The sequence below is a fragment of the Panthera onca genome, chromosome A1 (genome assembly GCF_046562875.1).
Source record: "Panthera onca isolate mPanOnc1 chromosome A1, mPanOnc1 haplotype 2, whole genome shotgun sequence".
Lineage (NCBI taxonomy): Eukaryota > Metazoa > Chordata > Mammalia > Carnivora > Felidae > Panthera > Panthera onca.
The window spans coordinates 153621989-153766167 of record NC_138339.1 but is presented as its reverse complement, the minus strand read 5'-3'; the positions used below and the strand labels follow the sequence as shown (position 1 = coordinate 153766167).

Below are 144179 nucleotides of genomic sequence, written 5' to 3'. Positions count from 1 at the left end.
AATTCATGTTACCTATGTTTTGTTTATTACTGTAATTTTTAAATTCCAGTATAGTTAACATACAGTGCTATATTAGTTTCTGTTGTACAATATAGTGATTTAACAATTCCATATATCACCCAGTGCTCATCACAACAAGTGCACGCTCTAATTTCCATTATCTATGCTTCTTTAAAGCATTCTTTTCTTTTAATATATGAAATTTATTGTCAAATTGGTTTCCATACAACACCCAGTGCTCATCCAAAAAGGTGCCCTCCTCGATACCCATCACCCACCCTCCTCTCCCTCCCACCCCCCATCAATCCTCAGTTTGTTCTCAGTTTTTAACAGTCTCTTATGCTTTGGCTCTCTCCCACTCTAACCTCTTTTTTTGTTGTTGTTGTTGTTTCCTTCCCCTCCCCCATGGGTTTCATGAGGATGATGTTAGCTGTGGGCTTCATAAATGGCTTTTATGATGTTTAATTATGTTCATTCTATCCCGAATTTCTCAAGGGTTTTTATTAAGAAAGGGTGCTGGATTTTGTCAAAGGCCTTTTCTGCATCGATTGACAGAATCATATGGTTCTTCTCTTTTTTTTTGTTAATGTGATGTATCACGTTGATTGATTTGCGAATGTTGAACCAGCCCTGCATTGCAGGAATGAATCCCACTGGATCATGGTGAATAATTCTTTTTATATGCCGTTGAATTCGATTTGCTAGTATCTTACTGATAATTTTTGCATCCATATTCATCAGGGATATTGGCCTGTAGTTCTCTTTTTTTACTGGGTCTCTGTCTGGTTTAGGAATCAAAGTAATACTGGCTTCATAGAATGAGTCTGGAAGTTTTCCTTCCCTTTCTATTTTTCGGAATAGCTTGAGAAGGATAAGTATTATCTCTGCTTTAAACATCTGGTAGAACTCCCCTGGGAAGCCATCTGGTCCTGACTCTTATTTGTTGGGAGATTTTTGATAACTGATTCAATTTCTTCACTGGTTATGGGTCTGTTCAAGCTTTCTATTTCCTCCTGATTGAGTTTTGGAAGAGTGTGGGTGTTTAGGAATTTGTCCATTTATTCCAGGTTGTCCAGTTTGTTGGCATGTAATTTTTCATAGTATTCCCTGATAATTGTTTGTATATCTGAGGGATTGGTTGTAATAATTCCATTTTCATTCATGATTTTATCTATTTTGGTCATCTCTCTTTTCTTTTTGAGAAGCCTGGCTAGAGGTTTGTCAATTTTGTTTATTTTTTCAAAAAACCAACTCTTGGTTTCGTTGATCTGCTCTACAGTTTTTTTTAGATTCTATATTGTTTATTTCTGCTCTGATCTTTATTATTTCTCTTCTTCTGCTGGGTTTAGGCTGCCTTTGCTGTTCTGCTTCTATTTCCTTTAGGTGTGCTGTTAGATTTTGTATTTGGGATTTTTCTTGTTTCTTGAGATAGGCCTGGATTGCAATGTATTTTCCTCTCAGGACTGCCTTCGCTGCGTCCCAAAGCGTTTGGATTGTTGTATTTTCATTTTCGTTTGTTTCCATATATTTTTTAATTTCTTCTCTAATTGCCTGGTTGACCCATTCATTCGTTACTAGGGTGTTCTTTAACCTCCATGCTTTTGGAGGTTTTCCAGACTTTTTCCTGTGATTGATTTCAAGCTTCATAGCATTGTGGTCTAAAAGTATGCATGGTATAATTTCCATTCTTGTAAACTTATGAAGGGCTGTTTTGTGACCCAGTATATGATCTATCTTGGAGAATGTTCCATGTGCACTCGAGAAGAAAGTATATTCTGTTGCTTTGGGATGCAGAGTTCTAAATATATCTGTCAAGTCCATCTGATCCAATGTATCATTCAGGGCCCTTGTTTCTTTATTGACCGTGTGTCTAGATTATTTATTCATTTCTGTAAGTGGGGTGTTAAAGTCCCCTGCAATTACCACATTCTTATCAATAAGGTTGCTTATGTTTATGAGTAATTGTTTTATATATTTGGGGGCTCCCGTATTCGGCGCAAGGACATTTATAATTGTTAGCTCTTCCTGATGGATAGACCCTGTAATTATTATATAATGCCCTTCTTCATCTCTTGTTACACCCTTTAATTTAAAGTCTAGTTTGTCTGATATAAGTATGGCTACTCCAGCTTTCTTTTGGCTTTCAGTAGCATGATAAATAGTTCTCCATCCCCTCACTCTCAATCTTAAAGGTGTCCCCAGGTCTAAAATGAGTCGCTTGTAGACAGCAAACAGATGGGTCTTGTTTTTTTATCCATTCTGATACCCTATGTCTTTTGGTTGGCGCATTTAATCCATTTACATTCAGTGTTATTATAGAAAGATACGGGTTTAGAGTCATTGTGATGTCTGTAGTTTTCATGCTTGTAGCGACGTCTCTGGTACTTTGTCTCACAGGATCCCCCTTAGGATCTCTTGTAGGGCTGGTTTAGTGGTGACAAATTCCTTCAGGTTTTGTTTGTTTGGGAAGACCTTTATCTCTCCTTCTATTCTAAATGACAGACTTGCTGGATAAGGGATTCTTGGCTGCATATTTTTTCTGTTTAGCACACTGAAGATCTCGTGCCAAGCCTTTCTGGCCTGCCAAGTTTCAAAAGAGAGATCAGTCACGAGTCTTATAGGTCTCCCTTTATATGTGAGGACACGTTTACCCCTTGCTGCTTTCAGAATTTTCTCTTAATCCTTGTATTTTGCCAGTCTCACTATGATATGTCGTGCAGAAGATCGATTCAAGTTACGTCTGAAGGGAGTTCTCTGTGCCTCTTGGATTTCAATGCCTTTTTCCTTCCCCAGTTCAGGGAAGTTCTCAGCTATAATTTCTTCAAGTACCCCTTCAGCACCTTTCCCTCTCTCTTCTTCCTCTGGGATACCAATTATGCGTATATTACTTATTTTTAGTGTATCACTTAGTTCCTAATTTTCCCCTCATACTCCTGGATTTTTTTATCTCTCTTTCTCTCAGCTTCCACTTTTTCCATAACATTATCTTCTAGTTCACCTATTCTCTCCTCTGCCTCTTCAATCCGAGCCGTGGTCATTTCCATTTTGTTTTGCATTTCGTTTAAAGCGCTTTTCAGCTCCTCGTGACTGTTCCTTAGTCCCTTGATCTCTGTAGCAAGAGATTCTCTGCTGTCCTCTATACTGTTTTCAAGCCCAGCGATTACTTTTATGACTATTATTCTAAATTCACTTTCTGTTATATTATTTAAATCCTTTTTGATCAGTTCATTGGCTGTTGTTATTTCCTGGAGATTCTTCTGAGGGGAATTCTTCCGTTTGGTCATTTTGGATAGTCCCTGGAGTGGTGCGGACCTGCAGGGCACTTCCCCTGTGCTCTGGTGTATAACTGGAGTTGGTGGGTGGGGCCGCAGTCCGATCTGATGTCTGCCCCCAGCCCACCACTGGGGCCACAGTCAGACTGGTGTTTGCCTTCTTTTCCCCTCTCCTAGGGGCGGGATTCACTGTGGGGTGGCAAGGCCCTTCTAGGCTACTTGCACACTGCCAGGCTTGTGGTGCTGGGGATCAGGCATATTAGCTGGGGTGGGTAGGCAAGGTGCACAGGGCAGGAGGGGCAGGCTTAGCTCACTTCTCCTTAGGTGGTCCACTTCAGGAGGGGCCCTGTGGCAGCGGGAGGGAGTCAGACCCGATGTTGGAGGGGTGGCTCCACAGAAGCACAGTGTTGGGCGTTTGCGAGGAGCGAGCAAGTTCCCTGGCAGGAACTGGTTCCCTTTGGGATTTTGGCTGGGGGATGGGCGAGGGAGATGGCACTGGAGAGCGCCTTTGTTCCCCGCCAAACTGAGCTCTGTTGTCCCCGGGCTCAGCAACTCTCCCTCCCTTTGTCCTCCAGCCTTCCTGCTTTCTGAGCAGAGCTGTTAACCTATGACCTCCCAGACACAAAGTCGCGCTTGCTCTCGGAACACAGTCTGTCTGGCCCCTCCGTTTTTGCCAGCCAGACTCGGGGGCTCTGCTTGGCCGGGGAGCCGCCCCTCCGCTCCAGCTCCCTCCCGCCAGTCCGTGGAGCGGGCACCGGCTCGCCCCCCTTCCTACCCTCTTCAGTGGGCCTCTCTTCTGCGCTTGGCTCCAGAGACTCCGTTCTGCTAATCCTGTGGCGGTTTTCTGGGTTATTTAGGCAGGTGTAGGTGGAATCTAAGTGATCAGCAGGACACGCGGTGAGCCCAGTGGCCTCCTACGCCGCCATCTTCCCTCTCTCCTTCTCTTTAAAGCATTCTTGACGAGGCTGCAATCTTCCCCATTTCCAGAAGATGCTTCATAGGCAGTGGATAAAATGAATTCTCCATTCTTTTAAAGAATATTGTTTGTCCTTCAACTTTTTTTCTCAAAAGGTCTTGGTTCAATTATTACCAAAACAAAATTCTTATATTTGAAGTACCATTTTAATTTATATATAAACATTTATTATATATTTAAGAATAGAGTATCATAATTTTTATCAATTATCCTCCAGAATATGGTATAGTTAAGAGTAAGCTCATATATTATTCCTCACAAATTCAGTGTTCATAGACAATATCACCAGTAGCCATTATTATCAATTTTACTATGTTTCAATATCATTTCACAATCATTATCATCAGATTGATTCTCAGAATTGTACAATACCACATTTTAAATTTAAAAAGAATGTGATGTCTTAAAACAATGTACGAGTTTCAAGTAATCGATTCATTTATTTAATTTTTAAGGCTATATACTCAAATATAGAGTATTATATGTTGTTTATTCTTACTTCAATCAAATTTAAAAAATAGGATTCTCTGGTTGATGAAATGCTTAAATGTATGTATTGCTTTTTATACACAAAGGTACTAGATTATAAATGAAATTTTCTCAAGCACTTGCTGAGGATGCTCACTTCTTGTATGATTATTCAAAATAAAAAAAAAAACAGGGGCGCCTGGGTGGCGCAGTCGGTTAAGCGTCCGACTTCAGCCAGGTCACGATCTCGCGGTCCGTGAGTTCGAGCCCCGCGTCAGGCTCTGGGCTGATGGCTCGGAGCCTGGAGCCTGTTTCCGATTCTGTGTCTCCCTCTCTCTCTGCCCCTCCCCCGTTCATGCTCTGTCTCTCTCTGTCCCAAAAATAAATAAAAAAAAAAAAAAAAAAAAGTTGAAAAAAACAAAATAAAAAAAAAACAAAAAGCAAACTGAGATTACTATTGTAGCTTGTATTATCTCCGCAGTCTGTACTTTCACAAATGCACTGGCTTGGTTACCTGACAGTGGCCCAATTTCATCAGATGAACAGAGTCATTTCATCTGTCAGCTTCTCGAATATTTTTCAAATGAGTGTACATTTTTGTCTCCATACTTGAAATTTGAGATCCCTCCAAAAAATGCAGCAGCAATGATGATTCTATGTCTTCTTTAACTGGATATCTAATATAAAGCATTTTTTGTGTGTTTGGCTTGTTTTATTTCTTTGTACTTACTATAAACTGAGACGCGGACAACATAGGTTAAGTTACTAATAGCCCAAGATAGACATAAGCCAAAGTTGGGAAAGGAGCTCAAATGATTTCTTTAGAAGTTTTCACAGGTGTGTTAAGGATCAATTCAGTGGTTAGAGAAACAAACATATTTATTCAATTTATATCAATATTATTGTGTCTCTCAAGTTTTATGGATCATATATTTTATATATTGCTCAGAGTAATTTCACAGTAAATACATACCTGAAGTCTGTTCAGCCTCTGTGTTGATTTTGATTATACTGGCCAACAATTTTAATAGTTAAATGCAATATGATTAGTTTAATAAAACATATAGGAAATTACTAAAATATTGTAAATATGAGATCTACCTTTAATTTATTTAGGCATGACATATTTTCAAAATATCCATTCTTCTGGTAAAAAAACACTAAACTATGGCACAATGTTTACTTACTAAACTAAATAATAATAAAAATAATATTATTCATTTTATTGCGATATTTTAAGAAAATGTTTCACAATACAATTTCATTGCAGAAAATACCTTAAATATACTTATGTGTTTCCTGTCTTCCATTAACTGAATTACTTAGACTTTTTACTTGGTAAAAAATAGCAAGTAAAATGAAAAAAATATTAAGTTATTTGATTTCCTAATTATATTGTATTTCAGAACCACTTTCTTATGTCCAATCTATTTTGAGTTCCTTGAACTTTAAGGACCTGCATGCTTATATCCCTCCTCAGATTTGGGAGGTTTTATGTTATTAATTCCTTAACTAAGCCTGCTGCCCCTTTCTCTTTCTTTCTCCTTCTGGTGTTGTCATGATGCATACATAAGTTTTCTTTGGGGAACATAAGTTCTGTAGTTTTTTTAAACTCTTTTTTAGTCTATTTTTCTTTTATTTTTCTGACTGTATAATTTCAAAGTATCTGTCTTTGAGCTCACTGATTCTTTCTTGTGCTTGATGAAGTCTGTTCAGCCTCTGTGTTGATTTTTTTCAGTTCAATCATTATGTTCTTCAGTTCTAGAATTTCCATTGGTCCCTTTTTCATGGTTTTAAACTTTGTTAAACATCATTTCTTTCAAATATTGTTTTTCTGTGCTCATGTAGGTAAAGATTCTGAATTCTTTGCCAGGTAGTTTTTAGATCTCCATTTCTTTACAGTCAGTTGCTTGTGTTTTATTATTTTTTGTTTCAAGTTTTGTTTAAATTCCAGTTAGTTAACATATAGTGTAATAATATTGGTTTCTGGAGTAGAATTTAGTGATTCATCACTTACATACAACACCCAGTGCCCATAACAACAAATGCCCTTCTTAATACCCATCACTCATTTAACCCATCCCCCAACCACCTCCCCTGCATCAACTCTCAGTTTTTTCTCTGTCCTAAGTGTCTCTTATGGCTTGCCTCCTTCTCATTTTTCCCCTTCCATTATGTTCATCTGTTTTGTTTTGTAAATTTCACGCATTTGTTAAATCATATGGTATTTGTCTTTCTCTGACAGACTTGTTTTGCTTAGCATGATACACTCTAACTCCATCCACATCACGGCAAATGTCAAATTTTATTCTTTTGATGGCTGAATAATATTCCATTGCATATATATACGATTTCTTTCTCCATTCATCAGGGGATGGACTTTGGACTCTTTTCATAACTTGGCTATTGTTTGTGTTTCATTCTATTTTGGTAGTATCATGTTTCCCTGACACTTTGTGAATCTTACAGGATTACACTGAAGTAACTAGTCACTTTTTCTTTTTCTATAGACTGGATTTGACAGAGAAAGTCTTTCACCAGTTTAGCCAGAAACTTTGGACAGGCCAGCAAGAAGTTATCACAAATGGATCTCCTCACAGGGTCCATGGTTAATTGGGCTTGATACTTTGTGTCTGTAGTGATTTTGCATTCTCACTTGACACTCTTTACCCTACGGGAGTGCTCTAAAGCAGAGGAACTCTCTCTGATCCGTGTTACATGGTATGAAAGAGGGGTGTCTCACGTAGAGTGTAACTATCCTTCCTACCTTCTTCAGTTTATTTGAACTTTTTTCTGGAATCCAGAACTCTAAAAGAAGTATGTTTGTGGATGGATGGTTATTTATATTATATTATAATTATATTATTATATTATATTATATTATATTATATTATATTATATTATTTATATTATATGTTTGTGTGAAGAGATGTGGGCCAGATCCTCCTATTCCTGCATTATCCAGACACAATTAGCATGTGTGGAGAGGTCAAGATAACTCTGTATCCAGTCATAGAAGTACTGAGTGAGACATGGGGTGCCTGGGTGGCTCAGTTGGTTTAGTGTTCGACTTCGGTTCAGGTCACGATCTTAATTTTCGAGGGTTTGCGCGCCAGGTCAGGCTCTGTGCTGACAGCTCTGAGCCTGCAGCCTGTTTTAGATTCTGTCTCTGGCTCTCTCTGTCCCTCTCCTGTTTGTGCTCTCTCTGTCTCTAAAATAAATAAAGATTAAGAAAGTTAAAAAAAAAAAAAGAACTGAGTGAGACAACACTACCATGGCTCAGCAAACTCAATGAGTGAAGTGATCCTGAAATACCCCTACATTCCCCAAATGTGTATCAATAAAAGGTGGAGACTGGGTGCCACATATATCCCCAAGAGACACCACAAAATCAACCATGTTGTGATGCCATGGCATTTGGTTTATGCTAATAAATGAAAGAATAATAAAGAAAATCCTAATAGTTTACATTTAATTTCTGTTTTTAATCTAGTTGAATTATACACAAGTCACACAGCTCTTAAATAAATGATCCCATGTATTTATTTTTGCTATGTATTTACTAATTTATTTATTTAATTTATTTTTTAATATATTTTTAAAATTTGTGTGCATGAGTGAGAGAGAGAGAGAGAGACAGAGAGAGAGACAGAGACAGACAGACAGACAGACAGGGGAGGGGAAGAGAGAAGGAAACAGAGGATCCAAAGCAGGCTCCAAGCTCTGAGCTATCAGTACAGAGCCCGATCCGGGGCTTGAACCCATCAGTCATGAGATCATGACCTTAGCCAAAGTCGGACCCTTAACAGACTGAGCCACCAAGGTGCCCTATTTATTTTTTATTTTACTTCAAGTATAGTTAACCTAGAGGGTTATGTTTGTTTGAGATCTACAATATAGTGATTCAACAACTGTTTATATTACTCAGTTCCTATCAAGATAAGTATTCTTAATCCCTTACACTTATTTCACCTATCCCCTGACTCACCTCCCCTCTGGTAACCATCTGTTTTCATTTTATTTGTTTCTTAAATCCTACATATTAGTGACATCATATAGGATTTTCTTTTTCTGACTGCATTATGGTCCTTAGACTCCTGTCCATTTTTTAATTGAATTATTTGTTTCTTTGGGTGTTTTCTTGTGTAAAATATTTATATTTTATGTAAAATAACTATTTATCAGATATTTCATTTGCAAATAGACTCTCCCATTCAATGGATTGTCTTTTCATTTGTTAACTGTTTCTTTTGTTGTGCAAAGGTTTTATTTGGATGTAATCACAATAGTTCATTTTTGTGTTTATTTCTCTTATTTCAGGAGACATATCTAGAAAAATGTTGCTATAGTTGATGTCAGAGAAGTTACTATCTGTGCTCCCTTCTGGGACTTTTATAATTTCAGGTCCCAAATGTAGGTAGTTAATTTTTTTGAGTTGATTTTTGTGTATACTGTACAAAAGTGGTCCAGTTTTATACTTTTGCATGTACTGTCCAGCTTTCCCAACATCATTTGTTGAAGAGACTGTTTTTTCCCCTGGGATATGCTTTCCTCCTTTGTCAACTATTAATTGACCATATAATCGTTGGCTTACTTCTGAGTTTTCTATTCTGTTCCATTGATCCATGTATATATATTTTTATGCCAGTACCATAGAGTATTGACTACTGCAATTTTATAATAGAACTTGAAATCTGGAATTGTGATACCTACAGCTTTGTTTTCTTTTTCAAGAGTGCTTTGGCTATCCAGGGTCTTTGGTGATTCCATATAAATTGTAGGATTGTTTGTTCAAATTCCGTGAAAAATGCTGTTGGTATTTTGATGGGGATTGTATTTCATGTGTAGATGCTTTATGCAGCTATACACATTTTTGCAATATTTGTTCTTCCAATCCATGAGGATGAAATGTCTTCCCATGTGTTTGTGTCATCTTCAAGTTCTTTCATCAGTATTTTATAGCTTTTAGAGTACAAGTGTTTAACCTACTTGGTTAAGTTTATTCCTAGATATTATATGATTTTTGATGTAACAGTAAATGGGATTATTTTCTTATTTTCTCTTTCTGCTGCTTCATTTCTGGTGTATATAAATCCAATGGATTTCTGTCCAGTTATTTTGTGTTCTTCAAAATTACAGAATTCCCTTCAGTTCTGGTGTCTTTTTGGTAGGGTCCTTATGGTTTTTTATATAATATCATGTCATCAGTACATGTTTGAAGTTATACTCCAGCATTACCATTTTGGATGCCTTTATTCCTTTTCCTTGTTTCATTGCTGTGCCTAGGAGCTTAAGACCTACATTGAATAAAAGTGCTGATAATGAACATCTTTGTCTTATTCCAATTTTAGGGGAAATAAAGGTTTTATTAGGTAGGATTATGTTCCCTTGAAACCTATTATTGAAGGTTTTTATCATGAATGGATTGTTTACTTTGTAGAATGATTTTCCTGCATCTATTGAAATGATTGCATTTTTTATCCTGTATCTTATTGATGTGATGTATCACATTAATTGATTTGAAAATATTGTACTCCTTTTGCATCCCACAAATAAATCCAACTTGGTTCTGGAGAATGACTTTTTAAATGTATTGGTGGATCCTGTTTGTTAATATTTTGTTGAGAAAATTTTGCATCTGTATCAGAGATATTGTCCTGTTATTCTCCTTTAGTCATACTGTGTTTATCTTGTTTTGGTATCAGGGAAATGCTGCCGTCATAAAATGAATTTGCACATTTTCCTTCCATTTTTATTTTTGCAATAGTTGGAGAAGAGTAGGTAATACCTCTTCCTTAAATGCTTGGTAGAATGCACCCGTGAAACCATCTGGGCCTGGACTTCTGTTACTTGAGAATTCCCTGCTTACTGATTCAATTTCATTGTTAGTAATCACTCTGTTCAAATTTTCTTTTTAATTTGATTCAGTTTTGGCAAGTTATGTGTGTTTAAGAATTTATCCATTCTTCTAGGTTGTCTAACTTATTGCTACTTAATTTTTATAATATTCTCTTCTTATACTATATATTTCTGTGGTGTCAGTTATTTCTCCTCTTGAATTTGTGATTTTGTTCACCTGAATTGCTTACTCTTATTGAGTCTGGTAAAGATTTATCAATTTTGTTGATCTTTTCAAAGAATCAGTCTCTGTTTCCTTGGTCTGTTCCATTTTTGCCCTGTTTTTCTTTTCTCCTTTTTATTTATTTATTTTTATTTTGCTTTTAATTTTTTTTATTTCTGTTCTAATACGTTTTCCTTTTCTTATACTCATTGTTTACTTCCTTCTACTGCTTTTGTTTTCTTTGGTTTATTTGTTTTTTACTTCCTTTATATGAAAGATTAGGTTTTTATTTGAGATTTGTAATGCTTCATGAGGTAGGCCTGTATAGTTATAAACTTCCAATTACAACAGCTTTCCCTGCATCCTGAAGATTTTGGACCATTATGTTTTATTTCCATTTCATGCATTCTATGACTTCCTCCTTGGTTTTTTGGTTAAACCATTAACTGTTTAGAGGAATATTATTTAATCTCCATTTAATTGAGCTCTTTCCATATTTAATCTTGTGGTTCATTTCTAGTTTCATGTAGTTGTGGTCAGAAAGAATGTGCAGAATGACTTCTATCTTGTTTGAATTTGGGGAGAATTGTTTGTGACCTAATATATGATCTATTCTGGAGAATATTCCATATTGTCTTGGAAAGAATGTGAATTCTTCTGTTTTAGAATGAAAAGTTCTGAATATATCTGTTAAATCTATCTGGTCCAAAAATCAATCAAAGCAAATGTTTCCTTTTTGATTTTCTGTTTGATCTGTCCACTGATGTCTGTGAAATTTTAATGTCCTCTATTATTATTATATTACTCTTAATTACCTCCTCTATGTTTGTTATTAACTGCTTTACAATTTGGATACTCCATGTTGGGTGCATAAATATTTACAATTGTTATAACTTCTTGTGAGATTTTTCCTTATGTGATTATCTATTTTCCTTCTTTATCCCTCTCTACCGTCTTTCTTGTTTAGCCTACTTTGTCCCATATAGGTATTACTATCACTCCTTCAATTTAACAATCTTTTTTCATAATAAATGTTTCCCAATCCCTTCTCTTTCAAACTGCATAAGCCTTTAGGCCTGATAAGACTATTTTAGGCAGCATAGAGATAGGCCTTGTGTTTTGCCCATTCCAACCCTATGACTTTTGTTTGGAGAATTTAGTCTATTTACATTCAAAGTAATTATTGATAGATATGTATTTATGGCCATTTTGTTACTTGTTTTCTGATTATTTCTGTACTACCTTTGTTTTATGAAAAGTCTTTATTGAAATTCCAGTTTATTAACATACAGTATAATTTTACTTTATGGTATAGAATATAGTGTTAAACACTTCCATACAACATCTGGTGTTCATCACAAGTACACTTCTTTTTCTCCATCACCTATTTAACCCATCACCCCACCCAACTTCCTTCAGGTAACTATCCATTTGTTCTTTATAGTTAAGAGGGTTTTTTTTGTTTGTTTTGATTGGTTTGGTTTCCCTCTCTTCCTCCTTTTTTTTTCTTTGCTTGTTTGTTTCTTTTTCTTAAATTGCACATATGAGTGAAATTATATCAAGTTTTTTCTTATTTTCTTGCTGACTTATTTTGCTTAGAATTATACTCTCTAGCTCCATCCATGAAACTGCAAATAGAGAAACTGTCTTGTGTTTTATGACTAACATTACATTGTACATATGTGTGTGTACATATATATATATATACACACACACACACATTGTATATACAATATATATATTGTACAAATGTATATATTATAAAATGTATGTATGTATGTTTGTATGTATGTATGTATATAGAATACTATGTATTCTTTATCCATTTATAAGCCAGCAGTCACTTGGTCACTTGGGCTGTTTCCATAATCTGGAGGTTGTAGATACTGTTGCTATAAACTTTGAAGTTCATAAAATCCTTGAATTAGTATTTTTGTATTCTTTGTGCAAATTCATAGTAGTACAATGGGTGGATCATAGGGTAGTTATATTTTTAACTTAATTGATACTATTTATTTGTTTATAAAATTTTAGTTAATAAAATTTTAGTTAAATTTTAGTTAATACATAGTGTACTATTGGTTTCTGGAGTAGAATTCGTTGATTCATCACTTACATACAAAACCCAGGGCTCATCACACAAGTGTCCTCTTAATACCCATCACCCATCTAGCCCATCCCCCACCCACCTCCTCCATTAATCCTCAGTTTTGTCTCTATTCAGAATTTCTTGTAACCTGTTTCCCTCTCTCCTCTTTGAAGAAGCCCCATACTGTTTACCAGAGTAGCTACACCAGTGTGCGTTCCTACCTACAGTGCAAAAGGATTCCCTTTTCTCCACATCCTGGTCAACACATATTGTTTCTTGTGTCGTTGATTTTAGCCACTCTGACAAAAGATAGATGACATTTCATTGTACTTTTGATTGTTGAGCATCTTTCATGCCTCTGTTGGCCATCCGGATGTCTTTTTTTTTGTGGGGGGAGAAAAATGTCTATTCCTGTTTCCGCCCATTTTAATTAAATTATTCATTTTTAAATGTTGACTTTCATAAGTTCATTATATTTTTTGATATCAACCCTTTATCACATATGTCATTTGCAAAATTCTTCTCTCATACTCATGCCTTTTAGTTGTGTTGATTGTTTTCTTCACTGTGCAGAAATGTTTTGTTTTGATGAAGTCTAAATAGTTTATTTTGTTTAGTTGCTTTCGTTTCCCTTGCATCAGGAGACATATTTAGTGAAAAGGACATTGCTGGGGCACCTGGGTGCCTCAGTCCATTAGGCACCCAACTTCGACTCATGTCATGATCTCATGGTCACTGAGTTCAATCCCTGGACCAGGCTCTGTGCTGAAAATTTTTGAAGTGACTTTCTTTTTCCATTGGATATTCTTTCCTGCTTTGTCAAAGTTTAATTGACCATATATTTGTGGTTTCATTTCTGTGTTCCTATTCTGTTCCATTGATCTGTGTGTCTGTATTTGTAACATTACTATACTATCTTGATAACTACCACTTTGCACTACAACTTAAAGTCTGGAATTCTGGAACTGTGATATTTCCAGCTTTGCTTGCTTTATTTACCATGCCCTACTCTCCCTGCCAATGAGCCATGGATGTTATCACAATGACAAAAGTTAATAAGTGTTGGTCAAGATGTAGAGAAAAGAGGATTTTTGTGCATTGCTGGCAGAAATGTAAATTGGTACAGCCACTATATACAAGATTATTGTAGTTCCTAAAATAATTAAAAAATAGAAACACTATATGATCTTGCAATCCCAATTCTAGGTATATATCCAAGGGAATTAAAATCCATATCTTGAAGAATTATATGCACTCTTATGATTATTGAATCATTACCTGCAGTAGCTAACATATGCGAAGAACCAAAAAGTTAATCAACAAATGAATGGATAAAGAAATATGTAAAAATGAAATACTTCCATTTGTAACAACATTGATGAACCTGGAAAGTATTATGCAAACTAGAATGAGCCATATACATAAATATAATAAGTGCCCATTTTCACATAGGTGAAATCTAAAATGGTAATACTCATAAAGGGAGAAAGTTAAATGGCAGTAGTCAATGACTGAAGGGAAGGAGAAATGTAAGGAGATTTGGGTCAGCTTAATGGACCGAGCCACCCACACACCCTAGGATTCCAGTATTTCTATGAATACCTAAATTATTTCTAGATGTCCTTCAAATTTAGAAAATATATATCTAATATATATATATATATATATATATATATATATATATATATCTCAGAGCAATTGCTCTGACAGATAAATTCAGTTTTGTCTTTCTTATAAGTTCAATTTTATACTTTGATAAAATTGAGACAAAGAATAATTTAGTTGGAAATAACAGATTCATATAAATTAAAAGAATATGAGAAATAATAAATTTGCCCTAGCAATCATGTAACCACTGTGCCTATGAGCAAAAAATAACTTACAAAGAGGAGGAGATTGAAATATAAGCTTTTATTTTAGATATAAATAAATCACAGGAATAAAAGCACAGCATGAGGAATGTAGTCAATGATATTGTAATATCCTGTATTGGGACAGATTGTGGCTATACTTATAGTGAACATATCATATATATACCCTTTTCAAATTACTATGTTTTGCACTTGAAACTAATGTAATATTGTGTGTCAACTATACTCATATTAAAAAAAAAAACTTAAAAATAATATATATACCCAACAAAAATCCATGTGAGCAAATGGAAATTCTACTATGTACAATTGTTATTTATGATTTTTGACTCTTATGTGTTAATTTTGTTCTTTTTAAATTTTTTTTCCAGGTTATTACTTTTAAGAGGGAGACAGAGAGAGCAGTTGGGGAAGGGGCAGAGATGGAGAGAGAGAATCCCAAGCAGGCTCCACACTATCAGCCCAGAGACTGATGCAGGGCTCAAATGCACAAAGTGTGAGATCACAACCTGATCCAAAATCAAGAGTCAGGTGCTTGACTGACTGAGCCACCATGTGTTATTTTTGTTCTTACATATAGTAAGTTACTAATTTTAAAGACCACCTTAAAATTATAATGATTTAATACAAACAACAATCCAACCTGTGAGAAGATTAATGCAATGGAATCAACATATATGTGAACACATCACATGTTCTACTCCTAGGAAATATAATTCATGTTACACATACAGTATTAAAACTTTACCCACTGTCTACCATTCCCCATGTCCAGAAGATTCATCACATGCTCTCAACACAATGCATCTTCTCTTCCTCAACAAATATAATTAATCTTTCAAATGCAATTGTTTCTGAAAATATATTGGTATGATTATTTACAAATAAATTCTCACAAATGAAGTTCCCTTTGCATCCATGTATATTAAAATGCATACTAAATTGTAATATTTGACTAAACATAGTCTAATATTTGTCACAAAGAATTATTTTTCAAGTGACCATATTTTCACAAACATGATATCATTTTGTATAGACATCAGTCTTATTCAGCATGAATCCAGGAAAGAAGTTCATGGACTTCTCATGAAGTCCATGAACTCCTCATGAAGTCCATGAACTCAAGAAAGAACTTCTTTCTTGAGTTTATGATCAACATTACTATGTTTCACTGCTATTTTACAATAGATTTCAGGAGTCAAACTAATTCTTTCCAATACTGTATAGTGATATAATTTTTAGGTTTATTTTTTGTAATTTTTTTAATGTTTTATTTATTTTTGAGACAGAGACAGAGCATGAACGGGGGAGGGTCAAAGAGAGAGGAAGACACAGAATCCGAAGCAGGCTTCACGTTCTGAGCTGTCAGCACAGAGCCCAATGCGGGGCTCGAACTCACGGACCGTGAGATCATGACATGAGCCAAAGTTGAACACTCAGCTGACTGAGCCACCCAGGCGCCCCAATTTTTAGGTTTAAAGAAAGGTTCATTTTTTTAAGTACACAAGTGCTTAGGAAAGAGATTCATTTTGTAATTGTACAGAAACACACACACACACACATACACACACGATCTTTTAAATCCACTTCAATCAAATTAAATGTCCTTTTTGAAATATTTGGTAGTGAGATACCTTAATATATCAATTGCTTTTTAATTGTTTTTAAATAACATTTTTTAACTAATTGTAATCAAATTCTTTCAGGCACTTGGTAAAGAGTTTCACCTTTTATGTGATAAATTAAAATAAATGTACAATTAGGACGTGAGCCTTCTGTTATCTTCCAGTTTTATATCACTAGATTGAATAACTGACAGTGGTCATACAGTCATTATATGAACAGTTATTTTTCTAAGCAGACATCTATGAACACTTTTCAAACAAATGTATATTCTCATCACCTATCCCAGCACTTGTCATTTTAGATAACTTTGTAAAGACTCAGGAACAACATGACTGTAGTGCTTCTTTACCTAGACATTAAAGATAAGACTTCTCTTGTGTATGTGTGTTCACTTGGGAAAGTCCAGTGAGACTTGAATAATAATTCATTGATAACTGAAGATGACCTCAGACCAAGATTGAAAAGGTCTTATCATTTATTTACAAGTTTTCTGACATGTTTTAAGGGTCAATTTAGTGGGGAATCAAAAATATATTTTCCATATTCTTCCAATATCATTATGTCTCTTAGCACATATGGAGTCATATATTTTATATATTGTTTTTCAGTAATTGCATAAAAATAGCTGGTAAATAATTTCTTTGGCACTTTGGAGGCTATTGGCTAGAAAATTTGATACACTATAAGGGAATACGATGAATTTAATATAAACAAATAATCAGAAATTCTTATATTATCTGATAATAATTTAGAGTAGATACTGATTTTTGAAATTTTTCAATTACATTGGCGATTACCATTAAATTATAAAATATAATTTACATTTTAAAATAGGTAGTAAAATGACATCTACTGCTTTTGATAGACTGCTATTTACATAATATTCAATAATGTATTTTTTTATTGCAGATAACCCTTTAAATGTTCTTAGATTTCCTGTGGTCTCCAATACTTTCACCAGTGATATGTTTATATTGAGGAGTACCACCAATTAGTTTAGAGGTTTTTTTCTAACTTTTTTTGTGGTAATATATATATAACACAAAATTGACAATTTTAACCATTTTTGACTGTACAATTCAATGAAATTAAGTACATTCACATTTTTGTTCAATTATCATAAAAATCCCTTTCTTGAATATTTTCACCATCCCAAATTGAAGCTTCTCATCCTACAATTCTGCTAACAATTTTTTGTATGAATTAATTTGCCAATTCTAATTACATCATATAAGTGGAAACACACAGTATTTTCCTTTTCTCTCTGACTTATCTCCGTTAGAAAAATGTTCTTATGTATTTTTTGTCTTTTATTATTATTATTATCATCATCGATTATTTTTAATTCTAATATAGTTAACATAGAGTATTATAATATTTTCAGGCATACAATATAGTGATTTTACAATTCTCTACATTATTCAGTGCTTATCATACTAGATGTACTCCTTAATCTCCATCACCTATTTCACCCATCCAAAGGACATCTCCAATTTGGGAATCATCAGTTTGTTTTGGATGGAACTGGGGGCTATTATGCTAAGTGAAATAAGTCAGCCAGAGAAAGACAAATATATGATTTCACTCATGTGTGGAATTTAAGCAACAAAACAGATGAACATACTGAAAGGGAATATAAGTGTAGGAGGCAAACCTTAAGAAACTCTTTAACTAAAAAAAACAAAAAAACAAAAAAACAAACAAAAAAAAAGAAACTCTTTAACTATAAAGAACAAAATGAGGGGTGCTGGAAGGGAAGTAAGTGGTGTGTAGGTTAAATGGGTGATGAGCATTAAGGAGGGCACTTGATGTGGTGAGGATTAGGTGTTGTATGTAAGTGATGAATCACTGAATTCTCCTGAAACCAATATTTCACTACATAATAAATAATTAGAATTAAAATACACTTTAAGAAATAAAAAAAATTAAATTTTTGATTTAATAGTTCTAACATCTCTGCCACATATGATTCTGAACTTTGTTGTGCCTCTTTACATTTTATTTTGCCTTGTAGAGTGTTTTGTAACTTTTTTAGATGGGCAATGATTATGCACCCATTAAAATAAATGGTGTATAAAGCCTTTTAGTTATTTGATGGTGAGGTATGTAGTTGAGGAGACAGCATTTGATACTCTTATGATTTGTCTTTAACTTTTAACACACTTCTGTTTCTGGACTGTGAAATTCACAAATATTTCTCATCTTGTCTCTTCATAGGGGGAAGTATGTGTACTTAAGGTGGAGTTGGGTGTTTTTCTTCTCCCATGTGGGAGACTGCTTAGTGTTTGGGTATTTCTATTTCCACATGTCAATTAAGTTGTGATTATTAATCCATGTTAGGGCGGATAAATATGTTAGGCTCTGGTTAACAGTTTCTCCTGAGGGAAAAACTTGGTAAAACTAAGAGTGCACTGGAGTATTTATTTTTTCTTGTTTTCCTTCTCCCTGCTGAAAGCTTTAGTAATTTTTTTTTTCTAGGATTTACGGTGAGAACCTGACCTCTAAGCATAGGGACTCTTTATTTCAGGATTCTCCTGGAGATTTCAACTTTCAGAGTTGTCTACAATAAGACTTTAGCAATTAATCAATTATAGTTCAGGTTGTCCTGTTTCAACACTGGTTTATGCTCTGATATCTGCTCTAATGTGTCATTGCTACAGTAAGCTATGGAGCTTTACATTCACCTGACAATATCTCTAATGTTAAGGTCCACGGTTTCTCCTATATTCTTCTTTATGTTTTTTAAAAATTTTTTTCAATGTTCCATATATTTTTTTTTAATTTTTTTTTTTAAATTTACATCCAAATTAGTTAGCATAAAGTGCAACAATGATTTCAGGAGTAGATTCCTCAGTGCCCCTTACCCATTAGGTCCATCACCCTCCCACAACCCCTCCAGTAACCCTCAGTTTGTTCTCCATATTTATGAGTCTCTTCTGTTTTGTCCCCCTCCCTTTTTATATTTTATTTTTGTTTCCCTTCCCTTATGTTCATCTGTTTTGTCTCTTAAAGTCCTCATATGAGTGAAGTCATAGGATTTTTGTCTTTCTCTGACTGACTATTTTCACTTAGCATAATACCCTCCAGTTCCATCCATGTAGTTGCAAATGGCAAGATTTCATTCTTTTTGATTGCCAACTAATACTCCATTGTATATATATACCACATCTTCTTTATGCATTCACCCATCAGTGAACATTTGGGCTCTTTCCATACTTTGGCTATTGTTGATAGTGCTGCTATAAACATGGGGGTGCATGTGTCCCTTCAAAATAGCACACCTGTATCCCGTGGATAAATGCCTAGTAGTGCAATTCCTGGGTCATAGGGTAGTTCTATTTTTAGTTTTTTGAGGAACCTCCATACTGTTTTCCAGAGTGGCTGCACCAGCTTGCATTCCAATAAACAACGCAAAAGAGATCCTCTTTCTCCGCATCCTTGCCAACATCTGTTGTGGCCTGAGTTGTTAATGTTAGCCATTCTGACAGGTGTCAGGTGGTATCTCATTCTGCTTTTGATTTGTATTTCCCTGATGATGATGAGTGAAGTTGAACATTTTTTTCATGTGTCAGTTGGCCATCTGGATGTCTTCTTTGGAGAAGTGTCTCTTCATGTATTTTGCTCATTTCTTCACTGGATTATTTGGTTTTTGGGTGTTGAGTTTGATAAGTTCTTTGTAGATTATGGATACAAACCCTTTATCTGATATGTAGTTTTCAAATATCTTCTCCCATTCTATCGGTTGCCTTTTAGCTTTGCTGATTGTTTTCTTTGCTGTGCAGAAGCTTTTTACTTTGATGAGGTCTCAGTAGTTCATTTTTGCTTTTGTTTCCCTTGCCTCCGGAGACGTGTTGAGTAAGGAGTTGCTGTCAAAAAGTTTTTTCCCTGCTTTTTCCTCAAGGATTTTGATGGCTTCCTGTCTTACATTGAGGTCTTTCATCCATTTTGAGTTTATTTTTGTGTATGGTGTAAGAAAGTGGTACAGGTTCATACTTCTGCATGTCGCTGTCCAGTTTTCCTAGCACCACTTGCTGAAGAGACTGTCTTTATTACATTGGATATTCTTTCCTGCTTTATCAAAGATGAGTTGGCCATACGTTTGTGGGTCCATTTCTGGATTCTCTATTCTGTTCCATTGTTCTGAGTGTCTGTTCTTGTACCAGTACCATACTGTCTTGGTGTACAGCTTTGTAATATAGCTTGAAGTCTGGGATTGTGATGCCTCTTGCTTTGGTTTTCTTTTTCAAGATTGCTTTGGCTATTTGGGATCTTTTCTGGTTCCATACAAATTTTAGGATTATTTGCTCTATTTCTGTGAAGAATGCTGGTGTCATTTTGATAGGGATTACATTGAATATGTAGATTGCTTTAGGTAATATCAACATTGCAACAATATGTGTTCTTCGTATCCAGGAGCATGGAATCTTTTTCCATTTTTTGTGTCTTCTTCAATTTCTTTCATAAGCTTTCTAGTTTTCAGTGTATAGTTTTTTCACCTCTTTGGTCAGATTTGTTCCTAGGTACTTTATGGTGTTTGGTGCAACTGTAAATGGGATCGATTCCTTTATTTCTCTTTCTGTCACTTCATTATTGGTGTACAGGAATGCAACCGATTTCTGTGCATTGATTTTATATACTGCGACTTTGCTGAATTCATGAATCAATTGTAGCAGTTTTTTGGGTGGAATCTTTTGGGTTTCCATATAGAATATCATGTCATCTGTGAAGAGTGAAAGTTTGACCTCCTCCTGTCCAATCTGGATGCTTTTTATTTCTTTGTGTTGTCATATTGCACAGGCTAAGACTTCCAATACTATGTTGAATAACAGTGGCAAGAGTGGACATCCCTGTCTTGTTCCTGACCTTAGGGGGAAAGCATTCATTTTTTCCCTTTGAAGATATTGTTAGCGTTGGGCCATTCATATATGGCTTTTATGATCTCGAGGTGTGCTCCTTCTATCCCTACTTTCATGAGGGTTTTTTATCAGAAAAGATGTTGTATTTTGTCAAATGATTTCTCTTCATCTATTGAGAGGATCACATGGTTCTTGTGCTTTCTTTTATTGCTGTGAGGAATCACGTTATTTGTGTTGTAGATATTGAACCAGCCCTGCATCTCAGGTATAAATCCCACTTGGTCAATGTTCCTTATATTTTTGAGAGACAAAGGGAGAGGCAGAGTACAAGCTGGGGAGTGACATAGAGAAAGGGAGGGGCAGAATCTGAAGCAGGCTCCAGGCTCTGAGCTATCAGCACAGAGTCCAACGTGGGACTCAAACTCATGAACCACGAGATCATGACCTGAGCCAAAGTCTGATGCTCAACCGACAGAGCATTTATTCTTCTTTATTTTCTGGATATAAACAAAGTTCTCAATATTTCAATCTGTTTACATTTTTACTTGGTAAAATAACAACAGATTCCCAGATTTCTTATGGGAAAACCTAGAAACCAGAAGTCTGAATATATTGATAATTTCTACCAAGAGAATTACTGAGCATTTTTGGCACTGAATTTTTAGCCTAGTCTAGATTGACTAGGAAAAATTAAAGTTATTTTTACCAAGCTGAAAATAAAAACTTGCTTTTGAATATAAGAGCAGACTATCCCTGGTGTACTCAGGCAATTAGGAATATTTATTCTTACAGCATGAAACACATGTGTGCAGCAAAATGAGGAAAACATTTTATTAGGTGTGTAGATATGGTTGTACTAATCTAAATTTCTATAGCAAATGAAGACATTTTAGTTCATAACTCAGAACTACCCACAATATATGTGGGGATTTGAGTTCAAAATTCAGTAGAATGTGAATATAGGATACAATGGAACCTGTAGGTGTGATTTCAGGGCAGACTTATCCTTAAGGAACCACAACAAACATGGGTGAATACCAGATGATAGACATATTGAGATAAGTCTCTGTTAAATCAGAGAAGTACTGAATCCCAAACAACCTATAAATCCCAGATAACACAGCGATCCTAAAATACTTCTGTGCTTCCTAAACAATGTAGAGAAAGTGTGGATGCATAATTCTCTAAGAGATGCAAAGACGGTGAGAATGGCATGGAACTGTGGCACTCAGTGTATTCTAAAGATGAGGAAGGGGCGCCTGGGTGGCGCAGTCGGTTAAGCGTCCGACTTCAGCCAGGTCACGATCTCGCGGTCCGTGAGTTCGAGCCCCGCGTCGGGCTCTGGGCTGATGGCTCAGAGCCTGGAGCCTGTTTCCGATTCTGTGTCTCCCTCTCTCTGCCCCTCCCCCGTTCATGCTCTGTCTGTCTCTCTCTGTCCCAAAAATAAATAAAAAACGTTGAAAAAAAAATTAAAAAAAAAAAAAAAAAAAAAAAAAAAGATGAGGAAAAGTAAGGAAGCCCAGACCAGAAATAAACCCATGAATATATGGTCAACTAATTTACAACAAGGAAGTTAAGAATATACTATGGAGAAAAGACAGACTATTCAATAAATAAATATTCTATGTAATTTGCAGTTGGGAAAGTGGATGGCCACATGCAAAAAAAAAATGAAATTAGAACATTATCTTAAACTCTACACGAATATTAGTTTAAAATGGACTAAATAGGGGCGCCTGGGTGGCTCAGTCGGTTGAACATCCGACTTGGGCTCAGGTCACAATCTCATGGTTCGTGGGTTCGAGCCCTGCATTGGGCTCTGTGCTGATGGCTCAGAGCCTGGAGCCTGTTTTGGATTCTGTGTCTCCCTCACACTCTGCTCCTCCCCTGCTCATGCCCTGTCTCTCTCTCTCTCTCTCAAAAATAAATAAACATAAAAAACTTAAAAAAAAATAAAAATCAAAATAAAATAAAATAAAATGGACTAAATAAAATGTAAAAAGTGACACGATAAAATTTCTAGAAAAAAACAAGTGGTTAACTTCTAGACAGAGGTCTATATAATTAAATGTATTATATATTATATATATATAACATATATAATATATAACATATATAATATAATTAATATAATATATAATATAATATATTATATATGTATATGTATTATATATGTTATATTATATATTATATAATATATTATCTTACACTAATGGCAAAAAGAACAAAAGTAAAAATAATCAAGTGGGACTATTTCAAACTAAAAATTTGCACAGCAAATAGAACCATCAACAAAATTAAAAGACAACCTATTGAATAGGGAAAATATACTTGGAGGTCATATGTGTGAAAAGGGGCTGGTATGCAAAATATATAAAGAACACATATAATTCAAAATTTAAAAAAAAGAGTACAAATTTGCAGAGTTGTGAGGAAGGATCATTTTCTGAAGAATAATCAGATGGATAAAGATACAAAAAAATGAATATCATAAGTTATCAGGGAATGCAAATACAAATCACAGTGAGATATCATCTTAAATATTTAGAACAGCTATTATCAAAAAGACAGGGAATAAGAAGTGTTGGTGAGGATGTGGGAAAATGGGAGTCTCTTCACTATTGCTGGGAATGTAAACAGGTGCAGTCATTATGGAGAAACCTATGGAGGTTTCCCATGACATTAAGAATGGTACTACCATATGATCCATCAATTCCACTGCTGCATATTTATCCAAATAATACAACAATACTCCTTGTAAAAGATATGATCTCTATGTCACTTACAGCATTATACACCATAGCTAAGAAGATAAGATAGGGAAACAACATAAGTATCCTAAGTATCCATTGATGTGTGTGTGTGTGTGTGTGTGTGTGTGTGTGTGTGTGTGTGTTTGCATTGATTTCAAATAAATCTGGCAATGTTATAGCATTTCTTGTTCTTTTGTCCTATTTTATCTATTTGGGGTGATATGGTAAATATATTAGAACTATTATAATGGATAATACCATCAAGTTGGACTGTTTCCAATCTCATTTCAATGTATTAATAAAATCTTATTACCCACATATTAAGGGGAAATATATGCCATTTATATTTATTGAAAAACTCCCACAATAATAGAGTAATTGGGAATATAAAATTTATTTGTCAAGTGTCAATTATCTTAATTTTCTAGATTAATATAATCTTTGTCTTCAATCTTGGAATGGCATTGTTCCCAATGAGTGTAAAAGGTGAAAATGATGTATTTCTAAAGCAGCAGGATTAATGAGAACTTTGTCGACACTTATACAGAGCAGATCCTCTGAATCAATCTTCTCAGGGTTCCCATCACCTCCTTGTTTCTCAGGCTGTAAATGATGGGGTTGAACATTGGGGTCAGGATGGTGTAGAAGACGGCCAGAATTTTGTCCTCTGTTCGAGTTCTCAGCGATCTTGGGTGTAGGTAAGTGTAAGCAAAGGGTGCATAGTAGAAAGTCACCACAGTGAGGTGTGTGCTACAGGTGGAATAGGCCTTCTTCCTCCCTTCTGTTGAGTGTATGCGGCAGATGGTGAGGAGAACTCGGCCATAGGAACATGCAATGCCAATGAAAGGTAACACAAGGAAGAGTGTCCTGCTCACAAACACCGTGTACTCATAGACCCAAATGTCCATGCAAGCCAGAGTCAACATGGCCGGGACATCACAGAAGAAATGATTTATGGTTCTGGATTGACAGTAAGGGATATGGAGGGCATATACATTGTGAGCACAGGAGTTGATCGAGCTCATTATCCAAGATCCTGTTATCATCAGCACACATACTCTTTTTGTCATATGAATGGCATAGTGAAGAGGAAAGCAAATGGCCACATAACGATCATAAGCCATACGGGCCAATAATAATCCTTCTGCACCAGCTAAGGTAATGAAGAGGAAACTATGAACTCCACACCCAATGAAAGAAATCAACTTGTTTCCAAAGAGATAATTGGAAGCCATCTTGGGGACAATGGTGTAGATGTAGTTCAGGTCCATGAGGGAGAACTAAGTAGAAAATACATGGGTGTGTGGAGATGGATGTCCAGGAGGATGACGATGATCATGGACAGGTTGCCAAAAAGAGCCATTAGGAAAATGAGAAAAACAAAAATGAAGAAGAACAGGCCAATTCCTGATGGTGGGGATAATCCCAATAAGAAAAAATCAGTAGATGTTTGGTTACTATTTTCCATGGGACATTAATTTAGCTTTCCCTAAAGAGAAACATGCATTACGTACAGAAAATTAAGCTCTTGTTAATTCATTATTTTCATTCCAAACTGTGATTTATTAATGAAACATTGTAACTCTTAAAAAACTTAACACATATTTTGATAAAACAAACCTGCCAGTTTTAATTTCATAGATAAAATATTTATAGGACATGCATATGTCTATGAAATATTTCATAGACAAATCTGTAAATGTCTAAGAATAATATATTTCTGTAATGATTTTATTGAAATATATGTTTTATGTTTCTACATAAATTTAGACATCAACATCAGAACTTATAGGTTTTATAATATACTCATTGTAAATCAATGTAAATGCATAACTTATAGACCCATATCTGAATACATTTTATGACCCTTAGACAATGATTTTTCCTTTTATAATTAAGCACTATTTCTGAAAATAGAGTAGCCTATCAGTCATGCTCACATACTCTTTTTTTTTAGTTTTCCTCCAAAATCTTGCCAAATCAAGCTTTATAGATCCTAAGCATCATTATCTGCTTTTTCCCCTAGAAATCTACAATTAATAATTATTGTCAAATATGTTTATATGAAGCATATTTTTTCTTCCCCCCTCAACATTCAAATGCTCTAGTTTAGGAAACCCCTTCCATGAAACCTTATTCTGTGAATTTGTTATAGTTTACATGACTCTGCTCAAGCATTATGAAAAGATGCATATTCTGTTCATCTGCTTCTCAGCAGTTATTTAACATTATGCATTGGCCTTAGGGCACTTTTCCTTACCCAGTCCTTTTTCCCTCTTGTTTTTCTTATTTAAAATTCTTTCTATTTCTAGATAAGTATGAGAGTTTATCCATATATGTATCACCTCTTTGTCATTAAACTCAACTAACATAATAATGAGAAAAAATAAGCATAAATTTAAAGAAACTGGGAAAGAGAGAAGAGGAAGGAATCAGAGATAAAAAAAAAAGTTAAGAACTTTTTTGGGGAAAAAAAACTTTAAGAAACATAAAAGGAGAAGGCAAAATGTCATTTTGAGAGTATTCTACATGGAAATGAGTGGTGGGAATCTTCTCCAGAGGAATACCATCAGTGAGTAAGCTCAGTATGTTATACCTAGAATGGATAGTAGTTCTTCAGTCTCTAATGCTCTTCTAGAACCAAAGCCATTAAATTCTTGAGGAAGGTTTTACATGAAAGACAGATGTAATCACACCCCCACCTACCCACACACACACCTTTACACACAGACAGACACTGAATTAAAATGATTGGGATAAATGCAAGAAAACATTTCAAAAAAATCTGATGTCTTCAGAGAAAAATGAGAATTTGTTAAATATAAGTAAAAAATATCATGTTCTATATAAACTGAAGTGCCAAATATCAATAAAAGACTTCTGGAAATAAAAAGGATAATAATTAACATAAAAATTAATGAAAGTTTCAATCAATTGATGAAATTAACCAGAAATAGTGCAACAATGAAACATAAAATTTGATATTAGAATGATAAGAGAATGAGGAATAGTATAAAATGACCCAACATATACTTATGGATATTCTTATAAATGCATATGACATCAATTTATTTTTGACAAAATATTTACTTATTTTACATGTTATACAAAACAATTTTAGAAACCATTATACATGAACTACAATGTTCAAAGAGGATGCAAAGAACACAGAAAAATAAACTAGAATTAATTTATCAAATGGAATTTTCATGAAAACACTAGTTTCTTGAAAACAGTTTCTTGGTAATTCTTAATATAAGCTAAATAGGTGCTCTAAAATCTTATTGAGAGAAATTATGATAATATGAGAATAAATATATCCAGTAGTATAAATAAAACAAACTCATGTTTCTTAATGATGTTATATATTTTATATGCAAACAATAAATTCTAGAAGATGGAACAATACCATCAATGTATGTCCTTAAACATAAAGTTGGATGTAACTCTGTTGAGAGAATGGGGGGCTAGAGGTGGGAGGAGAGAAAAGGTTGATGATATAGGGAGGAGGTGAGACTTAATCCACAGTGGCCTAAATTACAAATCATGGTCTTGGTATTTGGGATTTAAGAATAAAGCATTAGAAGATAAGCATATTGTTTAAAACACAGGAAGTATTGGAAAAGATTGTAAAATAATTTGAAGTATTAGCTTTGGGTTTCAAGAGGAGTGGGTTATGGGACCATCATTCAACTCTGTGGTTTGTTGATGCCATGTCCATACATTATTTGTATAACATATTAAAGTGATATAAAAGTTATTTCAGTTCCTAATTTACATAGTAAAATTAGTGCAGATGTGAATCTCCAAATCCACTGTGAAGTACTTGCAGCAGGGTTAGGGTCTATATGAAACAACTGATTTTCAATTATTGTGTGCTTACTGTCGATGTGCAAAGGAAATACTGGGAGATCTAGCTTTGTTTATAAAGTGGCATTTGGATAGGCATGAGAAGAGCATATTAGACTGATATCATGGCTATAATTTGTATTAGTAGTTTCAATTATCAACCAGATTGAAAATGTAATAATTGTAATTACCAAGGACATTAACATTGTTACTACTTCTATCTTTTATATTTTATACAGGGCCAGTTATGACAAAAATTCCATGAGGTAGTTAGTATTATTTCTGTTTAATCATGAGAAAAAACAACACAGAACAAAAATAATGCCATATCACATGACTGCTAAGGCAGTGATTTTGATTATCTATCTTCCTTTGTTCTTACATGCTAAATAACTTGCCATGTGATATCATTGAAAGAAGTTTTGCATCTGACAAGAAAGCCACCATAGCTATTAAATACCTGTTTCAAGATCTAAAGTAAAGAACTATATTTTTTAGGTAAAATGATAAGATTATTTCCCTTTTATTTTGATTTTACCCAGTGAAATAATGAAAACTAATCTATTTACATACCATGTGGAAAAAATTGCACCTGCTTCAATCTTTTAAATTTCACTAAAACTTTGGTTTGGTCCTCAGCATTACTGGGAATATGCAGTGGAGAAAAAGGGACACAAATGGTTTCTAGGTGAGTTGGAGAACTAAACCTTGAACACAAACAAGGTCCATACATGGTAGAACAAATAGAACTATACACTTTCAGTGGCCATCTCCACTGGGTAGGACCTAACATGTGTCAAGATTTGTACCAAGAATCAATTTTCTTTAATCCTTTAATCAACTCTTGAGGTTGATATAGCCATGAATATGGCTATGGATGTTTGCAGATGATAAATCAAGTTTCAGAGATTTAAGTGAATTCTTGGGATTTTCTGCCTGAATTTAAATGCTTGGTAGATAGATGAAAATATTTATATATTAATTTTTATTTTAATTTAATCTTATAACTAAAAATTTTGGTAACAGTTATGAAATAAAAGATTATTTTTAGCTGCTCAAAACTAAAAGAGAAATAAAAAGAAAAATATAAAGCTATTAAAATAAAATTTACTATAGATGCAAGAGAGTCAAGAAGGTGTGTAAGTTCCTTTAATGACCAAATGAATTGAATAAGTGCCTATATTTTCTTCATTTCAATATCTTTCCTCTTTCCTCTAATTTGATGTTTTAATTATATTTCCAGTTGCTCCCTGCAGCAATACAACTTTAATCCATGAGGTAGAGAATACCCACAGCACTCCCAGATCCTCTCAATCACTCCCAGGTCCTCTAAATGAATTCTAATCCATGTTTTGCCCCAATATCAGTGTCCTTGGGTGATTTTGTTTACAAAGAAATGTCCTCCTCTCTATTATCTCCTCTGTAGATCAAGTTGTAAATGTATATATTCAGTTCATTCCTACATCATGGTGAAGGAAATTCTCTTATGTCCAGTTTAAAAATAAATTCCATATTACCATTTTAATTTAATTTAATTAATTTATTAGGCATTATTTAGCTTGTATGTATTATGTTTCTCATGTTTCCCACGTTTGTATTCAATTGCAAACAAAATTTGTAAAGCATGTCACTTTTTTGATTCACATATTTACAGAATAAATAGATTTTTCAATATAGGTTCATTATTATAAAGATGAAACATGGATTCCAAGTGATTAGAAGTAAATTATTTAAAACTATAGAGTGATCCAGTGGCAGATCTGGAAAGGTGTCCTCTAGATACTAGACAATATAGAATTTTCTTCTGAAACAAACTAATTTCGAAGAAAAATCTTTCAGATCATTAAATAGTCTGGTCACATTAGATTTGGTCTGATTATTTGTATAGCTGTAGCAAGAATATACATTTGCCAAAGAAGTTTTCCATTGCTTTGTTGAAAATTTTATAAAGAATCAGACTACACTTTTAAAAGTATTTGAATGTAAAAAAAAAATCTTCACCAGTTTTCATGTAAATTTGGGTTGCTTTTTCTCTTTTCAAAAACCCTGGAATATTTTGAGTGCTGAACTTTACCAAAGGGAACTTTCTTACTTCACCTGTAAACAAAAAGTTCTATAAAAGATCACATTTTTCCCCCCCTAAGACAACCGGAACTTATTGGTTCCACAAAGTCTACCTTAGTTCTTTAAAAAGATTGGGTATACTTTTATCTCCATGTCCATAGATTGTAACTGTTTTTCCATTCCTATCATGTATTTAGAATTAGCAGGATTGTGAAATGGCTTTCATTAACTGAATCAGATGACAAGAGGAGAGTCTTCTGGAGTCTAGCCAAGCATTGTTCTCTACAGTATTTCTGCTTGGAGATATATATAAAATTTTCATCCCTTTTAATGTTTCTATAGCAGATTCTACTAAAAAAGAACAAACAAAAAGTCATAATACTTTAGTGACTAAGGAAATAATAATCTTATTAAATATTGAAGCATTGCGTATTTTTAGATGTTTAGAATGTTATAGAACTTGTGATCCATGAGGATTTTATTGTAAAAGGAGATCTAATATGTACAGTATTTGAATGTGCATATAACAGTATATATATATATATATATATATATATATATATATATATATTTTTTTTTTTTTTTTTTTTCATGAAATTCCACAATGGTGAATCAGCATTGATAGACAAATAGGAAAGTAGGTAGACAGATATTTTGAGAGATGTATGATTCACCAGTATATACTGTGAGTTTGGATTCAGACACAAGATATGTTTATTTGCTTTAGTGTAAAGACATGATGCAGACAGTTTTGAGCCAATGCTAGATTGGATTCTAGTTCTGCCACTTACTAGAAATGTAAACTTGGATTAATGAATTCAAATCTCTGAGCCTGTGCCTCCTAAGTACAGCAAATCAACATCACAATGAGATATAATTTTACACCATTTAGAAAGCGTATAAGCAAAAATAAAGAAATTAAAGAGAATGTGGAGAAAAGAGAACACTTGAGCCTTATTGATGGGAATATAAATTAGCACAACCATTATGAAAAATAGGAGTTCATCAAAAAGTTAGAAATAAAACTACCATATGATCCAGCAATCCCATTTCTATTATATATCTAAATGAAATGAAATGAAATCAGTTACTTGAAAAGATACTTGCATTTCTGTAACTATTATTGCAGTGTTATTCATAATATCTAAAGTATGAACATTAACTTTATATGTCCATTGACAAATAATGGATAAATGAAATATAATATATATGAATATCACAACAAAATGAAATGTGTGAGTATATATATTTATATACATATTAATATATAAATATTCATACACGTATAAACACATTTCACACACACACACACACACACATATATATACACACATATACATATTCAAACAACGCTAGCAACATGGATGAACGTGGAGTACATCAAGATAAGTGAAATCAAGCAGACACAGAAAGACACTGTTTAGTTACAATGACGTGTGGAATCTGAAATGGTCAACCTTTAGAATTAGCAGAATCGTGGTTGTCAGCAACTAAAGAGAGAGACAATGGGAAGATGTGGGTCAGATGCTACGGTTTCCATTATACCTAATTAATAGTTCTGCAGATCTATTGTACAGCAATTTAAATGTAGTTAATAACGTTGTATATTTGAAATCTTCTATTAGAGTAGATGTCACCAGATGGTAGTATGGTAGTTGATGGATTTGTCAATTAGTAATTTGATTGTAGTGGTTATTTTATTTTTTATAAATTTTTTTTAACGTTTATTTATTTTTGAGACAGAGAGAGACAGAGCATGAGCAGGGGAGGGTCAGAGAGAGAGGGAGACACAGAATCTGAAGCAGGCTCCAGGCTCCGAGCTGTCAGAACAGAGCCCGATGCGGGGCTCGAACTCACGGACCATGAGATCATGACCTGAGCTGAAGTCGGCCGCTTAACCGACTGAGCCACCCAGGCGCCCCTGTAGTGGTTATTTTAATATGTAAGTATCTTAAATCCAGTTTACACCTTAGATACACACAATTTTTGTCAATTATACCTCAATAAATCTTGGGGAAAAGATAAGTTGTTACAAGATTGAATGGGATAATTTATACTGGATATTTCAATTGTGAGCTGCATGAGTGATCAGTGAACAGTCTGTAACATTTTTTAGCATTTTTATCAGCACCATTGCCACTAAAATCTACAAAGTTACCATCGTATCTTTTTTTATCCACACACCTGTCATTCTTAGATTTCTCAGTGACATTGTTCCCAAAATGTTTCAATGTTTTCAAAAAACATCCTATGATGATAACACAGGTATAATTATTATTTAACTGGAAATTTAGTGGTATACAAAGAGTTTTTCTTTTTTTTAATGCAAAAATTAAACACATAAAGGTGTACAATTGGGAAAATTTGTGTTAAAAATAATCATAATATCTCCACTCTACTTATGAATACCTAAATTACTTCCAGAAGGTGTCATTTACATTAGGAAATATATTACCGTTTCCATAGACAGATATATTTAGTCATTACTATTTGACTTTTATTATAAATTCTGATACTTTTGAATAAAATCTAGGCAAGAAATCATTTAATTAGAAATGACAGACTCATATAAAGGGAAAAATGTGCATAAGCAATAATAAGTTTACCTTGGGAACCATTAAACCACTTTGTACTTATTGACAAAATAATCCTAGTCCCCAATCCAAGGAAGAAAAAGGAAATGTTATTGCTGATTGGTGGCCACATGAGAGCTTCATTCATTGAATTTCATGTGAGCCCATCTAAAGCCTTTCCCAATATGACTTAAACCTGTCTCTTACAAAGACCCTCATTTCCTCCTATCCAGAGAGTATGTTTATGAACTAGCTCCAAAACCACTTTTTAAAAATTTATTTATTTTTGAGAAAGAGAGAGAATTGGTGAGCAGGGGAGGGGTGGAGTAGGAGGGAGACAGAGAATCCAAACAGGTTCCACTCATCATGGAGCACAACACTGGGCTCTTGCCATGAACCATGAGATCATGACCTGAGCCTAAATCAAGACCCAGATGCTTAACCGACTGAGCCACCCAGGCACCCCAATACCACTTTCTATTGTAAAAAATGCAACTCCAACTCCACATTAAATCTTCTAATCTGAACTTGGACAACTCTCACATAGATTATGTCACTCTTTTTCTAAACTGACAACCTTAAATCTGGAATGATTTCATTCCAGTCAATAATATATAATTCCAAAAGAATTAACTCGATAGGATCATCTATGTGACCTCATCATATGCATGCATGAAAACAGCTCTATTTTTGTAGAATAAAATCTATGTTACATGCACTATACCAAAGCAGTCTTTATTTATCTGCAATCTTTCCCATTGGCAGGGAGTGCATTATAGGCTCTAGACACAGTGTACCTTTCCTTTGTCAATGGATAATATATATCTTTCAAAATCAGTTATTTTTTTCTAAAAATGTCTTGGTTCAGACAAAGTCTTCTCACACTTGCAGGCCCATTTGCATTCATATAAATATTTACTATGTATTTTATCACAGGGATTTATTATTTTTAAAGTGGCCATATTTTCATGAAATTAGTGTCTACTATAGTTTTCTTTACCATAAACCCAGAATAGAAGTTCATAGATGCTCATAGAAAATATCAGCCATTGATTATAATATCAATTCCACCATATTCTACTACCACTTCACAATAGCTTATTAGGTGTAAAACCATTTTTTTCCAGAAAAACATAATGTTTTGTTTTAGGCTTAAAGAGATTTTTATGTTTTTTTTAAGTATACAAGTGTATAAACAATCTCTTTACTTCTTATTTTAATTATATATAAAATTTAAAAACAAATTATAATAAATATATAAAATATATAAAAATATATAAAATATTTATTATTTATATATATATAAATTATTGTATATATATAATATATATATTTATATAAAAATATATAAAAATATAACAAATGTATAATATCTCTTAAACCAAGTTTAGTCAAATAAAATTTTCCTTTGAAATTCCATAGTTAATTAGATGATTTAAAATGTATCAGCTGCTTATTCTAATAGCTTACTAAAAATAGTTTTTTATTAAATCTAATAAAAATTATGTTAAGCACTTGCAGAAGTATCTCAACTTTTAAATGATTAATAAATTTGGGGCGCCTGGGTGGCTCAATCGGTTAAGCGTCCGATTTCGCTCAGGTCACGATCTCGCGGTCCTCGAGTTCGAGCCCCGCGTCGGGGCTCTGGGCTGATGGCTCAGAGCCTGGAGCCTGCTTTTGATTCTGTGTTCCCCTCTCTCTCTGCCCCTCCCCCGTTCATGCTGTGTCTCTCTCTGTCTCAAAAATAAATAAACGTTAAAAAAAATTAAAAAAAATAAATGATTAATAAATTAAAATACAATGGAGACATGTACCTTTTATTATCTCTCACACTTACACACTTACTAGTTTGAATAGCTGATATTGGTCCTCCAGTCTTCATATGAACAAAGTCATTTTTTCTGAATAGACTTCTTTGAATATTTTTCAAATCAATGTTTATATTTATCTCTCATCCCTGCACTTGACATTTTAGATAACTCCATAAGGACTCAACAGCAATCATGATTTCAGGACATCATGGAGATTAAGGATAACACTTGGTGTTTTTTTGTGTGTGTGTGTTCATTTGGGAATGTCCACTGAGACTTTAATAATGTAAGTTAAATCACCAATAGCTCTGCATGGCCTTAGGCCAAAGTTTGGAAATGAGTTCTAATAATTTGTGTAGTTGTTTTCATAGTTGTGTTAAAGGTCAGTTCAGTGGGTTAACAAATATATTTATTCAGACTTTTTGAATATTATTTCTCTTGTATATATGTTCTTTATATATATTGGATATTACCCTCTTATTGGATATATCATTTGCAAATGTCTTCTCCAGTTAAGAAGATTGCCTTTTTATTTGTTGATAGTTTCTTTCACAATGTATTTAAAAAAACATTTTTGGTGTATTTCCAATAGTTTAATTTGGATTTTTATTTCCCTTGCCATAGGAGTGATATGTGTCTATGGCTAATGCCATGGAAATTACTGCCTATGTTTTTTTTTAATCCATTTTGAGTTTATGTTTGTGTATGGTGTAAGAAAATGGTATAGTTTAATTCTTTTGCATCAAACTGTCAAGTTTTCCCAGCATCATTTACTGATTCACTCTTGGTAGTGTGTGTATTTCTGAAAATGTGTCCATTTATTCTTGGTTACCCAATTTTTAATGTATGATTATTTCTATTCAATTCACAATTATTTGACTTCTATACAGTTTATAATAATGTGCCCACTCTCTTCGCTGATACTGATATTTTGAGCCTTCTGGTTTTGTTTTGTTTTGTTTTTGTTTTTTGGTTAATATTTTGTAAATTTTCTAAGAATCATGTATTAGTTTTGATGTTTTCTTTGGTGTTTTTTTCTATACAATATATTATTTACCTCCACTTTTTTTGTAAGTTATCTCACACCCAAAGTTGGGCTTGAACTCACAACCCCGAGATCAAGAGTCACTGTTGTGAGGCACCTGTGTGGCTCAGTCAGTTGGGTGGCAGACTTCTGCTCAAGTCATGATCTCACAGCTAATGGGGTTCTGTGCTGACAGCTCAGAGCCTGTAGCCTGCTCCAGATTCTATGTCCAGATTCTCTGTCTCCCTCTCTCTCTGCCCCTCCCCCGCTTGCATTCTGTCTCTCAAAAAATAGATAAACGTCAAAAAAATAATAAAAGAGTTGCATATTCTACCTATTGAGCCAACCAGGTGCCCCATCTCTTCTCTGTATTTTTTTTCCCTTTCGTTACTTTTGTATTTTTTTCCGAGTTAAGTTATAACATTTATTTGTTGATTTGAGACCTTCCTTATTTTTAACATGTATTTGTTTACTGTGATAAATTCCCTTTTAGCACTGCTTTTTCTCAGCTTACTAAGTTTCAGTATCTTTGTTTATATCTTCATATGCCTCAAGTTGTTTTTTTGTGAATCTCCATTGTGATTTCTTAAACTTTCTATTTAATAGTGTATTGTTCAATTTTCATATAATTATAAGTTCTAGTTTTTCTTCTGTTATTCATTGCTTGCCTCTTTATATTTTTATCACAAAATTTGCTTTATATGATTTCAACATTTTAATCTTATTACAATGTATTTCATGATAAAATCCAGGATGTGGTCTATCGTGTCCATACGGATTTAAGAAAATTGCATATTCAGATGTTGTTCAGAGAAGAGTTTTGTTTGTTTGTATCTTTTAAGTCTGACTAGTTTACAAGTCTTTTTTTTTTTTTTTTTAATTTTTTTTTTCAACGTTTTTTATTTATTTTTGGGACAGAGAGAGACAGAGCATGAACGGGGGAGGGGCAGAGAGAGAGGGAGACACAGAATCAGAAACAGGCTCCAGGCTCCGAGCCATCAGCCCAGAGCCTGACGCGGGGCTCAAACTCACGGACCGCGAGATCGTGACCTGGCTGAAGTCGGACGCTTAACCGACTGCGCCACCCAGGCGCCCCGACAAGTCTTTTTTTTTTAATATCTCTTTTATCTGGTTGTTCTATCCATTACTGAAAGTGGGATACTTGAAGTTTCAACTGTTCATGTAGAATAGTATCCAATTATTTTTCCATTCAATTCTTTCAATATGTGCTTCACATATTTTGGGAATCTGAGGTTTGGTGCATATATGCTTATAACTGTTATATATTCTTAGTTTAAATTCAACTGTAAATCATGTATAATGTCCTTCTTTATCTCTTACAAATAATTTTGGACCTAAGTTCCACTTTGTCTGATATTAGTGTAACTATTTTTTTCTGGCTATACTTTTTGTGGATTATCTTCTGTTTCACATGCTTTTATTTTCAGGCTATTGAGACTATTTTTTTGAGACTTTACATATATGAAGTGAATCTCTAGACTGCATGCCCTTATATATGTATAATGTCTGTATGGCAAAATTGGGATATTTAATCCACTTACATTTACAGTAATTTCTGATGAAGATTGACTATATGTTGCCATTTTGCCATCTGATTTCTGTATATATGATAGTTTGTTTGCTTCTTATTTTCCCCAGTACTCTCTTTTGTTCATGTGTAGTTTATTTTATTTGTAGTAGCAATTTTTGATTCCCTTTTATTTCCATTTGTATATACTCTATAGTTATTTTCTTTATGGTTACCACTGAGATTACATGTAATATTTTAGAAGTTTATCAATTTAATTTGAACTGATACTAACTGAAATTCAATCACATATAGAAACTCTATTTCTATACATATTTCCTCCTCACTTTAGGTTATTGATGTCACTAATTCTTTATATTTTGTGTAAAATTCGGTTTACAAATCAATATTAGAGTAATATCAACTTTTATATTTTCCCATGTATTTAAGTTACTGGAAAACCTCAGAATGTCATATGGCTTCAAGTTACAGTGTAGCATCATATTATTTCAACCTAAAGGTCTCCTTTTGATAGTTCCTCTAGGAAAGGTCTATTAATAATGCATTTCTATTGCTTTTGTTTACCAAAAATATCTTTGTTTCTCTCTTTCTTTTTTGAAGGGAAATTTTCCAGATATAATTTCCGTTAGAAGTTTGTAATGCTGTCATCATTTTTTTTTTTTTAATTTTTTTTTTCAACGTTTTTTATTTATTTTTGGGACAGAGAGAGACAGAGCATGAACGGGGGAGGGGCAGAGAGAGAGGGAGACACAGAATCGGAAACAGGCTCCAGGCTCCGAGCCATCAGCCCAGAGCCCGACGCGGGGCTCGAACTCACAGACCGCGAGATCGTGACCTGGCTGAAGTCGGACGCTTAACCGACTGCGCCACCCAGGCGCCCCTGTCATCATTTTTAATATATTTCTCATCATGTTCAATTCTCAATCTCTGCTGAGAACTCAACAGATAATCTTACTGACAATCTTAAATTTGACAAGTTTCTTATGTCTTGCTGTTTTCAATAGTTTCCTTCCATCTTTGGTAGTTTGATTAATTGTAGCTGTTAGTGAATCTTTTTGAGGTTATCCTAGCTGCAGTTTGTTGAGTTTCTTGAGTTTCTTGGATTTTATATTCATGTCTTTCATCATATTTAAGAAGATTTACCTATTTTTTATTCAAGCAATCTCTCTGCCCCTTTAACTTTAATTTCCTCTGGGACTCCTATAATGCATGTATTGTTCCACTTGATGAACTCCCACTTAAACTCTTTGTTATGTTCCCCTTCATTCTTTGGTCTTTCTGTTCTCAGAATTTACATATATGTTCCCGACTTTGTCTTCCTTATTTTTTTTCTGACTGTTTAAATCTTCCATTTTATCTCTCTGGTAAATTTTCATTGTAGTTTTTGTACTTTTCAGCTTTAGAATTTCTGATTTGTTTCTTTTTTAGGATTCCCATCTCTTTTTTATATATTCTCATTTTATTTATATGTCATTTTAAACAAAATCCTTGACTTATTTTTTTATTTGCCCATCTGATTATATTAAAGACAGTTTAATATTTTGTCTAGCAATTCTTCTGTGTTTTTTCAGAGACATTTTCTATCGATGTATTTTTTTTCAAAGTATGGTCCATGTTTTCCTACTTTTTTGTAAGCCTTACGATTATTTTGTTGTTTTTGTCAAAAAAACAAACAAACAGGCATTTGAAAAAACTGCCATCTCTAAGTTTATACAGACTTCCCCTTGTATCCATCACTATAGTACCACACAAGTAGTTTTACTGCCTTTAAAACCTGTGTGCTCTGCCAATTCATTCCTCTCCTACTCATGACACTGGCAGCTACTGAACTTTTAATGTCTCCATAGTTCTGCTTTTTCCAGAATATTGTATTGTTGGAATTACATAGTATATACAGTCTTTTCAGATTGGCTTCTTTCAATTAATAATATACATTAGAGTTCCTCCATGCTTTTTCATGAATTGATAGCTTATGTCATTTTATCACTGAATAATATTTCATTGTTTGGATGCACCACAGTGTATCAGTTCATCAAATGAAGAAGATCCTGTTTGCTTTCAAGTTTTATAGTTATAAATAAAGCTTCCATAAACATCATGTGTGCATTTTTGTGTGGACATATTTTCAAGTTAATGACTGCTGGGATGTTTTAAAATATGTTTAGCTTATTTATTAAGAAATTATCAAACTATCTTCCAAAGTGATTGTGTCATTTTGCAAACTTCCCAGCAACAAATGATACCTCCTATTGTGCCACGTCTTCAGCAGCATTTAGAATTGTTAGTGTTCTGGATTTTAACCAAATATGTATGTAATGTTATCTTATTTCTCTTTTAATTTGCATATCCCTGATGACACATAGATCTGAAATCAATGATTAAATTAAATTAAATCAATGATCACATTTATTTATTTTTTGTTGTGTATGTATGTATTTGTATCTATCTATCTATTTATTTATTTATTTATTTATTTATTTATTTATTTATTGAGATACAGAGACAGACAGAGGAGGGGCAGAGAGAGGGAGACATAGGATCCAAAGCAGGATCCAAGCTCTGAACTATTAGTACAGAGCCTGGCCCCAGGCTTTGAATCCATGAACCATGAGATCATGACCTAAGCCAAAGTTGGACCTTTAACCAACTAAGCCACCAAAATGCCCCGATTTATTTTCTATATTAATTCAATTATAGTTAACATACAGTGTTATATTAGTTTGAGATCTACAATTTAGTGATTCAACAACTGTTCATATTACTCAGTTCCTATCAAGATAATTGTACTCTTAATCCCTTACACTTATTTCACCTATCCCCCAACCCACCTCCCCTCTGGGAACCATCTGTTTTCATTTTATGTGTTTCATAATTCTACATATTAGTGAAATCATATAGTTTTGTCTTTTTCTGACTAGATTATATTGCTTAGTGTCCTGCCCATTTTTTACTGAATTATTTGTTTCTTTTGGTGTTTCATTGTGTAAAATCTTTATATATTATAAAGAATAACCATTTATCAGATATTCATTTGCAAATAGCCTCTCTCCTTCAAAAGGTTGTCTTTTACGTTTTTTAACTGTTTCTTTTGTTGTTCAGAAAGGTTTTATTTTGATGTAATCCCAAAGCTCATTTTTGTTTTTGTTTCTCTTATCTCAGGAGACATATCTAGAAAAATGTTGCTATATCTGATGTCAGAGAAATTACTATTTGTGTTCCCTTCTAGGACTTTTATGATTTCAGGTCCCAAATGTAACTACTTAATCTATTTTGAGTTGATTTTTTTTTTTGTATGGTGTAAGAAAGTGGTCCAACTTCGCATGGTTACTTTTGCATGGAGCTCTCCAGTTTTCCCAACATTATTTGTTGAAGAGATTGTCTTTTCCCATGGGATATTCTTTCCTACTTTGTCAAATATTAATTGACATGTTAATGTGGGCTTATTTCTGGGTTTCTATTCTGTTCCATTGATTCATGAATATATTTTTATGCCAGTGCCATAGTGTACTACTACAACTTTATAATAGAACTCGAAATCTGGAATTTTGATACCTCTAGCTTTGTTTTTCATTTTCAAGAGTGCTTTGTCTATCCAGAGTCTTTGGTGATTCCATATAAATTGTAGGATTGTTTCTTCAAATTCTGTGAAAAATGCTGTTGGTAATCCATTAAAAATGGATTGTACTTAATGTGTAGATGCTTTATGCAGTTATACACACTTTATCATTATTTGTTCTTCCAATCCATGAGGATGAAATGTCTTTCCATGTGTTTGTTTCATCTTCAATTTCTTTTATCAGTAATTTATAGTTTACAGAGTACAAGTGTTTAGCCTACTTGATCAAGTTTATTCCTAGATATTATATGATACTTGGTGCAATAGCAAATGGGATTCGTTTTTTTTTTTTTTTAATTATCTTTCTGTTATTTCATTAGTGGAATACATAAATGCAATGGATTTCTGACCACTTATTTTGTGTCCTACAAACTTACAGAATTCCTTTCAGTTCTGGTGCTATTTGTTAAGTCCTGATGGTTTTTTATATAGTATCATGTCATCAATACATGTTTAAAGTTTTACTCCTTCATTACCATTTTGGATATCTTTATTCCTGTTCCTTGTCTCATTGGCTAGGACCTTAAGACCTATATTGAATAATAGTGTTGATAATGAAAATCTTTGTCGTATTCCTAATTTTAGGTGAAATAAAGTTTTTCCCTAGAGTAAGATACTTGCTGTGCTTTGTTGTTGTTGTTGTTGTTCCATATACAATGTTTATTAGTCAGGGTTATGTTCCCTTGAAATTTATTTTGTTGAGGGTTTTTATCATGAATGGATGTTCTACTTTGTAGATGTTTTCTCTCAATCTATTGAAATGATTGCATTTTTTATGTTTTATTTTGATGTAATGAATCACATTAATTTGAACATATTGTACCAGTTTTGCATCCCACAAATTAATCCAACTTGATTGTGGTAAATGACTTTCTAAATGTATTGGTGGATTCTGTTTGTTGATATTTTGTTGACAAATGTTTGCATATATATTAGAGATACTGGCCTGCCATTCTCTTTTGTTTATACTGGGGTTATCTGGTTTTGGTATCAGGGTAATTCTGCGCTCATAAAATGAATTTGGACATTTTCCTTCCTTTGGTTAAATTCTGCAATATTTGGAGAAGAATATGTAATCCATCTCCTTTAAATGCTTGGCAGAATTCACCTGTGAAACCATCTGGTCCTGGACTTTTGTTACTTGAGACTTCTCTGATTAATGATTTAATTTCACTGCTGGTAAACAGTCTGTTCAAATTTTCTATTTCATTCTGATTCAGCTTTGGAAAGTTATGTGTGTTTAGGATAAATTTCTTCTAGTTTGTCCAATTTATTGGTACTTAACTTTTTATAATATTCTCTTTTTATCCTATATATTTCTGTGGTAGCAGTTATTTCTCCTCTTTATTTGTGATTTTGTTAACCTGAGTTGCTTACTTTTTTTTGAGTCTGGTAAAGGTTTATCAATTTTGTTGATCTTGTCAAAGAACCAGTCTCTGTTTCTTTGTTCTGTTCCATTTTGGCTTGTTTTTCTTTTCTTTTTTTTTTTTTTTTTTTTTCTTTTGCTTTTAGTGTCTTTATTTCTGTTCTAATACTTTTTCCTGTTCTAATACTTATTATTTACTTCCTTCTACTGCTTTTGTTTTCTTTGGTTTGCTTGTTTTTTACTTCCTTTATGTGAAAGATTATCTTTTTATTTTAGATTAGTCATGCTTCATGAGGTAGGCCTTTATTGCTATAAACTTCCCAATTACAGCAGCTTTTCCTGCATCCTAAAGATTTTGGACCATTATGTTTTTATTTTCATTTCATGCATTCATAACTTCCTCCTTGTTTTCTTTGTTAAACCATTAACTGTTTAGAAGCATGTTATTTAATCTCCACTTGTTTTAGCTCTTTCCGTATTTAATCTTGTGGTTGATTTCTGCTTTCATGGAGTTGTGATCAGAAATATGTGCAGTATGACTTCTATCTTGTTTTAATTTGGGGAGAATTGTTTGTGATCTAATATGTGATCTATTCTGGAGAATATTCCGTATGCTTTTGGAAAGAATGTGTATTCTCCTGTTTTAGAATAGAAAGTTCTGAATACATCTGTTAAATCTCTCTGGTCCAAAAATCAATCAAAGCCACTGTTTCCTTGTTGATTTTCTGTTTGATCTGTCCACTGATGTCTGTGAAATTTTAATGTCCCTTATTATTATTATATTACTCTTAATTGCCTCCTTTGTGTTTGTTATTAACTGCTTTATAATTTGGATACCTCCATGTTGAGTGCATAAATATTTACAATTGTTATATCTTCTTGTTAGATTGTTCCATTTCTGATTATGTATTTTCCTTCTTTGTCTCTCTTTACAATCTTTCTTTTTTAGCCTATTTGGTCCCATATAAGTATTACTATCACTGCTTTCTATTAACAATCTTTTTTCATAATGAATTCTTCTCAATCCCTTTTCTTTCAATCTGCATGAGTCTTTAGGACTGATGAGACTATTTTAGACAGCATAGAGATAGAGCTTGTTTTTTGCCCATTCCTTCACCCTATGCCTTTTGATTGCAGAATTTAGTCCATTTACATTCAAAGTAATTATTGATAGATATGTATTTATGGCCATTCTTTTACTTCTTTTGTGGTTATTTTGGTAGTACTTTTGTTTTATGAAAAGTCTTTATTTAAATTTCCATTAGTGAATACACAGTGTAATTTTACTTTAAGGTATGTGGTATAGTGATAAACACTTCCATACAACACCTGGCGCTCATCACAAGTCCACTTCTTATTCTCCATTACCTATTTAACCAATTACCCTGCCCAATTTCCTTATGATAACTATCCATTTTTTCTCTACAGTTAAGAATCTTTTTTGTTTCCCTCTCTGTCTTTTTTTTACTCTTTGTTTTCTTTTTCTTTTTCCTTGTTTCTTTTTCTTAAATTCTACATATGAGTGAAATTATATGGTATTTGTTATTCTCTGACTGATTTTGCTTAGCATTACAGTCTGCAGCTCCATCCATGCCACTGCAAATAAATTATCTTGTGTTTTATGACTGAGTAATATTACATATATATACATATATGTGTATATATGTGTATATATACACAAAATATATATATTTATATATATTATATTATATATTATAAATATGTTTATATAATATATATAATATATTATATATAGTATATAATATATTATATATAATATATATAAATTATATATATAATTTATATATAATATAATATATAAATTTATATAATATATAAATATATATTAAAATATATATTATATATAAATAAATAAATGTAGATAAATATAATGTATAAATATATATAATATATATTATATATATAATACTATGCATTATTTATCTATTTATAAGCCAGTGGTCACATGGGCTGTTTCCATAATTTGGCTATTGTAGATACTGCTGCTACAATCTTTGGAGTGCATATAATCCCTGAATTAGTATTTTTATTTTCTTTGTGCAAATGCAGAGTAGTACAATGAGTACTACCCATCATAGGGTAATTCCATTTTTCACTTAATATTAATTAATTAATTTATTTATTTATAAAATTTTAGTTAATACACAGTGCACTGTTGGTTCCTGGAGTAGAATTAATTCATACACTTGCATACAACACCCGAGCTAATTACAACAATTGCCCTCTTTAATGCTCATCACACATCTAGCCCATCCCCCACCCACCTCCATCCATCAACCCTCAGTTTTGTCTCTATCATTCAGAATCTATTCTGACTTGTTTCCCTCTCTCATTTTTGAAAAGGCCCCATACTGTTTTCCAGAGTAGCTGACCAGTGTGGATTCCCACTAACAGTGCAAGGGAATTCCCCTTTCTCCACATCCTGGCCAATACATGTTGTTTCTTATACTATTGATTTTAGCTGTTCTGGCAAAAGCGAGATGACATTTCATTGTACTTTTGATTGTTGAGAATCTTTCGTGTCTCTGTTGGCCATCTGGATGTCTTTTTTTCTTTTCTTTTGGACAAAAAAATGTCTGTTCCTGTCTTCAGCCCATTTTAATTAAATTATTAAGTTTTTAGATGTTGAATTTCATAAGTTCATTACATTTTTTGGATACTAACCCTTTATCAGATATTTTATTTGCAAATAACTTCTCTCAACTATAGGTGCCTTTTACTTGTGTCGATTGCTTTCTTCACTGTGCAGAAACTTTTTTCTTTTGATGAAATCCCAATAGTTTATTTTGTTTAGTTGCTTTTGTTTCCCTCACATCAGAAGATATATTTAGTAAAATGACTTTTTTGGCTCACCTGGGTGGCTCAGTTGGTTAAGCATCCGTCTTTGGCTCAGTTCATGATCTCACAGTCCATGAGTTCAACTCCCACATCAGACTCTGTGCTGACAGCCTGGAACCTGGAGCCTCCTTCCGATTCTGTGCTCCCTCTTTCTCTGCCCCTTCCCTGCTTACTCTCTCTCTCTCTCAAAAATAAATAAACATTAAAAAATACATTTAGAAAATGACCTTGCTAAGGCTGAAATCCAAGAAGTTACTGACTGTGCTCTTCTCCTCTAGGATTTTAGTGGCTTCCTATCACATTTAGCCTTTTAATTTATTTTGAAATATTTTTGTGTATTATGTGAGAAGTAGTCCAGTTTCACTCTTGTGAATGTAGCTATCCAGTTCTCCAGACACCAATTGTAGAAGTGACTGTCTTTTTTTCCACTGGATATTCTTCCCTGTTTTGTTGAAGATTAATTGACCATATATTTGTGATTTCACTTCTGGGTTTCTATTCTCTTCCACTGATATGTGTGTCTGTTTTTGTAACACTACTATAGTAGCTTGATAAATAACTACTACTTTGTAACAACTTGAAGTCTGTAATTCTGGAATTGTGATATCTCCAGCTTTGCTTTATTTATTTATTTATTTATTTCCCAGATTTCTCTAGCCATTTGGGCTCTTTTGTGGTTCAATACCAGTTTTAGAGTTATTCTAGCTGTGTGAGTATTGATTGTATTTTCATAGGGAGTGCATTATATGTGTAGATTCCTTTGGGTGGTTGAGACGTTTTAACAATATTTATATTCCAATTCATGAGCATGAAATCCTTTCCATTAGTTTGTATCATCTTCAATTTCTCTCATCAGTGTTTTATATTTTTCAGAGCACAGGCATTTCACCTCTTTGGTTAAGTTTGTTCCTAGATATATAATGGCATTTGGTGCAGTTATAAATGGTTGTGTGCTTTTTGCACTGTGCTGTTTTTTTTTGGCTGATCTGTCCTTGAGACAAGTCATCTGCAGAGGCTCTCCTTGCCAGGTGCGGGCAGTGTTTGGTCTCTTGCCCGGAGGTGACAAGTTTTTCCTCGGTGTACTTTGGTCTGCTTATGACGTTAGAACTGACATCACTTCCACAGACCTGTGTGGCATCCCCATTGTGTGGGTCTTTTTCTCTTCTCTCACAGTGTCTGTAGCGTCCTTCACTCCCACATAAAGTCTTGTCGTTATGTTTAGCTACAGATAATATCTTTGCTCCTCCTACTTTTTCTGATGTAGCCTCTTCTCTACGTTTAGTTGTGGTTTATTCTGCCAGTGTTTTGGTCCTTTTATGGGTTGTTTACAAAAAATGAGTGTTTTCTAATTGTGTCCATAGCACAAGGTGAGTTTAGGATCCTCCTACTCTGCCATTTTCCCTGAAATCCACAATTAATTATTTTGAAGAAAAGAAAAGAAAAGAAAAGGCAAAGCAGCCTCGAGTTCTTTTCCAATAAGGTGATCCAGGTATACTCTGGACTCACTTCCTCCCTTCCACAGCAATTCTACAAACGTATTTAAAGAAATTCCTCCTGAAGAAATATGGGTTGAGTGAACAGCATCTACACTTCAAAAGATAGAAAGACCATATATAGAATGAAAAGAAAGATGGAAACTTGGTAACAAAGGAACCTCCCACTCCACAATACTGTGAAATATAGTCAACCAGGACACTACTAAGGGAACTTGAACTGATTTTTCTGCCCTAGGGCAGAAAATAAACACAACTTATAAGTGCACATACAATGTAAAATGATGTGGGGCCATCAGTCAAAAGATTAGGAAGAATTCATGACATGTTTTCAGTGCAAAAGGATGTTTTTATTAAAGTACAGGTACAGGATGAATGGGCAGAAAGAGTTGCGCTTCTTTTTTTTTTTTTTTTTTTAAATTTTTTTTTTTTTTCAACGTTTATTTATTTTTGGGACAGAGAGAGACAGAGCATGAACGGGGGAGGGGCAGAGAGAGAGGGAGACACAGAATCTGAAACAGGCTCCAGGCTCTGAGCCATCATCCCAGAGCCTGATGCGGGGCTCGAACTCACGGACCGTGAGATCGTGACCTGGCTGAAGTCGGACGCTTAACCGACTGCGCCACCCAGGCGCCCCGAAAGAGTTGCGCTTCTTATTGTGAGGAGTGACTGATTATTTTTCATTACTTTGGTTAAGGATAAGTAACTCTTAAGAATTTGTGTGTTCAAATGAGGTTTAAAAGACTTTGTAGGTCTGGCTATTGTAAACAGAAGATTACCTTTTATTATCTACTAACACATTAGTCATGAGACCCTTTAGAAATGTCTTCTGTATGTTTCAGATGTGCATCTGCAGGACCCATTTTGTAAGGTTATTCCTTTTGGTTCCATTCTTTCTGCCTTTGTTTTCCTCATCATAAAAGTTTCAGGACTTGAATTTCTACAAATGGTAGAGAAGCTGCTGAAACTCTCTCTGGGATGGAGAGGTTTGTGAGAACCAAGGTTTACATTCTCCTTCCAACTTAACAGCATGGACAGTAGTGCAGTTACCATTTCCTACCCTGTCTGGCAATTAAGTGACTCATGGCTATTATCAAACGACAAAAGATAATAAGTATTGGTCAGAATGTAGACAAAAGTGGATATCTGTGCATTGCTGGTGGAAATGTAAACTGGTACAGCCACTAAATACAAGAGTATGGGAGTTTCTGAAAAAATAAAAAAAAAATGGAAATAATACATGATTTTACAATCCCAATTCAAGTTTATATCCAAAGGTAGTGAAATCCATATCTTGAAGAATTATATGCACTCTTATGATTATTACAGCATTACCTGGAATAGCTAAGATATGGAAAGAACCATAATGCTAATCAACAAATGAATGGATAAGAAAATATTAAAAAAGAAAATACTTCCATTTGTAACAATATGTGGGGAGATTTGGGTCAAAGGCTATAAAATTTCCATTATGCAAGATGAATAAAAGCTGGAGATCTCTTCTACAATGTGAATATTGTTAATGATACTTTATTGTATGCTTGACATTTTCTACAAGGGTTAATCTTAAGTGATCTCACTAGGAAACCAAGAAGAAGGAAGAGGAGGAAGAGGAGGGGAGGAGGAGGCGGAGGAGGGGTAGAATAAGGAGAAGGAGAAGAAAGGATAAAAAAAACAAAGAAGGGAAGAAAGAAGGAAGGAAGGAAGGAAAGAAAGAAAGAAAGAAAGAAAGAGAAAGAAAAGAAGACAACTGTGTAAGTTGATGGATATATTAATTAGCTGGTTTGTTGTGATTATTTAACAGTGTATACATATATGAAAACATTAAGTCAAAATTTTATTTATTTTTTACATTAATTTTGGTGAGGTAGATTTTTATTATATATATATATATATATATATATATATATATATATATATATATAATTTTTAAAAAAATACATCCAAATTAGTTAGCATATAGTGCAACAGTGATTTCAGGAGTAGATTCCTTAGTGCCCCTTACCATTTAGTATATCCCCCCTCCCACAACCCCTCCAGTAACCCTCAGTTTGTTCTCCATATTTATGAGTCTCTTCTGTTTTGTCCCCCTCCCTTTTTATATTTTATTTTTGTTTCCCTTCCTTTATGTTCATCTGTTTTGTCTCTTAAAGTCCTCATATGACTGAAGTTATAGGATTTTTGCCTTTCCTGACTGATTTCACTTAGCATAATACCCTCCAGTTCCATCCACGTAGTTGCAAATGGCAAGATTTTATTCTTTTTGATTGCCAAATAATACTCCATTGTATATATATACCACATCTTCTTTATCCATTCATCCATCGGTGGACATTTCCATACTTAGGCTATTGTTGACCGTGCTTCTATAAACATGGGGGTGCATGTGTCCCTTTGAAACAGCACACCTGTATCCCGTGGATAAATGCCTAGTAGTGCAATTCCTGGGTCATAGGGTAGTTCTATTTTTAGTTTTTTGAGGAACTTCCAGACTGTTTTCCAGAGTTGCTGCACCAGTTTGCATTGCCACCAACAATGCAAAAGAGATCCTCTTTCCCCGCATCCTCACCAACATCTCTTGTTGCCTGAGTTGTTCATGTTAACCATCCTGACAGGAATAAGGTGGTATCTCATTCTGCTTTCGATTTGTATTTCCCTGATGACGACTGATGTTGAGCATTATTTTCATGTGTCATTTGGCCATCTGGATGTCTTCTTTGGAGAAGTGTCTCTTCATGTCTTTTGCCCATTTCTTCACTGGATTATTTGGTTTTGGGGTGTTGAGTTTGATGAGTTCTTTATAGATTTTGGATGCTAACCCTTTATCTGATATGTCGTTTGCAAAAATCTTCTCCCATTCTGTTGGTTGACTTTTAGTTTTGCTGATTGTTTCCTTTACTGTGCAGAAGCTTTTTATTTTGATGAGGTCCTAGTAGTTCATTTTTGCTTTTGTTTCCCTTGCCTCTGGACACGTGTTGAGTAAGAAATTGCTGTGGCCAAGATCAAAGAGGTTTTTGCCTACTTCCCCCTCAAGGATTTGATGGCTTCCTGTCTTACATTGAGGACTTCCATCCATTTTGAGTTTTGAGACTGTTTTTATTCCATTGGATATTCTTTCCTGCTTTGTCAAAAATGAGATGGCCATACGTTTGTGGGTCCATTTCTCGATTCTCTATTCTGTCACATTGATCTGAGTGTCTGTTCTTGTGCCAGTACCATACTGTCTTGATGACTACAGCTTTGTAGTATAGTTTGATGTCTGGGATTGTGATGCCTCATGCTTTGGTTTCCTTTTTCAAGATTTCTTTGGCTATTTGGGGTCTTTTCTGATTCCATACAAATTTTAGGATTATTTGTTCTAGCTCTGCGAAGAATGCTGGTGTTACTTTGATAGGGATTGCATTGAATATGTAGATTGCTTTGGGTAGTATCAATAACAATATGTGTTCTTCGTATCCAGGAGCATGGAATCTTTTTCCATTTTTTTGTGTCTTCTTCAATTACTTTCATAAGCTTTCTATAGTTTTCAGTGTATAGATTTTTCACCTCTTTGGTTAGATTTATTCACAGGTATTTTATGGTGTTTCGTGTAACTGTAAATGGGATCAATTCCTTGATTTGTCTCTCTGTTGCTTCATTGTTGGTGTATAGGAATGCAACCAATTTCTGTGTGTTGGTTATATATCCTGCAACTTTGCTGAATTCATGAATCAATTCTAGCAGTTTTTTGGTGGAATCTTTCAGGTGATCCATATAGAGTATCATGTCATCTGTGAAGAGTGAAAATTTGATTTTCTCCTGGCCGATTTGGATGCCTTTCACTTCTTTGTGTTGTCAGATTGCAGAGGTTAAGACTTCCAATACTATGTTGACTAACAGTGGTGAGAGTGGACATCCCTGTCTTGTTCCTGACCTTAGGGGGAAAGCTCTCAGTTTTTCCCCATTGAGGATGATATTAGCATTGGGTCATTCATATATGGCTTTTATGATCTTGAAGTATGCTCCTTCTATCCTTACTTTCTTGATTGTTTTTATTCAAGAAAGGATGTTGTATTTTGTCCAATGCTTTCTCTGCATCTATTGAGAGAATCATATAGTGCCTGTCCTTTCTTTTATTGATGTGGTGAATAACGTTAATTGTTTTGCAGATATTGAACCAGTCCTGCATCCCAGGTATAAATCCCGCTTGGTTGTAGTGAATAATTTTTTTAGTGTGTTGTTGCATCTGCTTGGCTAATATCTTATTGAGGATTTTTGCATCCATGTTCCTCAGGGAAATTGGTCTATAGTTTTCCTTTTTAGTGTGGTTTCTGTCTGGTTTTGGAGTCAAGGTAATGCTGACTTCATTGAAAAAGTTTGGAAGTTTTCCTTCCATTTCTATTTTTTGGAACACCTTCAAGAGAATAGGTGTTAACTTTTCCTTAAATGTTGGGTAGAATTCCCCTGGAAAGCCATCTGGCCCTGGACTCTTGGTTTTTTGGCAGATATTCAATTACTAATTGTAGTTCCTTATTGGTTATGGGTTTGTTCAAATTTTCTATTTCTTCCTGTTTCAGTTTTGGTCGTGTATATGTTTCTAGGAATTTGTCCATTTCTTCCAGGTTGCCCATTCTATTGGTTATAATTGCTCATAATATTCTCTTATTGTTTTTATTTCTGCTGTGTTGGGTGTGATCTCTCCTCTTTCATTCCTCATTTTATTTAATTGGGTTCTTTCCTTTTTCTTTTTATTCAAACTGGCTAGTGGCTTATCAATTTTGTTAATTTTTTCAAAGAACCAGCCTCTGGTTTCATTGATCTGTTCTGTTTTATTGGTTTCAATAGTATTAATTTCTGCTCTAATCTTTATTATTTCCTTTCTTCTGCTGTTTTTGGGTTTTACTTGCTGCTCTTTTTTCAGCTCCTTAAGGCTTAAGGTTAGCTTCTGTATCTGAGATCTTTCTTCTTCTTTAAGAAGGCCTAGGTTGCTATATACTTTCCTCTTATGATTGCCTTTGCTGCATCCCAGAGGTTTTGTGTTGTGGTGTTATCAATTTCATTGACTTCCATATACTTTTTAATAACCTCTTTAACTGCTTAGCCCATTCATTCTTTAGTAGGATGTTGTTCAGTCTCCAAGTATTTGTTACCTTTCCAAATTTTTTCTTGTGGTTGATTTCGAGTTTCATAGCATTGTGGTCTGAAAATATGCATGGTATTATCTCAATTTTTTGCACTTACTTAGGGCTGATTTGTGTCCCAGTATACGGTCTAATCTGGAGAATGTTCCATGTGCACTGGAGAAGAATGTATGTTCTGCTGTTTAGGACGAAATATTCTGAATATATCTTTTAAGTCCTTCTGGTCCAGTGTGTCATTCAAAGCCATTGTTTCCTTATTAATTTTTTGATTAGATGATCTGTCCATTGCTGTGAGTGGGGTGTTGAAATCTACTATTATGGTATTATTATCAATGAGTTTCTTTATGTTTGTGATTAATTCATTTATATATTTGGGTGCTTTCACAATTGGTGCATAAATGTTTACAATTGTTAGGTCTTCTTGGTGGATAGACCCCTTGATTATGATATAATGCCCTTCTGCATCTCTTGATACAGTCTATTTACTTATTTATTTATTTATGAAATTTTGTTCATTATTTATTTATTTTTGACACAGAGAGAGACAGAGCATGAACGGGGGAAGATTAGAGAGAGAGAGGGAGACACAGAATCCGAACCAGGCTCCAGGCTGTCAGCTGTCAGCACAGAGCTGGACTCGGGGCTTGAACTCACAGACCGTGAGATCATGACCTGAGCCAAAGTCCAACGCTTGACCAACTGAGCCACCCAGGCACCCCAGTCTTTATTTTAAAGTGTATATTGTTTAAGTATATCTACCCGGCATTCTTTTGTTGGCCATTAGCATGATAGATGGTTCTCCATCCCCTTACTTTCAGTCTGAAGGTGTCTTTAGGTCTAAAATGGGTCTCTTGTAAATAGCATATAAATGGATGTTGTTTTGTTATCCATTCTGTTACCCTATGTCTTTTAATTGGAGCATTGAGTCCATTGACATTTAAAGTGAGTAGTGAAAGTTATGAATTTATTGCCACTATGATGCTTGTAGAGTTGGATTTTCTGGTGGTGTTCTCTGGTCCTTTCTAATCTTTCTTGCTTTTGATATATATATATATATATATATACACAAATATTCATATTTTCTCCCCTCAGAGAGTCCCCCTTAAAATTACTTGCAGGGCTGGTTTAGTGGTCACAAACTCCTTTAATTTTCGTTTGTCTGAGAAACTTTTTATCTCTCCTTCTGTTTTCAGTGACAGCCTTGCTGGATAAAGAATTCTTGGCTGCATATTCTTCTGATTCAGCACACTGAATATATCCTGCCACTCTTTTATGGTCTGCCAAGTTTCTGTGGATAGGTTGCTGCAAACCTGATCCGTCTTCCCATATGTGTTAGGGACTTATTTTCCCTTGCTACTTTCATGATTCTCTCCTTGCCTGAGTATTTTCTGAATTGGACTATGATATGCCTTGTTAATGGTTGGTTTTTGTTGAATCTAATGGGGGCCCCTTGTGCTTCCTGGATTTTGATGTCTGCTTCTTTCCCCAGGTTAGGAACTTTTTTCGCTCTGATTTGCGCACATAACCCTTCTACCACTATTTCTGTCTCTTCCTCTTCTAGGACTCCTATGATTCTGATGTTCCTTTTTAATGAGTCACTGATTTCTCTAATTCTTAAATCGTTCTCTTTTGCCTAACACCCCCTCTTTTTTTTTTTTGCTTCATTATTCTCTATAAGTTTATCTTCTATATTGCTGATTCTCTATTCTGCCTCATCCATCCTTGCTGCCGCTGCATCCACCCATGATTACAGCTCAGTTATACAATTTTTAATTTCATTCTGGCTATTTTTTACTTATTTTATCTCCACAGAAAGGGATTCTAATCTATTTTTTACTCCACCTAGTATTCTTATTATCGTGATTCTAAATTCTGGTTCAGACATTTTCCTTGTATCTGTGTTTGTTAAATCACTGGCTGTCATTTTTTGTGTTCTTCCTTTGGGAGTGAATTCCTTTGTTTTGTCATTTAGAAGGGAGAAAGGATTTAATGAGGTAGAAAAACTGAAATTAAAAAAAATAAAGGTAAAAAAATGTTAAAATTAATACTTAAACACACACTCAAAAATTGAATAGATGATACTGGATCTTAGGTGTGTTTTGGTCTGGGTGTTGAAAGTGGTTTGACAGATGAGAGAAAAAAAGGGGGAAGGGGAAGAAAAAGGAAATCGTTTGAGAATTTGAAAAAATAAATACACTGAAGTAGAGTAAACTGAGATGTTGGGGGTAAAATAGAATTTGAAAAAAATATACACAAAAGTAAAGAATATAGTAGAAAAAAATTAAAGAAAAATATTTTAATAAAATTAAAAATAGATGCGATTTTTTCCTTTTTCTGTGTTCAAGAAAAAAGACAAAAACAAAAAAGAGAAAAAAATGAGAAAAAAATTAAAAAAAAATTGTGAGGATAGTCAGAAGATGGTGGCGTAGGAGGACTCTGGGCTCACTGTGTGTCCTGCTGATCACTTAGATTCCACCTACACCTGCCTAAATAACCCAGAAAACCAACAGAAGACTAGCAGAGTGGAGTCTCCGGAGCCAAGCGCAGACGAGAGGCCCATGGAAGAGGGTAGGAAGGGCAGAGAGGTGGTGGGCGCTGCACGGACTGGCAGGAGGGAGCCGGGGCAGAGGGGCAGCCCGCCGGCCAAACAGAGACCCCGAGTCTGGCTTGCAAAAGTGGAGGGGCCGGATGGAGTGTGTTCCAAAAGCAAGCAGGACTTAGTATCTGGGAGGTCATAAGTTAACAGCTCTGCTTGGAAAGAGGGAAGGCTGGAGGACAAAGGGAGCGAGAGTTGCTGAGCCGCAGGACTACAGAGCTAAGTCTGGTGGGGAACAAAGGCGCTCGCCAGTGCCATCTCTCTCACCCATCCCCCAGCCAAAATCCCAAAGGAAACCAGTTCCTGCCAGGGAACTTGCTTGCCCTGTGCAAACACCAACACAGTGCTTCTGCAGAGCCACCTCTCCGGCAGCAGGTCTGACTCCCTCACGCTGCCACAAGGCCCCTCCTGAAGTGGATTACTGAAGGAGAAGCCAGCTCAGCCTGCCCCTCCTGCCCCCATGCACCTTGACTACCGACCCCAGCTAATATGCCAGATCCCCAGCACCACAAGCCTGGCAGTGTACAAGTAGCCCAGACAGGCCACCCTACTCCAGAGTGAATCCCGCCCCTAGGAGAGGGGAAGAGAAGGCACACACCAGTCTGACTGTGGCCCCAGTGGTGGGCTGGGGGCAGAAATCAGGTCTGACTGTGCCCCACCCACCAACTCCAGTTATACACCACAGCACAGGGGAAGTGCCTTGCAGGTCCGCACCACTCCAGGGACTATCCAAAATGACCAAAAGGAAGAATTAGCCTCAAAAGAATCTCCAGGAAATAACAGCTAATGAACTGATCAAAAAGGATTTAAATAATATAACAGAAAGTGAATTTAGAATAATAGTCATAAAATTAATCGTAGGGCTTGAAAACAGTATAGAAGACAGCAGAGAATCTATTGCTACAGATATCAAGGGACTAAGGAACAGTCAGAGGGGCTGAAAAACGCTTTAAACGAGATGAAAAATAAAATGGAAATGACCACGGCTCGGATTGAAGAGGCAGAGGAGAGAATAGGTGAACTAGAAGATAAAATTATGGAAAAAGAGGAAGCTGAGTAAAAGAGAGATAAAAAAATCCAGGAGTATGAGGGGAAAATTATAGAACTAAGTGATACACTAAAAAGAAATAATATACGCATAATTGGTATCCCAGAGGAGGAAGAGAGAGGGAAAGGTGCTGAAGGGGTACTTGAAGAAATTATAGCTGAGATTTCCCTGAACTGGGGAAGGAAAAAGGCATTGAAATCCAAGAGGCACAGAGAACTCCCTTCAGACGTAACTTGAATCGATCTTCTGCATGACATATCATAGTGAAACTGGCAAAATACAAGAATAAAGAGAAAATTCTGAAAGCAGCAAGGGATAAACGTGCCCTCACATATAAAGGGAGACCTATAAGACTCGTGACTGATCTCTCCTTTGAAACTTGGCAGGCCAGAAAGGATTGGCACGAGATCTTCAATGTGTTGAACAGAAAAAATATGCAGCCGAGAATCCTTTATCCAGCAAGTCTGTCATTTAGAATAGAAGGAGAGATAAAGGTCTTCCCAAACAAACAAAAACTGAAGGAATCTGTCACCACTAAGCCAGCCCTACAAGAGATCCTAAGGGGGATCCTGTGAGACAAAGTACCAGAGACGTCGCTACAAGCATGAAAACTACAGACATCACAATGACTCTAAACCCGTATCTTTCTATAATAACACTGAATGTAAATGGATTAAATGTGCCAACCAAAAGACATAGGGTATCAGAATGGATAAAAAACCAAGACCCATCTATTTGCTGCCTACAAGAGACTCATTTTAGATCTGAGGACACCTTTAGATTGAGAGTGAGGGGCTGGAGAACTGTTTATCATGCTACTGAAAGCCAAAAGAAAGCTGGAGTAGCCACACTTATATCAGACAAACTAGACTTTAAATTAAAGGGTGTAACAAGAGATGCATAAGGGCATTATATAATCATTACAGGGTCTATCCATCAGGAAGAGCTAACAATTATAAATGCCTATGCGCCGAATACGGGAGCCCCCAAATATATAAAACAATTACTCATAAACATAAGCGACCTTACTGATAAGTATGTGGTAATTGCAGGGGACTTTAACACTCCACTCACAGAAATGGATAGATCATCTAGACACATGGTCATTAAAGAAACAAGGGCCCTGAATGACACATTGGATCAGATGAACTTGACAGATATATTTAGAACTCTGCATCCCAAAGCAACAGAATATACTTTCTTCTCGAGTGCACATGGAACATTCTCCAAGATAGATCATATACTGGGTCACAAAACAGCCCTTCATAAGTTTACAAGAATGGAAATTATACCATGCATACTTTCAGACCACAATGCTATGAAGCTTGAAATCAACCACAGGAAGAAGTCTGGAAAACCTCCAAAAGCATGGAGGTTAAAGAACACCCTACTAACAAATGAGTGGGTCAACCAGGCATTTAGAGAAGAAACTAAAAAATATATGGAAAAAAAGAAAAATGAAAATACAACAATCCAAATGCTTTGGGAGGCAGCGAAGGCAGTCCTGAGAGGAAAATACATTGCAATCCAGGCCTATCTCAAGAAACAACAAAAATCCCAAATACCAAATCTAACAGCACACCTAAAGGAAATAGAAGCAGAACAGCAAAGGCAGCCTAAACCCAAGAGAAGAAGAGAAATAAGAAAGATCAGAGCAGAAATAAACAATATAGAATCTAAAAAAACTGTAGAGCAGATCAACGAAGCCAAGAGTTGGTTTTTTGAAAAAATAAACAAAATTGACAAACCTCTAGCCAGGCTTCTCAAAAAGAAAAGGGAGATGACCCAAATAGATAAAATCATGAAAGAAAATGGAATTATTACAACCAATCCCTCAGAGATACAAGCAATTATGAGGGAATGCTATAAAAATTATATACCAACAAATTGGACAACCTGGAAGAAATGGACAAATTCCTAAACACCCACACTCTTCCAAAACTCAATCAGGAGGAAATAGAAAGCTTGAACAGACCCATAACCAGTGAAGAAATTGAATCTGTTATCAAAAATCTCCTAACAAATAAGAGTCCAGGACCAGATGGCTTCCCAGGGGAGTTCTACCAGACATTTAAAGCGGAGATAATACCTATCCTTCTCAAGCTATTCCAAGAAATAGAAAGGGAAGGAAAACTTCCAGACTCATTCTATGAAGCCAGTATTACTTTGATTCCTAAACCAGACAGAGACCCAGTAAAAAAAGAGAACTACAGGTCAATATCCCTGATGAATATGGATGCAAAAATTCTCAATAAGATACTAGCAAATTGAATTCAACGGCATATAAAGAGAATTATTCACCATGATCAAGTGGGATTCATTCCTGGGATGCAGGGCTGTTTCAACATTCGCAAATCAATCAACGTGATACATCACATTAATAAAAGAAAAGATAAGAACCATATGATCCTGTCAATCGATGCAGAAAAGGCCTTTGACAAAATCCAGCACCCTTTCTTAATAAAAACCCTTGAGAAATTCAGGATAGAAGGATCATACTTAAACATCATAAAAGCCATTTATGAAAAGCCCACAGCTAACATCATCCTCAATGGGGAAAAACTGAGAGCTTTTTCCCGGAGATCAGGAGCACGACACGGATGCCCACTCTCACCGCTGTTGTTTAACATAGTGCTGGAAGTTCTAGCCTCAGCCATCAGACAACAAAAGGAAATCAAAGGCATCAAAATAGGCAAAGATGATGTCAAGCTTTCACTTTTTGCAGATGACATGATACTATACATGGAAAATCTGATAGACTCCACCAAAAGTCTGCTAGAACTGATACAGGAATTCAGCAAAGTTGCAGGATACAAAATCAATGTACAGAAATCAGTTGCATTCTTATGCACTAACAATGAAGCAACAGAAAGACAAATAAAGAAACTGATCCCATTCACAATTGCACCAAGAAGCATAAAATACCTAGGAATAAATCTGACCAAAGATGTAAAAGATCTGTAGGCTGAAAACTATAGAAAGCTTATGCAGGTAATTGAAGAAGATATAAAGAAATGGAAAGACATTCCCTGCTCATGGATTGGAAGAATAAATATTGTGAAAATGTCAATACTACCCAAAGCTATCTACACATTCAATGCAATCCTAATCAGATTGCACCAGCAATCTTCTCGAAACTAGAACAAGCAATCCTAAAATTCATATGGAACCACAAAAGACCCCGAATAGCCAAAGTAATTTTGAAGAAGAAGACCAAAGCAGGAGGCATCACAATCCCAGACTTTAGCCTCTACTACAAAGCTGTCATCATCAAGACAGCATGGTATGGGCACAAAAACAGACACATAGACCAATGGAATAGAATAGAAACCCCAGAACTAGACCCACAAACATATGGCCAACTCATCTTTGACAAAGCAGGAAAGAACATCCAATGGAAAAAAGACAGTCTCTTTAACAAATGGTGCTGGGAGAACTGGACAGCAAGATGCAGAAGGTTGAAACTAGACCACTTTCTCACACCATCCACAAAAATAAACTCAAAATGGATAAAGGACCTGAATGTGAGACAGGAAACCATCAAAACCCTAGAGGAGAAAGCAGGAAAAGACCTCTCTGACCTCAGCCGTAGCAATCTCTTACTCGACACATCCCCAAAGGCAAGGGAATTAAGAGCAAAAATGAATTACTGGGACCTTATGAAGATAAAAAGCTTCTGCACAGCAAAGGAAACAACCAACAAAACTAAAAGGCAACCAACGGAATGGGAAAAGATATTTGCAAATGACATATCGGACAAAGGGCTAGTATCCGAAATCTATAAAGAGCTCACCATTTTCTAAATCTTATTCTACAGGAGAGTTTAATGTTGGTAGAAATATGCCTCAATATTATAGATGTCTTTTCTCCTTAACATTTATCAATGTCCTCTAGGTAAAGGTTACCAGGAAAACACCTGTAATTGGATGAGTTGGGTATATTACTCACTGAAGTAAGGGAAAACATGCATTGTAGGGAATTGTGGAGTTTTGGAATGAGAGGGTTTTAAAGGTAACAGGAGTCAGAACATTTTTACTTAATTATTATTGAAGTGAGCTACATTTATTATTATTATTATTATTATTATTAATCTTATAACAAGAGTGAGATTTTTTTACTTGATCATTGTTGTAATGAGCTATATATAGAAATCATTTCAAGCTCATTTTTCCCTGTTTAGTTCTTCAAAGGCCCCCAAATATCTGAGGACTTTTTTCCTGCTGTTAACGTGAGGAAGGTGAAATATGTCTGTATTTTGGCTTGTCAAGATTCTGTTCTCAGCCACCAGGCATCTTGTGATACATAATGTGATTTCCACTAATATACTAATATGTATTCACTTTTTCAGGCAGCATCCCAGAGGGATTCTTTCTCATGAACCATATTCTATCCTTCAGGATACATGAGATCTTCCCCCAGAAAAGCTCTAATTGCACAGATCATACAATGCAGCACTGCTCCATTATGATACAGAGTAGCTACTGGCCCTTCTCTCACTATCAATATTCAAGACAGAAGGCAAACATAGGTCCATTGTGTTCTTTAGATTTCATGAGACAGACTATCTTCTTAATTTTTTCCCACATGTTTTTAGTGAGGGGCAGGCAACCATACCAGCTCTTAATTTTCGGGGACAGCACCTCAGAATACACCTACAGTTCTCTCCTAAATTATCCATGTTCTCTCTTGACCTTATGAAATATTCCATGAATGTGAGCTGTTAGATCCACTTAATCATATTTAGGTCACATCTCTTGAAATAACTTAATGACAATAGGTTCAGCATTGATTTAGAACAGTTCATTTATTATTTGTTTATTAACTGATTAATTAATAAGTTAATTTTTCTCAAAAATTTTATTTTAACATTTCTTTACTTATATATTATATATTTTATTATAATAACACCAAATGGCCTGCTGGTGCATGAAGAAAATCCATGGCAGCTCCTCCTGTCTGGTTACTTAAGCTACTTAGTCTGCAGCCTAATTTAAAACCATTCTGTCTGAGCCCCATAGGTCTTCTTCTACTTTCTCACCCAGACCCAGTCTTTCTGCATTTTGCATGTTGTCTTGATTGTAATAATTTACAGCTATGCATGTGGGAAATTCCATATTCTATAGATCCCTTTCTCAGTGAGAGTTTTCCTGATGAGTAGACTGAAGTGAACCCACTCACTATTGTTCTGTATCTGGATACCTTTAGCCTTTCCCACACAACATTTGAAATTAGTAACAATTTATCAGTGTTTGCCTGTTTATTAGCAGTACCAGATACACAGTTACAGTTACAGATAATCAATCTAAGGTGTTTTAGATTACGGATACCTACAAAACATATATACAGTACCTAATAAGCATTTGTTAAGTAGATGAATAAATGATACAATTATATTAAATTAAGTTGGAGATTGTGTACATTTAAACTTCAAAAAAGAATGGAGGTAAAAAAGTAAAGAAATGAGTAGTTGGAAGACATATTCACTTGAAGATTTTTTTTTGTAGTGAATATTACATAGTCTGGGTTTAGAACTCCCTTGTCAAAGCCATCATACTCCTCTAGGTTTGGGCAAAGTCAATAAGGTATGGGCTCCAGCCAATTTCCTGATGATGTGGAGCAGAGTCCATGTCTTCTTCCATCTCAAAACATGAATGAAGGAGAGACCATACCCATGAGGGTCAACTGGGAATTAACTTTCCTTCATCACTTGCACAAGTAGATGCTTCTTTTGGGTTTTGTATTTAGTTCTGTGGCCTTGAATAGTCATCAAGTAAGTTCTACATCATGTAGTTTAACTCAATTCTTGTCCATTAACAAAAGATATATTAGGAACTGAAATGATAAAAAGTTATAAATTATGGCATCAAAATGATTTTTAGATTTTAGATTTATTTGAAGGGAGAAGTCCATCATTCTAAAATAAAACATTTTTGTTTTATTTAAATATTTATATATTTATTTTTATTTATTTATAAATAAAAATTTCCCTGCTGAAACTAGGGATTTTTATGAAGTTTGTAAATATTGTAATATACATATATAATTATATAATATAATATAATATAATATAATATAATATAATATAAATATATTAGAATATTTACAAACTTCATAAAAATCCCTAGTTTCAGCAGATTCAAAATAGGGCAATTTTTGCTCAGTCACATAGAATGTCTTCTTCCTATGGCTTTTCTAATATGACCTAAGGGCAGGATGGTGAGAGGGTGTTCATTTTGACCATTGTAGAGGGGGCCAGGATAAAAGTATGGCCTCAGAGAATCTGTGAAGCAGTTTCTATAGGTGTAGATGTGAGAAAGATTGGTCACATTATAAAACGACACTCTTCCAGCCTCATAGTCCAGGAAGATACCAATAGTCTCAGGAGATTCCTCGAGGTGGAGTGTTTTCTGTGGGTTTAAAAGAGCTTGATAGTCATTGTTTCTATTCAAGCCTATTGTCCAGAACCCAGTCTCAGAGGACACCATGATTTCTCCCCGTCTGCAGACAGAATCCTTACAAATGCCTAAAGTCCATTTTATTTTATTTTTTACACTCACTTCCCAGTAGTGTTTACCTTTGGAAAAAATTTGCTGACCTAATACACAGACCAGGTTATCAAACCGCTGTTTTCTTTTGGGTAGTTCCTGAAAGGTATCACCTCCTTTCACACTTTTGTTGTCATCAGTAATTTGGAGATATGGGTTAGCTGTGTCTGGATCCAGGGTAACATTTTCTATAGAAGAACATGTTGTCAGTCTTGGCTATGGTCAATAATATTCAACAGTAATTAATGCAATATACAAGAGTCCTTCCTTTATCTAGGAACTTTTTCTGCTTACTGGTACATGAAGCACATTTATAAATATTCAATTTTCAAAACAAAACATGAAATGAAGAAATATTTTCATTTTGTAGTTGAGACAACAAATACTTAGAGAAGTTTGTCCAACAATGATTACTAATATCCATCAATGTTTAGCTTCAAGTCCAGACTTACCTGATTCAATTTGTGAATTAACTGAAGACAATTATAAATATTTACATTGATTCTCAATGTTTTGACAGTTTAAAATTGTTATAAATCATCAAATGAAATTTATCTAGATTTATTCAATTAATTTTCCTAAAACTGCTTTCATATAGGTGCAAAATTCAGATACATGGATACAAAAATAATTTTTAAAGGGTTGTATGCTAAGTATATAAACACACAAAGCAAAACTAAACTTGATTCAGATATTTACCTAATTACACAGGATTCTGTTAATGTACACTGTATTTCTCCTATTAATTAAGTGATCATAGTTATAAGTAAAACTAAATTCTACTTGTATTAGTGTAACCACAAAGAAAATTCCATTAGTATTAATGCAATATTAAAAATAACTAAAGACTCTTAGTCTTAGCACTGTAAATATAAGATTGTATGCACTTAAAGCCATTGCAGCTTAGTTGCTCATGGGTATTTTTCCAAAGCAATATCTGATATCTAGACTATACTTAATTCAATTGGTAAGAGTGCCTCTAAAGTTGTCTCATGAAAGTAAATATTATGTAAATTAGTCATATAAACTGGAGAAATCTCCTAATAATATTCATTATATATATATATATATATATATATATATATATATATATATATATATATAAAACAGTATATTAATAAATACCTGGCATTTTTTCCTCACAGTGTATTTGTGTGAATCAAATGAAAATACTTTGAAATCATTAATACAAAGTTAGAAAATATAACACAAATTGTTGTTGTTCCTAATATTAAACAGAGGTCATACATTTGGCAATTTGTTAGATGTCAAAACTTCTGGTTTTTCAATTTGACAAATTAAATGAAGGGCCACAAATTTTGGTTCCTTGGAAATTAGTAGCATTGTGTCAGTAGCCTCCATCCTAACATAGTAAGAAGGCAGCCTGCCCTTACCCCATTCCCTGTCAGCTACACCCTGGAGACATTCCCCAATGAATTTCTGTTTCTGAAAAGCATGTTAGATGATATCATTTTGGGCTCTAATGTTCTGCTTCCATCCATCACTGAACCTCAGAAGCAGGACCATTTGTGATATATAAGGAGCTATAGCTATAACATACTCAATAATAAGCATTACAAAGTGGAAATTTTGGAGAAAAAAAAGGGATGTGTGTGTGTGTGTGTGTGTGCGCGCGCGCATATGTTTGGTGTGAGTTTGTGAGACCCCTTGTCTGGTGGCCCAGTGTACTGGCTAAAAATAAGAACCAATATCCAAATACTTCAGTCTCTAGTTACCTGCATAGCGTCGAGCATATTTCAACCCTAAAATTAAAAAAAAAGAAAGAAAATAAAAGAAAAAGAGTATAGTTTTGTAACCAAGGTTTACCAATGAATAAAACAAGAAAAGGATGAGTGGTCAAAATGCAAGTGCATGAGTCAGGGCTAGAGATGGTCATTTTCATTACTCACCTTCTTCTCCCAAGAATTTTATCCTTTCTGAAAGAATGAGATAGAGTAAGAGTTTGTTTTGAAATATATTTACATGTCTATCCTCACAGAGAAATATTACTTACCAAGTTCCTCATGAAGCTTTCCTGAAATGCAAAACAGTGACAAGTTGTGTGAGAATTTGGTCAGGACTCATTAACTAGACTCTCTTTCTAAATTTTTTTAATGTTTATTTATTTTTGAGAGAGAGAGAGACAGAGCATGAGTGGGGAAGGAGAATAGAGAGAGGGGGAGACACAGAATCAGAAGTAGGCTTCAGGCTCTGAGCTCTGAGCTGTCAGCACAGGGCCCAATGTGGAGCTAGGACTCATGAACCATGAGATCATGACCTGAGCCAAAGTTGGATGCTTAGCGGACTAAGCCACCCAGGTGCCCCAACTAGACTCTCTTTCTAATCTTTGCACATGTAAATTGCTTGGGAAGAAGAAAGAGAAAGAGAGAGAGAGAGAGAAAGAGAGAGATTGAATTCAAGTTATATATTTGGAAAATAGGTATTTAGAGTCTTTGGCTGCCTTTGCTTTATCGTAATTCAAAGGATCATAATGTAAAATTTTGACAAGAAATAGCCTCTCCCAGGTGTTTGTATTAAGCCTATGGACAGACTGCCCTCATCAAAAGAACAAAAAAAAAAGTATAAATTTAAGAAATTAGCATTGAAAACACCAGTGAGTTTGGATATAATTTCTTTTTCTCCGCACCTTAAGAATTAAAAACTAAATGCAGTTAGTTCAGCTATAATGTTTGTTTTGAAAATGTAATTTAGTCCTAACATATTAAGAAAGAATTTCAGTATACTATGAATTTTTTCATTTTTTATGTGTGATTTTTATGGGATAGAAAACTGTACCCAGTTTAATCCACAGGTGCAGTAACATATAAAATATATAAACACACACACACACACATACACACACACACAGAAAAATACTCCCATACACACATATGCACAGATGTCAGAAGGACAATGAGATACACCCACCCACAAATGGCATTACAACTCTCTGTCCTGACACATCAGAGTAACTACAAGATTCCAGCTTCACCAATGGTATAGGGCTCCATGCCCTTCCTTTCTTTGGCTTTTAACCCTATTTATTTTCTGTTCATTTCCTCTCTTTCTACTTTCTTTCACCACTATTTATTTTATTATCTTCCTTTGCATGAGTTGTTGGGCATGCTGGTGGAGGTAGGGGCAATATATGCTGTCACATGTCTTTTTCATGGTGAAGTGCCATAAGGTTATAGTATTTAGGTATTTCCTGGCAATTTAAAAAGTAGAAAATTCTGTAACCTGTTTGCTAGGTTTTATTTTTTAAAAATATGTCAACAACAAGATTTTTGGCTACCGTGCCTGTAATGTCATGTTTATGGATGGAATTTATTTCTACAAAATTCATATGCTTTTAAACCCAGTGTAATAATATTAGAAAGTTGGGGCTTTGGAAAGTAATTAGGTCTTTACAGTGGAGCCCTCATGAATAGGATTAGTGCCCTCATAAGAAGAGCCATGAACACTTGTTCTTGCTCTCATCTTCTGCCTTGTGAGAGAACAGTGAGAACACGGCCATCTGCAAACAAGGAAGTGGACTCTCAGACACCAGATTTGCCGGTGCCCTGTACTTGGATATCCCAGCTTCCAGAACTGTGAGAAAAATCAACAAAATGAAAAGGCAGCAATCAGAAAGCGAGACAATATTTGCAAATCATGAGGAAAGAGTTAATGTAGAAACCATATAAAAACATATACGACTCAATAGCAAAAAGCAAACAATCTGATTTTAAAAAATGGACAAAGGGAATGAGCAGACATTTTCCCACAGAAGACATACAAATAGCCAAAGAACAACAGGTACATAAAAAGATGGTCAACATCACTATGTATATTATTATTATTATTGTCACTGTTTATTATTTATCGACGGAAAAGAAGTAAATGCCAGTTGTAACCACATGAATGAAAGTGAATTGCGATGGCATTATGCTAAATTAAGTAAGTCAGAAAGAGAAAGAAAAATACTGTGCGATATCACTTATATATGGAATTTAACAAAAAAAAAACCTGAAGTCATAGAAACAGAGAATAGAACAATGATTACCAGAGGCTGGAGGTAGAGGGAATTTAAGAGATTTTGCCCAAGGGTATAAACTTAAAACTGGAAATGAATAAGTTTTTGAGATCTGTTGTACAGCATAATAATTATTGTCAAATACACAGTATTAGAAAAATCAAAGTTGTTAAGAAGATAGATCTTGATTTTTCTTACTCAGTAAATAAATCATAATTATGCAACATTATGGAGTTGTTAGTTAATGCCTTGGTGATAATTATATTGCAATATGTAAATGTATGAAATCAACACGTTGTATACCGTAAACTTACACAATGTAATTTGTCAATTATATCTCAATGAGAAAGATAAAAAATAAGCACAGTTTAATTTAATTTAATTATTTTATTTTATTTTATTTTGGTTTTAAAGAGCTGTTTCAAAGTTGCTAAGAGACTAGATTTTAAATATCCTCACCACAAAAAATAAATGATAATTATGTGATGTGATATTGATGTGAACGTTACCAGGTTATAGTGTGGTCAATATATTCCAAATAGAAATGTATCACATTAAAAAAAAAAAAAAACAGAATTCTTAGGGATATGAGCTTTGCCAGATATAATGTTTAATATGTGTTCAATATAGTGTTCAATATGTACCTGAAATTGATATGTGACTTAAGAATATTTAGCATCCAGTTATCAATAGATTTTTTTTCCTTTGCAAAAGTTTTGCATTTACTAGGAAAAAAAAGTGTTTTTTTTAAATTTTTTAAATTTTACTTATTTATTTTTAAAGAGAGAGAGAGAAAGCATGTGCAAGCAGCAGAGGGGCAGAGAGGAAGGGTGAGAGAAAATCCCAAGCAGTCTCCACACTAATGGTACAGAGCCTGACATAGGGCTCAGTGCGGGGCTCAAATGCACGAACTGTGAAATCATGAACTGAACTGAAATCAAAAGTCAGATGCTCAACTGACTGAGCCACCCAATAACCCCCAAGGTAATTTATTTTAAATAAAGTCTACTATCAATATGTGGGTGCATCATGCATTCAGAATCAAAATGGTGATTTTATTTTATAATCCAGACAACAAATCATTCTTCTAAGAAAATTATAATAATTATTTATCATTTCACTATAATATAATCATGATTTATCATTTAATCTTTTTGTCTGTTTTTGTGCTACATATGTAAGCACAAAAATATAGGCACTACCACAGAAATCACAGTCATGTAAATTAAGGAAGAAATTGATATTCAAAGATAGGGCATAGAGTTGTAAGTAATATAAAAATTTATGAAACACAAATTGTCATGCAGTTAGAAACTGCACTTATGTGAATAGATAATAAAATTTTAGACTAGAGTCTCATGGTGGCCAGCTAGAGTTGGTTCAAAATATGAACAGAGCTTTTTCCAAATATAACCAAATTATATCTCTCCCAAGTGTGATCTGTGTGATATCAAGAAAGTACCATAAATTAGGTTGATACTGTTATTTACAATGTGATGGATAAATGAGCTAACGTGAAAAAAAAAATCTGCATTCAGCATCTGGTATTTAACTTATCTGACATGTCCACAAGTAGCATTTATTACTTTTTATTCATGATATTCCTAATTTAACTGCAAAAATTTTCTACTTATCCAGCACATTTTTCCTGAGACTCTTTTTTAGACAAAGCACTATTTTCATTGTGATGAATAAGACCCAGTTTCTTCACCCACAGAGGCATTAACAAGCTGCCTGACAATTGAAGCACCATTCCAAAATCAAGGTGCTTTAAGAGAAGAAGGGCCATCCGAGGTATTTGTGCTCATTTTCATAAGGGTTATATTCTTTGTGTTTAATTATAAACATAATTTGTTACAAAAATGATATGTATCAATTTATTTTTAAAAAGTCAAGGAAAGAAAAAGGGACCCATTAGGTGTCTATTACCCATCTATAATCCCTTTAAAATATCTTGCCATCTTCTCATTATCTAAATATGCAGAATAGTTTTACCCCACAATAGTGAAAGGAATAATCTAATGCATGTTTTTCATAATGTCCTCTATTCTTTTCGAGATTAACTGTAACATTTTAATGAAAATAAACACTATTCTATAGCATAATTAACTGATTTATTTTTAATTTTTTTTAATTATTTTTTTTGAGAGACAGAGCATGAGCAGGGGAGGGGCAGAGAGGGAGACCCAGAGTCTGAAACAGGCTCCAGGCTCTGAGATGTCAGCACAGAGCCTGACGGGGGTCTGGAACTCACGGACTGTGAGATCATGACCTGAGCTGAAGTCAGATGCTTAACCGACTGAGCCACCCAGGCACCACTTAACTGACTTATTTTTAAATAAAACTTAATAAACTTTATTTTTTAAGCGTTGAATTACTGATTTTTCCCTTATTCTCATAAAATTAAAAACAAAATTATTGTTCATTTATAAATCCCATCCTTCAGGTGATCTGACAGAAAGGGAATAAAAGACAAATGATATACAGAAAAATGACTGTGTCAAAAAATGTATAAAATAAAAATGCAGTTTGTGACTATAAAGAGCAAAGACAAAACAATAAATCAAAAACAGAGAATGAAGATTAAGCCTCTTTTTTTTTTTTTTTTTTTTTTTTTTGCCAAGTGTCACTGAGGGATTGGTTCTAATTATCAGAAGTTCAGAAGTTTAGGCAACTGAAGAGATTACTAATGTTAAGAGAGTTGATGAATTAAGTATTGAATTTGATTACCAACTTAGTGAATAAAATCACTGGATCCAGCTGTACAGGCCACTAAGAGGGGCATTTTGTTTGTATTTCCTTCTCCATTACCTCCCACTCCACCCTCCACATTGAATTATTCATTATGGTCATTTGAGTCTAGCTCCATCCTAGGTTTCCTGCTCTCCCAAGCCCTTCCACCAACCTCCACCCTTCATCACCCTTCTTCTGAGTCTTGCTCATTGACTGTGGAAGCTCCTTTACTGGTCTTCCAATGCCCACTCCTGCACACGTCAATGGATTCTCTAATGCAGTCTTTTTAAAACTCGGATCTTATAATTTTTATGTTGAATACCTACTTACTCAGAATTCCTCAGTTCCTTTCACCACTCATAAGGTAAATATTAAATTCTAAAATTAAAAGGTTGGTTATTATCTGCCTTCTATCTACCTCCTCAGTCATAGTTGCTGCTAGTTCGTTGGTGTATTACTTTATTAATTTTTATTCTTGTTTTAATTTTAGGTACATGACAGAAAGAAATATGTGCTCCATATTTGCCTATGTATTACTATTGCAAAGCACATTTTTTAAATGTAAAGAGCATTAATAAATAAATGTAGGTTGGTGTTGAAGATGATGATGAGGAGGACAATGATGACAAATATTTTTTTTTCCTCTCAGGATATGTCCCACATGACAAACCTACCTTTGTTAAACTATAGATAAATGCTTTCATTCTTCCATGAATCACGTTTAATTTTTTTTTGATAAGAGAAAAGATACTTGTTGGTATTTTTTATGAAATGAATTCAAGTTTTTCCTTACTCCAAAGAAGTATTAATTCAATTCTGGGAAAATGAGTTGAGAAAAATTATTGGAAATGTAACAAATATATGTATAGTGGTTTCAGATTTGGATTAATTTGTAGTTAATTCTGATTTCAGTCGGGATGGGCTTATGTTATATAGACCCATTCAGAGTACTTTTACATTTGATCAACAGCTTTCCTTAAGTGAGAATGTTTGTTGCATAGAAAATCTAAATCTTAATAGGATTCCAAAATTAAACACAGCAGGGACATAGGCTTCCAGGTCATGGAAATTAGAGTCAAAATTAAACCATAGACTTTACATAGGATTTCTCTTTTCCATTAAACTACCGATTTTACACAGACTGTACACAAACATGTACAGACTTTTAAGACCTGTTTATTTAGTTCAGTGTATATCTCAGAGTAGATTGTCCTAGCTTTTCTTTTTCTTTTTTTTTCTTTTTTACCACTAACCATATAATCTGTTCTCTACCTTCAAGAAAATAACATTTTGAATTGAAAATCTTGTCACTGTACCCCTTTTTAGAATTTATATGATTTCCTTATTGTCTTGGATAATATTCAAAATTCTGTTTCTTAGAGAGCATTCAAAATTCTTAGAATGGTAAGGACATGTTGCATTTACCAGCCTTTGCCTACGTATAGCCTTGTCTAGGTTTTCTGAACCAGAGGCACCTGGCTAATATTGCCTCTTCTAATAGAACCACAGGCTCACCTCCCCTCAGAGTTTAGTGCATGTTGTGCTTTCTGCTTTACACATGGTAGTTCTCTCTTTGACCTACCTGTCCTTTTCAATCTCCAGCCTCTTCTGCATTGACTTTCTTTAGCAAATCTAGAACCCCATGTCTAAGCCCAGTCCAACTGTTGTACTATCCATGGCATCATTAACCTTCCTCCATAACAAATATTAGAATATTTGGTTTTTAATTATTATTTAAATGTGGAATTTGTATCATTCTTATAGCAACTTCCATAAAGAAAGATAGTCCTTTTGTCTCATTGTTTCTTAAGCACTGACTGTAAAATAGTCAGTTAATTACTATATATACAAAAGACAAATGACCTCACTGAATGGCACTGAATGTAAGACCTGAGTTCCAGCGCTAATGGCACACATGGATTCATCTTGTTCTTCTGTATTTATGCCTAAAACTTTGTCTTATAAATAGTTATGTTCACTTTTTAAAGTAGCAGGAAGATGGGGCGCCTGGGTGGCGCAGTCGGTTAAGCGTCCGACTTCAGCCAGGTCACGATCTCGCGGTCCGTGAGTTCGAGCCCCGCGACGATCTCGCGGTCCGTGAGTTCGAGCCCCGCGTCAGGCTCTGGGCTGATGGCTCGGAGCCTGGAGCCTGTTTCCGATTCTGTGTCTCCCTCTCTCTCTGACCCTCCCCCCATTCATGCTCTGTCTCTCTCTGTCCCAAAAATAAATAAAAAACGTTGAAAAAAAAAAATTTTAAAGTAGCAGGAAGATACTTTACTTGTTTTGAAAACTTTTAGGTCACACATGGGGTGCCTGGAATTTGTTCTTTAATAATAATGAAAGAACATCAATATTGGAATATTGATATGGGATATTCAAACACTGCTTCAGTCAAATATAAATATCACTTACCGTTCTTTTTTTCTATGTTCCCTATATAAAGAAATAAAGAAAGAAAATGTATGTTAGAACATGTCCTCTTATCCCTATTCATGGAATATCTGTCCTATTACTTGGTCTCAATTTGAAAACAGAGACCCTGAGAAGAAATACTTAATGATCCAGTGTATATGTGTGACACAGAGAGAGATAGTTATTTCCTGAATAATAATAATAATAATAATAATAATAAACACAAACTAAATACATACTATTTGACTTGTAAATGTGTTTATGTAGATATAAAATACGATACTAAAAGTGATCTCTTTTGGATGATGTCTCAAATTTGAGAATATAAGTGCCAAGGACCTACAAATTCTACCCATTCTTTCCAGGATAAGAGGGAAGTCTGAAAGTGGCCTTCAGACCCTCATTTTATCACACTTCATTTACAATACCTGGCAGCTGATAAGAAGGAAATGAAGGGGGGGGGGGGGCTTCTGAGAAAGGATTTACTGAAATGGAGGGTTTGGTTTACCTTACTTTGCATTAAAGACGTGGTATATTTGGCATACTCAGCTCTAGCAATATATCCTTTATTTGAGCAACCATAAAAACTTAAGGTGTCTGTCTTGGATTTTTAGAAATAAGGAGGTACTTTCCCGCTTCACACCTTAAAATGTTCCAAACTACAGGCTGTTTAGATGTACAGTCTTGGAAACATACCATGTTTATCTTACATTAATATTAACTTACTGCAGATTTGTCTTCCAGAATAAACGCCACATGGCTGCAGACTGAGGATCGATTGGAATTTCAATGGATTGTACCCCCAACCACTTCGGGATAACCCATTTCTTTGAGTGTTTCAGAGAAGAGTCAGCAAAACTGTTCACAAGGCCTTTCTTGAGAATTTTCTCAAGTAGATAATAATATAGTATGTTTCTTGATATTACCAATTTTATTTAAACAAGTATATTTTCAATAGCTATTTATTAAACATTTGACCAAACGTGAGTATAGGGCCATAGTTATATGTGGCTTTATAACTGGTTTGTAGAATAACTTAGAAATTATCAAGTTTATGCAAAAAACAACCTTATTTAATCTCACTGTTAAAGTTTCAAATAAATTTCCCAGAATTATTTTTTCATGTCTATTTGAGTATTAAATTGTTCAGGCCATGCAATAGCCCATTTCCCTTCTGCCTCAGGTCTCCTACCTTCTCTCACCTCCCATGAAACTTGTGGTTCCTCCAGGAAAGAGAACTGAAGGTGGAGTGGAGTGGGAGTTTGTGTAAAGGAAGGAGAAAAACTTGTCTCACATGAGGGTCGTCTGCGTGCTTAGATGTTCAAATTATCACTTTCTTTTGGAGAGGATTTTGGTAGATTCCTTAAGGTCCTCCCTGTCAATTCCCACACGAACGATAGCCTTTCATGGGAGAGGAGTACTTAGTAACTCTCTTAGGAAGTGTTCCCTCCACATCACTCTCTTGAGGTCACATAGAGCCTAACTGAAAGTCTCATGCCAAATATATTTCTAGGCATCTCCAGGATAAGATTCTTCACCTTGCCTCACTTGGCCCAGAGTTGCATGGCCAAAGACATGAGATTCAATTCAATATAGTATTAAGGAAATATAAGAAATTAATTTTGACATAAGTGTTTCTCCAAAAATTAGGTGTTATGTGATCTTTAAACCCTAGATCAGGAAATAAACCATTAGGTCTGTTTCCTAGCTAATATTTTCTTTCATACATAATCTAGAAAAACAAGGAGTAAAACAATTTGACAAAGAAAAATATAAATACAAATAATTTTTTCCACTCAACAGATATTTGTGGACTGGCTGCCCTTAGCTCCGCATGGATCAGGCTCCCTCAGTAAAGGAGGACACATAGCTCTGACCTGTCACATGCACAGATCAGCATGAAAAACAATAATGAGAGAATGAAATGGCTGTGGGATACCATAGACTACTCATATCCCTCTCTCAACTAGTGAGGGTTCACCAGGTTCCCACAGGAAAAACAGAGTTAATTAGGAAATGATTACAGAAATAAAATATTTCAGGAATAGAGAAAAACAAGTGCAAAGGTACAGAGACCAAATTACCATAAAAATTATCCTAAAAACAAGGCCAACAATAAAGAAAAATCAAAACAAAAATATGCATATGGTATATCAAAGCTTATGCATATCATATTTTTAAAATTTTATATATCATATAGAAAAATGCAAAGTCTTTAAAAGTGCCCAATATTGATGGTGATATATTTGATTGGCATCCTATTGTATAAAATAGAATTAGCATTAATTGTTATTTAATAATATAGATTCAGATATTAGAAGAAACCAATATGAAGATCAAAATTCAGGTATTAATTTGTATTTAAGAAGTAATAGTAGAAAAATCATAAAGGAATATCTGAACACCTTATTGAGACTGTAAAAAATAAAACAAATAATAAACAGGAGAAAGATTTCAACAAAGATGCCACAGTGTGACTCTTTTAAAATGCAAATCATTTATAGAACTTATAATTTATAATGTTACAAAATACAAAATAGTTTCAACTTATGACTAATCATATATAGAGAGACCGCTTAAAAGAAAGACCATTTAAAAAATAGTTTATGATATGGAATCAATTGCTAAATTTTAGTTGACCAATATACTTTTCTATGATGTCTGCCGCTAAAATTTAAACAAATACTACTCACCTTTCTGTTCACGTAAGAGCTCTGTGTAAAAACAAATATATAATAAAGAATTCAACAAAGTATATATGGAAGAATTTCTAAAGAAACAGACTTTACTCAAATCTTTCAACATCTGACTTGGTAAAATATTAGGCAAGTAGGTGAAAATTAAAAGCTAGAGAAGAAAAATCCAAAAAATAAAAAAGAAGGCATTGTGTACATTATCTCAAATAGATAATTTCTAAGAGACTGCATAGTATCATGAAATATGCTCATAACTCCATCATCTACGGTCTCCTTTCTCCAAGAACTAAGTCAGTCCATTCTGTTCCATCTGTTGATTGTGTGGATGTCATCCTAGAATATTTCCCAAGCAAAGTTCATCCAGATTACACATGGGGTTTGAACTACAAGAGAGTGGGACAAGATCAGTGAGCCTTTGAGAGGAGAATATATCCAGAGCCAGAAACAACCTGAAACAGCTAATTAGTCTTTATTGCTCATCCCAAGAAGAAATCCTGGGCATTGAAAGACATAATTTTCCTCTAATGCTTCATCTAGGAGCATAGTCTGATGATAATACAAACAGCAATTTCTACTTTGGAAACTGGTGTGTGGTACATGAGGAAAATTTTTTAAATTTGAGTGGGTCAGAATAGGTAAGAAAGAATCCTCAAGACATGAGGAAATTTTGAAAATGCAGAAGAGAAAAAAAAAATGTTTTCCAAGTACATTTTACACAAGCTTCCTTTTCTCAATTCCAGTGAAAGTGGGTTAGCAAGTAAACATGCACTTCAAACAAGCAACAAAAAGTGAGAATAGCTAACATTAGTAGAGATTTGGATAGTAGACAAGGCTGTGTTGTGCATTGAAATGTAGCACCCTGTACCTTTTCAGTATATCTGGTAGATTTAACTGCAGACCTTCCTTTAGTATTTTCGTCAAGTATTACCCAGTTTCTCCTCTCTGTAGAATCAAAGCAACATTTGCAAACTTCAAGGGATTAGACACAGCATGACCCAACAGAGCTCATGGACACTGGAACAACCTAATTAAGAAAAAATGAGGGGCGCCTGGGTGTCTCAGTCGGTTTAGCGTCCAATTTCGGCTCAGGTCATGATCTCGCGGTTTGTGAGTTCGAGCCCCGCGTCAGGCCCTGTGCTGACGGCTTGGAGCCTGGAGCCTGCTTCAGATTCTGTGTCTCCTCCTCTCTCTGCCTCTCACCTGCTCATGCTTTGTCTCTGTCTCTCAATAATAAAGTAAAAACCTTTAATTTTTCTTTTTAAAAGAAAAAAATGAAAGGAAATGCACAATCCCAAATTCCAAAGTGGTATTTATGTACTTATATCTTTACCAAGTGTTTTTCTCTTAAAACTTTCCTTCAAAAAAGGCCTGACTTTTTATACTGTGATCAATATGATATACACAAGGAAGTAATGAATGACTTACCATATTCTTTCCGGAGTTTACCTTTAAGAGGAAATACACAAATTAGTTAGAGTGAAACTAAAAATTCTGAGAGTTCACTGCTCTGTGAAGGTGATGCAGTTTATTACAGATGGAGGTTGGAAACTATATTTTGTATCTGTGAGCCATGTGTTGTGCAGCTGGATAACAAGCAAATACAAGTTTCATCCTCATAGAGCTTATTCACAGAGTTTTGAGAACCTGTACTATGATTCAGAGAGGTCTGAGTCATGACCCTCTAACACTGCTCAGGATGATATTCTCTCGAGAATAGTGGACCTGTTGGGTATTTAGTAGTTCTGAGCTGTCTTACATTAAAATATTCCCAAAGGACAACACTGTAACAAGTATTGCCAAATGCTTTTAAAATTTTTCAAACTGTTTGAATAAATCTCTTTCTGACACTATTAACTACATTTATGACAGTTGGAGGAGGTCATTCAAAGAGAATGAGAGTAAAGTATGTATCTCCAAAATCATATCTCTATGCTTAGGAGAGTGCAAAATGTTATTATCTTAAACCCTTGTTCACACAGCGAGATTTTTTTTTAACTGAAGCATAATTGACCGGATATACTTTATTAGTTTCCACTACCAAAAGGTAGTGATTGAATATTTATGTTTTATGAAATCATGAGTAAATTGAGTCTAGTTATTATTGACCACCATACAAATATAATAGAATAGTATTGACTATATTCCCTGTGCTGTACATTATATACCCGTTTTTTATTTTATTTTTTACTTCTTTTTTTTAATATGAAATTTATTGTCAAATTTGTTTCCATACAACACCCAGTGGTCATCCCAACAGGTACCCTCCTCAATACCCATCACTCACCCTCCCCTCCCTCCCACCCCCCATCAAACCCTCAGTTTGTTCTCAGTTTTTAAGTCTCTTACGTTTTGGGTCCCTCCCTCTCTAACTTTTTTTTTTTTCCTTCCCCTCCCCCATGGTAAGTGAAATAAGTCATACAGAGAAAGACAGATACCATATGTTTTCACTCTTATGTGGATCCTGAGAAACTATACCCGTTTTCTAAATATATTTTGTTACTGAAAGATAGCACCTGTTATTTCCCTTTACTCATTTCATTTATTCCCTCACCAATATCCTCTATAACAACCATCAGCTATTCTCTGCATCTAAAACCACAGTTTGTTTTGTTCTGATCCTTAGTTTGTTTTAATTTTTATTTGTATTTAAAAAATAATGTTTATTTATTTTTGAGAGTAAGAGAGAGAGAGAGAGAGCACAAGTGTGGGAGGGGAGGAGAAAGAGAGGGAGATACAGAATCCAAAGAAGACTCCAGGCTCTGAGATATCAGTACAGAACCCAAACTAGGGCTTGGACTCACAAACCACGAGATTATGACCTGAGCAGAAGTCAGACGTTCAATCAACTGAGCCACCCAGGTGTCTCTGTTTTGAGTTTTAGATTCCACATGCAAAAGAAATCATATGGTATTTGGCTTTCTTCATCTGAACTATTTCACTTAGCATAGTACTATCTAGGTACATCCATATTGTCTCAAATGGCAATATCTCATTCTTTCTTAATTCATTTTTATGGCTAAGTAATATTCCATTATATAGATATAAACATATATATATATATATATATATATATATATATATATACACACACACTATGTTTTATTTATCCATTCAACAATCATTGGACATTTATGTTTCTTCCATATCTTGGCTATGTAAATAATGCTGTAATAAACATAGAAATGCTTTTTAAATTTGTGTTTTTAATTTTTAGATAATTACCTTGTACTGGAATTACTGGATAATGTGATAATTCAATTTTATTTATTTTGAATATCCTCACGCAGTTTTCAATAATGGCTGCACCAATTTATATTCCCACCAACAGTTCACATTATCCCCTTTCCACATATTTACGATTTGTTGTTTCCTGTCCTTTTGATATTAGTCATGCTGATAGATGTGAGATTATATATTACTGTGGCTTTGATATATATTTTCTTAATGGTTAGTGATGTTTAGCATATTTTCCTGTAACCATTGTATATCTGTACGTCTTTTTTGAAAAGTCCAGTCAGATCTTTGCCCATTTTTAAATTGGGTTGCTTGAGTTTTTGATACTGAATTGTATGAGTTTGTTATATATTTTCATAGTGAATCCCTTATTAGATACATAATTTGAAAGTATCTATTCCCATTAAGTGGGTTGTGTTTTCATTTTGTTAATAGTTACATTGGCTGTGAAAAAAAAAATTGTTTGATATGGTCCTAATAGTTTGTTTTTGTTTTTGCTCTCCTTGCCTGAGGAACCAGATTCAAGTAAATATTGCTCAGACTTTTGCCAAAGAACTCACTCCTTATGTTTTCTTCTAAGACTTTTATGGTTTAGATATTACATTTATGTCTTCCCACCCATTATCAATTTACTTTTGTTTATGGTGTGAAAGTGGTCAAATTTCATTCTTTTGCAAGTATCTTTTTAGTTTTCTCAACATCATTTATTGAATGGATAGTTTCCCCATTGTATATTCTTGCCTCTTTTGTCACTGAATAATTGTCCATATAAGTGAGTACTTATTTGGGGGCTATTCTGTTGTGCTCATGTATCTATTTATCCACATTTGTGCCAATAAAGTACCGTTCTCATTATTATAGCTTTACAGTACATTATGGTATCCAGAAGGGTGATACCATGAGCTTTTCCTTCCTTTTCAAGGTTTCCTGCTTCAGAGCTAAGATGATTGCATAGTAGGAGAACTTTACACTTTTCTCATTACTTAAACAAAACTAGATGGCTGTCAAGTCATTCTGAATACCTATGAAATTGACCTGAAGACTGACAGAACAACTTCACAACTAGAGGGAGAGAAAAGGCGACATTGAGGAAAGTAGGAAATGCAGAGACATGGTTTGGGGGAGACATGGATCCTGGGCACTGTGGAAGGGAGGGACCCCTGGTTGAAGAGAAAGACGAGAGAGAGAGAGAGAGACAGAGACAGAGACAAAGACAGAGACAGAGAGAGAGAGAGAGAGGATTATGCAGGGGAATGCACAAGGAGGACACTTCCTCAAAGCCATTGACTGGGAATAACAAAGGAGCTTATTTCCTAGAATTTTTTTTTTTATCCAATAGGGCTTAAAGCCTGGAGTTTTTAACGTCAGGGGGCTTAACTGGGATACAAAACAAAAAGTACTGTCCTACTCCTGTGGAGAAGGCAGGCAAACACCACAAGGGCAGGTGGCTTGGCTGGAGGAATGCTTGGGGAACACAGGTAGGGATTGTTATTCTTCTTGGAGCACTTGAGTGACAGGTGGCATTCATAGGGACCCCTCTACAGGGACAAAAGTGTCAGAATGTTCCACTTCCCTCCCACACCATTGATAATAATTACAAAGCCTTCTGTCAAAGGCAGCTCAACCCTGACACTGTCTTCCTGGCCTGTGATTGCCCTTATCAGCAAAACCTGCATTAGTCTCAGTGAGATGAGATCCTCTTCCAGAAGACCAGTGCAGCCCCTGCCCAAACCATGTCCCTAAAGTCTGTTGTTTTCAAAGTTGGGAGCCTTTACTGGAATGGACCCTGCAATGCTCATTGCTAGAAGACAGGCAAACTACCTAGGGACAGACAACATGGAAATGGGAATCTGAAAAACACAGGGAGCACACAGAGGGGAGATTATTCACTCTTCAGTGAGTGCTTCTCTGAGAGCAGCAGACACAAGAACCCCTCACTGGAAACAAAGGAGTTGGTTGGTGATATCTGTCTCCCTCACCACTCAGTATAAACACAGAACAACCTTTAGTAAATACACAGTGCTGAGACCGGCTGCCTACCTTGCTTACACCAAGTCTCACACCCCTGTGCTCTGCCAATATTTCCATTCCCTGTCAAGTGTGCCTCAGTCCCAGCAAGGCAGGTTCCTTCCTCAGTGGACCAACAGAAATGCTGTCCACACCATGTCTCCCAACCACAGTGTCCTGCAAGGCTTCAGTTCTACTGGAAGTCACATCAGCTATCATATAATAAGCAGACCAGAGCATACCTAGTTAAAATTTGCCACACTCTGGCAAACAAAAACTCAAAAAGTAGGGATTGAGGGAACATACATCAAAAAAATAATGGCCATATATGAAAGACCCATAGTTAACATCATCTCACTAAAGAAAAATTGAAAGATTTTCATCTACAGTCAGGAACAAAACAGGGATATCCATTCTCATCACTGTTATTTGACACTGAAAGTACAAGCCTCAGCAATCACACAGTTAAAGAAATAAAAAGCATCCAAATAGATAGGGAAAAAGTCAATCTTTCACTACTTGCAGATTAAATGATATAGACAACCCAAAAGACTCCATCAAAAAATTCCTAGAAATGATACAGGAATCCAATAAAACCACAGGATACACAATCAATGTACAGAAATCTTGTACAGAAGTACAATGTATAGAAATGTGCAGAAATGTTGAATTCCTAATACATCAACGATTAAGCAGCAGAAAAAGAAACTAAAGAATTGATCCTATTTATAATTGCACCAACAACCATAAGATACCTAGGAATAAACCTAACCAGAGAGGTGAATGATTTGTAATCTAAAAACTACAAAATGCTGATGAAAGATATTGAAGAAGACACAAGGAAATGGGAAAAAATTCTATGCTTATGGTTACAATGAATCCATACTGTTAAAATGCCTCAGCATTTTAGAATGCATAAGTATTCTATGTTGTAAAAAGATGTTGAGAATGGACATACTTGTCATGTTCTGAATGTGGAGGAAAAGTTTTCAGCTTTTCACCATTAAGTATAATGTTAGCTGTGGGTTCTCAAGTAATCAATCTAAACTTACTGCTAAAGGAGCTAGAAAGGGAAAGGACAACCAAAAATGCTACTGAAAATGAAGATTAGAGCAGAGGTAAATGAAATAGAGACAAAAGTTGAAAATATAAATGAAACCAAGAGCTGTTTCTTTGAAAAGTTAGACAAAATTGGTAAATTTATAGCCAGGTTTATCAAGGGAAAAAAAGAGAGGACACAATAAATAAAATCAGATAATGGAAAAAAAACACAGCAGGTATGCAAATATTATAAGAGAATATTATTTAAAAAAATGCCAACAAATTGGACAACCTAGAAAAAAATAGGTAAATTCCTAGAAAGATACCAAGTTCCAAAACTCTATCAGGAAAAATAGAAAATTTGAAAAGCCACTTAATAATAATAAAATTAGTAATTAATAAACTTTTAACAAACAGGAGTCCAGGACTAGTGGTGTCACTGGTAAGTTCTACCAAACATCTAAAGAAGCATTAATACCTATTCTTCTGAAACTATATTAAAACATAGAATATGGAAGAAAGCATCCAGATTCTTTCTATGAGGTCAGCATTACCCTGAGACCAAGCCAAAGGTACAGAAAAACAGAACAAAACAAAATACTAAAAATAAACAAAAACAAACAAAAAACAAACAAAAAACAAAAATACAACTACAGGCTAATATCTATGATGAACATGCGTGAAAATTGCCAAAAAAAATATTAGCAAAGCCAAATTCAACAATACATTAAAAAAAATCACTAACCATGATCAAGTAGTAATTATTTCAGGGATGCAAGCATGTTTTCACCATTCACATACCAATCAATGTGATTAATGTCATTAATAAGAGAAAGGATAAAAAACATATGATCATCTCACTAGAGGAAGAAAAAGCATTTGTCAAATTATGACATTCCTTCCTGATAAAAACTCTCAACAAAGTGGATTTAGAGGGAAAATATCTCAACATAATAATGGTGATATACAAAAAATTCAACCTTAACATCATACAATAGTGAAAAACTGAAATCTTTCCAAGTTTTGAATATGACAGGGATATTCAGTCTCACCACTTTTATTCCTCATACTAGTGCTGAAAATCCTAGCTGCCACAATTAGACAATAATAATAATAATAATAATAATAATAATATATTCAAATTGCAATGACATAAGCAAATGGAAAAATGTATTATGCTTACTTTTTAGAATAATTTATATATTTAAAATGTCCATCCAACCTAAAGCAACCTAAAGTTTCAGTACAAATCCAACAAAATGCCAATAACATCTTTTAACATAACTTGAACAAATAATCCTAAAACTTTTATGGAATCACAGAAAAAAAAAAACTTGTATAACTAATGAAATCTTGATTTCAGAACAAAGATAATGGAATCACAATGGCAGATTTAATGATAGACTACAAACTGCAGTAATCAAGGCAGTATAGTACTAACACAAAAATAGACACATAGATCAATAGAATAGGATACAGAGCACAGAAATAAGCCCACATTTATATAGTCAACCTATGACAGAAGATGCAAGAATATATCATGAGAAAACAAGGTTTTTCAACAAGTGGTGTTGAGAAAACTGCACAGGTATATGTGAAAGAATGAAACTGGACCACTTTCTTACACAATACACAAAAATACAATAAATATGGATTGATGATCTAAATGTGAGACCTGAAGTCATAAAGCTTCTAAAAGAAAACAGAGGCAGTAATCTCTTGGTCATTAGTTTAGCATCATATTTATGAACATATTGCCCCAGGAAAGGAAAAATAAAAGCAAAAATAAAGTACTGGGACAACACTATGGTAAAAATTCTTCAACAGAAAAGGAAGTCATCAACAAAACATAAAGGCAAATACTTGAATGAGAGAAATTTGCAAATAATATATCCAAGAAGAGGTTAATATCCAAACATGTAAAGAATTTATACAGCATGAACAATACCAAAAACAATCTGATTTAAAAATGGGCAGAGGACCTGAATAGACATTTTTTTTCTAAAGAAAACAAACACATTGTCAACATATACTTGATAATATATTCAACATTAGTAATTATAAACAATTTACAAATCAAAAACACAATAAGATTATCACCTTACACTTGTTCGAATGGCTGTTTCCAAAAAAGACAAGAAATAACATAAGATGACGAGGGAGTAGAGTAAAGGGAACTCTCAGACACTGTTGGTGGGAATGTAACCTGGTGGAGCCATTGGGGAAAACAGTATGGAGATTGTGCAAAAATTTAAAAATAGAAACACCATATGATCCATAAATCCACCACTGGGTATTTACCTCCCAAAATGAAAATGCTATTTTTTTAAATTTGAGTTTCAAGTCTTTACTTAAATTCCAGTTAGTTGAAATACAGTGCAGTACTGGTTTCAGAAGTAGAATTTAGTCATTCATCAGTTCTATGGATACCCATTGCCCATCACAACCAGTGCCCTCATTAATACCCATCACTCATTTAACCCATTGGTCAGCCCACCTTCCCTCCAGCAACCCTCAGTTTGTTGTCTACTCAAGAATCAGTTTTATGGTTTACGTCTCTCTCTTTTCCCTTCATGTGTTCATTTGTTTTGTTTCTTAAATTCCACATTTGAATGAAATCATATGGTATGTGTCTTTCTCTGAATGACTTATTTCACCTTGCATGATAATCTCTAGCTAAATCCATGACTTCCCAAATGGCAAGATTTCATTCTTTTTTTTTATTGCTGAATAATATTCCATTATACACACACACACACACACACAATTACATTATACATTACATTACATATACATTATGTATATGTATATTTTTTCACATGTTCATTATTGATTCATCAGTTTATGGGAATTTGAGCGCTTTTTTTTTGCAAATTTGCATAGTTTGGATATATTAGATAATGCTTCTAAACACAACAGATGCATGTACGCCTTTAAATCAGTATTTTTTGTATCCTTTGGGTAAATACTTAGTAGTGCAATTGCTGGATCTTATGGTAGTTCTATTTTTAACTTGAGGAATTTACATACTGTTTTCCAAGTGGTTCAACCAGTTTGCATTCCCATCAACAGTGTAAGGGGGTTCCCCTTTCTGTGTATCCTTGCCAACGTCTGTTTTTTCCTGTGTTGTTAATTCTGGCCCTTCTCACTGGTTTGAGGTGATATTTAATTTTACTTTTGATTTGTGTTTCCTTATTGATGAGTGATATTGACCATCTTTTCTTGCTTCTCTTAGCCATTAACACCTTTTTTTAGAAAAAAGTGTATATTCATATCATTTGCCCATTTTTTAACTGTATTATTTGTTGTTTTGATGTTGAGTTTGAAAAGTTCTTCATCTATTTTGGATAATAACCCTTTACCAGATATGTCAATTGTAAATATCTCCTCCTATTCCAAATGTCTCCTTTTAGTTTGATTGTTTTCTTCACTGTGGAGAGGCTTTATCTTGGTAAATTTCCAATAGTTTGTTTTTGCTTTTGTTTTCCTTGCCTCTGGAGAAACAGCTAGTAATGGCCAATGTGAAAGAGGTTACTGCCTGTTTTCTCCTCTAGGATTTCAATGATTTCCTCACTAACATGTATGCCTCTCACCCTCTTTGAATTTACTTTTGTGTATGGTATTCAGAGTGGTCCTTTTCCTTCTTTAGCCTCTTGCTTTCAAGTTTTCCCAACATCATTTGTACAAGAGACTGTGTTCTTCACATTGGATATTCTTTCCTGTTTTGTCAAAGATAAGTTGCCCATATAGTTGTGGGCCCATTTCCGGGTTTTCTATTCTTTTCCATTGATGTATGGGTCTGTTGTAGTGCCAGTATCATATTGTCTTGATCATTACAACTTTGTAATATAACTTGAAGTCTGGAATTATGATGTCTCCAGCTTTTCTTTTCATTTTCAAGGTTGTTTTTGCTATTCCAGGTCTTCTGTGGTTCCATAAATTCTTAGAAATATTCCATTTCTCTGAAAAATGCTGGTGTATTTTGTTAGGGTTTGCATTAAATATGGCAATTTTTTTGGTAGTATAGACATTTTGACAATTTTCTATATTCAGTATCATGTTGTCTGCAAATAGTATTTGACTTCTTTGTTGCCAATTTTGATGCTTTATATGTCTTTTTGTCGTCTGATATCTCAGGCTAGAATTTCCAGTAGTATTTTTAATAACTGCTGAGAGTGGGTATCACTGTACCCATGTACAGGCGTACATGCTCCTGTATCATGGAGGAAAAACTCTCAGTTTTTCTCCATATCAGATGATATTAGCTGTGTGCCTTTTCCTTATGGCCTTTATGATGTTGCAGCATGTTCCCTCTATCTCTACTTTATTGAGGTTTATGTTTTTTTTATTTTTATTTTTTTTATTTTTTATTTATTTTTTATTTTTTTTTTAATTTTTTTTTCAACGTTTTTTATTTATTTTTGGGACAGAGAGAGACAGAGCATGAACGGGGGAGGGGCAGAGAGAGAGGGAGACACAGAATTGGAAACAGGCTCCAGGCTCCGAGCCATCAGCCCAGAGCCTGACGCGGGGCTCGAACTCACGGACCGCGAGATCGTGACCTGGCTGAAGTCGGACGCTTAACCGACTGCGCCACCCAGGCGCCCCCGTTTTTTTTTTTTTTTTAATAATTGATGCTGTACTTTGTTAAATTCTTTTTCTGCATCCATTTAGAGGAATGTATTGTCCCTATTCTTTATTTTGTTAACGTGGTGTATCATGTTGATTGATTTTGCAAATATTGAAACACGCTTGCAGCCCAGGAATAAATCCCACTTGATCATGGTGAATAATTCTATTTCTGTACCTTAGATTCAATTTTCTACTCGAGGGATATTGTTGAGGGATATTGGCCTTTAATTTTCCCTGTTTGTGGGATTTTTATCTGGTTTTGGAATCACAATAATGCTGGCCTCATAGAATGAGTTTGGAAGTTTTCTTTCCATTTCTATTTTTTGGAACATTTTTAGAAAAATAGGTATTAAGTCTTCTGTACATTTTTGTTGAAATTCACTTGTGAAGACTCTTGCCCTGAACTGTTTTTGTTGGGGGATTTTTGATTAATGATTCCATTTTTGTTGTTGGTGGTGGTTATTGGTCTGTTCAAGTTTTCAATTTCTTTCCATTTAACTTTGGTAGTTTATATGTTTCTAGGAGTTTGTACATTTATACCAAGTTGCCCAGTTTCTTGACATATGATGTTTCATGACATTCTCTTATAATTGTATTAATGTAGTGTTTGTTGTGATCTCTACTCCTTTATTTGTGATTTTATTTATTGAGGTCCTTTCTCTTTCTTTTTGATAAATCTGGCTAGGAGTTTATAAATGTTATTAGTTTTTCAACCAGATCCTTTTCCCATTCGTCTGTTCTTTTTTTCCTCATTATTTTCTCTATCATAAATTTCTGCTCTAATCTGTCTTAATTCTCTTATTCTGCTGGTTTGAGGCTTTGTTTGTTGTTGTTTACATAGCTCTTTCAGGTGTAAGCTTAGTTTTTGTATTTGAGATTTTTCTTACTTCTTGAAGGAGGCTTCTATTACTCTATATTTCCCATTTTCTACAGCTTATGCTTCATCCCAAAGCTCTTGGGCCATCTTGTTTTCATTATCATTTGTTTCTGTGTATTTTTTTTTATTTCTTCTTTAATTCCCTGGTTGATCCATCCATTCCTGAGTAAGATGTCCTTTAACCTCCATGTATTTTTGATGTTTCCATTTTTTTTTTCTTGTGGTCGATTTCAAATTTCATGACATTGTGGTCAGAAAACATATATGTTATGATCTGAAAGTTTTTTGTACTTGTTGAGGCCTGATTTGTGACAAAGTAAGTGATCTATTCTGGAAAATATCCCATGTGCACTTGAAAAACATGGTAATCTGATAGTTTTGGAAGAAATATTTTGACTATATCTGTTAAGCCCATTTGGCTCAGGGTGTCATTCAAAGCTATTGTTTCCTTGTTGATGTTCTGCTCATATTATCTTTCCATTGCTGTAAGTGAATGTTAAATTCCTCTCCTATTACTTTATTATTACCAATTAGTTCCTTTATGTTTGTTATTAATTGTTTTATAAATTGCAGTGCTCTCCTTTTGGGTGCATAAATATTTACAATTGTTAGAGTTTCTTGTTGGATAGCCTCCTTCATTATGATACAATGTCCTTCTTTATCTCATATTATAGTCTTCAATTTAAAATGTAGTATGGCCAGGGGTGCCTGGGTGGCTCAGTCGGTTGGGCATCCAACTTCAGCTCAGGTCACGATCTCATGGTTTGTGAGTTCCAGCCCTGCATCAGGCTCTGTGCTGACAGCTTGGAGCCTGGAGCCTGCTTCGGATTCTCTGTCTCTGTCTCTGTCTCTCTCTGCCCCTCCCCTGCTCATGCTCTGTCTGTCTTTCTCTCTCTCAAAAAATAAATAAATGTTAAAAAAAAATTTTAAATGTAGTATGTCTGTTATAAATATTGCCAGTAAAGCTTTCTTTTGACATCTATTTGCATTGTAAATGTTGCTATATCCCCTCACTTTCAGTTTGCTTGTGTCTTGAGGTCTAAAATGAGTCTGTTGTAGTCAGCATAAGTGTGTCTTTTTTCTTACATATCCATTTTGACACATTGTTTTTTGATTAGACCATTTATTCAATTTACGGTGTAATTTTTTTTCAGAATAATTATTGATATAATCAATGGTCTTAGTGCTGTTGTAGTGATTGTTTTGTAATTATTTTGAGAGATACTCTCTGTGTCTTTCTAGTCTTCTTCCCATTGAAAGAGTCCCCTTTCATAATTCTTGCAGGACTGGTTGAGAGTACTCTATTTGTTTCTGTTTATCTGTGAAACTCTTTATCTCTCCTATTCTGAATGATAGCCTTGCTGGATACCTTACTACTGACTGCAGATTTTTCCCATTCAGCACATTGAATATATCATGGAGCCCTTTTCTGGCCTGCCAAGTGTCTGTGGAGAAAACTGCTGCTAACCTTATTGGTCTACCTTTATGAGTTAGTGACTTCTTTTGTCTCGTTGCTTTTAAGATTTTTTCTTTATCTTTATATTTTGCAAATTTAGACACAATATGTCTTGATTTTTACCTGCTTTTGTTCGTTTTGATGGAAGTTATATGTGCATCCTGAATTTGGAAGTCTATTTCCTTCCCCAGATTGGGAAGTCTTCAACTATAATTGTCTCAGACAAACCATCTGCCACCTTGTCTCTCTCTTCTTCTGGGACTGCTATTGTAAGAATGTCATTACATTTAATGAAATCACTGATTGCATATGTCTACTTTCATGGTTCAAAATTTTCCTTCTCTCTTTTGATCAGCTTCTTTATTTTCCATAAATCTATCCCCTTTGTCACCTCTTCCTTCCTCTGCTTCTTTCATTCTTGTAGTCATTGAATCCAGTCAGTTTTGAATCTCCATTATTGCATGTTTCATTTCAGCATGATTGGTTTTAAGATCTTTTCTATTTGGGGTAATAGGCTCCCTGGTGTCTTCTATGCTTTTCTCAAGCATAAGTAGTATTCTTATAATTGTTGCTTCAAATTGCGAATCATGTATATTACCTATACCTGTTTCAAGTGGATCACTGGCTGTGACATTTTGTTGTACTTTTTTGGGGGAATGAGTTGGTCGGTCTTGACATTTTGTCTAAGTCTCTTTTCTTCTGTGTTAGGTACGTCTGTTATGTTTTGTGCTCCTGAGAGTAATGGCTTTATGAAGAGCAGGTCAAATCATGTCCAGAGACCCATGCTTCAAAATGTATCTGTGGTGTGGCACTCTGCTGCTGTTATGCATGCTCTATTCCTCAAGTTAGTCCTCTTGAGTTGCTCCTGCCAGCTGTGGGGAATGTATGGACCTTGGCCACAAATTGTCAAATTTTAAATAGGTGTCCTCTAATCTACTTGTTAATAAGGATGTGAGTCTATTGCCCTTATACTTCCCCTTATACATGAATCTTTGCAGAACTCTATGATTGGTAGAGGTGGTGCATAAGAAGGATTCTGCTGGTCCTCTGGATGGGACCTGCTTTACTAGTCCTTTGACACACTTGCCAGAGAAAAGTAGTACCAGTAGAATGCCGGACAGTGGGGCTGGGTGTAAGCAACTGAAACAGCCAATGTTGTCACTGTGCTGTTTAATGAAGTTAGTTTATGCTGCAGGACAGAGGAGGAAAATTATCACTCCAGCTCGATTGTCCCCAGAATGGGGAGTTTCTGCTGTCTGCAGTCAGGGAAGTTCTCCCAGAAGAGCAGATAATTTCCCCTTTTGTGTGATAGTTTTTTCGAGACTGCTGTTTTTACACTGTCTGTTTCTGGTTTTCCTGCCTGACTGGAGAAGCACATTGTGCTTTGTTTCTATCCTGGCCAAGCCAGCTGAGTTTTAAAATCCAAACTTTAGGGACCTGGTGTGGTGGCAACATATATAATGTTACTTAGCTTTAAAAAAATAATGAGATCATGCCATTTTCCAAAACATGCATTGTTCAAGAGGGTATTATGATAAGTGAAATAAGTCAGACAGACATGTACCATATAATTTCACTCTATGTGGAATCCAAAAATTCAAAACAAAAAACAAAAACAAAACAAAACAAAAAACAAGGAAACAAGGAAACAAAGAAAAGGCAAACTCTTAAACACAAACAATAAATTGTTGCCACACAGGTGGTGGGTGTGGACAAGGGCACAATAAAAAGGATTAAGAATGCAAACATCTACTTATAAAATAAATAAGTCACAAAAATGAAACGTTCAACCTAAAGAATATAGTCAGTAATGGTATAATAGTGTATGGTGACAGATGGTGACTATACTTATTGTGGTGAATATTGAGCAAAGCATAGAAATGTCAAATAAATATGGTGTACACCTGAAAAATTCAATAATATATGCTAAATTCAATTAAAAAATACATTACAAAAAAAAAAAAAACAACAAAACAGTATTTTCTTTCTATATGGAAAGCTGTCTCCAGAGATGGCACTTAAACTTCTACTGTGTCTAAAATCTCCTACTTCCCAAGATACCTGTGTATATGATTAAGCCCAGAACTCACAATTCAAAATTCCTGCAATAGGGTACTACTTGTCTTCAATCTCTGACTACCCCAGATTCACATTATCTTTTCAGCTCCAGGGGCCTGTCTCCCCAAAGGCCTAGACTCATTCAGCTAGACTGTGTCCTGGGAATAGGACTAGGAATAATGTTCAATATCTACATCTTACAGTATTGCACTCATTGTAACTAAATGCAAGTACATGCATCTGTCCCAGTCCAAAGTGACAAAGAGAGTGTAATTTCAGTTTTCAAAAGTGCTCTGGTTTTTCCTAATGATTCAACACTTTTCAGTACTTAATAACTTTTTTCATTGATATTGTGATTTCTTTAATTTTTTAATGTTTATTTATTTTTGAGAGAGAGAAAGAGAGAGAGAGAGAGGAGGCGCAAATAGAGAGGGAGACACAGAATCCGAAGCAGGTTGCAGGCTCCAAGCTATCAGCACAGAGCTCGACTTGGGGCTGGAAGTCATGAACCATGAGATCATAACCTGAGTCAAAGTCGAACTCATGAACCATGATATCATGACCTAAGCCGAAGTTGGATGCTTAAACAACTGAGCCACTCAGGCACCTCGATATTGTGATTTCTTAACCAAAGCAGAAGAATGCTTATTTACCTTAGAAACAAGGCTTGGTTTACTCCTAGATATCTTACCACTTATTCTCAAATTGTAATACCAAAAGTTAAATGGCATCAATTTCCATGTAGCCTGGGAAGCTCCATGTCTTTTTCCTGGATTTGATCTGTTTCTTGTGCATTAATACTCTGTATTGCTTTAGTCCATCAGGTAATTATAAATAAAATTTAAATTCTAATGTTAATGGTTCTTAATAATTTTGTAAATTATCAAGTAAATTTTGATACAGCCACATTCTTCATGGTGTGGCTCCTGGCTGCACAGCATTAGCATTTCTCATATGGGACCTTGTTAGAAATGACAATACTTGAGCCTAACACAGAAATATTGAACCAAAAATTAAGGGATGTGTCCCAGTATTATGTGCTCTCCATGGCATTCTGATCGATTCTTGGTTTTGAGAACATTTACTTTAGCTGGTCCTTAGAAATAACTTAATGAACATAACAGTACATTGTTTCTGCCCTAGTTCTCTGAAACTGACAAATCACAGCTCCTCCTTAGGGATGTTGTTAGAACAATGTTCATATATATTAAACAGTTAAATAGCCCTTACTTAAGTTCTTATCCTGGGCTCTCTTTTTTAACATGGATAAGATTAGTCCTATGGCAACTTGCCTTGCATACACAATTCCTGCAATCTTTTCTTTGGATTCATGTTGGTCAGGCACAACTTGAATTTGTGACCCTGTCCTGTAAACAAATGCTTGAACTGCTCTGAGTTAGAAGTAAACCAACTCACCATGCTTCTTCTTGAGTGAACCTAAAAGGAAAAAGAAAAAAAGAAAAACAGACAAAAATGAATTTATTAGTAGAACTTATCTATGGTGTGGTTGAGCTTCTCTTTTGGCTCACAAGAGGATACTCTATTAATCCAATTTGACATTCAGGTTTTTAGAGAGTTTCCTTCCACTGTTTGAAAGCATCATGAAGTTTTGTGTGTGCGTGTGTGTGTGTACATATATACCTATATTGTAAACCTAAAATAGTAGAATAAAGGATTAATAAAAGGGGAAATAAAGGTAAAACTTTAAAAGACTTTATTTTTTTTTTACCATTTATTTATTTCTGAGAGACAGAGAGAGACAGACCATGAGCAGAGAGAGAGGGAGACAGAATCCTCCAGGCTCCGAGTTGTCAGCACAGAGTCCGATGCGGGCTCGAACTCACAAACCGCGAGATCATGACCTGAGCCTGAGTCGGATACTTAACCGAGTCACCCAGGCGCCCCTAAAAGACTTTAAATCAATAGCCTGGGGTTAATTATTTCTAACTGCAATGCAATCATTATAGAGAAAAATACCTTATTATTTTAAATATTGTAAATATATATATATATATATATATATATATATATATATACAAATACACACACACACCATATGTAAATTATATAAATATATAAGAATATATGTAGGATAGATAGATAGGAAGATAGATAGATGATAGATAAATATAATTATAAGATACCATCTGACTTCTTAATTATTATTAAGTGTATAATCTTTGGCAGTAGTACATTCCACTGTTGTGCAAATATCACCACTATTTCTGAAATATTTTTATCACCCTGCACAGAATATCTATATTAATCAGTAACTTCCCACTGTCTCAAACCTCCAACTCCCTTTAACTCTATGTCTGTTTCTATAAAATCTGATTAGTCTAGCTATTTAATATCAGTTAATCATGCAATATTTCCCTTTTTGTGTCAGGCTTATTTTACTTGGTATAATGTTTTCAAGGCTCATTCATGTTGGACTATATATCACAATATCATCCCTTGCTATGAATAATGAATAATAAATATTTCACTATTTTATGTAATATAGTTAATTTGCCCATTCATGTAATGATGAACATTTGTGTCGTTTCTATATTTTGGCTGCTATACATAATGCCACGATGAACATTGGCGTAAAAAAACTCTTCAACTCCTTGTTTTTAATTATTTGGAGGTATGTTACTAGGAATGGAATTGCTTGATCATATGGTAATTATATTTATAGTTTTTTTGAGGAACTGCCAAAAGTTTTCCACAATGGCTGCAGCATTTGAAATTCGAACCAGCAATGTCCAAGGGTTGTAATTTCTCCATATTCTCCCCAACACTTGTTATTTTCACTTTTAAAAATAATATAGCCCTCCTAAAAGGTGTGAAGTGGTATCTCATTGTGGTTTTGGTTTTCATTTCCCTAATGACTAATAGTGTTGAGCTTCTTTTCATGTACTTCTTTGCCATTTTATATCTTCTTTAGAAAAATATGTATTTTTTTTTCTATTTTCAAATTAGGGTTGTTTGTTTTGTTGTTGAATTTGTAAAGTTCTTTATATGCTCTTGAGATTAAACCCTTATTTGATATATATTTTGCAAATATTTTCTCCCATTTGGTAATTTGTCTTTTATCTCTCTTGGTAATGTCCTTTGATACAAAGTAGTTTTAAATGTCAATGAAGTTCTGAGCACCTTGCTGGCTTAGTCTGTGGAGCAGGCAGCTTGATCGTGCAGTTATATGTTTGAGCCCCACATTGGGTGTAGAGATTCCTTAAAAATAAAATCTCTAAAAAGTTAATTAAAGAAGTCAGTGAAGTTCAATTTATGTGTTTTGTTTCCCCCTTTGGTGTTTGTGCTTTTGGTGTCCTGTTTAAGAGTACAAGGTCATGACTTGCCCATGTTATTTATTCTATACTTTTTTTTATTAATCTTTATTTCACTGATATATTTTGAGTTAGTTTTTCTATATATATGAAGCAGAGATCCAACTTCATTCTTTTGCATGTGGAAATGCAGTTATTCCAGAAACACTTGTTAAAGGGACAATATTTACACATAGAATGGACTTAGAGCTTTTGTGAAAATTCAATTTGCAATAAAGGTGTAGGTTTACTTATAGACTCTCAATTCTATTTCATTGATACAGATATGATATACATGATAAAGAGATGAAAGATAGATAGACAGAAGTTAGATAGATATTTATTCAATAACCACACCTTTTTGATTACTGTAGCTTTGTAGTAAGTTTTGAAATGAGAAATTATGCTCCTTCTAACTTTGTTCTTCAGTTTCAAGATTTTTTTGTTGTTGCTATCCATGGCCTCTTGTGATCCATAAAAATTTGTATACCAGCTTCCCCACTGTAAGAAATGAACTTGGAATTTTGATAGTGATTGCATTAAGTCTGCTGATCACTTAAGTAATATTGGCATCTTAATCATACTAAATTTGCATTTTTATGAATTTGTGATTTCTTTCCATTTGAAGTCTTTAATTTCTTTCATAAATGGTCTGTAGTTTTTAGTGTGCAATTTTTTACATCCTTGTTTAATTCATTTCTCCTTGCTTAATTTTTCTAGACACTATTGTAAACAGAACTGACTTTTTAATATATTTTTTTCTGATTTTTTTTCAGGTCTATAAATATATAACTAATTTTTGTATGTTGATTATCTACCCTATGAATTTGATAAATTGATTCATTATTTCTATTAACTTTCTTGTGGGTTGTTTGATTTCAACATAGAGGATGATGTCATCTGTGAATAGATTTTGTTTCAATTTTTATTTTCCAATATGAATATCTTTTACGTATTTTTCTTTTCCAGTTGCTCTGGATAGAACTTTCAGTACAATGTGTTGAATAGACGTGGTAAAACTGGCAAATTGTTCTTGTTCCTGACTTTAGGAAGAAAGCTTTCAGTTTTTCCCTTTTCATATAGTGCAAGCTTGTGGATTTTGAAAACCTTCCCTTTCTTATGTTGACGTAATTTCCTTATATTCGTATATTTATTAATGCTTTTAATAAGAAAGAGTGATAGATTTTTTTTAAATGTCTTTTCTGTGTCACTTGAGATTATCATGTAGTCTTCTACCTTTAATTCGCTAGTATGGCCAATTACATTATTTGATTTTCTTATATTGAAACACTCTTGTATTCCCGGGAAAATTCCACTTGGTTATAGTGCATGAATCTTTTCATATGCTGTTTAAGATGCTTTTAGATTCAGTTTGGTTGCATTTTGTTAAATACTCGTAAGGATATTAGTCTGTATCCTTTTTTTCTTTTCTTTTCTTTCTTTCTTTCTTTCTGTCAATCAGGCTTTGGTATCAGGGTAATGCTTGCCTCATAAAATGATTTATGGAGAGTTCTGGACTCTTCTATTCCTTGGAAGTGCTGTGAAGCATGGTTTTTAATTCTTTAAATTTTTATATAATTCACCACTAAAGTCATATTGCCCTGAAAATTCTTATTTTGAAAGACTTACGTTTACTTATTCAATTTTGTTACTTTTTATAGGTCTGTTGTGATATGGTAGATTATTTTGAGTCAGTTTTGGTAATTTTTGTGTTTCTAGAGATTTGTTCTATATGTCTTGATTATGCAATTTTTGGTAAGCAATTGTTCATAATATTCTCATTGTAACTCGGATTTATTCACAGATCCTAGTACTGTCCCCTTTCATTTATGCTTTGTTTGTATTCTCTTTTCTTCTATTTTTCTTTCCAGTCTAGTCAAATGCTTCTAAATTTTTTGACCTTATAAAAGGCACTATAAAGTGCCAATTTATTTTTTTTCTATTCTATATTGTTTCCTTTTCTTCTCTCAGCTTTTCATTTAAATTGCTCTTTTTTTTTAATCTTCTACTTCCTCATGTCTAATTTTATTTACTAAGGATGTTCTTTTAGAACTGTGTTGTTTATAACTATAGTTTTCTCTATGGCCACTTTCTTCACTGTATTCCATAAACTTTGCTATGTTGTGTTCTTTTTCACCTTCATTCATCTATATTTTCTAATTTCTATCATAATTTTTACTAAATTATTTTGTATTGTTGAGTTTTGACATATTTCTAAATTTTCCAAGTGACGTTTAAAAAGTCTAAATATGACTTCAAACTTTCAAAGTGGATTAAGGCATGTTTATTGAGTCACCATCCAATTTACACTTGTAATGAAGATCAGTCACCCCAACCAACACTGTAACTTTTTTCTGCCTGTTGGCTCAGACACATAAGGATTCCTATGTGGCCAGGTGGCATTCTCAACTTCCAGTTCGGTTGGAATTATTGTTGTATATCCCAATGGAACATTCCTCCCTCTGGAACAAAGTCTGCTAGGCCAACAGAACATAAAGTCATAGGAACAAAAATTAAAATTTTGTTTATGGTTCACTGTAGGTAACTGCGAATGATGCCACTCCATTGGCTCTGCTTTGATTTCAAGATTTGTGAATTAAGATAATCAGCACCATTGATTGAATGCTGATTCAGAGCAGACACATTCTTCAGGAGAAAGTTCTCCTGGTCCTGTGAATATTGCAACCTACTTGGTGTTCTACTTGAGCATTTAAAGTTTATTTACTACCTTTCCCTTCATTGAGATATCACATTGTTCCATAATATTGATGACATGCTGATTGGACTTAGTGATAAATTGTAACAACTATTCTATACTTATCAGTAAAAAAGGGGGTGGAAACATTTCAGACTAAAATTCAGGGCTTGTCTAGAAACTTCTAAGGGTGCAGTGGTTTGGGACATGTTGAGATATTCTTTCCAAGGTACATGATAAGTTGTTGCATCTGGACCTTCCTACAACCAAGAATGAGGCACACCATTCATTGGGCAGCATTGGATTTGGTAGGCAATATTTTCCCCAGTTGGGTGTGTTATTTTCTCTCATTTACAGATTCAATAGTCTGCTCGTTTCGTGTGGGACCCTGAACTAGGTAGGTCTATATTATTGTGGAAGCTGTTTTGTCTCTACTCTGGTGAGACACAGTGACATTTTTGGTCTCCTAGACTTAGTGTAGGTTCAGATATAGTGTGTAGTCGTCCCAAATTGTCTGTTTATTTCCCTTACTGCAATGTACATTTACTCTGGTAAAAGTCTTAGAACCCTTGGGGAAAGTCTGTGAGAAAGTTTGAGTATCAATTTTCAGTAATATGGTGGAGTTCATTCTCAAAGAAACACAAATTGCCATTACTTAAGGACTTTGATCTATAAATTGGCTCAAATCAGAAAATGATTGAATGACTGTGACTATGTTTTTTTATGATTTAAGTTAGACTTCTGTTTACCTGACTTAGAACTTTTCTGCTTGTACAAATCAAGCAAAAATTTAGCAGACTTCCTATTTTACTTCTAAGACCACCATGTTTAGTCAACAGCATAAGTCTGCATGAGTCAGACTCCTAAAAATGCTGCTTTGACTCTGCTGTCCATTACAGTAGTCCCACCCCCTGTGACTTTGGAGGTTGAGTGCCTCCACTTAACCCTTACCACCTTGGGGTCTAATTCCTCCCACTGCATTTAAAATTTTCAAGTAAGTGACTGAATTTACCACTGTGAATTCTGACCCAGAAAGATGAGTGATCACAGTACACTTCAAGGATGTTCTTAATGAGGCTCGTCTCATAAATTTATTCCTCACAGTTATGATGTGAGGTATGTCATTTAGACCCTCCTAGCATGGGTGACTGGTCTTAAAAAACAAATTCATTCTAACTTTCTAATCTACCTAAATCTTCGAATTCCTTCCTTCACATTAAAGAAAGTAATGTCTGGTATACCCAGTTCACTTACATTTGTTGTTCAGTGTTTCATCCAAACAAAGTGCTTTCTGACCACTTGAGTTGCAACATTAATTAAATGCAGACTTCATACCAATAAAGTTTACCTGATCCAAATTTATGTCCCTTCTACAATTATTCCATACACTTATTATCCATTCCCACTCACATTACATGCATTATTACTTGTATTAATTAGAAAACTTAAGTTTCTAATTTACACTCCTTTAGATTGTATCACACCTCCACATGGGTTACACTTTAATACCACATTTAGGATTCTGCTGGGACTCAAGTCTAATTAGAAGTATAGAAGCAAAAAGGTGCTATAAGTCTTGTGAGAATCACCATTATCTTGTAAGGCAATTTCCTCAGAGGAAACCATTATTAATTTTAGGTAATACAGAGTTAACCCCCATCAGGTGGAGGTGGACTCAGAGGCCAGTGTGGGTAAGGATGCCGCTGCTACTGGGGTTATGCAGGACACTTCTGTGGGCTGGGAGGTCAAATCTAGAACTGAGGAGGGAAACCTTCATGGAGGTAGGTTAGTTTCTTCCATTGGTTAAAAAAAATCAGAACTTAGGGGCCACATGTTCCCAGGTTCACCAGGGTCTCCCCACATACCCATCTCAACATATAAAATTCCATTCTCCTTCACCAATGTTGTCACTTTAAGAGTGGATGACATTTAGGGGAGCCTGGGTGGCTTAGTTGGTTAAGCATCCAACTCCACCTCTGGTCATGATCTCACAGTTCGTGATTTGAAGCCCCGCATCAGGCTATGTGATGGCAGCTCAGAGCCTGGAGCCTGTTTCAGATTCTGTGTCTCCCTCTCTCTCTGTCCCTCCCCTGCTTGCACTCTCTCTCTCTCTCTTTCTGTCTCTCTCAGAAGTAAATAAACATTAAAAACATTTTTTTTTTAATTTTAAAAAAGAGTAGATGACATTCAGTACTGGGAGTTTAACTTATGTTTCAATTCTCCTAGTCACAGGCTGAGGTTCTGTGTTTGGTTTTAAGCAATTTTAACCATGCAACTACAAGAAGAAAGGGACTTCTTCAAGGCACACATAGAAGTTCTTAGATTATTTATGTCACACTTGAGCTGAAATTGTAGTCCCTGAGCTCATCTTTTTCTTGCATCACTTTGCCTAGTGGCAATAGGAGTAACCAAGCAACATCATTACATTTTTAGTTTAAAAAAAATGAAAAATATCATATGCAGTCATGCAACTACTTGTTTCTTATAAGTGGTTGATTAGGAATATCCAAAGCAGATATTTTGCATATTTCTATAAACAGTCAAAAACATGAACTATCTGTGCTCTCTTTACTACTGGAAATAGAGTTATTAATATATTTTTTAAGTTTATATTTTTAGAGGGAGAAAGAGCCAGCGAGCAGGGGAAGGCGCAGAGAGAGGGAGAGAATCCTAAACAGTGTCTTTAGTGTCAGCACATAGCTTGACACAGGACTCAAGCCCATAAACTGGGAGATCATGACCTAAGTCAAAATCAAGAGCAGAAGCTTAAAAGACTGAGCCACCGAGGTGCCTTAAGTCACTAGTATCTTCAAATCTAATCAGAACCAACCCATCCTTAAAATGATGTTTCTCTAGATCCACTCTTAGTAAAAAATTCTGTATTAGTCCATGTTCTCCTGGAAACAGAACCAATATGGTATAAACTGATAGGTGATAGATCATATACATATCTCTATCTATCTATCTATCTAATCTACTGGTAGGGAAAAAGAGAGAAAGAAAGAGGAAGAGAGAAAGGAAAAGAAATTTAATAATGTAGGCTTAGCTCACACATTTCTGGAGGTTGAGAAATCCCAAATTGGCCACTTTTAGGCTGGAAACCCAGAAAACCCCATTGTGTAGTTCCAGTCAAAATCTAGAGGCCTAACAAGCATGACATCCAATCACATAAGTCTCAATCTGAGTCTGAAGGACTAATAGTTGAGTAGGCCAATGATGTAAATTCTGGTCTGAGTCCAAAGGCCTGAAACTCAAGTGCATCAATATCCAACAGTAGGAAATGGATGTCCCAATTCAAGAACAGAGTCAATTCTCTGTTATTCACCCTTTTTGTTCTATTCTGGGCATCAATGGATAAGATGATGACTACCTGTATTGGTGAAGATTATCTTCTTTACTTACTGTATTAATTTACATGTAAATAACTTTCATAAACACTCCTACAGACAAATCCAGAAATGCTTTATCAGTTATTTTGACATCATTTAACTTATTCAAGTTGAGACACAAAATTTACCATTACAGTGTTCCACAAGTCCCTTAGACTGTTAATTTTTCTATATATTTTTTTGCTTTTCAGATTTAACATTTGCAATCATCACTAGTTATTTAGAACATGTATTCAAAATGCATTTGAACCCCTCTAGTAAATTTTAAATTTTATTTATTGAATTTTATAGCTCCACAAGTTTTGTTTGATTTTTTATATTTTTGTATTTTTATTAAAATATTATTTTGTCCATTCAGTTTTTCTGGTTTCCTTTGTTCTTCCCTGCTTCCTTCCTTCCCTACTTCCTTCCTCTAATTCTTTCCCTTTCTTTAACATTTTTTTTTGTTTATTTACATTTTGAGATAGTGAGAGACAGAGCACAAGTGGAGGAGAGGCAGAAAGTGAGGGAGACATAGAATCCAAAAATACTCCAGGCTCTGAGCTGTCAGCACAGAGCCTGATGAGGGACTTGAACTCAGAGCCTTGAGATCACGACCTGACCTGAAGTCGGACACCCAACCAACTGAGCCACCCAGGTGCCCCCATCCTTTCCGTCCCTCTGTCCTTTCCTTCCTTCCTTCCTTCCTTCCTTCCTTCCTTCCTTCTGTCCTTCCTTCCTTCCTTCCTTCCACCATTCCTTCTTTTCTTTTCTTTTCTTTTCTTTTCTTTTCTTTTCTTTTCTTTCATTCTTTATTTCTCTTTCTTTCTTTCTTTCTTTCCTTCTTTCTTTCCATAGTGTTCTTTAGCTATTTGATTATATTTTAAAACTTGCTTTAGAGTCCTTTTTTGGTAAGTCATAGCTCTTCTTCAAGAATATTTTGTTGAAGTTGTTGTTTAGTTACTTTCCAAAGTTATTCATTAATTTAGTTTCTACTTACTTGTTGTAAATTTTTTATTTTTGTTCAGAATTCTGACAAATTGGTTATGATCAATTCTGAGACTTTGTTTTGATGTTTCTATATGGGAATGAGAGCTTAGGGTTGGCAACTCTGTCATTTTGTTCACTGTTTGGAAAACAGCTTTTAAATGCTACTTTCGCTTTCACAACTGCTGATGCCAATTTTTTAGAGGGTAAGATTAGTGCGGGAGAAAGGTTGACATTCATCAAATACATGGTGATTCTAAGACTGTTGGTTCATATTGTCTTTAAATATCAATACCTTGATCAAAAGTACACATGCACTGAGCACCAAGACACTAAGTAATTTTTTTGACAAAATGATTAAAACACATTTTCTTCCCACAAAAGTACTGAAATCACACCTGTAATGTGCCTGTCATGTTCTTAATGTACAACCATCCTGATGCATAGTATTTCTTAATAAATGCATCCAAAATAAATGAATAAACGTGTATCCTTTAGTATGAGTGTAGCAGATCATTGGTAAGTCACTCTTACAACCTATAGTACACAGTTAGAAGTTTAATTTGGTTTTAATATTCAGAAATATGTACAGAGACCCAAAGTAATCTGTTTTAAGAAAAGTAATTAATTGAACAAATTTTAAATATATATTACCAACAATAAATTATATGACTATTTACTTGTTTTTTTCCCTGGAGTTAGCTCAAGCTAATATCTGTATTAAAAAAATAATATAAAATGAAAATAGCAAAAAAAATTTATTGTGGATATGTTTGGAAAATGGTGATGTAGTAGGACTCTGAACTCTTCTCTACCACGGATACACCAAATCTACACACTGAATTTACAGAGTAATTCCTCCTGAAAAAAAGAGGTGATGGGTTACTGGACAGTTTCTACATAACAAAAAGATAGAAAAGGGCAAGATATATGGAGATATGGAAATAAACGGAATCTTGCCCCCAGTGCTGTAAATTTTAGTGAAATAAGATAGTACTAAGGAACTATGAGCAGATTTGTCTGCCCTAGGGCACAAAATATTCCAGTAGTTTAAAGAGGTAACTAGAATATAATGGAACCAGCCCTAGAATCCTGCCAAATAGTGCGGGAACTGGTAGAACTCCCTCTGTGTGGGAGGGGCTGGTAGCACCACTGTTTGTCCCACACCATCGACTTTAATACTGCATACAGGGACATAGTTTAAGAAACATAAGTGGCTTGCCTCAGTGAGCCCCAGACTCCTGACCCATGCCAGCCCTGGACATTTTGTAGCACATAAAAAAAGCCATAGTTTAAAAAGACCAACTAGAATAGAGAAGATCCAGCCCTAGAATGCCACCAAATCACACAGGAGTTTCTGTGACTATCTATAGATCCAAGGGGCTGTCAAATATAATACTTTATATTCTTTCACCCACCCTTAAGGATAAATACAGAGCCAAGTGTAGGAAGCAGGTTAGCATCAAAGTTGTCTTCCTAACTTGTTTACACCAAGTGCAACACCCCTGAACTATGATGGGATTACCCTTCTCACTCAAACTTGCCTCAGTCCTAGTGCAGTAGGCTCCACCCCCATGTGACCAGCATAAACCCTACCCACACCACATTTCCCAACCAGAGAGTTCTGAACATCCTCTGTTCTTATTGAGGTAGTGTCAGGTCTCATTTGAGAAGTAGACCAGAGTCTCACCTCAAACACTGCCCACAGAAGGCAAGGGGAGCCTCCTAAAATGACTGGTCTAAAAGTTATATCATCTAAAGCACTATAGCAGAATACATATAGCACTCATACAAGAAACTTCATGAAATGGCAGGTCCTAGATTATACACAGTCTGTTCTTCATAAAGTCATTATTTTCAGGTGCAGGAGACATAACCAGCTTTTCTGACATGCTGTAGAGGGCAGGTAATTAGACAGAATGGAAGGGTGGATGACTGTGCCTCAAATGAAAAAATAAGATAAGGCCCTGATCAGAAATCTAAGCTAAACAAATAAACATACCTGATGGAGAATTTAAAACAACATTCATAAGGATACTCACTAGGCTTGAGAAAAGAATAGAAGACATCTGAGAGAATCTTACCATAGATATAAGAGAGTGAGAAAAGAATAATTAAGAAATTAAAAATGTATAAACAAGGTTGGAAACAGGCTTGATGAAATAAAGAGAAGGATGCAAGAAGCAGAGTGACAAATTAGTGACTATTTTTCCATAGAAAAAATATGGAAAATAATGGAGCTGAACAAAGGAGAGAGCAAAGAATTATGGAACAGGAGAATAAACTTAGGGAACTCAGTGACTACATCAAACGTAATAACATTTATATTATTGGGGTCTCAGAGAGGAAAAGAAAAATAAGGGGGCAGAAAATTTATTTGAAGAAATAATATCTAAACAACTGCCTAATCTGGGGAAGGGAACAGACATCCTGATCCAGGAGGCAGAGAGAACTCCTATCAAAGCAACAAAAGCAGGCCAACACCAAGTCATATTGTAATTAAATTTGCAATATACACTGACAAAAGTAGTCCTTAACATACAAGGGAAGACCCATATACTAGGGGCAAATCTTTCCACAGAACTTTGAGTAGAAAGGAAACATATAAATTAGCAGAACTGAAATTGGAAGAAATAGAAACCTTGTTCAAAACAGTAAACAAAAATAAATTGAATCAGTAATCAAAAAAAAATCCCAATGAACAAATATCTAGGGCCACTTATATTCATAGGCAAATTCTATCAAAAACTTAAAGACGAGTTAATAACGGTTATTCTCAAATTTTTCACAAAAAAAATAGAAAAGGAAGGAAAACTTCCAAATTCATTCTAAGGGGCCAGCTTTGCCATGATACCAAAACTGAATAAAGTATTCACTGAAAATTAAACTACAGTCCAGTATCACTGATGAACATGGATGCAAAAATTCTCAATAAAATACTAGCAAACCGACACACACACACACACACACACACACACACACACACCTTTAAAAAACTCATTCATATGATCAAGTCAAATTTATTCCCGGGTTGTAAGGGAGGTTCAATATTCATGAACATGTCAACATGATATACCACATTAAAAAAAAAAAAAAAAGAAAAGAAAGAATAGGAATCATATGACCATTTCAATAGATGCAGAAAAAGCATTTGACAAGGTAGAGTATTCATGATTAAAAAAAAAAAAGTTGAAAAGTATGTTTGGAGGGAACACATCTCAAAATAATGAAAGTCATAAGGTAAAATTCACAGCAAATATCCTCAGTGGGGCAAATTGAGAACTTTTACTTTATGGTCAGGAAAGAAAGACAGTGCTGACCATTCTCATAACTTATTTAACATAGTACTGGGAGTCTTAGCTATTGCAATCAGACAATATAAAGAGAAAAAGACATTTAAATCAGCATAAGGAAGAACTCAAACTTTCAGTATTTGCAGATAACATGATGCTCCACATAGGAAACCAGAAATACTCAAAAAACTACTAGAACTGACATACAAATTCTGTTAATCTGCAGGATACAATATCAACATATAGAAATCTGTTACCTTTGTATAAATCACTGCAGAAAGAACAATTTAAATAACCAATCCCATTTAAAATAGCACCAAATACAATAACATATATACAAATAACCTAACCTAAGAGGTGAAAAACCTGTTTTCTGAAAAGTATAAAACACTCATGAAAGAAATTGAAGAGGACACAAAGGAATGGAAAGACATTCCTTGTGCATGGATAGGAAGAACAAATATTGTTAAATGTCTATATTACCAAAAGCGATCTATACATTTAAGGTAATCCTTATCAAAATACTAACAGCATTTTTCACAGATTTGCAACAAACAATCTTAAAATTTGTAGGGAACTACAAAGACCTCAAAGAGGCAAAGCAATCATGCAAAAGAAGAGTAAAGCTGGGAGAATTATAATTCCATATTAAGTTATATTACAAAGCTGTAATGGTCAAAACAGTATGTTAGTGGCACAAAAGTAGACACAGGGATCAATGGATCTTAACAGAAAAGCTAGAAATGAGCTCAAAAGTATGTGGTCAATTAAACTTTGACAAAGCAGGAAAGGATTACCACTACTAAAAGAAAGTCTCTTCAACAAATCGTGTGAAGAAACTGGACAGCTACATGACAAAGAAGGAAACTGGATCACTTTCTTACACCATTCAGAGAAGTAAATTGAAATAAGAATAAAGACCTAAATGTGAGACCTGAAACCATAGAGTATAACATAGGCATAGCATAGAGTATAACATAGGCATAGCATAGAGTATAACATAGGCATAGCATAGAGTATAACATAGGCAGTAGTTTGACATTGGTCATAGTAACTTCTTTCTTGATATCTGTCTTGAGGCAAGGATAACAAAAGTAAAAAAAAAAATAAATAAATAAAGTATTGGGGCTTCATCAAAATAAAAACCTTCTGCAAAGGGAAGGAAACAACAAAACTAAAAGGCAAGCTATGGAATGGGAGAAGATATTTACAACTGACACAGGTGAGAAAAGAGTTATTATCCAAAATATATAGAGAACTTACAAACTCAACACCCCAAAAATGAATAATCCAATTATAGCATAGGCAGAAGAAATGAATAGATATTTTTACAAAGGAAACATTAAGATGAACAAAGACAAGGAAAGACGCTCAACATTAGTCAGCATCAGAAAAATACAAATGGAAACTACCATGAGATATCACCTCACAACTGCCAAAATGGCTACAATTAACAACACAGGAAATAGCGTTCCTTCATAGGATGTCGAAAAGGCAATTGCTCATGCACTGTTGGTGGGTATGCAAACTGGTGCAGTCACCCTGGAAAATAGTATTGAGGTTCTTCAAAAAGTTAAAAATAGAACTACCCTATGATTGAATATTTGCACTACTTGGTATTTACCTAAAGATACAAAACTACTAATTCTGGGCTATATGCACCCTGATCTTTGTAGCAGCATTATCTACAATAGTGAAATAGTGTAAACAGCCCACATCTGTCAAGTGATGAATGGATTATATATATATATATATATATATATATATATATATGTAACAAAATACATATATACAAAATAACTACATTATGTATATATATATGTATATATATATATATATATACATATATATGTAACAAAATATATACACACAATAACTAAAATTATATATATATGCAACTGTAATAAAATAGATATACACATAACTGCAATTATATATATATGTATATACATACACACACATACACACACACACACACACACATATATATATATATATATATATATATATATATATATACATACACACAATGGAATATAACTCAGTGATATAAAAGAATTAAATATTTCATTTGCAATAATATGGATGAATCTAGAGAATATTATGCTAGGAAAAATAAGTGAGTCAGAGAATGACTAGTACCATATGATTTCTCTCATATTTGGGTTTTAGAAACATACCAAATGCTCAACTAGGAAAAATAAAGAAATTGAGAGGGGTAAATCAAGTAAAAGATGTTTAACAATGGAGAACCAACCGATGGTTGCCAGAGGAGAGGTGGGTGGGGCAATGGATTAAATAGATGATGGAAACTAAGGAGAGTAGTTTTGATGAGCACTGGTGTTATATGGAAGTGTTGAATTACTATATTGTGCATGTGAAACTAATATAACCCTGCATTCCAAATAACTAAATTTTTTAAAAAAGTTAAAAGAAAGGAGCAACTAAAATATAAAGGATCCAGCCCTAGAACTCTACCAAATGGCAGGGGAGCTAATGAAACTCACCCTTGGTCAAGGGGTCTTCATTAAAACACAGGTTATATTTTCCCTCCATATTAATAGTATGGATAGGAATAGAGTCCAGAACCTTTAGCTGGCTAACTCCTTAGTGATCCACAGACCTAGTCCACACCAGCCAGCCACTACACTAATGATGAGCCAGTGCAGTATACACCAGGGCACACTGGGTCTACACTCAGTACAGCTCCAGCTGAATCACCATGATGTCACAGGTGCAAAACACAGTGGAACGCTCCAGGACTGCATCAGTCTGACTCCAAACATCTTACCAGGGAAAGCCCTGACACAAAATGTCCAGGGAACACCTGGCCAGAACCCACCTCAGATACGGAGCCCTGCCAGAGACCCCTAAGTGTGGTGATCCCAGTATTACCACAGCCAGATCCCACTTAATATTTGGCTACCCCTTTATGGCAGCCAGAGTATATTGAGCACTCTGCTCCAGAGCCCATGGAAACCACAGTTCCAGCCATCCAGCCAAATGCACTAAAAACAGTCTACACAGAGGATAACTATACACATGATCATTTCTTCAAGTTCAGGAAAACGAGCTGTTTTGCCTAATTCATAGAAAGAAACACACACACACACACACACACACACACACACTAAATGAGCAAAATGAGAATATGTTCCAAATGAAAGAAGTAGAAAAAATGTCAAGAAAACAACAGAATGAAATGGAGGTAATCATATACCTAATGAAGAGTTCAAAGTAATGTTCCAAAATATTCTCACAGGTGTGGAGAGTAAATGAACTCAGTGAGAATTTTAACATATGTAGGAAAATATAAAAATCAGAGTTGAAGAATACAGTGACTATAATAAAATTGTGCGAAAGGGAATCAACAGTAGCTTAGGGAATACAGGAGACTAGACCAGTGACCTTGAAGACAGAGTCATGGAAAGCACCTAAGAAGAAAAGCAAAAAGAAAAATAAATAAAAATGAGGGTAAACTAAAGGATCTATGAGATAATATCAAGTGAATAAGTGTTTGCATCATATGATTTCCAGAAAGAGAAAAGAGAAAGGAGGCAGAAAACTTACTTGAAGAAATAATAGTGGAGATATTCACTAACTTGATGAAGGAAACAGACATCCAGGTACCAAAGCTCAGAGACATCCAATGAGGTCCACACCATGACACTTAATAATTAAAATATGGAAGACTAAATATGAAGAGATAATTTTAAAAGCAAAAAAAGAGGGGTGTCTGGGTGGCTCAGTGTGTTAGTGTCTGACTCTTGATTTTGACTCAGGTCATGATCCCAGGTTGGTGAGATCAACCCTATATAGAGCTCCATGCTGAGGGTGGAGCCTGACTGAGATTGTCTCCCTCTCCCCCTTTGCCTCATCCCCCTTTGTACTAAATACATACATTCATACATACATACATGCATACATACATACATACATACATACATAAATGCAGAAATATTGGAGCAAGTAGTTACTAAAAAGGAAAATCCCAATAAGTCCATTAGCTGATTTTTTTTTAGCCGAAACATGTAGAGCAAAAGGGAGTGACCTACTGTATTCAGAGTTTTGAAAAGAAAAAAAAATAAATAAAAACTACAACCAAGAACAGTGTAGATGGCAAGACTATCATTCAGAATTCAAAGAGAGATAAAGACTTTCCTAGAAAAAGGAAAGTTAAAAGAGGTTATAGCCACTAAACAGGCCTTACAATAAGTGTTAAAAGGACTTTTAAGTGAAAACGAACAGACCATAATGAGAAGGAAGACATTTATAAAAGGAAAAAAAAATCATGAGTAAAAGCAAAATACAGTAAAGTTAGTAGAGCAGACATGCAAAAAGTCAACATAATGGTTAAAAAACAAAACTATTAAAATCAATTATATCTAAAAAATTTGATAAGGGGACTCACAACATAAAAGGATGTAAAATATGACTATATAGATAGAGAGATGATATAGATAGATAGATAGATAGATAGATACATAGGTACATAGATACATAGATAGATATAGAGATAATAGAGAGGTGATATAGATGATATAGATAGATATCAATAGATTGATGATAGATGATAGAGATAGATAGATATAGATATATATAAATGTAGATGTTGATGTAGATTTAGATGCAGATGCAGATATAGATATAGATAGATATATAAAATGGAGAGTGAGAAGATAAATGAAGTTCATTTAAAATGTATTTGAATTTAATTGAACATGAACTTATGTTAAAATGTTATATACTTAAGATCTTATGTATGAACCTCATGGTAACCATTAACCAAAAACTTATACTAGATATTACAAAAATATAAAGAAAAAAGCCAAGAATTCCATTAAGTAAAGTAACGAATCACAAGAAAAGAGAACAAGGGAGGAAATAAACTGAGAAAGATGAAAAAAGCTAAGAAAACAAATAAAAGCACAATAATGTACCTATCAATAGTTATTTAAAATATACTGTTCAAAATGCTTCAATGTAAGATGTTGTATGATAGAATGGATTAAAATAAAAGACCCATGCATATGTTGCCTGAAGGAGACTTACTTTAGACATAAAGACATATAAAGATTAAAGTGAAGGGATGTAAAAGTATTTGCCATGCAAATGTAAGTGAAGAAAAATGTGGGTTAGATGTACTTATACAAAATAGACTTAAAAACAAATATTCTAGGAAGTGAAAAAGAAAGACACTATCTAAAGATAAACAATCCAAAAAGAGAATATAGCAATTGTAATTATCAATGCACTCAATACTAGAGCACCTAAATACACAAACCAGATATTATCAAACATAAAAAAAAGAAATTGACAGTAATCCAATAATAGTAAAGGACCTTAGTACCCCATTAATCTCAATGGAGAGATCAGCAGGGCAGAAAATCCATAAGGGAACAATGTCTTTGACTGACAAATTAAACCAGATGAACTTAACACATTTATACATAACATCCTATTCAAACATAACAATACACATTCTTTTCAAGTGCACAAGGAACATTCTCCAGAATAGATCACATTAGGACAAAAGCAAAACAAAACAAAACAAAGCAAACAAGCAAACAAACAAAAACTCAATAAATTTAAGAAAATTGCAATCAGGAGAAGAATGTTTTGAACCAAAACAGTAAGAGACTAAAAATTGCTTACAAGAATACAACTGGAAAACACACACACACACACACACACACACACACACACAGACACAAGCATGAGGAGGCTAAACAATATGTTCTTAATCAAGAAATGGTAATCTAAGAAATCAGAGGAAATAAGAACATACATGGAGACAAATGAAAATAAAAATACAACTTCTCACAAACTTTGGGATTCAGCAAAGAGTTCTAAGAGGGAAATTCAATATTATAGATGCCTGCATCAAGATCAAGAAATACATAATAAACAATCAACACTTCACCTAAATGAACTAGAAAAAGAAGAAGAAACAAAGTACAAAGTTAGTAGAAGGAAGAGAATAATAAAGATGAGAATGAAAATAAATAAAATGAGACAAAAATAGAAAATATCACTGAAACCAAGAGCGGGGTCATTTGAAAAAATAAACAAAATTGATAAACCTTTAGATACACTTATTGAAAGAAAGAAAGAAAGAAAGAAAGAAAGAAAGAAAGAAAGAACCCAAACAAATGGTATCAGAAATGAAAGAGGAGAAATCAAAACCAACACCAGAGACATATAAAGGATTATAATTATGCCACTATGAAAAAATAGACACCAACAGACTAGACAACCAAAACAAATGGATAAATTCTTAGAAACATATAATATTCCAAAACTGAATCACAAAGAAACAGAAAATCTGAACAGTCCAATTCTGAGTAATAATATTGAATTGGCATCCAAAAACTCTTGACATACAACATCAGGACCAGATGTATTCACAAGTGAATTGCACACATAATTTAAAGAAGAGTTAATACTGATTCTGCTCAAACTATTCCAAAAAATGTAAAACGAATTAATTTTCCAAATAATTCCAAGATTAAAAAAATGGTTTCCTTTATAACAAAACCAAAGACATTAAAGCAAACAAAACAAAACAAAACAAAAGCAGGTCAATATTCCTGATGGACACAGATGCAAATTCTCAACAAATTATTACCACACCACCTTTAATAATATCTTGAAAAAACGTCATTCTCCATGATCAAGGGGGTTTCTTCTGGGGATGCAAGGATGGTTCAGTATCCACAAATCAATCAACATTATATAACACATTAATAGAATAAAGGATGGAAGTTTTGTAATCAACTCCATAGATGCAGAAAATACCAGCTGACATAATTTGATATTTATCATGATAAAGAAATTTAGCAAAATGGGTTTAGAGAGAACATACTTCAATGTAATTAATTTTGTACATGGGAAAACCACACTTATTATCATATATAATGGTTAAAAAAATGACAGCTCTTCCTCTAACAACAGAACAAGAGAAGGATGTCCATTCTTGTCACTTGTATTCAAAACAGTAATGAAGAAGAGATACAACATGGTGGAGAAGTAGGGGGACCCAAAGTTCCCTCCTCCCTCAAAAAAAAGCAGTGTTGAGTCCAAATGGCATTGAATTCCAAGAGTCTGGACTGCAAAGTGACAAAGACATCTCCAGGGGCCCATGGGGACAACGTGGAGGGTCATAGGGCCACTTCCGTGAACATATCAAAGAACACCTGGTGGAGGGTCCAAAACATCACTTTGAGTAGGGAGATAAAGCAACTAGAGTCACAAAAACAAAGAGCAAGTAACATACTCCAAGAAATACCTGCTGAATGGCCAGGGCCTAGACAGTGTATGACCACTCTATAATATAGTAGTGCTCACAGGTGCAGCATACACAACAAGCTTTTAAAATGCAGAAGGGACAGAAAACTAGAAAAAATGACAAGACAGAAGAATTCTCCTCAAAGAAATTCCAATAAGAAATGGCAGCTAAAGAATTAATCAAAACAGATATAAACAATGTAACTGAACAAGAATTTAGAATTATAGTCATAAGATTAATCACTGGCCTTGAAAAAAGCATAGAAGTCAGCAGAGAATCTATTGCTCCAGATATCAGGGAACTAAAAAGTAGTCATGGTGAATTTAAAAAATGCTCTAAATGAGGTGCTAAATAAACTAGAGGCAGTGATAGTGAGGATGGAAGAGGCTGAGGGGAGAATAGGTGAAATAGAAGATAAAATTATGGAAAAAGATGAAGCTGAGAAAAAGAGAGATAAAAAATTCTGAACCATGAGGGGAGAATTAGACAGCTAAGTGATCCAATGAAATGAAATAATATCTGAATCATAGGAGTTCCAGAATAAGAAGGGAGAGAAAAGGACATGAAGTGTACTTGAACAAATCATACCTGAAAATTTCCCCAATCCGGGGAAGGAAACAGACATTGAAATGCAGGAGTCACAGAGAACTCCCTTCATATGTAATAGGAATTGATCTGCATGACATATCATAGCGAAACTGGCAAAATCCAAAGATAAAGAGAGAATTCTGAAAACAGCTAGGGATAAATGGGTCTTAGCATACAAAGGTAGACACATAAGGGTAGTCGCAGACCTATCTACTGAAACTTGGCAGGCCAGAAGTGGGTGGCAGGAAATTTTCAATGTGATGAATAGGAAAAATATGTAGCCAACTATCCTTTATCCAGCAAGCCTATCATTCAGAATTGTAGGAGAGATAAACGTTTTCCCAGACAAACAAAAACTGACGGAATTCATCACCACTTAACCAGCCCTACAAGAGATCCTAAGGGGTGCTCTGTGAGTGGAATGTTGCAAAGACCACGAAGGACCAGGCATCACTATAATATGAAAACTACAGATAACACAATGACTCTAACCCCATATCTTTCAATAATAACACTGAATGAAAATGGAATAAATGTTCCAATTAAAGGACACAGGGTGTCAGAATGGATAAAAAACCAGACTCATCTATTTGCTGTCTAAAAATGATCCATTTTAGACCTGAGAACACCTGTAGATTGAAAGTGAGGGGTTGGAAAACCCTCTATCATACTCCTGGAATTCAAAAGAAAGCTGAAGTAGCCATCCTTATATCAGACAAATTAGATTTCAAAATAACGGTTGATACAAGAGATGAAAAAGAGTATTATAACATAATTATAGGATCTATCCATCAAGAAAAGCTAAAAATTATAAATGCTTATGTTCCCAATTCAGGAGCACACAAATATATAAAATAATTAATCACAAACATAAGCTACCTTATTGATAAGAATGCAGTAATGGCAGGGGATATTAATATTCCACTTACAACAATGGACCGATCATCCAGACAGAAAATCAATACAGAAAATATATGGCCCTGAATGATACCCTGGACCAGATGGACTTTACAGATATATTTACTTTTCACCCTAAAGCAGCAGAATACACATTCTTCTCAAGTGCACACAGAACATTCTCCAAGATAGATCACATACTGGGTCACAAATAGACCTCAATAAATATAAAATAATTGAGATAATACCTTGCATATTCTCAGATCACAATGCTATGAAACTTGAAATAAATCACAGGAAAACATTGGGAAAACCTCCAAACGCATGGAGGTTAAAGAAAATCCTATTAAAAATCAATGAGTCAACCAATTAAAGAAGAAGAAATTAAATTAAATTAAATTAAATTAAATTAAATTAAATTAAAGAAGAAAATTAAAAATATATGGAAACAAATGAAAATGAAAACACAACAGTCCAAAACATTTGGGACACAGCAAAGGCAGTCCTAACAGGAAAATACATTGCAATCCAGGCCTATCTCAAAGAATAAGAAAAATCCCAAGTACAATATCTAACAGTACACCCAAAGGAAGTAGAAGCAGAACAGCAAATAAACCCCAAGGCCAGCAGAAGGATAGAAATAATAAAGATCATATCAGAAATAAACAATATAGAATACAAAAAAAAGTAGAACATATCAATGAAACAAAGAGCTGTTGTTTTGAAAAAAAAACACAAAATTGATACACCCCTAGCCAGACTTTTCAAAAACAAAAGATAGAGGACCCAAATAGATAAAATCATGAATTAAAAAGGATTTATCACAACCAATCCATCAGAAACACAAGCAATTATCAGAGAATACTATGAAATGTCATATGCAAACAAACTGGACAACCTGGAAGAAATGGACAAATTCCTACACATCCACACACTGCCAAAATTCAAATGGGAAGAAATAGAAAATTTGAACATACCCATAAGTAGTGAAGAAATTGAATCAGTTATCAAAAATCTCCCAACAAATAAGAGTCCTGGCTCAGATGCCTCCCAGGGGAATTCTACCAGACATTTAAGGAAGAGTTTACACGTATCCTTCTCAAAAAGTTCCAAAAAATAGAAAGGGAAGGAAAACTTCCAGACTCATTGTATGAAGCCAGCATTACTTTGATTCCCAACCCAGACAGAGACTCCATAAAAAAAGAGAATTACAGGCCAATATCCCTGAAGAACATGGATGCAAAAATTATCAGCATGATACTAACAAATCAAATTCAACAGCATATAAAAATAATTATTCACCATGATCAAGTGGAATTCATTCGTGGGCTGCAGAGCTCCTTCAATATTTACAAATCAATAAATGTGATACAATGCATTAATAAAAGAAAGGATAAGAACCATATGATATTGTCAATAGAGGCCGAAAAAGCATTTGACAAAATACATCATCCTTTCTTAATAAAAAACCCTCAAGAAAGTCAAGATAGAAGGAACATACTTAAACATCATAAAAGCCATTTATGAAAAGCCCACAGCTAATATCATTGTCAATGGGTAAAAACTGAGAGTGTTTCCCTTGATATCAGGAACATGACAGGGATGCCCACTCTCACCACTGTTGTTTCACATAGTGGTGAAAGTCCCAATATCAGTAATCAGACAATAAAATGAAATAAAAGGCATCATAATTGGCAAAAAAGAAGTCAAACTTTCACTTTTTGCAAATGATATGATACTCTACATGGAAAACCATGAAAGCCTCCACCAAAATGCTGCTAGAACTGATACAAGAATTCAGCAAAGTCACAGGGTAAAATATCAATGTACAGAAATCTGTTGCATTTTTATACACCAATAATGAAGCAACAGAAAGAGAAATCAGGAAATTGGTACCATTATCAATTGCACCAAGAACCATACAATATGTAAGAATAAACCTAACTAAAGATATAACATATATTTATGTTGAAAATTATAGAAAACTTATGAAGGAAATTGAAGGGGAAACAAAGAAATGGAAACACATTCCATGCTCATGGATTGGAAAAATAAATGTTGTTAACATCTCAATAGAACCCAAAGCAATCTATACATTAAATGCAAACTGAATCAAAATTGTACTGGCATTCTTCCTGAAGCTAGAACACACAATTCTAAAATTTGTATGGAACCACAAAAGACTCTGAATAACCAAAGTAATATTGAAAAAGAAAACCAAAGTAGGAGGCATCACAATCCCAGACTTTAGCCTCTACTATAAAGATGTAATTACCAAGAGAGTACAGTATTGGTACAAAACAGACACATAGACCAATGGAGGAGAATAGAAAACCGAGAATTGGACCCACAAAAGTATGGCCAATTAATCTTTGACAAAGCAGGAAAGAGCATACAATGGAAAAGAGTCTCTTTAGCAAATGTTGGGAGAAATGGACAGCAACATGCAGAAAAATGAAACTAGACTACTTTCTTCCACCATACACAAATATAAACTCAAAATGGATGAAAGACCTAAATGTGAGACAGGAAACCATCAAAACTGTAGAGGAAAAAGGACGCAACCAATTCTTTCACTTCAGTTGCAACCAATTCTTCCTCAACACATCCCCAAAGGCAAGGGAATTAAAAGCAGAATTAAACTATTGAGACCTCATCAAGATAAAACAGTTCTGCACTACAAAGGAAATAATAAACAAAAGTAAAACGCAACTGGCCCAATGGGAAAAAATATTTTCAAATGACACATTGGATAAATTTAGTGTTCAAAATATATAAAGAACTGACCAAACTGAACACCCAAAAAACAAATAATCCAGTGAAGAAATGGGCAGAAGACATGAATAGACACTTTCCCAAAGAAGACATTCAGAGGGCCCACACAGACATGGAAAGATACTCCACATCACTCATCACCATGGAAATACAAATCAAAGCCACACTGAGATTCCACCTCACACCAGTCAGAGTGACTTAAACTAACAACTCAGGAATCAATACATGCAACCTAGGATTTAGAGAAAAGGGAACCATCTTGCACTGCTGGTGGGAATGCCAACTGGTGCAACCGCTGTGTAAAACAGTGTGGAGGTTCATCAAAAAATTAAAAATAGAAATACCCTATAACCCACTAATAACACTACTAGGAATTTATCCAAAGGATACAGGAGTGTTGATTCATAGGGGCTCATGTATGCCAATGTTTATAGCAGCACTATCAACAATAGCCAAATTATGGAAAGAGCCTAAATGTTCATGAATTGATGAATGGATAAAGAAGATGTGATTTATATATACAATAGAATAGTACTTGTCAATGAGAAAGAATGAAATCATGCCATTTGCAGTAACATGGATGGAAGTGGAAAGTATTATGCTGAGTGAAATAGGTCAGTCAGAGAAAAACAGATATCATGTGTTTTCACTCATATGTGGATATTGAGAAAATTAACAGAATACCATTGGAGAAAGGAAGTGGGGAAAATAGTTACAGAGTGGGACGGAAGAAAACCATAAAAGACTCTTAAATGCAGATAACAACCTGAGGGTTGATGAGGGGTGGTGGGGGAGAAGGGAAAATGGGTGATGGGCATTGAGGAGGGCACTGGGATGTGCACTGGGTGCTGTGTGTAATCAATGAACCACAGGAATCTAACCCAAAAACCAAGAGCACACTTTACACACTGTATGTTAGCCAATTTGACAATAAATTATATTAAATAATAAATAAATAAATAAATAAATAAATGGCAATAAAACAAATGGAACTTAAAAATGGAACTTAAAAAGAAAAAAAAAAGTAATGAAAATCATAACCACACCAATCAGACAATGCACAGAAATAAATGCATCCAAATCAGTAAGAAAGAAAGCTGTGCCGTTTAGCAGAAGACAAAATATTATGCTTAGAAAACCCTGTAGAATACACCAAGGAACTATGAAAATTAATAAATGAATTCGGTAAAATTTCATGGTGCAAAATTAATATACAGAAAACAGCTGCATTTCTAAACATTAATAATGAAGCTGTAGAAAAAAAATGTCTTTAAATATCCCATTCAAAATTGCACCAAAAAATAAAATACCCAGGACTAAACTTCGCCAAAGTAGAAAAAGACCTGTACTCTGAAAACTATAAAATATAGATTATAGAAATTTAGATGACAGAAACAAATGGAAAGATATTCCATGCTCCTGGATTGGAAGAATTAATACTGCTAAAATATCCATATTACCCAAATCAAAATACAGATTCAATGTAATCCCTATCAAAATACCAATAGCAATTTCTCATAAGACAAATAATTATAAAATGTATGGAACCACACAACACTTTGAATACCCAAAGTAATGTTGAGAAAGAAAAACAAAGCTGGATATATCACAATCCAAGATTTTAAAATTATGCCACAAAGCTGTAATAACTAAAAAAGTATTTTATTGATACACAAAAAAGAAAGAAACCCACAAATCGATGGAACTAAAGAGAGAGCCCAGAAATAAACCTATGCTTCTTTGGTCAGTTAATTTATGACAACGGAGGCAAGAATACACGATAGGAGAAAAAAAATCTTCCTCAATAAATGGCCTGGGTAAACTGAATAACTATATGCAAACAAATGAAACTGACTCACTTTCTTACACCGTACCAAAAATAAAAATAAATTAAAGACCTATATCTGAGGTCTGAAACCATAAAGCTCCTGGAAGAAAACATAGGCAGCAATCTCTTTGATATTGATCTTAGCAACGTATTAATGGATATGTCTGCTAAGACAAGGTCAACAAAAGCAAAAAGTACACTACTAGGACTGTACCAAAAAAAAAAAAAAAGTGTGCAGTAAAGGAAACTATCAACAAAGCAAAAGGCAACCTACTGAATGGGAGAAGATACTTGTAAGTGATATTTCTGATAAGGGCTTAATATCTAAAATATCTAAAAGAAATCAGCAGCAAAAAAAAAAGGAAGAAAAAGAAAATGAGTAATTCATTTAAAGAATGAGCAGATTATCTGAAAAGAAAGTTTTCCAAGATGGCCAACAGACACATATAATAATCGTCAACCGCCTCGCTAATCATCAGTGAAATGCAATTCAAAACCAGGCAATGTTTTCTGACACCTATCACAATGACTAGTATCAAAAATATAATAAATACTAAGTGTTGGCAAGGATATGGAGAAAAGAGAACCCTAGTGCACTGTTGGTGGGAAGCTAAATTTGTGCAGCCACTGTGGAAAATATCAGGAAGTTTCTTTATGAAATTAAAAATAGAAATACGGTAAAATCAAGTAATTCCACTATTGGGTATTTAACCCCCCAGAAATGGAAAAAGTAATTCAAAAATATATATGCTCTACTATGTTTATCGCAGTATTATTTACAACACCCAAGATATGGAAATATCCTAAATGCCTTGGAAAGATGAAAGAATAAATATTATTTATACAATGGATTATTATTCAGCCAAAAATAATAATAAGATCATGCCATTTGCAACAACATGGATGAAACTAGAGAGTATTTTGGTGAGATGTCAGACAAAGAAAAAATACATATGATTTCAATTATGTGTGGAAAACAAAACAAAACAAAACAAACAAATAAAAGAGAACCAGACCATAAATACAGAGAACACACTGGTTGTTGCAGTACTGGAGGAGGAAGAGGTGAAAGGGAGTGGGAGGTATGGGCTTCCAGTTATGAACTGAGTAAGTCTCATGAATGAAAGGTACAGCTTAAGTAATATAATTTATGTATAGTAATAGCTGTTAGTGACAGATGGTGGCTACACTTTTGGTGAACAAAGCATAATGTGAAGAGTTCTTGAATCAATCTGTTGTAGACCTGGAACTAACGTAGTATTGTCAGCTATACATTTTTATTAAGTTTTTCATTTTAATTCCAGTACAGTTAACAATTGTTTTCAATTAAATAAAATTTATCAGCTATGCTCTAACTGATAAATACCATTTTTCTGCCATGAAAATATATTTCTCACATTTTTAGAAAAAAAAAACTATTTTTTTTCATATTGACCAAGTAGACAGTATTGGATATTTAAAGGGATTTCTAAGTTGTACAAAAATTTAGGAGTATGAACTATATCATTTTTGTGAACTGACAGGTGATGAGAGAAGAACTTTAACACAATGCAATGCTTCTCTTCATGGTTAGGGTTTTGTGTTTTTTTTGTTTTGTTTTGTTTTGTTTTGTTGTTTGTTTGCTTGTTTTGTTTTACTTTTGATCACTGCCCTGATTCTCTTCTCCTACCTAGTGGAGGTAAATCACATTGGCAGGAAAGTAACCTTCAAGATACTGGAAATTCAATCAATGAAGTACAAATGTAAATAGAAATATATCATAGTTCTACAGGAATAATGACCTAAGCCTGTCTACAGCACAAATATTATTTCTGAACAGAGCATTTCTTTAAAGAACTCACTGAACACATTGAGAGTGAGGGACAGAAGTGCCACAGGCTGTGGGTAGCCAGGCCTATGTAGAGAAACGTAATCAAGCCAGAGCACAGAAAAATGGGTTCTTATGATGCATTATTTTCTAGGGACTGGAGAAAGGCAGTCACAGGCACTCATGGCCTGGAAAAAGCTCTAATCTGTTAATATCTTCTTGCTTTTGCTCACAAAGAAATGTTCTGAATACTGCTATACTGATTTCTGCCCCCTCTCCCAATATTAGAGAAAAATGGCATTCTGATGACAGAAAAAAAAAAAAAAATCCTAATGCTACACTAAGATTTTAGTTAAATTATATTGTAGAGAATTTGATTATCTCTGAGTGCATATATAAACACATAAACAAAGCATTATATAATCTTGTTTCTGAACCCACAAATTTAAGTGTCAGTTCATAAACAAACCAAGCATGTTTTTTTTTTCCTTGATGAAGTAATTGACCTTCATCAGATAACCTCTAGTTTCAGACAAACATTCCAAGCTATAAGTTTGTGGATGAGTCTGTTCAGGTTTTCTTATTCCCAATTTTAAATGCTAAAGACCACCTACAGATCATTTATGATTTTTTTGTTACTGTTATATTCTAATTCTTCCAAAAATGAGCCAATTCACCATTTTTTAAGTTTACCTTTGGCTTTTCGGGTACACACAAATAGAACACTGATTGTTGCACCAAAGGCCAGGAGAGACAGGAAAACTGCAAACCCCACTGCCCAAGGACAGTCCTCAGGAAACAAGGTATCTGAAAAATATAAAATTTCTCACTTAGTATCCAGCTTGCTATCAGAGACTTGGCTGTTGGGAACAAATCCCTAGATATTTTCCTTTAGGTGACATTATGAGGAAGAGCACAGATTCTAAGCCTCATCTACCTCTCCCTGCAATTCTAAAGAATTTTGGAATCCTAAAGAGGCTTCAGTTTCCTTTCCTGTTCTTGATATATGGAGACTCAGATGTTTATTTTATAAATTATCAAATGTTTTAATATGCTGAACACATACAAATAATTTATCAGGCATCCATGTACCTACAATCAAAATTTAACAAATATTATTATATTTGCAACAAATAATTCTCTTACAACAAATAAAAGTCTAAAAATGCATTTAAGTATTTTTTTCAACCTTTTCTCCATTATTTCTGCTACAGACCCCACACTGACTTTGCCATGTGTCTTTTCTATCTGATTATTTTCTATATAAATATATATGTGAGTTTGACAATATACCAATGAGTAAGAAGCATGTGGAGCTTTTCCAAAGATTAAAGGAAAAATTGTGACATCTTGGATGATAAGCTAAATGGAATTCATGTCTATGTTCTTGAGACAGAGATTATTTCAATTCCCCATTTCTTATGAGATATGTGTCATCTCGCAAATAAAATCTGTAAAAATGAGTATCATTTTTATATTCTTTTATTTAATACTGTTACTTCAAAAGAGGTCCTGAGTCACCCAGATGCCCCAAAATGTCTGTGTAATTTTTAATTGATGATCTCAAACATATATGTATATATAAATATATGAGCATTTTTAAAATGTTTTCTCTATCATGGTGTATGTGTTTGCTTCTTTCACATTTTCCACCTCAAGTTTTCTTTCTAACTAACTTAAACCAATGTGATGTCCCAAACCAAAGCACAAAGGAAATGTCACTTCACTTACTGATTAAAGGTGATACAAAAATTTATGCATTGTAGAAAAATATATTGTGGCTCGGTATTTTTCTAAGTAACGGGGATATAAAAAATAGATACAGTATCCTCAGAAGTTTATATTCATTCTAGGGAAATAGTGAAACATATAATCAAAATAATGTGTGGGTAAAGAGGGCACTTAAGACAGAATAGCTTTCTGAGAGGTTAAGGTTAAATATAGAGGGAGCAGGAAGAAACCTTTGGTTAGAGGAAAAATAGAAGAAATGTGTCAATAACAGCCTACATGGGATATTGCATGGATGAATATGTTCTGGGAATGAATGAGGGGTAGGAAGAATTGGAGGCAAAGGAAGACAGGGCTGAAGGATGAAGCTGGAAAGATTAGAAAGGACAAGAGATAAATAATGTTATTGACAGGCTACAATACTTCAAATAAGGGTATTTGTATATCCAGGAAATTGGAAGAGATCACATGGGCAAACTATTTCTTTGAACTGTCACTTTGGATAGTTATTGGAATGTCTGAGCTCTTCTCTGCCTGTGCTATTAATCATAAGAGTTAATACTCATAACAACTTTATGAGGTAGACACTATGATTATCCATATTTAACACATGGGAACTAAGCACAGGCAGGTCAATAGTTACTCACGACCATGAAGCTGATAAATGGCACTGCCAGGATTCAGATTCATTTTGAAAGGTGGGAGAAAACAGAAAATTGTGAAAAGATGCTTTCCCTAGGCAGTGGGATTAGAAGTTTAGAAAGAACTTTGATGGTTTCCTCAAAAACGTTATTACTTTTTTCCACTCATGTATTCATCTGCATAAAGTAGAAGAATGACATTTCCATCATAAGAGGAAATATAAAACAAGACAGAATGTGACTTTTTCCAGGTTCTCTGCATTAAAATTTAGAAATGGATAAATTAGAATATCCTTCTGGTGTGTCAGTCATAGGTCTTTACCAGTAAGAACTTCCTGATCAGCAGGGACTTCTCAAGATATCAACTTTGGAGGAAACTGACCTGCTACAGAGACATGCACCTCCTTCTCCACACTGAGTATTAGGTTCCTTATAACACAGGACACATCTGCTCTTGAATTTTTATCAACTGTGATAGACGATTCCACATGAAACAGTCCATTTTCTTCTATTTTCTTTGTCTCAAAGGCTGGTGACAAGCGTAGGCCTTGAAGGTCCCTCCATTGTACCTCAGGCTCTGGATACCACCCCATGGATGTGCAGGTCATCTTCATGTCCATCCTATTGCCAGGCTCAATGTGAATATGAGGAGCTGTACCCGAGACTAGGAAAGCCAAAGAGAGACAGAGAAAGTACGCATCTCCAAGAGTTTTCTTCCCAGTTTACATTTTAATTAACTTCTATGAAGTTCATCTTTCTTATTCATAAAAGAGAGTTAGAAAAATAACTAAGCCAAAGAACTTTGGGGAAAAAATCAGCTGTATCAGCATTTAATAAAGTACCCACATACCAAGCATGTCTGTATTGTTTTCCTTTGCCGCCCTCCCAATTGAAACATCACTGATTATATTATTTGATGATTCTTAAAGTTGGTTAGAAGAATGTGGCACCTGGGTGGCTCACTTGGTTGAGTGTCCAACTTTGGCTCAGGTCATGAACTCATAGTTCATGGGTTGGAACCCCATATCGGGTTCTGTGCTGACAGCTCAGAGCTTGCTGACTGCTCTGGATTCTGTGTCTCCTTCTATCTTTGCCCCTCTCTGGATCATTCATATTCTCTCTCTCTCTCTCTCTCTCTCTCTCTCTAAAAAATAAATATTTTTAAAAAACTAAGTTGAGTGGAAAAACTATCAATTAATTTGCAGTCACTGAATTTAAAGAACACAGGATGGTTTTCTGTAGTAAATTTGTAGTCACTTTACAATTGTCTTTTAATGCCTAACTCTAAAGAAGTTATTTTTAAATAAATAACTTCTCATGACGTTGGGAATGCTATGAACATCAGTGTGGTCCAAATAACTAGCTACAGGTCGTTCCTGAGCACCCGAAATTTTGTTAGGAAATGAATTTCATATTTTAGTCAATTAAATTCATTCCAACTAAATTTAAATTTAAGAGAAATATGCAGTTAGTAGCTGCTATTTTGGATAGAACATTTCGGGGAATAATATAAGTTTTAACTATGAATATCCCAGTCCCGTTTAAGACTGAATGTTCCAAACCACCTTACATTTAAAAGTGGCCTTGATATGCTGATAGAAGTGTTGTGAAATGGAAATGATATATGTGCTTTCTGGAATATTTCCCTCAGAGAAAGGAGATACACTTTTTTCCTTCATTTTTTCTCACTTCTCAAGGACTGGAGCACAGACAGTTCCTATGAATCATCTTAAAAGGTGAATTTTGTGGATATGGCAAAACATCAAGTTAAGAGAGATGTGTAAACCTCACAGTGTGTACCTACTCTTCCAGTTCTAGTTCCTTTATCCCTGTACCACGGGAGAAATTCTGGTTTAAGCTACTGTGTGTTGAGTTCATTGAATAGTAGTGTAGCATTCTGTACAGTATTATGTACAGTAACTATTACAGTCTATTACAAAAAATAAAATTTACTAGGACAAAACTATCCTTGTTTTGTGTTGAATTTTGTCTTCTATAAGATATGTTCAAGTCTTAATCCTTAATATATGTGCATTTATTTGGATGCCTTCTGTACATGTAATTAGTAAAAATGAAATTATACTGGAATAGATGGGTTTTAATCCAAAAGGATTATGGTCTATGTGAAAAGAAAGGAATTTAGGCACAGAGACACAGGGAAACTGGTCCTTTGAAGATAGAGCCAGAGATTGGAATGATCCCAACAAAAGCAGAGGAATGCCTGGGCCACAAGAAGCTGTCAGAGGCAAAGAATCATTCTCCTTAGATGCTTCCAATGGACCATAACCTTGATAACGCTTTGATTGTGGACTCTGGCCTCCAGAATTGTGAGAAAGTAAATGTCTTTTGTTTTCAGTCCATCACATTTGTGGTAATTTGTTATGATAGTCATCCTAGGAAGTTTATGAAGGAAAATTATCCAATGATATCTGATATTGCATGGATGGCCAAACCCTTAACACCATTTGGTGACTAGTATATAGTGTGTCAAGTCAGTAATGACCTAAGTGGCAGAGTGGTGCCGACCTGTGCTAGTACTGATACATGGAATTCTCAGAATGCAATGGCTTTGAGAATCAGTAGAGCATCATGCTTATGAGAATAGGCTCTGTAGTCAAAGAGTTACACTTGTACTTGCTGGGACTAGTGACCCAGTGTATCTAATGACTCAATCTCCCTGTGCCTCCATTCCCTTTTTATAAAACCAGGAAAAGAAAGAGTCTCAACACATATGATGGCTATAAATATTACTCCATATATAGTGCTTACTATGTTGTAATAAATATTATTCATCTTAAAGAAATAATAAATTAAGAATACAAAGAAAATATGGTTTTCATTTGCTGGATCCTTCAATTTGAAAGGCCATCCATTGTATTTCATGTGTTTAGGCTGGTTGCTACGAGTTGAAGGGAAATGGGTAATTTCTAAAGAGAAGATTATATTTGGCAGGTCTTTGTAGAAACACAATAAATGCTTAATTCGTATCTTATTTTCTATAGAGAGAAAAGTTGTATTTCGAATTATGCTATTCTGTTTGCCTTACTAAATTTGGGAGCTAAGGGTAGAACACAACCTCTGGGTCTGGCATCAATTAAAAATAGGATTGGAAATTAGGGGTGTTGGGTATGGATAATTTCACAGGCTTGAAAAATGTGTTCCAAGTGCTGCCTTAGCCATTAATGTTCTCTTATGAATTATCAAGTCAAGACTGAAGGGTCAAAGTGGAGAAAAGTTTGCCAGCAGGTGAGTAAACTAGGTCACCATGGTTCTACTTTCATGGGTTTCTAATGGGCATACTTGAGACCTATATGTTTTCTGACATAGCACAGGTTGAGTTTAATACATATTGTATCTATTTTGAGAGTCTGGGATTTGTATTGTCTTATGACCATGGCAGGGAGAGAAATCTCATAGTTTTCACCATTATGACACCATCTGATTATGTTACCTAATATCAGGGCCTTCATTTTTATCTCTTATCTCCTAGAAAATATTTTGGTTATGTTTTCAACCTATATTTGTGGTTGCTTTAATAGTTATTGATTGATAGATTTGCTTACCTATACTCTACAACTATCAAACAGATAGTAGAAGTTAGTCATGCTTATTGTATTTAAGTAGAATTTAATGTAGGTGTTCACTGCAGTTGTGGGTTCTGCAGAAATTCTGTTACCCAGAACCTCCTGGGTATTTAAACATAACAGGAAATGAGTTGGTTCCATTTGACTCAAGATACAGAAGAATCTTTTCTCTAGGAGATAGTATAGAATTCTTGAGCTGCCTGCAGAGACTGCATCCTTATCAGAACTGATTACTGACCCTGAGAAAAATGTTATTCCTCCATGAAGGAGAGATATTTCAAAGAAATTCATGACAAAAATCATAGTAACTAAGGCAATCACAGAAAAATATGAGGTATCCAGCTAGAGAAAACCAAGGACTTGGTCTCAAGATCTGGCACAAATGAAAACTATAATGTCACACAGCACCAGATATTATTTTGCAGTGGATATGGGATTGGAAACAAATGGATCCATCCCAGGATGAACTACACAAGCTCATGGATAATTCATCTGGAAGAGGTAAGAACATCAGAGCATTTTATCAATATAGGACTTTATTTTTCTTATTTATAATGAATGAGGATTGCAGGTCCAAAAATGAGATATCTCCCATTAAAATCAACAAAATGTGGCAAAAAAGCAGCACACCTACATTTTAGTAGTACAGAAGTCTTTTTTTTTTTTTTTGGAAAAAAATCTGGATTCTTAAAAGCTTATTTGTAATCACTTATTATGTCAATATTTAGATACCAGTTTATTTTACAATAGGCCAGAGGATGATATAATTTCTTAAGAATTTAAAAGTACATCTATTTTCATTAATTTCTAAAGTCAAAGGTTGTTTATGCAAATATTTTACTTAGTTCAAATATTAAATCCACATATTTGTACTGCCCACAGGAAACAAGAGAAAAGCCAAACAAGAGAAAAACCAAATATCTTTGGATGATGTGGGGTCTTCTGGGCTTCATAAAAAAGATGGGTGGAATGCATACTTTTTTTAAAATATATATTCACAGTGCAAATTAAAGTGCTTGGCACTGGCTTTTTGTGCTTAGGTAGAAAATACAACTTCCCTTGCATAAATGATTTGGAACAAACAATGAGTTGATGTATAATAAAAACTCATGTACAAGATATAAGAGATTCGGGAAGGTGTGTCAGTTAACCATTATTGAAGCTCAAAACAAATTCAATCACAAGGATGATGTCAGAGTTTAGTGCCAAGAGCATCAAGGTAGGAAATGCACTCTTCTAAAGACTGGGTTAAAAAGGACACATAGTGGAAATTTGTTTTCTATTTAGTGGTAGAGTTACTCTCAACAAGGAGCAAGTAAAGAAATTGAGATAAAGAAATTGAGATGATTCTGAGGAATGACATATTGTTCATTGCAGAAGCAATTACAGTTTTCAAATCCAAAGCCCTTGATAAGAGTTTATCCAAAGTTTAGGAAATGTTTGTAGGATTTATAGAAGTGGATGTCTAACTCCTGGATTCCTTCAGAAGTTACCACAATAGAGTGAAAGATCCCTGTTCAAAAGGGAAAACTTAATGAATGAATGAATGAATGAATGAATGAATATAATTGGTTTCATTCATGCCTCTTCGTGACTGGTTAAATGTCTCCAGTACACTGAAAGTCATTTGCATACAATAGACACTTGCAGTGAAGAACCCGAGTATACTTGCATAAAAAGCAGATATTCTTTAAATTCAGGAAGGAATCTCAGAAGGAGGTTACTATTCTTTCCATGATTCATCAGAAATATTATCAGAGGATGTGTGGCTCAAAATGTCTGGTTACAAAAATGGTAACTCAAAAAGGTGTTTAAAACTTGCAGGCGAGTGTCTTTGCACATGCTCCCCTTTAATTTATGAATAATTATAGAAGAATACATCCTTTATTGTGTAAACATGGAATAAGGGTTACTTGGGACCTATGCACAATTGTCACTAAATAAGAGGAAGGAGCATTTGCACACAGGTCAGGGAGTTCTGAAGGAAAACGTTTTCCTGCCTTTGGGAGGAAGGTCAATATTACTGTCTCTTTCATTATATTGGATTAGTTTATCTTATGTCCATTGTAAGAAAGATGATACAAAAACTCATCTTCTGAGCTCAGTAAAGGCCCTATAATGTCTATAGAGAAAATGGTGTTTCAGGCTCAGTGTGTGGTTGAATTACAGTCCTTCCTTAGTCTTTCACTATGGCAATATAGTTTTGTGGGGTTTTTCTTGTTTTGTTTTGGTATGTGTGTGTGTGTGTGTGTGTGTGTGTGTGTGTGTGTGTGTGTTTTGGTCAATATCTGAGCACGAGTGAGATCTAAGGGGACAAATTATGCAGGGATCTGAATAAAGAAGGATGTCATACTAAATAGTGAACAAGACCACATGTGACTGGGCTTTTCCCAGAGTGGGTAGCAGCAAGGTGTAGAAAACCTAGCCAGAGGGCAGGCTACTCAGATTCTTTCTGTCTCTTTTAACTCCCTCTGAAATTTAGAAGATAGACTAAGATACACTTCTGGGACTCTTCTGAGATAGAACATACTATAATACCTACTTTTTCTTTTCTTCAAAGAAATTATGTTGACAAATGATTAAAATGTGTTTTTACTACCACCCAAGAATGTTGAGGCAGACTGATTAGATTGCATATTTAACTTTCTTAGCATTCAGTCATAGTGTTTGTATAGATTTAGCCACCTCTATTCATATACAACACTACTTTAGACTGCTGATGGAAACAAAATAATACAATTTGGACAGTAGTTTTAATTGCAAAGACTCACCTGTGACCAACACTTTGAACTGTGCTTTATTGTAGAATGTAGAGCTTTCAAAGAAACACACATACTCCCCTTCATCTGAAGGTCTGATGTAATGGATCCTTAGGGCAACAAGCCCTTTGGTAATATTCTCCTTCAGGAACTTGGTCCTCCCTTGGTACTCTGGCATTTGCTGGTCCATATGATCCTGGGAAGTCCCATAATAATGCACCAGGCCTGAAGGATCATTTCGGTACCATCTCACTTCCATGTTCTGAGCATTTATTGATGGGTTGAGATGACAGGAAACCACAACCTCTTCCCCAACAAAGGCAATGACTGGTGCTCTTGGTCCTATGACCTGGAATTGCCCTGGAAATAATTTTTAAAACAATGGAATCATTACTGAGACCTTGACAAGCATGGTTGTGGCCATCTGATCAGTAAAAAATTAGACCAGTTTAATTAACATAGGAAATTGTAGATGATTAATGAACAGATTTCAAATAAAGCTGTCCAGGGGTGCCTGGGTGGCTCAGATGGGTGAGCGTCTGACTTCAGCTCAGGTCATGATCTCATGGTTCTTAGTTCGAGCCATGCAACAGACTCTTCTCTGACAGCCCAGAGTCTGGAGCCTGCTTCAGATTCTGCATCTCCTTCTCTCCCTCCCCCACTCACACTGTGTCTCTCAAAAATAAATAAATGTTAAAAACAAAAAAAATAAAAAATAAAATAAAATATAGATGCCCAAATACACTGTTAGCATAAAAGATAATACAGAACATAATGCCAACATGCAATAGTCATTTGATCTTAAAAAAAATATATTAATTGTTTTTCCCTTTTCCTAGGATTAGAATTCAAATTATATAAATCTCATTGTTTATGGCTTATAAAAATTTCATGTGTTATAGAATATATTATCATTTAACACATGAAAGTATTGAGTCAGTCAACAATTAATAATTGAGTCAATGATTAATGGATTCAGTAAATGCTAAATTGCCCCTAAATACTTATTCTTTGTTAGATTGTATGATCTAAGTATTCTAATAGTAATACCCAAATGTTTCCTTGCTTTACACCATGTGTTATATAATATAATCTATAAAGAAATATAAGATGAAACTATTAAAACTTAAGTGGTTATGTTAAGAAAGAACATAATTCTATTCATAATATTTACCCAGTTTAGAACATAAGTATGAGATCCTGTCTACAACATAAATTTTCTAGAATTTTACTGTAAGTTCTCTCTGAGTATAGGCATAAAGAGTAACCATTGGTTAAAACCAATCTTAAAACAATAAATTTTACCTGGCTTATATATTTTAAAAGGCTACATAATCTTTTGTTCCAATATTGAAATTCAAATATATTTTTTAAATGTTTATTTATTTATTTTTGAGAGAGAGAGCAGGAAGGGTCATGGAGAAAAGAGATAGAGACTCCAAAGCAGGCTCCATGCTGTCAGCACAGAGACTGATGGCAGTTCTCCATGTCAGGCTCGAAATCATAAATCGTGAGATCATGACTTGAACCGAAATTAAGAGTCAGACGCTTAACTGACTGAGCCACCCAAGTCACCCATCGAATATATCTTTCTTAAGGATGGAGGGCTATCATTCTGAAATGTAAACATCAAACATGATAGTACCACTTTCACTCTGTCACTGTGTATGTTTAACCTAGGCATGCATGGCTCCAAGTTCTAACTGCTCACATGTCATTAATGTAAGGAAAGTTGTACAGATAAACACACTAATAACAAAATGAATTTAAAACAAAATTTACTTTCATATTTAAGTATTTAAGTATCAGTTTTTATCATATATTTTGAGATATGCAAGTAATGGACTGAACCAGCTTGGCTGGAAAAGTGGGCTAGGTTTCTTTCTCTCTTGAAACCTTACTGACTGTTCCATGACAAATTTCATTAGCAGATTGCTTACAATGTCATTGCAGTATGGTTTGGTGTTATTATTATTATTGTCATTATTATTATTATGTTTAAGTTTATTTATTTATTTTGAGAGAGAGCATGAGCAGGGGACGGGCGGAGAGAAACATTAAGAGAGAGAATCCCAAGCAGGCTCAACACTATCAGGGAGAGCACAATGTGAAGCTCAATCTCAGTTAGATCATGACCTGAGCTGAAATCAAGAGATTGAAAGTACTTCTACCCTAGGTATATGATGCTTAATATGATATCAAATAGCTGCCCCTTCTTAACAACCTATGCCTTATCCATTAATACTAGACCTTGAGGCTATTACTAGTTGCCAAATATATTGACCCCTTCAAAATGGAAAGAAATCACACTCTTTGTGGCATTTCAGTCCATTCACCAACACCTGTTGTAGCCTAGGATACAATAGGGCAGTGAAATTTGAACATCCCTTTTCAGGTAGTACAAAAGTATCAGAGTGGTCACCAAAGAAGGATGCCTCCCACCACTCTGATCCCAGGAACCTTCACCAATATTCATGATGTGGTGGCATTCAGAGCTGAGGGGGATTTTGGTAATGGACTCCTAGATTGTTAATGTGATCTCCTTGTTTTCTATGAATCGACCATGTGATCAACTTCCTCACTCCCAAAGGATTTTCCCTTCAGGCTGTCTCCTAACACACTGGGGTGACCTTGGACAACAGGATTTAAGGAAGCATTTCATCTTCTTCAGTAACAGTGCCTGGCCTCAACATTCTCTGAAGAATGATGAAAATTGGTCCATTAATGGGACCTTCAAATTCAATACTATTTATAGATTAGACCTTCTTTGTAGGTTTCAGGGAAAATGGAACAAAATCACATTTGGTCAGATCTTTATGGCCGTGTGCCACAAGGATGATCTGTCTATACTCCTTTACGGGGACTAAAGACAACTTCTTCTTACCCATTTGCATCAGTTCTTCTACTTCTGTTAATTTACCACATCACTTGTGTTCTGTCATGTTTTCTATGCACCCCCACCTTGTCTCTCTTATAAACACTTTGCTAACAAGATCCTATACATGCCTGCTGTGTTTTTCCTAACTCACTAGCTTCCTTCTTGTTTCTTCTTCTGTTATGTGGGATCAGGAATAGATTTTGAGAGTCCTGGAGGAATATTTCCTGAGTCTTGTTGTCAGTGGACTTTTCTCCTTCATTTATCTACTAGATTAATGGCTATGCTAATTGCAGCCAATTATCTGGTTCAGCTACCTCTGGACAGGGAATTTAAGGAGTATTCCCAAGCAGATGCCAAAATTCCTTTTGTTTCAGGGAGGTTCCCTGATCTCTACAGCTCAACATGGACTGCCTATTTTCACTTTTTGTTGGGGAAAATAAATGTGTGTCTGCCCTGACTTCTCTATCTTGACATGAGCTGCCTTTTTTTCACTTTTGTTGGAGGAAAGAAATATGTGTATGTTCCTGTATGAGCTGATGAGCTTTAGGACTAGAAGTCCTCTTTGCACTCTGGGTTTGATCCTCCCCCAGATTACTGGTAGTGCCTCACCTCTTCTGCCTCCACCTGCTCCTCCTCCCGTTTCTGCACCACAGTGGGTGCAATGTGCATAACTCTCCTGGACCAGTCTCCATGCATCCAGTGCCATTGGCTCTTGCTCCTTCTACCCTTGCTATCGAGGAGCAAAGAGCACCCCAAGCTGTTGCAACACCTTCTTATCAAGTTCAAACTGGATATGTCCCCAGTCATCATGAAAGGGCCCAAGGGTTCTCTTGGACTTAAACTGCCCACTTCCTCTCCCCAAAGATGCCTCAGGTCAACATGCACAGTGGGGACAAGTGGATTGTCTCTGAAGTCGACCTAGGTGCAACATATTCTGTATTTAAACTCGTATAAGTTTGTTAGTTTAACTAAGGAAGACTTGTCTTTACAGTTATCAGCATTAGGGGTGCCTGGGTGGCTCAGTTGGTTAAGTGTCTGACTTCAGCTCATGATTTCACAGTTCGTGGGTTCAAGCCCTGCATTGGGCTCTGTGCTGACAGCTTAGAGCCTGGAGCCTGCTTCGGATTCTCTGTCTCCCTCTCTCTGTGTTCCTCTCCCGATCATTCTCTCTCTCTCTCTCTCTCTCTCTCTCTCTCTCCCCTTCAAAAATAAATAAAAACATTAAAAAATTAGAGTTATCAGCATTAAATATATAACTTTTATTCTACCAAGGCTTACTAAGTGTGAAATAAGCTCATGTGATTTCTGTTGTAATTTGTCAGCAAAAAAAAAAAAAAATAAATAAATAAATAACTTAAAAAGATGTTTGTTTCATCTCTCTTAAACTTTTCATGGATAATTTAAAAAATGAAATAAATTAAAAGGTTTACACATAAAAGTTTTCATAGCTTTCAAAATCTTTGGTCACTTAAAATTTGAATTTTAGCTAAATTAAATGATAAAATTGGACTGAATTAACTGGATATGTAAGTCTTGTCCAAATAATGTAGAAAAGCATTGATTACTGAACATAGGTTTGTGTTTTGGGGTTTTTCATGCAGAGAAACTGAAGATATTTGGGCCTGTTGGTAAATATGTGGTATGCTTTATTGAAAGAATACTATGGAAAACGTTTTTAGAATTATACAAGGTAAGCATGAATTTCCTATCTTAAGAATTCTGGAGGAACAGTTCACAATTGTTTCCTATTTAACTTTAACTGTACACTAAAGCTTCTAAAAATAAAATTCTGCTAAATGTAATGAGGACTGATGGAAATAAGGGAAGAAACTATGTATTTAAGAAAAGATGAGTTTTTAATAAGAAAGGCATAAGGAATGAGGACAAATATTGTTGAGGGAAAAATAATGTAATTTTATCCTAAAATGAGACCAGTTGTTTAGAGAAAACAGGCTTAGGACAAATTCTGAATGAAAAAGAAAGCTGTAGGACGTTTGTGAAGGAGAATCTTTGGAAAATAATTTTATATGTGGTTAAGTTTGAAATAAATGGAATTTAAGGCACACTGGTATAAGTTTGAAAATGTTTCTCCTCATTTTTAAAAAGACTTTTTTTTTTTTTAATTTAGATTGCTGGTCTGCTCATGATAAGAAAATAAAGAAAGGGGCTTTTCTCTTTTGTCTACCCAGAATACCAGTGTTTTTTTTTTATCTGCCCTGAAAACCAAAACTTCTATGTTTTGTCTTTATCAGGTCTTTGATTACTTAAGAAAGTGCCTGCCTGGGTGGGTAGATAGAACATGGGACTCTTGAACTCAGGGTTGTGAGTTCAAACACCACAGTGGGTGTGGAACCTATTAAAAGAAAAAAAAAAAAAAGAACCTTAAGACTTTCCAGTGTTGAAATAGTATAGTATTGCTAACTGATATATGATATCCTAATAGGGTCCATTATTGTCACCTTGGTTAAATATAAATATTAGATTTGTAATGATCTATAACACTTTTTAAGAATGTGCTTAAAACTTTCTGAGGGTTTTAACAAGCTTTACAAGATTTAATTATACAGGAAGTTTTCTTTTTTTTCTTTTTTTTTTTTTATTTCAAATTACATTTGTTTATTTGGTATTTGAAGTTACTTGGACGACATTTTCAAACCAATAATGATAATCTTTAGATTGTATTTTATGGATAAATCTATAATTATTCTAGGAAATATATGAAATTCCTGAAGTTTCTATGTCCTCATAGAAAGTCATTGCTTGTATTATTGAAATTCTGTATGTCACAGAAATAACCAGATGTCCTTGCCAATTGCATTATAACAAATTTTCATACAAGATTTTTAACCATGTGCATTTCTGAGGGGTTTTATTTTGTCATTTATAATTATTATTTGAGTGTTATTGCAAAATGTGTTTCATCTTCAAGGAGATTCATAGAAAGGATTTTTTACAAATACAAGTTTTTGGTATCTTTAAAATCATAAAACTGACCCAGGTAAGATTTCCAGAACTAATGAGCAATCTGCACTTAAAAAGAACAAAAATTAAAAACACAAAATTGATTGAATTGAAAAAAATGATAGAATAATCCTTGTTGAATAAATGGAAGCTTTTAAAATTTTCCCCTAACTGAATCCTCCAGAATTCAGAAACTCTTAGTGAGTGTTCTTTCTTCCATGGAAATTATAATTATTTGAATAAGTTTCATGAAAATCTGGTCTCCTCATATCAGGACACCACTGGCACATTGGTTATATTACCAAGACTTTATCTGAAGTGTAATATTTTAAAGAGACATGCATAGACACATATATGACCAGACAGCTTTAAGGAATTAAGGTTGATGTTTTGAAGCCAATAACTCCCCTTGAGAATATTGGCCTGATATCTTGTTTAAGAGTTCCCAGCAGTCTTACCGGGTGAGCAGAGAACATCACTTCCAGGGACATCAAGTTTCTTGCATATATTGGATGAAATATATATCCAGGATAGATTGGATGATATATATTTCCAGGAGACCTCAAGAATAGGAATACACCAAAATATACAGGTATCGTAGGCAAGTGTGATGACAAATATTGGCTTGGCTCTGGCCTCAAGAGGCTATTAAGAGTTCAGTCTAGAGATTCCTCATAAAAAGTTCCAGAAAGATTAAAATCCAGCAAGATTTTAAAGGCTGTATATGGTCAATAACTATTCTTGGTGAGCTTATGTAAATAACTAACCCAATTTTGTCAAAACTGGAATTAATCTACAAGCAAATTAGCCTTGGTTTGGCTATCTCTGGAAATAAAGGAGAATGTAGAGAGAAAATACATGTTTTAATAATGTTTCCTTTTGGATGCTAGATTCCAGTTTTCATTAATTATCTTTAAGTGTTTGTTACTTGCCTAAACTAAACAACTTGAGGTAAAACAGAGAAAATGCCATAAGAGTTTGCATATAGACCATCTTCTAATTTGTTACTCTGTGGGGCTAATAACAGGTGTTCCATGGACATATGATTATTTAACATCTAGACAATAAAATAAACTCCCCAACAACTGTGTAAATTAGCTGTCAACTTGACCAATTCCATGTGGCTGAGATAACAAAATTGCTCTTTAAAAGTCAGAACACATCCCACTCTATGGGGTTAGCTATGAACTTGTGGAGATAAAATCCTTAAAATTTGATTGGAGAATGAACTTGGTGATACCCTTATCTCACAGAGCAAATCATAGCCCACTTGCCAGTGATTCATTTCAAGTATAATATAGTTAAGTCTAGACATCAAGCAAAGAAGCTTTCTTCATAGTTTAATCCCTTAGTCATATTTATCCTTGGAGCCACCCCTATTGAACCAAGATTTCAGGTAGATGCTTTAGCCAAGCATACAGTGGCCATGTTTAACCAAACCCAACAGAAAGTCACCCCAGTCCCAGCACATATAGGGAAATTTCTATTAATAAAAATAATAGAGTTTCTTTTTTTATTATTTATTTTTGAGAATATGTGAGCAGGAGAGAGGCAGAGAAAGGGTAGGAGAGAATCCCAAGAAGGCACTGCACTGTTAACACAGAGCCTGATGTGGGGCTTAATCCCATGAACTGTGAGCTGAAATTAAGGGTTGGATGCTTAACCAACTGAAGCCACCCAGGAACCCCAAAATAATAATGTTTCTTGCTGTATTATGCTAAAAATTAGATGGGCCACTCCACGTCATAGGAGGCCTTTCTCTTATCCTTGAATTATCAGAATTTTAACTGAATATGCCAACCAACAGGTAGACTCATTACCACACTTTCCACATCTATGTAGTCTTTCCTATCAATACACTCAGGAATGAATATATAAGATATGGGATGGATATATGAGGCTTACTCCCACAATAAAACAACTAAGCCAAGTGGTCCTTTTATGCTGGGAACAGAAAGAACATACACTTGATTCATGACCCTATGGTACTCACCAAAGCAATGGCTCCCCCCCCCAGAAGCCTGGGACCATACAATTATTTTGCCAGCAACCAATTGGTTTGCCACTGACTGGACAAGGCGACCAAATATCACATGGCTGGCACTTAACAGAACACAGTTGCTATTTGGGCAAAATTAGTGGCCATAGCTTCCAGAAGGCTGGATTAGGAAATGGACTATAGGTTATGCATGGATACCTGGTTGTAGCATTAACTATCACAAGTCCAACTAATCTTCCATATCTAAAACAATAATGGGCAAGATACATATTTCTTTGGTATTACTATCTAGCATCTATTTTTCTTCCATCAGTAGTTTTAGATGTCATATAGCACATGGATGCCCTTGATAAATACACGATTATGGCCTTAAATAACACAAAATAGCTTTACATTATTAAACACTGAAGTAACTCAAAAGCATAAACAAGTTCTACACAATAAAATGGCACTAGATAATTTAACAGCAGCATAACCACGAACATATGTCATTATTAAAGTGGAATGTTGCATCTACATTACACATTTTAACAAAACTATAACAGGATTACTTACTGATATAAATAACCAAATTGGCGCTCTTAAAACCCTACATTTGGGGTAATCAAGACTGGCTAAGATCCTGGTTGGATCTACCTGGTTGGCCCACACTAAAACATCTTCTTATCATAATTTTTAGTTTTATTACAGTAATAATCTTGAGATGTTGTATTTTTCACTTTGTTGTCTCCTATTATTGAGATACACACAACCTGTTCCTGTACCCTTTACCCATCAAATGGTCCTCTACTTGAAACAAATTCACCCTGAGGGCCCCTCTAGACACTAAAGCAAGAGCCTTCTGTAATGATTACTTGGAGAACAGATAGTGACCAATTTTAGTCCATGTGTAGTGACATCTCTACAATCCTTGTCAGGTTGCAGGTTGAAGAAGTTACAGATGATGAAGGACCCTTTGTCCTTCAAAAACCTTAATGATTTAAGCAATGAAAATTGGTCAGAGGGAAATGATAACAGCTAGAAGCAAAAAAATGTTCACCTTTAACCAAGAGAGCTTAGCTATGGCATGCATAGTTGCAATAAGGATCAAATATGTGGTGGTTGCTACATTCTTAAAGAGAGTCATGACTGCCTGTGCATCTCATGAAAGTTAATATGGAGCTGAGTGATATTCACCAGAGAAATCTTGCAAAAGTAATTTTGTGAGTAGAAATTTGAAGAAAATACTTATGACTCAGTGTACTTATACTCAAAATACTTATACTCAGTGTAGACCCTTTCCCCTTTGAGCACTAAGCATATAAACACCAGCTTCATACAGAAAAAGTGCAGCTCTTTCTGCCCATGGGTCCTGTCCCCATGCTACATAAATGAACTTAAACAAGCTTCAATGTAAAATGTCTAAAATTTCTTTCTTGAGTGCCATGCTCAATGATCCTGCAACATGCTTAACAGAAGAACATTTTACCTACTCCCCTAACAAAAACTGCATCCCACTTCTCCTTTTTTGCAATTAAAGAGAAATTCACATTTGGCAAGATTCATAAGTAGTAAAGACCTGCTACAACATAGGATGTATACTTGACAATATTGTACTATGTGCACTTAGAAATTTGTTAAGAGGGATGACTCAAGTGTTATTCACACACACATACACACATACACATACACACACATACACATTTAAAATAACAGCATAGCAGGAGGAAAATTCTAGATATATTGATTAACTTGATTGTGGTGATTGTTACACAAGGGTTTGCATTTGTATTGTAAATTTTCACATGTTACCGTTTCCTGATACCTCAACATGCCAACAGATTTGGGAGCACTTTTCCTAGGTGACCACAGGCACCACTGTGATAAGATGACCTTTGCCACAAATTCCCTGTCTTGCCCTTCTCAGACTAGGTCCTTTTGATATTCAAATGCAGAAATTTATTTGTGCCTTTTATTTATGGATCCCACCTTGATTCCAATAACGATACTTGCCAATGAGCTTTCCACTGTCTAGGCTCCCAAACTGCTTAGCTGACCCCCCTCCCCAGGCACTTTCTCTGTCTTTATCAATGTAACCCTTTTCATGGAATAGGACTTTATCTAGGACATGTGAGAAAGACAAGCTTTGTTTTCCTGACCCTCTCCTGTATACCCTATGGTGGCTGCACCTTATTGATTATTTTATGAAAGAAAACAAAATAGTGAATGTCCAAAATTACAAATTGTATATGTTAAATATTTGAATTTTATATATCAGTTTGATCTCTTTAAAACTAATTTTTAAGTAGAGAGCTTCACAGATATGATAGGTTACTTTTCCAGTTACAGCACACATTAATTTTCTAATGTACTAATTGTTTTCTTGTATTTTTAATAGATGATGTTTCTGAGGTAGTGGACTAGAATTTAAAATGGATCCCTTTTACTGCTTGGCAAAGTGTGTATACTTACCTTATTGTTCAATAGCCCCTTTTTCACTAAAATCAATATGAATATTCTCTACAAAATGTGTTGATATTCCACTGTTTACATTTGAATTCAAATGGAATATCGTGAACTTCTTTCAACTAACTTGCTGTCTGGCAAGTGTGTGTCTTCTCAATTGTACCAATTTCCTCACAGCACTATTTAAATACAAACTTTCTATATTGGAAGTAATATTCAAACTTATTTCAATGCACTCATGTAAGCATAAAGGCATTTATTAAGGCCAAAAGTATTTAATAGCCCTACCAATGGTCATGAAGGGCATGGGTGCAACATGACCATGGGATCCCAAAGATTCCGACTGTAGGTTCTGGCAGCAGTGGATAGAGAGCATCCCTCAGGACAGCAAACTGAGTTTCCTTTTCGAGGCTCAGCTTAGAAAATGCGCCACATAAACTAGGCAGGATTAATACCAGTATTTTGAATATTACTCATATATTATTTATATTAACAAATTACATTTGCATAATTATATGATTTTATTCTAAAAAGTGTAGAAAAGGAAAGGGACACAGGAAGGCAGAAAAAAAAAGATAAACTGAAATGAGAACAATTCTCAAGTCTTCACATCTAGATAATGGGAAAAAAGCTGAAGTCCAAGGAATGTTCTATGGAAAAAATGACTTCTGAGCGAAGACCCACGGTAGTGAAAAATAGTCGTTCCTCTGTCCTACTCACCTTCACCTGGCCGGGAAAGCAGAACAGAGAGAAGAAGGGTCCTGATGCTCACACAGAAAGGCTGCATCCCAGTCGGGGTCTCAGTCCTGGAAGGTCAGACCTCTATCCTCCCATGAACTATCATGCGTCACAGTCCTGAAGTTTGGTTCACTTATATTCACACCATTTCTATAACAATGTGAATCTGATTCCCAAACAGAAAACTAACTTGTTATGCCAGTCACATAGGGGTAAGTGAGAGCAGGAAGTAAGTGGACTCTGAACAAACTGACTCATGCTTTAAATAGTAAAGACCAAATAAGGAAGAAGATTAAAGCAGGGTTACTGATAATAGGATGAAATAATCACCTTACCGAATGAAGAAAACTTTAACCCTAAACTCTTCATTTCAGTATCAAGATTGGTTTTCTGATTTAGAATTTGAACTACTTTTTTACTGTTTCAAGGAAAATGAAATTAGTGAGATTCAAGTTATCTTACTTGGCAGAAGGCAAGCATGAGCAGTGTCACATAATGCAGACAGAAGCTCTGTTTACAAGTACAGAGGTTGTGAGATGTGTAGACCAAAGCATCTGGAGAGAGAGGATCTTTCAGTAATGTGATTTAGCAGTGGAAAATTCACCTTATTTGATCCTACATTTGGGAATAAGCATGGGAGCACCTGTGCTACATATTTTAGCCCTAATATACACACAAACATCATAAATGAAGAGTAAAAATGAAAAAAAAAATAAACTAGTTACAAAACGGGGCCAAACAACATAAACAGTCCGTCCTGTTTATGGTTACTTTGTTAGCTATAGAGAAGGAATAGGCATATAAATACTTGTATGAAAATATTTATGACATAATTAGCCATAAAGAAAATATGAAAGAAAACCTTGATGAGATATCACTACTCATATGTTGTAGCAAAAAACTTATTTTTTTCTTTTTATAAAAGAGCATTTTCTAATTTCAAAAACCCTTTCCTGTTGAAGGCTTTTTGGAAATTAGAAGACACTCTTGACTTATTCATTGAACATTGTAGTTAGTATGTGCATTAATTTCTATATCCTTAAGCCACACTGATATTTAAAATAAATAAACTCTCAGAGATTGTGGTTTTCAGTCTGGCATGTAAGGAAAGAACGTGGAAGTCCTCACTCCAATTCTCACAACAAGACACACACAACACATACACACACAAACTCAAAGACAAACTGAAAAGGATCAACTCTTCTTTGGTCCATCAGAAAGTTGATATCAGAGAAAACACCTGCTCCAAAGTTAATGACCAACAGATAGATATAGAGAATCAGTTTATTATGGTAGGAACCATCAAGAGAACTCAGGAAAAAAGTTAAACTGTAATGGATGAATGCTGGAGGTTTGAGATAGATAAACTTGAGAGTTAAATCTTAAAAGAAAGAACTCCTTCTTAAGGGGACCTATACAGTTTTCTGAATTTTACATCCAGGAGCTTTTCTAGATTATCATAGTGAAGATTGAAGAAAAATCTCCTCCATCATACAAACAGTAGGAAAAGTAAAAAAAAAAAAAAAAAGTGATAATTTTGAAATCTGCCTCAATCATCCTGTTCCTAAAAGGCTTGTTTGCAAAAGAAACTATTTTAACAAACCCTAAAAACTAGATTTACCAGAGCTTTAGCAAACTTGGGAGCAAAATACCCAGCTTCAGCCTAGCCCCTACTAACCATGCTGTCACACCTAAGGGTAGGAAAAGGGAGACAGCTTTGAAACTCTTATACAAAGTGTTGTGCAAAGCCACAGGCACACTAAAAGATTGGAACCTAATTATAGAAATAAAGTATGCCGTTTATCCTTACCTTACCACCATATCAATAAGCATCCTGTAAAATAACAAAGAAATACAACAAAAGAAACACGTTTCAGATCTTATTGAAGTAGAAATCTCTATGGAGACCCAAATGCAAAAGGAGAGTTAAAAAAATAGCAGACATTTTAGCCTTTGACACCTACAGCTAGAGCAAACAGTAGACACAGACTAACTCCTAGCCAGATAAACATAAAATTTCCCCCTGAAAGCGTACCTACCTCAGTGTTTTTACCTTGTATTTAGGCCCAGCTTTCAATAAAAAAGATTACATGGCATACAAAAGTCAAGAAAGAGATTCTAAGAGATGGAAAGAACATCAGCATCACACTCTCATAAAGAGGTGTAGAAATAATCAGACTAAGAATTAAAAACAAATATTTAAAAGTTGAACAGACATGAAAAGCAAAGCCCATAGATGATAGGTAGGAAATGTGTCTGAACCATACACTTAATATCCATTCCTATTCACATTACATACATTATTACTTGTATAAATTAGAAAACTTAAGTTTCTAATTTACACTCCTTGTTGATTGGTTCAGGCCATGATCTTAAGTTTCGCGAGTTCCAGCTCCACATCAGGCTCTGCACTGTCAGTGATGAACCTGCTTGGGATTCTTTCTCTCCTCTCGGTCCACCCTTTCCCATCCATAGTGTCTCTGTCTCTCTAAAATAAACTTTAAAAAGAAGAAAAAAAGAAAAGAAAGACTGAGACTTGTCTTTGTGTACCTGGGCAAAAGTTATATACTTAATGAATACTAAGTTCATGATTTAACCTTAGGTCAGTCTGAATCCCTGTCAGTCTGTTGCTTCTATAAATTGAGAGAAGCATGACTAAAACTTAAACTTAAGGTGACTTAGGATCTATTCCCTTTATCTTTGCAGCAGTTTTACAACTTCATTTTTGGCCTTTTCATGTTTGGGGAGTTTCTTTTGTGCTACGTGATTTATACGTTTTATTTAAATTTTATTTAAAGCATAAATTTAGTTAACATATAGTGTAATAAATGGTTTCAGGAGCAGCAGAATTTACTGATTCATCACTTACATACAACACTCAGTGCTCATCCCAACATGTGCCTTCCTTAATGCCCATCACGCATTTAGAACATCCCCCCCTACATAACATCCCTCCTCCAGCAACCCTCAGTTTGTTCTCTGTATTTAAGAATGTCTTATATTTTGCCCCCTCTCTGTTTTTTTTCTCTTATTTTTTCTTTCCCTTCCCCTATGTACATCTGTTTCGTTTCTTAAATTCCACATATAAGTGAAATCATATCATATTCGTCTTTCTCTGACTTACTTGCTTAACATAATATATTCTAGTTCCCAAATATTTAAAGAAAATATAACACCAAAATTCCTCAAATTCTTCTAAAAAATTAAAAGTATAAAACACTTCTGAATTCATTCTAAGAAGCCATAATTGTCTTTATACTGAAAAAGGATACAGACACTACATGAAAAAAGTCACAGACCAATACTCCTAATGAATATTGGTAAAAATTTTAAGATAAACACTAGTGGCATGCTGGGTGGCTCAGTCAGTTGGGCATCTGACTTTGGCTCAGGTCATGATCTTACACTTTGTGGGTTTGAGCCCCACGTTGGGTTCTGTGCTGACAGCTCCGAGCCTGGAACCTGCTTCAGATTATGTGTCTCCCTCTCTCTCTATTCCTCCCCAGATCTCTTTCTCTCTCTCTTTCTCTTTCTCTCTCTCTCTCTTTCAAAATAATGAAACTTTAAAAATATGTATTTAGAAAAATAAAAAAAATTAAAAAAAAAACACTAGCAAACTAAATTAAGCAACATATTAAAGGATTGTATACCATGATCAAGTAGGATTTATTCCTGGAATTCAAGAACTATCAACATACAACATCAAAGCATGTAATGCAACATGAAGCCATGTTAATAGAAAGATGGAAAATGCATTAACATCTCAGTTGATGCAAAAAATTGATATATTCCATCACCCTTTAATGACAAAAACACTCAATTGGGAGATGGGAGATGCTATTTGCCAATTACGTATCTGAAGAGGGTTAGTATTCAAATATATAAAAAGCCTATCAAACTCAACAACCAAAACCAAATAATCCAGTTAAGAAATGGGCAGATGACATGAACAGACATTTTTCAGAGAGACTATACAGATGTCTAAAAGTTCCATTAAAAGATGCTCAACACCACTTATCATCGGGGAAAAGCAAATTAAAGCCACAATGAGATATCACCTCACACATGTCAGAAAGCCTAAAATTAACAACACAAAAACAACAGGTGTTGTCAAGGATGCAGAGAAATGGGACCCTCTTTCACAGTTGGTGGGAGTGCAAACTATTGCAGCCACTCTGGAAAACAGAACGGAAGCTCCTTAAAAAGTTAAAAATAGAAATACCTTACCATCCAGAAAATCAGTACTAGGCATTCACCCAAAGGATACAAAATACTGATTTGAAGGTGGAAGTGCATCCCAAAGTTTATAGCAGTGCTCTCAACAATAGCTAAATTATGGAAAGAGCCCAAATGTCCATTGGCTGATGAATGGATACAGCAGTTGTGGCATATGTATGTATGTGTGTGTGTGTGTTTGTGTGTGTGTGTAATGTAATATTACTCAACCATCAAAAAGAATAAAATACTGTCATTTACAAGGACATGGATGAAGCTAGAGTGTGCTGTGCTCAGTGAAATAAGTTAGTCAGAGAAAGACAAATACATATGATTTCACTCATGTAGACTTTAAGAAGCAAAACTGATGAAGATAAGGGGGTAAAAAAAAAGGCAAACCAGGAAACAGACTCTTAAGTATAGAGAACAAATTAAGGGTTACTGGAGGGTAAGTGGGCAGTGGAATGGGTTAGATAGGTGATGTATATTAAGGAGGACTCTTGTGATAAGCATTGGGTGTTTTATATAAATGATGAATCACTAAAGTCTATACCTGAAACTAATATAACACTGTATGTTAACTAACTGGAATTTTAATAAATACTTAAAATAAAAACATGTTCACTTATTAATATTTAAATATTTAACTGTTTGAATTGAGTGATACCATACTTTTTTCTAGTATGAATTTCTAATATCAATGATCTTTAAGTTAGTTTTCTTTCAGGTTAGAGCTTTAATCAATTTTAATTATTATTTCAATTAATTACAATTAATTAAATTAATTAAAATTAATCAAAAGCTCTTGTTTTTGTTGATTTCCTTTATTTATATCTTGATTCAATTATATTGACTTCTACTCTAATTTTTATTTACTTTATTCTCTTTATTTAAATGTAATTTGCATTTCTTTTTCCATTTTTTTAAGGCGGGTTAGATTATTGATTTTAGTTTTCCTTCTTTTCTATTTATTTAATATTAATAAACTTATTTCTAATCACTGTTTTTGCTGCATCCCACACATTTTGATAAGATGTATTTCTATTTTTATCTACTTCAAAATTATTTTGAATTTTTAGAGACTTCTTCCATGACACATATGTTGTGTTTAAATCAGTTGGTGCCCAAGTATTTTTAAGTTTCAAAGTTATCATTCTCTTTATTTCATTGTTAATTTCATTGAGTCTGAGAACACTGATTTATATTATTTTAAGTTTCTCATGGTGTGTTTTAATTTTTTTTAACGTTTATTTATTATTGACAGAGAGAGACAGAGCATGAGCAGGGGAGGGGCAGAGAGAGAGGGAGACACAGAATCTGAAGCAGGCTCCAGGCTCTGAGCTATCAGCACAGAGCCGGATGCAGGGCTCCAACTCACAAACCGCAAGATTATTACCTGAGCCAAAGTCGGATGCCTAACTGACTGTGCCACTCAGGCGCCCCTATATATAAAATCAACTTTTATCATTTAGTATCAATGCTTTTTCTATGACTTTTTCCTCTTTTTTTAATGTTTATTTATTTTTGAGAGAGAGAGACGGAGTGCAAGTGGGAGAGGGGCATATAGAGAAGGAGACACAGAATCTGCAACAGGCTCCAGGCTCAGAGCTGTCAGCACAGTGCATAATGTGGGGCTTTAATTCAGGAAACACAAGATCATGACCTGAGCCAAAATATGCTTAACCCACTGAGCCACCCAAGTGCACCTATGACTTTGTCTTTCTTAAATTTTGTATTTTATTTTTTTTAATTTTGAAGTAATCATAGACTTATGAAAAGTAACAAAATTGGTATAGGGAGTTCCTTCCCGTCTCCCTCTGTGGTAATATTTTGTTGAACTCCAGCATAATGTCATTAACTACGAAACTGAATTGACTACAATCCACAGAAATTTTTCAGGAGTTACTGCTTTAATGTGCTCACTGACTTCTTTTTGTGTGTTTGAGTAGTTTTTTACAATTTAACTTATGTGTAATGTGAGTAACAACCTCAACCAGGAAATACAAAGGTATGATCACCAAAAAAGATCTCTTGTGTTACACTTTTTAAGTTGCATTTGTCTTCGACCCTACACCTCAATACTATTCACAGTCCCTAACCTATGTGAAATACTTAATTAATCCACATTAATGTAATTTTATAATTTAGAAAACATTATATGGCTAGACACATGCAGTATATAATTTATGTCATTAGATTTTTTCACAGTGTAATTCCATTTGGATCCATCAAGTTGATTCGTGTACCAACAGTTTCCTTTCCATTAATGAGTAGTATATCATGGTATGGATTTGCCACAGTACAACTATTCACTCATTGAAGTATATTAGGATTACTTCAAAATTCTGACTAATACAGATTAAGTTTATGGACATTTCTGTACACAACTTTTTTGAACATAGTTTTTATTTCTCTGTGGATATTGCCAAGAATTAAAATATTAGGAGAACGGGACAGCAACATGAAAAAAAAAAACGAAACTGGACCACTTTCCTATGCCATACACAAAAATAAACTCAAAACGGATGAAAGACCTAAATGTGAGACAGGAAACCATTAAAACCCTACAGGAGAAAACAGGCAACAACCACTTTGACCTCAGCTGCTGCAATCTCTTGCTCAACACGTCTCTGAAGGCAAGGGAAATAAAAGCAAAAATGAACTATTGGGGCCTCATCAAGATAAAAAGCTGCTGCACTGTAAAGGAAACAATCAACAAAACTAAAAGGCAACTGATGGAATGGGAGA

At 34.6% G+C, this 144179-nt stretch overlaps 1 protein-coding gene and 1 pseudogene across 7 annotated transcripts; both read right to left on the bottom strand.

Moving 5' to 3' along the window:
• Nucleotides 1-24511: 24511 nt before the first annotated feature.
• LOC132680230 (olfactory receptor 2L2-like) lies at nt 24512-25440 on the bottom strand (annotated as a pseudogene).
• Nucleotides 25441-59816: 34376 nt separating this feature from the next.
• Nucleotides 59817-137446, bottom strand: LOC132681765 (butyrophilin subfamily 1 member A1-like). 7 transcript variants are annotated; one of them, XM_060636550.2, is made up of 13 exons: nt 137199-137446; nt 126208-126555; nt 120235-120516; nt 118177-118290; nt 90063-90083; nt 74767-74787; nt 73339-73359; nt 70646-70666; nt 63500-63520; nt 63396-63422; nt 63222-63248; nt 61515-61673; nt 59817-60772 (listed from the first exon to the last, which is right to left on the bottom strand). In XM_060636550.2, exons 1-13 carry the CDS (start codon nt 137263-137265, stop codon nt 60732-60734), a joined length of 1170 nt encoding a protein of 389 aa, XP_060492533.2. In that variant the 5' UTR covers nt 137266-137446; the 3' UTR covers nt 59817-60731. The 7 variants fall into 7 exon arrangements, with proteins under 7 accessions (XP_060492533.2, XP_078308712.1, XP_060492530.2 ...); XM_060636547.2 differs by lacking the exon at nt 59817-60772 and having other exon boundaries at nt 61053-61673; XM_078452586.1 differs by lacking the exons at nt 61515-61673; nt 63500-63520 and having other exon boundaries at nt 59818-60772.
• Nucleotides 137447-144179: the final 6733 nt, after the last annotated feature.

Coding starts and splice junctions, on each gene's coding strand:
- LOC132681765 (XM_060636547.2), bottom strand. CDS start 137,265: ATGCAGCCTTTCTGTGTGAGCATCAGGACCCTTCTTCTCTCTGTTCTG. Junction 118,291..120,234: donor GGTGCATGTCTCTGTAGCAG/GTCAGTTTCCTC, acceptor TATATTTTTCAG/ATACCTTGTTTCCTGAGGAC. Junction 63,423..63,499: donor AAAGCTTCATGAGGAACTTG/GTAAGTAATATT, acceptor TCATTCTTTCAG/AAAGGATAAAATTCTTGGGA.